The 108,273-nt window shown below is 41.8% G+C and overlaps 3 protein-coding genes, 1 non-coding gene and 1 pseudogene across 8 annotated transcripts; 1 reads left to right on the top strand and 4 right to left on the bottom strand.

Moving 5' to 3' along the window:
• Positions 1–3,748: 3,748 nt before the first annotated feature.
• On the bottom strand, positions 3,749–8,848 carry LOC129034876 (WD repeat-containing protein 5-like; annotated as a pseudogene).
• Positions 8,849–9,757: 909 nt separating this feature from the next.
• LIAS (lipoic acid synthetase) lies at positions 9,758–28,352 on the bottom strand. Of its 4 annotated transcripts, none has more exons than XM_054484647.2 (11): positions 28,215–28,352; positions 26,390–26,562; positions 25,061–25,154; positions 23,722–23,802; positions 22,125–22,281; positions 21,985–22,042; positions 19,672–19,800; positions 17,148–17,293; positions 15,999–16,069; positions 14,115–14,226; positions 9,758–10,284 (listed from the first exon to the last, which is right to left on the bottom strand). In XM_054484647.2, exons 1-11 carry the CDS (start codon positions 28,257–28,259, stop codon positions 10,232–10,234), a joined length of 1,119 nt encoding a protein of 372 aa, XP_054340622.1. In that variant the 5' UTR covers positions 28,260–28,352; the 3' UTR covers positions 9,758–10,231. The 4 variants fall into 4 exon arrangements, with proteins under 4 accessions (XP_054340622.1, XP_054340623.1, XP_054340624.1 ...); XM_054484648.2 differs by having other exon boundaries at positions 14,119–14,226; positions 28,215–28,327; XM_054484649.2 differs by lacking the exon at positions 14,115–14,226 and having other exon boundaries at positions 28,215–28,327.
• Positions 28,325–33,272, top strand: RPL9 (ribosomal protein L9). Of its 2 annotated transcripts, none has more exons than XM_054484652.2 (8): positions 28,325–28,487; positions 28,938–28,984; positions 29,069–29,184; positions 29,700–29,795; positions 30,848–30,980; positions 32,447–32,527; positions 32,746–32,862; positions 33,170–33,272. In XM_054484652.2, the coding sequence occupies exons 2-7, from the start codon at positions 28,939–28,941 to the stop codon at positions 32,850–32,852; spliced, it is 579 nt and encodes a 192-aa protein (XP_054340627.1). In that variant the 5' UTR covers positions 28,325–28,487; position 28,938; the 3' UTR covers positions 32,853–32,862; positions 33,170–33,272. The 2 variants fall into 2 exon arrangements, with proteins under 2 accessions (XP_054340627.1, XP_054340626.1); XM_054484651.2 differs by lacking the exon at positions 28,325–28,487 and adding an exon at positions 28,716–28,856.
• Positions 33,273–35,849: 2,577 nt separating this feature from the next.
• On the bottom strand, positions 35,850–80,561 carry KLB (klotho beta). The gene is made up of 5 exons (XM_054484645.1): positions 79,737–80,561; positions 52,562–53,072; positions 49,281–49,549; positions 39,897–41,040; positions 35,850–39,077 (listed from the first exon to the last, which is right to left on the bottom strand). Exons 1-5 carry the CDS (start codon positions 80,559–80,561, stop codon positions 38,692–38,694), a joined length of 3,135 nt encoding a protein of 1,044 aa, XP_054340620.1. The 3' UTR covers positions 35,850–38,691.
• Positions 80,562–88,091: 7,530 nt separating this feature from the next.
• Positions 88,092–88,198, bottom strand: LOC129035882 (U6 spliceosomal RNA). The gene has a single exon (XR_008502376.1). It is a non-coding gene; the product is annotated as a U6 spliceosomal RNA (small nuclear RNA).
• Between the last annotated feature and the right edge of the window lie 20,075 nt (positions 88,199–108,273).

The following is a 108,273-nucleotide window of genomic DNA, read 5'->3' as shown; positions in this document are numbered from 1 at the left end:
CTCAAAGTCATATTTCCTTGTGGCACAAAAACAGTCTGTACTTGGAGTTTTTGGAGTAGGTCTCTTCCCAGCAAGGGAACTGGACAATTTGGGAGGTATAGGAATTCATGTTGGACCTCTCGTCCTCCTATAACACACCTCCTTGACTGACAGAAAAGCCTTTTCTCTGAGACTCTAGTGGCTCCTACAATAGTTGTATAGTTCTTGGTTAGTGGCCCTATAGGTCAGGTCACTACTGAGTGTTCAGCCCCAGTGTCTACCATAAAGTCCATTAGCTGGCGCGCAACTTCTAATGTGACTATTGGTTCCTAGGGGCCTAAGGAGAAGGAGCCCAGTCTGTCCCAGTCTTCATATCCTTCAGCCCCTGCCAGCCTGAGTAGATCAATATCTAGTTCCCCCAGGGTGCGGCAGCCCTTGGCAGATGGCCTCTTCATACCACGGCCCTGACTACCCTCCTCATCACCTTCTGGACATTCATCCTTCCAGTGTCCCTTCTTTTTGCATCGCGTACATTGATCTCTCTCTAGCCTCGGCCGGCTCTCAGATCTCTGCCTAACTTGACCTCTTCCACATCCATGTCCACGTCCACGTCCTCTTACAATACTAGTTTCCCTTTCTACGAGGGCTGCCGCTAACAGATCGGCCTTTTTCTCAAGCCTCTGTTCTGCTTCCTTCTTTGCCTCTTGGTCATGGTTAACATACACCTTAGTGGCCACCTCTATAAGCTGGGTGGCATTCATGCCTGCAAACCCTTCTAACTTCTGCAGCTTCCGTTTGATGTCACCCTGGGCTTGTCCTACAAATGCCGTGTTCACCATGTGCTGATTTTCAGCTGCTTCAGGGTCAAACGGAGTATAAAGCCAGAATGCCTCATACAGTCTTTCATAAAACTGGCTAGGGCTTTCATCTGCTCCCTGGAGCACCTCTGAGATTTTCCTTATGTTGATTGCCTTTTTTCCACCATTTCTCAGCCTTTGCAGGATTGCCTCTTGGTACCTCTGCAGGTGCTGAAACTGGGTTACATCATTTGGGTCCTAGTGTGGGTCTGCTTCTGGGAGGTGGCCTTGAGCATATGCCTGCGCATTCACTGTGCCTGCTGGTACATTTGCTTCAAGTCAGTGGAGGGCTGCCTGAGTTATCCTCTGGTGCTCCTCAGTATTAAACAGCATCAGGAGGAGCTGTTTGACATCTGGCCGAGTTGGATTGTGTGTTAGGAAGATGGACTGCACCAGATCCATAAAGGCCTGAGGTTTCTCCGTGTAGGAAGGGGTATGGTGCTTCCAGTTTAGGAGATCAGTGGTTGAAAAAGGCTGGTAAATGAAGATTCATTCCCTTCCCTGGATTTGACCTTGTTCATTATAATAGAGGGGGGTCCTCTTGTTTCCCTGAGAGGCATTTGCATAACCTGAGTGCGGCCATGAGTGGTTATAGGGGAATTGGTCCAGGTGTCCTGGCTGTCCTCCGACCCCAGTTACTACCCTAAATACACAACCGATTGCTTCCCTGCCACTCTTGCGTCCTGGGTTGGTTAGGATGTAAGTTTCCCCAATATTTATGAGCCATTCTCTCATCCTGTGTCGGACTACTAGTTGCACCCTGGGAGGTGATCAGGCTCCCCTTCCCTCCTTATGGGACAGGTCCTGCCTTGGGCCCCAATACCTTACCATGGTCCTGAAGTGCGCTGTCCCTGGAATCATCCTGTACCCCTTAGGTTCTGTTGTGCTGTCAGGGAAGGGACACCGGGTCGCAGGAGAGCTGATCTCCCCTCTGGGTTGAAGTTCTCCCGTTGGCACACCTGGGGTCACAGGTATCCCGCCAGCCTGGGGCTCCAGCCCCACAGGCAAAGGAGACAGCAAACCTGTCATCTCTTCTCCCGACTGGCTCTCACCAAAATGTTGCAGGAATCAGAGGACCAAAGAGACCAAATGGGTGTTACAGGAGGATTTTTATTAAGGTGTACACTGGCTCAGTGGATTCACATCCAAAAAATTGGGGCCAGAACAAAGACAGGGCTCAATTTTTATAAGAAAACTTACAGAAGCAGAATAAAGACAGTTAATCAAACAGTGACAGGTCTTGTAATCTCTAGCATAGCTTGTGACCTTGCAGTTGCATTGAAGGAGAAACAGGAACTTCTAAAACTTGCAAAATATTTACGGGGAGGGGGTAAAGGGCTAAAAGAGGAATTTTGTTTTTCTTATCCTTATGCTGGGGAGTGCTGGAAGAGCCTCCAGAGCACATTCCTTTTGGGTTCTGACTTCTTAGATAGTGTTATCAGGACTTTGTCTGCACCTGGTCTCTGTCTGTTACTGCTTTTTGGGATGAGACAACCTAATACAGGAAAACTTGTCTTTCTCTTTCAGTTTTTATTTCTTCTTTCTCTAATTTCTGCCTCACTATGGGAGGTCGAGAAGGGAGGATCACTTGAGCCCAGGAGTTCAAGACCAGTCTGGGCAACATAGTGAGATCCCAACTCTACAAATAATAGAAAAAATTAGTGAGGAGTGGTAGCATGTGTCTGTAGTCCCAGCTACTCAGGAGGCTGAGGTGGGAGGATCACTTGAGCTTGGGAGGTCAAGGTTGCAATGAGCCGATTTGTGCCACTGCACTCCAGCCTGGGTCATGCAGCAAGATCCTGTCTCAAAAAAAAGGTTAAAATGGTAAAAGGAAACATTGAGGTGTTTTTTATTTTTGTAGTCACTTTCTTTAACTTAAAAATTTTATTTATTTATGTGTGTGTGTGTGTGTGTGTGTGTATGTGTTTGACAGAGCTTCACACTCTTGTTGCCCAGGCTGGAGTGCAATGGTGCAATCTTGGCTCACTGCAACCCCTGCCTCCTGGTTCCAGTAATTCTCCTGCCTCAGCTTCCCAAGTAGCTGTGATTACAGGTGCCCACCACCATGCCTGGCTAATTTTTGCATTTTTAGTAGAGACGGGATTTCACCATGTTGGCCAGGCTGGTCCCAAAGTCCTAACCTCAGGTGATACACCTGCCTCAGCCTCCCAAAGTGCTGGGATTACAGGCGTGAGCTACCACACTCAGCCGGTTTTTTTGCTTTTTTGAGACAGAGTCTCACTTGCCCAGGCTGGAGTGCAGTGGCACAATCACAGCTATCACATTATTTTAAAAAACAACGAAAAAAGGCCAGGTGCAGTAGCTCATGCCTATAATCTGAGCAGTTTGGGAGGCCATGGTGGGTGAATTGCTTGAGCTCAGGAGTTTGAGACCCACCTGGGCAACATGGCAAGACCCCATCTCTGCCAAAATGACAACAACAACAAAAAAATAGGCAGTTGTGGTGGTGGGGACTTGTAGTCCCAGCTATTTGGGGGGCTGCAGTGAGAGGATCACTTGAGCCAGGGAGGTTGAGGCTGCAGTGAGCCAAGATTGTGCCACTGCACTCCAGCCTGGGCAACAGAGTGAGATCCCATCTCAAAAAAAAAAAAAAAAAAAAAAGGCCAGGCACTGTGGCTCATGCCTGTAATCCCAGCACGTTGGGAGGCCAAGACGGGCGGATCATGAGGTCAGGAGATCGAGACCATCCTGGCTAACACAGTGAAACCCTGTCTCTACTAAAAACACAAAAAAATGAGCCGGGAATGGTGGCGGGCACCTGTAGTCCCAGCTACTCGGGAGGCTGAGGCAGGAGAATGGCGTGAACCCAGGAGGCGGAGCTTGCAGTGAGCTGAGATCATGCCACAGCACTCTAGCCTGGGCGACAGAGTGAGAGTCTGTCTCAAAAAAAAAAAAAAAAGGCATTAACTTTGTTAGTCACTCTTTAGAGACTTATCCTAGCTTTCCAGAGCATGTGGTCCCCAACTAGCTGTTATCATCACCACATACTGGGAGTGTGTTCAAGTTTTAGACCAAAAACTCAGGAAGAAATATATCATTAGTGTTTGTCTTGCAAAATAGTATGTATAAGCAGAGGATAAGTTGGATACAGTGACCGCTTGCTCCCTTCTTCCCTTCCTTTTTCTTGAATACAGACATGTAAGAGACTACTCACTAGATAATGCTAGTAACATGGGAGATTATTTTAGGTGCATATACATCTTTCTTAATTTTAATAGGCATTTATTTTACGGGCATTAGAATAAACATAATTTATAAATTGCATTAGCATATAAACTTGGATGCTCCAAGAGGGACCCAATATTATAGTGTCTTAAGCAGAATAGTAATGTATTTCTCTCTCACATAAAAGTCCAGGTAGGTGGTCAAGGGCTGAAAAAGGCCCAAGCCTTCCTCATCTGGTCGCTCTGCTGTCCTTGACACAAGTCTTCCATCTCATGTCCAGGATGGCTGCTCCCACTCTAAACATCATGTTTTCATTCTAGCCGGCAAGGAAAAAGGAAAAGAGGAAGAGAAAGGTACCACCTGCTCTTTAAAAGCAGATTCAAAAATAGCAGCCCCAGCTGGGCGCAGTGGCTCGCGCCTGTAATCTCAGCACTTTGGGAGGCCAAAGCTGGCAGATCACTTGAGGTCAGGAGTTTGAGACCAGCCTGGCCTACATGGTGAAACCCCATCTCTACTAAAAATATAAAAAACTAGCTGGGAGTGTTGGCGCGTGCCTGTAATACCAGCACTTTGGGTTGCCGAGATGAGTGAATCACTTGAGTCCTCGAGTTCCAGACCAGCCTCGGCAACATGGTGAAACTCCGTCTCTACTAAAAACACAAAAATTAGCCGGGCATGGTGGTGCATGCCTGTAATCCCAGCTATTCAGGAGGCTGAGGCACGAGAATCACTTGAGGTGGAGGTTGCAGTGAGCCCATATCTCATGACTGTACTCCAGCCTGGGCGACAGAGCGAGACTCCGTCTCAAAAACAAAACAAAACAAAAACATCTCCTGCTACTCCTCTTTCAAGTTTCTGTATTAAATTTAACTGGAAAGTATCCAGACATTCCAAGATGAGGTGTTTTACCATTTTAAAAAATTATTTACTATTTTTTTCTTTTTAAGCTATGCTATTAACTGAAATTTACTATTATTTAGCTATATTAGAACTGTTCTCAATACTGTGCAACCAAAACAAATAAGTAGACTCTTGAGGCTGAAGACAGCAACTGTTATCCATAAATCCCAATTTTGCATGTGTATCAAAATTGCTTCATTTTACTTATTCACTATTTTTATTTACAGAGTAAATGTTACAAATCTGAAACTTTAACATACACTGTGCTAATAAAATGTCATTTTAATTATTTTACATTGAAGTTCCATGAGATTTTTACATTGAAGTTCCATGAGATTTTATTATTTATTTTTTAAATTGAACTTCATCCTTTTGTAACAAAAAATTAAAAATTTTTGTTGACTCTGTTTGAACACAACAGACTAGGAACTCTTCCCTAGACAGTGTTAGAGAATTGGCAAAAAATGTCACCAGCAATTTTTAGAACTTTCTGGTGGTCCACACTCGGCCAAATCATCTTCAAAAAGAAGGCTCAAATCAGGCCCGGTCCTGACCCCCAGGCACAGACCCGGGGGACCACCTCCGAGACACCATGTTTCTTGCCAATCCGGGTCAACTTCCTGACAGTCTATCGCGTGCGGGAGCAAAGGGACTTAACAGTCACTCTTCCACAGTTTAATTGCTTTGTCATGTTCTAGCGCAGCAGAGGTGATGATGTTTTCTGTCAGGTGACAAGCTGTTGAGATCACAACATCTGTGTGGCCTTGTAATTTCTGTACAATCTCTTTCGTCTGAAGGTTCCAGATGTAAAGAAGATTATCCTCCAAGCCAGACACAATCCACTTCCCGCCAGTAACAGAGAAACTGGCAAATATGCAGTATTTCTCGTTCTTGTGGCCAGTGTATGTCTTCAGGCACTTGCCTTTGCTGTAGTCCCAGAGCTTTGGAGTGTTGTCCAGTGTGGCAGCCAGGATGTATCTGCCGTTCTGGGAGAACTTCATGAAAGACACCGGGGGTTGTCATCATCAGTGAGCGTCTTCAGGCACTGGCCTGAGGCGGTGTCCCAGATGTGACAGAGACCATCATAGCTACTTGAAACTATCAAGAATCCATCACGATTAAAATGAATGGCCGAGACTGGATCCGAGTGAGCTAGCAGTCTTGAGGCACTTCCCTGTTTTCACATCCCATATCCTCACACTTTCATCAAAGGATCCTGAGACAGTAAGGCTGGACTGGTGATTGAAGTTACAGCAAAAGACGTAATTACCGTGTCCCTTCAGGGTTTTCAGACACTTTCCCGAGCTCACGGCCTGTATCTTCAAGGTTTTGTCATCTGAGGCGGAAACAAAAAGGTTAGAATCTGACGACCAGGCTGCATCGGATATTCCCAGCTTGTGATCAGACGGTTTTCTCAAATTTCCCATCTTATGAGTCCCCCAAATTTTAATGAGTTTATCAGCAGATGAACTTGCCAGCCACTCTCCATTCGGGCTGAATTTCACGGAGGACACTGCTTTGGTGTGGCCAGCAAGGGTGAACTTTGGAGCATAGTTTGGTTTCAGGGGCTAAGGCTTGCTCTGAGTGGTGGATGATGAAGGGGTCGGCTGTGCTCTCGTGGCCTCGGTCTCGGGCTTCCTCTCCTCCATCGCCGTGGCTCTGACGCTGGCCGCACAGGGGACGTGGACGGAGGGTCCTGGTGACAGAGGCAGTCTGCCAGGCTGCTGCGGAGGGCCGGGCGCTGGGGGCGTCGGCAGACCCCGCCTGGGCGGGATCGCGGACTATTCATTTATTTTTTTGAGACAAGAGTTTCACTGTGTTGCCCATGCTGGAATGCAGTGGTGCATTTTCGGCTTACCGCAACCTCTGCTTCCTGGATTCAAGCGATTCTTGTGCCTCAGCCTCCTGAGTAGCTGGGACTACAGGCACGTGCCACCACACCCAGCTAATTTTTTATATTTTTAGTAGAGACGAGGTTTTGCAATGTTGGCCAGGCTGGTCTCAATTCCTGATATCAGGTTATCCGCCCGCAACGGCCTCCCAAAGTGTTGAGATTACGGGCGTGAGCCACCGCGCCGACTGAGAATTTTATTTCACCAAATGATTCTCCTGCTAACAAATGTTTAACTGCCATTGGCCTACACTGTGCAAAAGGCCTAACTATTAGATAATATCTAGAAATGTCACAAAATTAGCCTGAAAAGTAATCCATTTTTTTCCTGTAAAATAAGTTAACGGAGCTTGAGATGTTTCTATTTTAAGTTGGTAGGGTTAGGCCCGGTGGTGGCTCACAAATCCCAACATTTTGGGAGGCCAAGGCGGGCAGATCGTTTGAGGCCTAGAGTTCGAGACCAGCCTGGCCAACACGGTGAAACCCCACCTCTACTAAAAATACAAAAATTAGCTGGGCGTGATGGTGTGCGCCTGTAATCCCAGCTACTTGGGAGGCTGATGCAGGAGGATCACTTGAACCCAGGAGGCAGAGGTTGCAGTGAGCTGAGATCATGCCGCTGCACTCTAGCCTGGCAGAGTGAGACTGTCTCAAAACAAAAGAAAGTTGGGGCTGGGCGCAGTGGCTCACACCTGTAATCCCAGCACTCTGGGAGGCCGAGACGGGTGGATCAAGAGGTCAGGAGATAGAGACCATCCCGGCTAGCACGGTGAAACCCCGTCTCTACTAAAAATACAAAAAACTAGCTGGGCATAGTGGCGGGCGCCTGTAATCCCAGCTACTTGGGAGGCTGAGGCAGGAGAATGGCATGAACCCGGGAGGCGGAGCCTGCAGTGAGCTGAGATTGCGCCACTGCACTCCAGCCTGGGCGACAGAGCGAGACTCCGTCTCAAAAAAAAAAAAAAAGAAAGTTGGTAGGGTTAAAATTGCATCCCAAAATTTACTAGGATCTATAAAGACACACATTACTCCAGGCTGGAGTGCAATGGTGTGATCTCGGCTCACTGCAACCTCTGCCTCCCAGGTTCAAGGATTCTCCTGTCTCAGCCTCCTGAGTAGCCGGGATTACAGACATGTGCCACCACACTTGGTTAATTTTTTTATTTTTAGTAAAGACAGTGTTTCACCATGTTGTTCAGGCTGGTCTCGAACTCCTGACCTCAGGTGATCCACCTGCCTTGGCCTCCCAAAATGTTGGGATTACAGGTGTTAAGCCACCATGCCCGGCCCATGCATTACTTTAAAAAAATTTTTTTGAGACACAGTCTCCGTCACCCAGGCTGGAATACAGTGATGTGATCTTGGCTCACTGCAACCTCTGCCTGTCAGGTTCAAGTGATTCTCCTGCCTCAGCCTCCCAAGTAGCTGAGATTACAGGCATGCGCCACCACGCCCAGCTAATTTTTTGTATTTTTGGTAGAGATGGGGGTCTCACTGTGTTGCCCAGGCTAGTCTCAAACTCCTGAGCTCAACTGATTCACCCGCCTCAGCCTCCCAAGGTGCTGGGATTACAGGCGTGAGCCACCACACCTGGCAAGGACGTGCATTACTTTTATAATACTGGCTCGTTATAAGAATTCAAAACAGAATTGGCTATCCACTTTACATATTTTACAACATGGCCACGTAAAAGTGTCCTTTTAGATATGCAGAAAAAGTAGAAAGGCAGGATTCAGTCAAAAGATGAATCTGAGTTATTAGTATTTTGGAAGGAAATTCCTTTCTCAGGTCTTTACCATCATATAATACAACCAATGTGAGTAATGAAAGGAATAGGACATGTGGATTTAGCAAGCTACTATACAAATAAGGGTTAATATTTCTAGGTTCTATTTCCTTGTCTTAGGCAGCATTATGGCCTTGGTTTTTTCAGAGGGACCAAATGTGATCAGCATAAAACTATTTTGCAGGTTCTGAAGTAGTCACACCAATGTAAAAAATTAACATTTATTCTTTTTTTTTTTTTTTGAGACAGTCTCACTCTGTCACCCAGGCTGGAGTGCAGTGGCACAATTATCGCCTCACTGCAATCTCCGCTTCACAGGCTCAAGTAATTCTCGTGCCTCAGCCTCCCGAGTAGCTGGGATTACAGGCACCTGCCAACACACCTAGCTAATTTTTTTATTTTTAGTAGCAATGGAGTTTCACCAGGTTGGCCACGCTGGTCTCAAACTCCCGATCTCAGGTGATCTGCCCACCTTGGCCTTTCAGAGTGCTGGAATTACAGGCATGAGCCACCACATCTGGCCAACATTCACTCTTAAGCCTTTCTAAATTATTCCAATATTATAAGGACAAATGCTAATCTGATGAGTTTCAATCTACATTGAATGAATGCTAAAGTTGAATGAAATGCTAAACTGATGAGTTTCAATTTATGTTGACTGTTTCATCACAGTAACATAAATGAAGTTTTTATTTTTCATAAATGAAATGTAATGATGATGTTAACAGTGGATTGGAAAATCTTCTGGAAGTTTTTGGGTTTTTGAGACAGAGTCTGGAGAACAGTTGTAGTGCCCAGGCTGGAGAGCAGTGGCACCACCTCAGCTCATTGCAACCTCTGCTTTCCAGGTTCAAGTGATCCTCTCACCTCAGCCTGAGTAGCTGGGACTATGGGTGCGTGCCACCACGTCTGGCTAATTTTTTGTAGAGATAGGTTCTCACCATGTTGCCCAGGCTGGTCTCGAACTCCTGGCTTCAAGTGATCTGCCCGCCTTGGCCTCCAAAAATGTTGGGATTATAGGTGTGAGCCACCATGCCACGTTTTTAATGCATTTTAAAATTATGTTAAAAGAAAATTCTTACAAAGATATTTTAAGATTACATCACAGCAAGCCACTGTTTAATTGGGACAAAGAAGATACACTAAAAACCAAATGAATTACTGTAATTAAATTTGTAAAGTTTATTGACTTTTTTTCCTTTTTATTTATTTATTTGAGATGGAGTTTTGCTCTTGTCACCCAGGCTGGAGGGCAATGGAGCGATCTTGGCTCACTGCAACCTCCCCCTCCCAGGTTCAAGCGATTCTCCTGCCTTAGCCTCCCGAGTAGCTGGGATTACAGGCGCCCACTACCACACCTGAGTAATTTTTGTGTTTTTAGTGGAGACAGGGTTTCACCATGTTGGCCAGGAGGGTCTCGAACTCCTGACCTCAGGTGATCCACCCGCCTTGGCCTCCTAAAGTGCTGGGATTACAGGCGTGAGCCACTATGCCTGGGTATTGACATTTTTTTTTTTTTAAGCAAAGAGGTAGGGTACATCCACTGCAGTCCAGGCATTCTGGCACCACCTCTGTTACTAACTGGAATCAAATTTTAAAAATTTCTGTGGTCTTGAAGGTCTTGTTGAAGTTTTAGAGGGCTTTTGTTTTTCTTTTAGCCACTAGATTTTTCAGGAAAAATTCACCTATTTAGGAAAAAGGAAAACACATTAATATCAATTTAAAGTAAATAACAGTGAGACAACTATTTCAGAATTATATTTTTGGTGTTTCCCCTTTAAAGAAGACTTTTGTATTTATTGGCACTTTTCTCTTCCCAAACCTCAATGGCGATATTTTTCTAACCTAAATATCCCCTATATCTTTGGCCTTTCTCTCCAGCAATAATGACTAGAGTCTCCTACTATTATTCTTTCTAGTAACCCAATATTACAAAGGGTGACCCTACTGTATATATGGGTCTGCACATTTATTCTACTTTATGTGCACTATCTATCCCTCATCACTGTCAAAGTATTGCTCTTGGCTAAATTCATTTCCAAGAGCAATTTTGCTACATTATTAGGCTGGATCTGATGTTTATAAAACAGACCTCGTTGCAGTTGAGCAGACGCATCTGATGGAATCTCTTTAGCTTATTCCCCTCTAGGGAAGCAAGAGCTCTTCATTTGTAATGGGCTTTCTTCCCACTGCCTGAGTTGTGCCTACGCAATAAGTTAGCAGCTTAGAGGGCACATTCTCTTTTTAGGCCATTAGTGTTCCATTTAGTCTATCACTATTACAGCATGACTCAATGCTTATGGTAGAGTGCAGCACTAGAGGCCTGATTTTATGAGGAGTCTGATTAACTTCTCTTTGCCATCTTACATATGAGTAGAACTGTGATGAGTCTATCTACATATAATCTCTGCAAATCCCAAGGCTCATAACCCAGCCAAGTAATCCATGCTGCTCCATACCTCCTCCAAATGTCATGGGAGTAGCACCAACTTTACCAGACCCTAATCCATCATTTTAGTTTAATGCTCATCATGTACCAGAATCTGATCTTTTCCTGGTAATTTAGAAAGCATCAGAAAGTTCATAATTTATTTCCTTTTATGTTAGAACTTTTTCTTTAGCAAAAGAAAAACTTCTTTCAAAGGATATTACTCTAACCATTCTAGAAGCTGATAGTGGTTCTATCCTTCACATGTATTTTTAGCTTGCCAGCAGTGCTGCTTGAAGACTAAATCACTTACAATTACTGGTTTTCAAAGTCCCCACATTCTGTCAGTCAGTGCTGAATCAAATTCTTGGGTTTTCAAACTATGATGAGCTATTAGTTCATTAAAATGTTTTAAATTACTATTTTTATTTATTTATTTTTGAGACAGGGTCTCATTCTGTCACCTAGGCTGGAGTGCAGTGGCACAATCACAGCTCACTGCAGCCTCAACCTCCTGGGCTCAGGTGATCCTCCCACCTCAGCCTCCTGGGTAGCTAGAACTAAAGGTGCCCACCACCACCCAGCAAATCAGCCACCCAGCTAATTTTTGTATTTTTGTAGAGATGGGGTTTTGCCATGTTGCCCAGGCTGGTCTTGAACTCCTGGGCTCAAGTGATCCACCTGCCTCAGCCTCCCAAAGTGCTAGGATTACAGGCGTGAGCCACTGCACCCGGCCTTAAATGTCTTTATAGGAACTAGGAACATACTGAATATTACTAATACTGGAGCATTAATTTTTTCAAATTGAATTTGTCTAATTTAAACATATTTAAGATTTAGACCCCAATATATAAAGCAATCATTTAAAACATCATCACTTTAGATAAAAAAAAAAATACCTAGTTTATTTATTTATTTATTTATTTTTGAGACAGAGTCCTGCTCTGTTGCCCAGGCTGGAGTGCAGTGGCATGATCTCGGCTCACCACAACCTCTATCTCTCGGGTTCAAACAATTCTCCTGCCTCAGCCTCCCAACTAGCTGGGACTACAGGCACACACCACCATGCCCGGCTAATTTTTGTATATATATTTTTTCTTTTGGAGACGGAGTCTCACTCTTTTGCCAGGCTGGAGTGGAGTGGCATGATCTTGGCTCACTGTAACCTCCACCTCCCGGGTTCAAGCTATTCTCTTGCCTCAGCCTCCCGAGTAGCTGGGACTACAGGTGCGCACCACCATGCCCAGCTAATTTTTGTATTTTTAGTAGAGATGGGGTTTCATCATGTTGGCCAGGATGATCTCAATCTCCTGACCTCGTGATCTGCCCACCTCGGCCTCCCAAAGTGTTGGGATTTCAGGCATTAGCCACCATGCCTGGCCAATACCTAGTTTATTTTTAAAGAGACAAGGTCGGCCGGGTGCAGTGGCTCACACCTGTAATCCCAGCACTTTGGGAGGCCGAGGTGGGCGGATCACAAGGTCAGGAGATCAAGGCCATCCTGGCTAACACAGTGAAACCCCGTCTCTACTAAAAATACAAAAAATTAGCCAGGCGTGGTGGCGGGCACCTGTAGTCCCAGCTACTCAGGAGGCTGAGGCAGGAGAATGGCGTGAACCTGAGAGGCAGAGGTTGCAGTGAGTCAAGATTACGCCACTGCACTCTAGCCTGGGCGATGGAGAGAGACTGCATCTAAAAAATAATAATAATAATAAAATAAAAAATAGATGAGATCTCACGATGTTGCTCAGGCTGTATTTGAACTCCTGGGCCCATGTGATCCTCCTGCCTCAGTCTCCAAAGAAGTTGGGACTATAGGCACACACCACCACACCTGGCCTAGCTGTTTCTTTTTTTTATTTTATTTTTGAGACACAGTGTCTTGCTCTGTCACCCAGGCTGGAGTTGTAGTGACACGATCATAGCTCACTGCATCCTTGAACTCCTAGGCTCAAGTAATCCTCCTGCCTTCCAAAGTGCTGGGATTACAGGCATGAGCGATGTTGCCTGGCCTATTTACTCTTTTTTTTTTTTGAGACAGAGTCTTGCTCTGTTGCCCAGGCTGGAGTGCAGTGGCACAATCTCGGCTCACTGCAAGCTCCACCTCCCGGGTTCATGCCATTTTCCTGCCTCAGCCTCCCGAGTAGCTGGGACTACAGGTGCCCGCCACCATGCCCGGCTAATTTTTTTCTATTTGTAGTGGAGAGGGTTTCACCGTGTTAGCCAGGATGGTCTCGATCTCCTGACCTCGTGATCTGCCTGCCTCGGCCTCCCAAAGTGCTGGAATTACAGGTGTGAGCCACCCCACCTGGCCAGCCTATTTATTCTTAATCATTATAATTGTTAAGTCCAACTGACAGGGACATCATAAACACTTTCTAGATTAAATTCAGTCTTCAGATATGTTCTTATGAATCCTCTGACAATCATTATCACATGACTTTTTATCCCTTGGAAAATGATTTTATTTTCATAAATCAATTCAAGCTATTGATTAAAATAAGAGCTGAAATTCCAAAGGTAAAAAAAAATTGCCTTGTAGCTAGTAAAACCACTAAATGTTTCTACGGAGAAAAATAATCTTATGGATATTTTGCTGTTGCCTCTGGGGGAAAAATACAAAGAAATTTAATGATGCAAGCAATGCTATCAAATAGATACTTTTCAGTGCTTAAACTGATTGAAACTGGTAGTCTGGAGATGCAGCTGGCATCATTTCCAAATAAATATGTATTTCTCAGAAAATCCTATTAGATGCTTGACATGCTCTGTCATTTCTGAATAACCTACTACTGAAATCTACATATAGAAAAAATTAATAAACTAATTGTTTCTGCTTTTACTATAGTAGCTGAGTTACAAAGCAGGGGGCTGAATTTGTTTAAGAAACAAAAGATTAAGAGAAACTTTTCTTAATATGATCCCCGTGGAGCAAAGCTCCTAAGGATGTTCCAAAAAAAAAAACTATGCCCTCTACCAAGACCACCAAAGGTATTAGAATTTGCCAAGAGTTTTAGTGATTGGTGGTAGAACTTAATGTGGAAAGTTAATAGCCTAAATGAAACCATGCCCCACAATCTAACTTACCTGCCTTATATGAAGAACGCACCAAAGGGCCACTTGCAGTATAATGAAATCCAAGTTCATTTCCTACTTTTTCCCAGTATTTGAATTTTTCGGGAGTAATATATTCTTCAACCTAGATTTAAATAATTACTTCTGATCAGATTTTAGAATTCCACTTTGATTCTGCAGAAAGTCTATACCCATGTATGCAGAATGCTCTTCACTGCATAATTCATCTTGCCCCCACCCCCAGGCTTTTGTCCTCTCCCTCCTCCCTGACTACCTGTTTACTGGTTACTTTTTGGCCACTCTATTGGGATGTAAATACAGGGAATTACAGAGACAGGGAAGCATATCAATTTTGTGCTACACTGGCTATTCCAAAGGACAGAGAAAGAAGAGATTATCTACAGATATTATTTATCTATATTTTTCCTTCGTTAACAGCTCAATTCCAGAATTACTCATGCTTATCCGATTCTTGAGGACAAGACTGTCTTACTCAACTTGTATCTTCTGCTTAGCACTGTGACTGGCACACGGTCACTGCTCAACACAAGCTTCTTGAATGAATGGATAAATGTCCATGACAGAAATAGAAAGAATGGTTTCCCATTCTTACTTCGCTTCTGGCTCTAACATAACAAAAACAAGTTACACAATAACCAAGTGTAAATGAGTGCCATTTCCAACTTTTAAATTCTTTTTCTCTAGGTTCACTTGAGTTGTGAAATTTGTGGAGAGAATGGGGGAGGCAGTAAATATGTGCAAATGTAGCTGATTTATGTAGATAATAAAATGAAAACTGGGACTTATAAGAATACAGCTGACCCCTGAACAACATGGTAACTGCACAGGCCCACTTATACAAGGATTTTCTTCCATTTCTGCCACCCCTGAGACAGCATGACTAACTCCTCCTCTTCTCCCTCCTCCTCATCTACATGAAGATGATGAGGATGAAGACCTTTATGATGGTCCACTTCCACTTAATGACTAGTAAATATATTTTCTTTTCCTTACGATTTTGTTAAAAAAATTTTTTCTCTAGCTGACTTTATTGTAAGAATAAGATGTGTATATATATGTGTGTGTGTGTGTATATATATGTGTGTGTGTGTATATACAGATATACACACACACATACATACATATAAAAGTACATGTAACATACAAAATGTGTGTTAATTGACTGTTGTTATTGGTATGGCTTCCGGTCAACAGAAGGCTATTAGTAGTTATGTTTTTTTTGGGAGTCAAAAGCTATACATGGGCTGGGCGCAGTGGCTCACACCTGTAATCCCAGCACTTTGGAAGGCTGAGGCGGGCGGATCACCTAAGGTCAGGAGTTCGAGACTAGCCTGGCCAAAATGATGAAACCCCATCTCTATTAAAAATAAAAAAAATCGGCCGGGTGCGGTGGCTCACGCCTGTAATTCTAGCACTTTGGGAGGCCGAAGCGGGTGGACTGCCTGAGCTCAGGAGTTCAAGACCAGTCTGGGCAACATGGCAAAATCTTGTCTCTAAAACTACAAAAAAATTAGTCGGGTGTGGTAGTGTGTGCCTGTAATTCCAGCTACTCAGGAGGCTGAGGCATGAAAATCGTTTGAACCTGGGAGGTGGAGGTTGCAGTGAGCCGAGATTGCACCACTGCACTCTAGCCTGGGTGACAGAGCGAGACTCTGTGTCAAGAAAAAAAAAAAAAATTATATATATATATATATTTTAGCCGGATGTAGTGGCACCCACCTGTAGTCCCAGCTACTCAGGAGGGTGAGGCAGGAGAATCACCTGAACCCAGGAGGCAGAGATTACAGTGAGCCGAGATCATGCCACTACACTCCAGCTCGGGCGACAAGAGCAAAACTCCGTCTTTAAAAAAAAAGCAAATCAAGATACGTGTACCTTAAGGTGACGCCTTGTTGGCTGCATATATTGTCCTAAAGTCAAGCAGTCTACATCTGCCTCACGAAGTGCTGTAGGAAGAAAAGCACAAATTACATTAGCAAATACTTTAATTGTAGCTCTAAGCATAATTTTCCTAAGGAATATTTAAAAACGGTGTGAACTTTATGACAGTCCATAATCTTCATGTTGGGGAATAAGACAACATCTATTTATTCAAAAGTATTATGTGCCAGGGACTGTGGTAAGGACTGAAAACAATAATAATTAAGACAGTCATGTAGGGCTGATACACACAAGGATAAATACTTCTAATACTACAGAATCAATGCTAAAATAGTAGTGGAGGGTGTTTTAGAGTAGGAGTCTGTTTGGTAGAAAAGGTATGGGAAATGGTATATGCAAAAAACTCAATGCACCTATATTATAGAGCAAATATGTTGCATTAGGCTTTTACTCAATGCACAAGATATGCTATGGGGGCTGTGATTTAAACTCTGACATATAAGAATCTTTCTAATAAACTGTGTGCAATGTGGTAAACAGCAGGTCTTGATTACTATATGAACTTATTACTCTTTGAACCACTAAATAACTACATAAGTAGTCCAAGGGTCTTCAGCTAAAATTAAAACTTTTAAATTCCAAAGTTTAAAAAGTCCAAGAATCACAAAGCAAATGGACTTACGGGACTAAGGTTCAGCAAAGTCCAAAGCACACCATGTTATGTGACAATGCTACAAGTAAGCTCTTTCTCAGAGGCCTGGATTAGTCTCATTGATCTATGAACTGTCAGTGCCTGGTACCAGGCTGGCTCTCCAAAAGTGTCCAATGATAGAATAAGAAAAGTGGATGAAATCATGCTTTCAGTGGATGCAAGGATGGGGAATAAAATGGGATATAAATTTTGTATCCTGAGTGTCATGCATATCACTCCATGAAATTCCAAGAAAATTTATTTCCTTTGCTTTTTTTTTTTTTTAACTTGTATTTTAGATTTGAGGGTGCATGTGCAAGTTGGTTTCCTTTTCATGCTGCCATCTATAACCATATACTTTTCTTTGTTCTTAGAAGGGCCTTCAAAGTGAGTGGGTTCCTGCTATTACTCAAATTACATGGGAAAGATTTTTCATTTTTCAATTTCTTTACCTTTCATTGTTGCATATACTTGCTCATCATTCTCGCCTAAACCCAACATTATAGATGTTTTAGAAATAACATCAGGCTGAACCTTCTTGGCATGTTTCAGTACACGTAGGGACTGATCAAAATTGGCCCGAGGATCACGAACCTTACTGGAAAACAGCAGGACTGCTGTCAGCAAGTATTACAAGTTCAACCAAGTACACAGTTATGCAAGCAACCTGAAAGACCAGAGAAGTACATTCTGCACATTATCTTAAATCACATAGTTCAAAGGTAGCATTTATGCACAAATGCCTAACTGTTAATTTAGGAAAGAAAAGGCCTCACTGGGCTCCCTAGTTCTGTCTCAAGCCTGGGGCAGAGAAAAGTAGAATGGAAGAAATTACTTCAGTTTATGCATTCAGAAACCAGAATTCTGAAGCGAAAAATTAGAAGAGAAAGGAAAAAAAGCAGAAGTAAGAGAGTCTCCATACTGAACAAAGAAAAAAATAAGCTGAACCCACATGTCAGAGGGTTGAAACTTTCATGTTCATTTCTTTTCTGAAGACTAAGCTGCCCTCTGCTGGTGAGTATACAACACTGCCACATATTAGGTAAAGAAATGCATGATTCTGGAATTTTCACTGGAAAGGATCATGTTTTTAAGTGAAACCAGGGAAACTGGCACCCACTGGTGGTGATATCATGACGAGGATGGAACAGGCTGTGTCCTAGACTTCAACAATGGCCAAACCACCATGGTTTAAATGACTTATCCTTTAAGCCAAAAGGCCAGAAAGCTTCTGATGTTAAACTGGATTTCATTTCAATTCTAATGCAGCTTTATTTTCTGTAATTGTTTTTCATTAGAGACTAGTTAACAGGAAAGAGAAGAAACAAATTTATGAATTTAAAAGTAACTGTGAAACTGACATTATAGAAATCACTTTTTAACAGAATTTCTCCACTGAAATTAAGTTATGGTCTCTACTGTTTATGATTTAGTGAAAATGGTGGTTATTGTTTACTGTAACTTCTTTCAGGCTCTATGACACAGATCATATGTAGAAGCTAATAAAATCACTGCTAAATGCTAAAATTAAAGAAAAAATGATATTACTCTTGCCCGAAGCTTAAAATGTTCATTTTTCTAAAATTTGAATGGATGTGGATAACAATCCTTACTTTTTTTTCTTACATCAGTGTTACTTGCCAATAATTATTCTTAATTACTGAAATTATTAGGAGTAAGAAAGCATAGTGTCTACTTTTTTACAAAAGTACATCTGAATGATATGTTTTTTTCTTTTTTTTTTTTTTTTTTGAGACGAAGTTTTGCTCTGTCGCCCAGGCTGGAGTGCAGTGGCACTATCTTGGCTTACCGCAACCTTCGCCTCCCGGGTTCAAGCAATTCTCCTGCCTCAGCCTCCAAAGTAGCTGGAATTACAGGTCTGCACCTAGCTAATTTTTTATATATTTAGTAGAGATGGGGTTTCATCACGTTGGCCAGACTGGTCTTGAACTCCCGACCTCAGGTAATCCGCCCACCTCAGCCTCCCAAAGTGCTAGGATTATAGGCGTGAGCCACGAGTTTTTCTTCCGCATCATTTATTACACATATTAGTGCTGAATATGTATATATATATATATAAATATATATGAATATATATAATATATATACATTTTTTTTTTCTCCTTTCTCTTTCTTTCTAGATGGAGTTTCACTCTTGTTGCCCAAGCTGGAGTGCAATGGCGCAATCTCACCTCACTGCAACCTCTGCCTCCCGAGTTCAAGTGATTCTTCTCTTGCTTCAGCCTACTGAGTAGCCGGGATTACAGGCATGTGCCACCACGCCTGGCTATCTTGTATTTTTAGTAGAGACGGGGTTTCTCCATGTTGGTCAGGCTGGTCTCGAACTCCCAACCTCAGGTGATCTGCCTGCCTCTGCCTCCCAAAGTGCTGGGATTACAGGCGTGAGCCACAGCGTCCAGCCAAATATATTTTTGAAGTCTTTTCTTTAGAATTACAACCAAAGCAATTGCTCTAGTGTAATTTTTTCCCTCCTTTGAAAACTTTTTTTGTGGGGAGGGGGAAACAAACAACTCATTGAAATTTGCAGTATGATATTATTTTAAAACAAAAGAAAAAAAGATGTTCATTATTTGTGGGTATTAAAACACACACAGTAACTGTTAGTAATATGAGTTACTAACATCTTAATGTTTGTAATATAAAAATTAAGTATATTATAAATATAAAAATACAAATATGTAGTATAAATATAGTGTTTATAATATAAACACTAAGGTGTTAGTAACTGATATTGCTGGGTGGAAATACTATTATGGGTGATATTTATGCTGTTTTTGTTGGTGATATTTTCTGATTTTTATGTAACAGACATAGATTGAGTTTGCCTAAAAAACAAAAAAGAATCGAGTTTACTTTGTAAAAGTCAATGGCAAAGTTCACCCCTGGAAAAGGTAAGAATATATGGCATATTTTGACCCACCTAACTTCCCAACATTACTTTGTACACGTATTCACCTCTGTAATTCCGGGACTGTTTCTACATTATGTGCATACACATCTAATCCTGACAGAGCAACTTTTTCTATTGCTTTGAGATCACCTCGAAAATCAGGAGTAAGACATTCCACAAGGATTTTTGGATTCCTAAGGGGAAAAGAGAGAATTATCAAACAGAGAGAAAGAACTGACACACCTGTTCCTCAAAATAGAAATTATCAGTAATCATTCAGTATGTTTCAACACAGTAACCTTTAGAACTTTGTCAAGAAAAGTATGAACATACAGATGTTCATACATGAACCATTATAAAAAAAAAAAGCAGATCATTAAATACTATGGACACAGTGGTTAAAACACACCTGTAGGCAAATTGAATAAAATTTCAAATTATATATAGTAGACTTTTAAACCTAATTTGAGTAGGTTTTAGAAAAAGTAAATAATTGTAAGAAACTAAAATATGAAATATTAAAACATTAAATATAAAACTTTACTCATTAGAAAGTAAATTGAAATATTTCTTATATAAATGTGAGTATTATTTGATTGCTTTAATTTTGATTTCTTTAAAGTCATCAAATCATGCTTTCCTCCCTTCCTCTAGGCAAATATTTCACAAGTGCTATGAGTTTTAAAAACTATTTTCTGGGTTGCTGAGTCATGAGCTTTGTTAAACGAAGTACGAGCTAAACATTAATCTTCCTATTTATATTGTGGCTATATCTATTCATCCAAGCATTATAATGTGAACTGGGTCACAGAGCTGTTCCCTTTGACACCAGCAAAAATGACTGAAATGGCTGACAAATTTTTTCACAAACCCACTGGCAAAGTGTCTGGAGTTGTTCCCTGAAAGAACAGATGTAGAAAAGACCACATGTACACCCTTATCATGAATATAAGAGATGTTCAAAGAACATATCCTATAATTGTTTTTTTTTTTTTTTAAATAAAAACAGGGTCTTGCTCTGTTGCCCAGTGCATCATAGCTCACTGTAACTTTGAAATCCTGGGCTCAGGCAATCCTTCTGCCTCAGCCTCCCAAGCAGGTAGGACTATGGGCGCATGCTACCGCATCCAGCTATTTTTTTTTTTTTAATTTATTTTTTGTAGAGACAGGATCTCCCTATGTTGCCCAGGCTGGTCTTGAACACCTGTCCTCAAGCAATCTTCCTGCTTTGGCCTCCCAAAGTGCTAGAACTACAGGCGTGAACCACTGTGCTTGGTTCTATTGCTTTTTTAAACTGCCAGCTGAGACCCACTGAAGCTTGTAAAATAAACCTAGTGGATTGCAAACAGATTTTTCAAAAATGAACTATAGTAAATAGAAAATAGAAAATACTAGGGAATCACTTAAAAAATTTGCTAAGTGTGCTTAGGTGCCAAACTAGTACTGAGTTGTAGAAAATCAGAATAATCCCAGCCCTTTGGGAGGGCGAGGCAGGAGTATTGGTTGAGGTCAGGAGTTTGAGACCAGCCTGGGGAACACAGCAAGATTCTGTCTCTAAAAAAGAAATGTAAAAACATCAGCCAAGCGTGGCAGTGTGTACCTGTAGTCCCAGCTACTCGGGAGGCTGAGGCAAAAGGATTGCTTGAGCCCAGAAGTTTGAGGCTGCAGTGAGCTATGATCATCAGGCCACTGCACTCCAGCCTAGATGACAAAGCAAGACTGTCTCTTAAAAGAAAAAACAAAAAAAAAAAACAAAAAAAACAGGCCGGGCGCGATGGCTCAGGCTTGTAATCCCGCACTTTGGTAGGCTCAGGTGGGTGGATCAATTGAGGTTAGGAGTTTGAGACCATCCTGACCAACATGGTCAAACCCTATCTCTACTAAAAGTACAAAAATTAGCTGAGCGTGGTGGCGCGGGCCTGTAATCCCAGCTACTCGGGAGGCTGAGGCAGGATAAATGCTTGAACTGGGAGGCAGAGGTTGCAGTGAGATGGTGCCATGCACTCTAGCCCGGGCAAAACAGTGAGACTCCATCTCAAAAAAAAAAAATCATTACTAAGAAGACCAGGTTTATACTTTTTAAAGAAAATTATTCAAAGTTTAGACTAATGCTCTAATATGAGGGAGGGATTCTATGGGCTAAAGGTCTATGGGTAAGTTCATGTCACTGAGCCCCTAAAATTCTCTGCAAATATGTATCTGTACATACAAATATGCTTTTTCCAAAGAAATGTGTACATAATTTCCAGTAAATTATCAGAAAACTATGAAACTCCCCAAAAGTGAATAATCCCTGCTTCAAGGTAATGAACTTAAACTGAACTCATATGGGTCCAAAAAGGTCCTTAAATTACACAAACAAATGCAAAAATAAGTACCTTTCCTTTAAATATGATACAGTCTTTGCAATGTGTTCAGCTCCCCCATCAGGCATATCTAGAAACAAAAGAATCCACTGCTCAAGATGATGTCACCATTTAGAGCCAATTTCTGGTAGAGGCCATGATGACACACTAACCATCTCGATCCACAGATGTCAGGACAACATAATCCAGACCCCATTCTGCAATTGCCTTTGCAGTATTGTAGGGCTCACTGGCATCCAGTGGAGGAGGATTTCTTGCAGTCTTAACAGAACAAAATCTGCAACCTCTTGTACATGTGTCACCCATCAACTAGAATAGAAATGTTACAATTTAAATGAAATAGACAGATGACCCTTAAGGACATAATGTTGAGAGAATAAAGCAAGTTGCAAAGAATGCATACAGTTTGGTTCTGTTTACAAGAAATTTGAAACATTCAAAACTAAATGATAGTCAAGGAACACAAATATATGTGATAAAACTAAAAAGAAAGGGAAATAATAAACTCAGCAATAAGAATAGTGTTCAGGGAAAAGGGGATGGGATCAGGAAAGGACACAAAATTTAAATTTAAAAACAAAGCAGGGTTCAGTGGCTTGCTCCTATAATCCCAGCTACTCTGGAGGCTGAGGTGAGAGGATTGTTAAGAGTTTGAGACCAGCATGGGCAACATGGTGAGACCCTGTCTCTAAAAATTAGCTGGGTGTAGTGGCATGTACCTGTAGCCTCAGGTATTTAGGGAGGCTGAGATAGGAGGATTACTTGAGCCTAGGAGTTCAAGGCTGCAGTGAGCTATGACTGTGCCACTGCACTCCAGCCTGGGTGACAGAGTGAGACCCCCATTTCTTAAAACAAAATAGAAACACAACTGAAAAATGGGATTCTAATATACAGTTTAGGGGGTACGGGGGTATTCAAAGATAATGCTAACGTTTTAATCTCAAACTGGAGGTATGAGGGTGTCTGTTGTGTTATTCTTCATAACTTACACAGTTTATAAGATAATTTTTTTTTTTTTTGAAACAGGGTCTTGCTCTGTAGTCTAGGCTGGGATGCAGTGGCATGATCATGTCTTACTGCAGCCTCGACCTGTTGGGCTCAAGTGATCCTCCCACCTCAGCCTCCTCAGAAGTTGGGTATACAGGCAAGTGCCACCATGCCCAGCTAATTTTTAAAAACTTTTTTTTGTATGGACAAGGTTTTACCATGTTGCCCAGCTGGTCTCGAACTCCTGGGTTCAAATGATCTACCTGCCTCGGCCTCCCAAAATGCTGAGATTACAGGCATGAGCCACTGCACCCGGCCTATGAAGATACTTTTATATCTACTCAATAATAAAAAAAAGATGATTTTAAAAGACATAAAATATGTGACAGATCAATGTGCAGGTCTCCATGGATGTGAAAACAGAAAGCACAGCTCCTTCTTATTGAATATATTAAACAGAAAACACATAAAAAGTTAAGCAATCATGAATAATGTTTCCAAACATTGATAGGAGAGGTATCTCAAGGCAGCACGTGATTAACTATCACATAAATGAAAGAACCAATAATAGATTTATTCAGAGAAGGGTGAGATCACAACAGGCTGGATTATTCCATCAGGTTTTTTCTTAATATTTTTCATAAATGCAAATGTAATGAAAAATCTGACCAGAGATTCATAATGCAAATTTTTAGGAGGAAGACACAAAATAGTCCCTTTCAGTTTCTAGACTAAAGCCATAGAGGTTGAGGCTGGCCCTACCATGATCGTGGCTGTGGCGGTGGCATATTCTCCACCTCCCCAACACTCTCCAATATTGGGACATCGAGCTTCCTCACATACCTGTATGCAAAAGGAAATGGAACACCATTAGGTTGACAATATCTACCAACTAAACAATTGGTGACCATGATTAGACATTTTAAACTTCTCATTGTTTACAACATATTTTTGAAGACATTCTCTATTCAAAAATGCTGTTAAGACCAAGTGCGCTGGCTCATGCCTGTAATTCCAGCACTTTGGGAAGCTGAGGCGGGAGGACTGCTTGAGCCCAGGAGTCTGGAACCAGTCTGGGCAACATAGTGAAATCCCGCCTCTACAAAAAATCAAAAAGTTAGTCAGGCGTGGTAATGTGCACCTATACTCCCAGCTACTCAGAAGGCTGAGGAGGGAGGATCACTTGAGCCTGGGAGGTCAAGGCAATTATGCCACAGCACTCCAGCATGGACAACAGAGCAATGCCCTATCTTCCAAAAAAAAAAAAAAAAGGCTGTGAAACTGCCAAACTCTATATTAAGATTAGAGTGTAGTGAGCATGTCCTATAGAGGTGTACTCCCTTACATAATTATGTAAGAATGGACAGACTTGAATTTTTTTTTTTTTTTTAAGATGGAGTCTCACTCTGTCCACTCTGTCGTCCAGGCTGGAGTGCAGTGGTGCCATCTCAGCTCACTGCAATCTCCACCTCCCAAGCTCAAGTGATTCTCCAGCCTCAGACTTCCAAGTAGCTGGGACTACAGGCTCACGCCACCATGCCCAGCTAATTTTTTTTGTATTTTTAGTAGAGACGGGGTTTCACCATGTTGGCCAGGCTGGTCTTGAACTCCTGACCTCAGGTGATCCTCCCACCTCAGCCTTCCGAAGTACTGGAATTATAGGTGTGAGCTACCACACCCGGCCAAAATCCAATTTTTAAATTAAAAACTTTACGAATGTATATACTTCATATGTGCAAATAAAAAAGTCTGAAAGAATATATACTGAAGAGTTAAAGGTAAAGGAGTATGGTTTATATATGGCATTGTATATGTGACATAGCTTCACATTTAATTTTATATTCTTTCCAACGAATCATGTATCTAATTTGCAATATAAAACAAACAAACAAAGCCTTGTTTCCAAACTTGTAGGGCAAAAAATCTCTTTGTTTGCCGGAAAAATGATTCTAAATATATTTCCATTCCTGGTAGTAATGTATCACTTAACATATTTACTTTCTTTGCTATTATTTATATATTTATTAATAATTTTTAAGTTATATAAACGTAGAAACATGGCTTTTGGTTAAGAGGGATAGTTTACACTTTGACAACTTACTGTATGGAGATTTAAATTCCGCAAAGTATTTTTCAGTTTATTGTAATTTTTCCCCATGGGAATCTCTGTCTTTAGCCATGGAGGTAGTCTTAACCTAAGGAAAGCCAAACATAACTATCTATTAACAAATATGCTGCCAAATAATTACACAGCTTTGAAGTTAATTTCTTCTATTACAATTCCTAGTTAATAATTTTTTCTATAACCTTAGAATAACTCTTATAATTTCTGTCATAGGAGTAAGAACACAGAATCAAATTTAGCCTTGCTCAAACCACTTTAGAAAACACCAATAATGGCCGGGTGTGGTGGCTCATGCCTGTAATCCCAGCACTTTGGGAGGCCGAGGTGGGCGGATCACAAGGTCAAGAGTTCGAGACTAGCTTGGCCAATATGGTGAAGCCCTGTCTCTACTAAAAATACAAAAATTAGCCGGGCGTGGTGGCAGGCGCCTGTAGTCCCAGCTACTTGGGAGGCTGAGGCAGAAGAATCCCTTGAACCCAGGAGGCGGAGGTTGAAGTGAGCCAAGATCGCGCCACTGCACTCCAACCTGGGTGACAGAGCAAGACTGTCTCAAAAACAAAACAAAACAAAAAGAAAACACCAATAATGGAGTGTAACAGGGCGCTATACTCATGTCTACCTTTTTTGCAAAGGCAGAGTTACACTATTCTAATAAGAGAATGAGTAAGTTTTCGAATATCTCATCCCTCATGAATGATACTGCCAAAAAGTACTCTACTTGTTTAGACTGAGGAAAGATCACAACTGTGCACTATCTGCTCTACATTCTAGATTTTATAGTGGCTACTCAATGGAAAAGAGATCTAAAATTTGGAGTGGAGACTGTGTATCCTTGGTTCTCCATGACTTCCATCCACTTGTGATATAGAAGGAGCAGGATTAAGTTATCTCTCAACTCAATCTACCTTCTACATAAAATTCCATCATTCTTTTAAATTAAGGCAAGGTATCCATAGGTCATATGTAAATTAACTAGGAGAAGCACAAGTTAGATCATCAACACCTACTAACCCAGATCTAACAGACTAGTAGCAAAGCAGTAATCTTTACTCTGAAGAAGTCGGATGCTGGGTAGAAAATGGGGAGATGGCAGTGTAACATAGTAAGGACAAGAGAAAAGAGAAAGATTCCAAAAATTTCATCTGCTTACTTGTTCTATCTAGTTCTGTTATCACATCTTTCTAATGATTTTTAGCTAAATTTAACAAGTCTGATATTAAAAACAGATTCTAGGGCTTGGTTATATCTGAAAATAATGCACAATAAAGGAACGGGACATTAAAATTATCTCAAATTTTCAATTACCTTTCTCCTTTCTGGCGTTTTAGGTTTCCTTTATATTCATCCCAGGTGCTCCTGTCTGCAAGATCACCAGATAGAAAATCTTGAAGGTCTGGTCCATTCTGTAAGAGTTCCTTTTTTTTATCTGGCAAGGAACTTAATGGTCTGACTGGGCTGCAAAAATATCTTCCAAATACCTAAACAAAGAGTTAATTATGACATTTATTTAGTGGAGTCCGTAATAATTTAGTTTTAACACATCATAACACCTAAACGGAAGGGTAAAGCTAAAAAAGTGGTACAGAAATTATGTCAAACTAGGAGCTCTAGTATTCTAGGGCATTAGAATATAATATAAAAGATGAATGAAGGAACCAAACCTAAAAGAGAATAAGAGTTGACTGTTTACTACTGAGTTTAGAATAGATTTGGAAATCTGTCTTTTTTTTTTTTTTTTTTTTTTTTGGGACGGAGTCTTGCTCTGTTGCCCAGGCTGGAGTGCAGTGGCGCAATCTTGGCTGACTGCAAGCTCCGCCTCCCGGGTTCATGCCATTCTCTTGCCTCAGCCTCCTGAGTAGCCGGGACTACAGGCACCCGCCACCACGCCCGGCTAATTTTTTTGTATTTTTAGTAGAGACAGGGTTTCACCATGTTAGCCAGGATGGTGTCGATCTCCTGACCTCAGGTGATCCACCTGCCTTGGCCTCCGAAAGTGCTGGGATTACAGGCGGGAGCCACCGCGCCCGGCCCGAAAATCTCTGGAACTATCTAACATATATCACACTTTCATGTACTCCACCTACCAGGAACTAGATGTTTGTCTTTCAACATGATTGAACTGCAATAACTGAAGAAGGTGCCACAGTTTAAAACTGTTGTGGTCCTGACTTGAATCAGGGGCGTTTAAAGTGAAGTGTGCAATAAATCTCTCGAGCTTTGAATAAGCATAATTGTTGAAACGTAGGTTAATAGTGCCCAGTTGGTTTTAAACAACTGGAAGGGGGAAAACCAAGCCTAACGTTTTTACTTTCTTTTTTTTTCCTCTTTTTTTCTGAGATGAGTCTCGCTCTGTCGCCCAGGTTGGAGTGCAGTTGCGCGATCTCGGCTCACTGCAACCTCCGCCTCGCGGGTTCAAGCGATTCTCCTGCCTCAGCATCCCAAGTAGCTGGGACGACAGGCGCGTGCCACCACGCTCAGCTAATTTTTGTATTTTTAATAGAGGCGGGGTTTCACCATGTTGGCCAGGATGAACGTTTTTACTTTCTAGGTTACATTGTTTCTGTGTTTGAACATGGCAGTCAAGAACATAAGAAATCATGGTATTCGGCTTTTACATCTGAACACAAACGTGCATGAGATAGCCAAAACACTACAAAATCCACGAGTCTGCACATATAACTCAAAAGAACCTTCGACAACTCAAAGAGTGCCTGTTAGGGTGTTGCACGATTGCTACTGCACTTCTCAATGTCTGCAGTTAAAGCCTAGAGGACAGGTTTGTGTTCTCTGCGGCTAGAGTGGTGTCTCACACACAGTGAGAGTCCAAGACAGAATAGCTACGTGGGGTGCTCACTGCAGTGCTCCATAAATATAGGGTACAAACCACTCTAAGCAGAAAATAAGTCCTCAGTGCTGGCCCAGAGAGACTTTCAAACAAACTGACGCCAGAGACTCTGTATCATGGGGCTGGCGGGATAATTACATGAGATTACACGAAAAACGTTTAAAACTGCCATTGGCTAGAAGTAAATGTTCAGTAAATGCACTGGCCTTTATTATTGGGCATGGGCGCTCTGAAGAGATAGGATCCCCCCACCCCACGCCCAAACCCGTTCGCCCCGCCGCTCACCCGGGGCCCCAGGGTGCGGGCTGCATCCCCGCAGCGTAGAGACATTTCCTCTTTGGGACTAGCGCAGTGCAGGGCTTGAGGGATCGCTAACTCCCGGGAAAGGACAGGTCGAAATTACGTCGCTCCGTTTATGACAAAGCAGCCAAGCTGCTCCACGATTGGCTGCTTTAGCCATACGTGCGTCGCGCACTCATGACGCAATACGCAGGCCCCTTACGAGATACAAGTACGTAATGACGACAGACGTTCTTTCTTTGCTGCGTCTGCTGCGAGGTAAGGATGTTTCTGTGCTCGTGGGGGTACTGGGAATCTGAAGCCATCTGCTCTGGGAAAGGCTGCGGCGCGGCTCCCACTCTCGGAACCTTGTCCTGTTTGTCCCCCAGCTCGGCAAGCGCCATATGAACCTGGCGGCGCCGGATGCGAATCCTGTTCTGGGCTTTTTGGCCTATTCCCGCCCCTCAGTCTTGCCGGGATGGCACCGCCCGCATAGGACTTCCAGAGTTGGCCTGAGCGGGAGTTCGACTGCTGGGCCTCGTAATTCTCGCTTTGGGGCTGCTCCTTCCAGGCTGGGACACACTGGGGCCCGCTGTCGGTCTCCCGTCCTCCGACATCCTGTCTGGAACTTCCGCCTGGCAGTCTCCGGTAGGAGTGGAGCTTTGTGCGGCGTAGTTTGGTGGAAAAACGGGCCTTGCGTCGGCCTCACCCCTAGTGTTTGTGTTTCAGAATGAAGACCATTCTCAGCAATCAGACTGTCGACATTCCAGAAAATGGTATGAGACTTGATGTCTTTTACTTACATCTTTACTGCGCGTTCCAAGCGTTGTGTGGCCTGACGAGTGTGTTCTCTCTTCTAGTCGACATTACTCTGAAGGGACGCACAGTTATCGTGAAGGGCCCCAGAGGAACCCTGCGGAGGGACTTCAATCACATCAATGTAGAACTCAGTCTTCTTGGAAAGAAAAAAAAGAGGGTGAGGGTTTTTCTTCTGATAATTCAGTTGCTCGTTGGAAGGTGGTTTATAACAGCATCACGTTTGGTTGCTTTAACAATTTTCGAATTGAGGTTCAGTGCTTTAGCTTTAAATGTTGCTGTCCAGAATATCAGCCTGTTTAGTGAAATTGAAAAACCAGATTCTGAACACAGCCAATTGTATAAAGCTCAAATGTAATAGTGGTCATCAGTGACACGTCTTAACGGTGTTAGAAGTTTGGTTTATTTTCCTAGTGATTGCTCTGTAAAAATCACAGGAACCGGCAGTAAAGTAGGTAATTTAAACCTGATGATTTAATTTTCCAGAAGGGAAGTTTGTTGCAACTTGTACAAAGCTTAACGTTGGGAGGTTTTATAGGTGTTTGGATTTTTCTAGTTGAAAACCATGTGCTTTGATTAGGGTTAATTCTAGAATCTTAAAGTAATTCGGTAAGCGGTCTGTTGTCTTTTAAGCCTGCATATTTCTGGAAAGAATACATTTTTTGTCTGTTACAGCTCCGGGTTGACAAATGGTGGGGTAACAGAAAGGAACTGGCTACCGTTCGGACTATTTGTAGTCATGTACAGAACATGATCAAGGGAGTTACACTGGTAAGCAGATGGATCAGACTTCCTTGTTTTGGAAAGGGAGGTTTCTCAAACCTGTGCTTTATACAGCATAAGTGTGTCTTTCAGAGAATGGGTTATGTATTTTATTTGGTGTAATACACAAGAACTTGGCAAAAATAGGCATCTCTGGGTCTTTAAGAGAGAGAGCTGAGAGCAAAGACCAGATGGGTACAACATGCTTGTTTTTTCTGTTGTTGGGGTTTTTTTTTTTTTTTTTAAATCGAGACTGGGGTCTCGCTATTTTGTCCAGGCAGAGCTCAAGCGATCCTCCCACCTTGGCCTCCCATAGTGCTGGGATTACAGGCATGAGCCACCATGCATGGCTAGATGGGTGCAACTTTTCAAAAGTAGGCTAATGATGAATTTTCACACCTTCCGAATTTTCTTTTTTTAAGATAGGAAATCTACGCAGTACTAGTTGGCAATCATATCTCACCATCAGGACCCATTGTTGGGATAGAAAAAGATGTAGTTTCTGAGTTTCTGTCTGCTGCCGTAATGTATGTCATTATTCTTTCCAACCCACCGTCTCTCCCCTCAAGATAAAAAGTTCATGCTGAAATGGTTTTCTTTGCATTATACTTCTAGAATGCACCTGATAATGGCACCCTGTACATCTATTATAAATCTGTTAAGATTCCCCCATCTACTCTTGCTCTTAGTCTTGAAGTTCCTTGAAGGCAGGGGGCCTGCCTTTGGCTTGGTGGTCTCAATTCCTGCCATGTGCTGTACCTTAGTAACTCAGTAAATGTTAGTCTAATGTCTAAGATCAGGGCTTTGGGGTTCTCATTAAAAGAAGGCAGCATTGTTCATTGAAGGCATAAGAGATAGTGAAATAAAGCCTCCGCAAGGAGTTTTACAGTCCACTGAATAGACAGAACAATGTTTATAAGGCTTGGTTCAGGTGACAGTTATTAGAAAATCTTGACAGTGAGTGTTACATTTTAAAATAAATATAAGCATCTTAGAAAATTTTAAAACTATTAAAAATATTCCTCAGCATTGCTAATAGCTTGCTTATTTATTTAACACAGGGCTTCCGTTACAAGATGAGGTCTGTGTATGCTCACTTCCCCATCAACGTCGTTATCCAGGAGAATGGGTCTCTTGTTGAAATCCGAAATTTCTTGGGTGAAAAATACATCCGCAGGGTTCGGATGAGACCAGGTATGTGCATACCCTCAGACAGAATTAAGAAATTTTTCCTTCATATTTTTTTCCTCCTTTTCCACTCCCAACTTCCGTACTTTAGTTGGCTGTTGTTTTGTGTTTGTGCTGAGTAAAACCAGATTTGTTTTAGAATTATCTCTTGATTACACTTAACAACTGTTGGTGCTACTTAAGGGTTTATATCATTATATCGATTACAATTTCAGAAAGTTGATACATTGGAGTAGCTTGCAGTGGTGGTTGTATTTAACTTGGCAAATGAAATCTTTTAAAAAGACTTTAAATTTACAAAAGGTGTATATAATGGTGTGTATTTATGGAGCACAATGTGATGTTTCAACACATGCATATTCTGTGGAATGACCAAATCAGGCCAATTAACACATCCATCACTCCATTTATTTCTTTGTGGTAAGAACCTTTGAAATCTAAAGAGAAAACTACATGAGTAGTGGTTAATAGCCTAGCTTAAATTTCAGCTCTCACTGTCCACCTTGGGCATGTCATCTCTCTGCAGCTTAAAATTGCAAACATCTTTGATTAAATGAGTTAAAGTTGAAAAACAACAGTGCATGCGTAATACATAGTAAACACGGTAGCTTTAAAAAAATTTAAAGCTTAGTGCTTTTTATTTGAGGCAGGGTCTTGCTCTGTTGCCCAGGCTGGAGTACAGTGGCGTGATCTCAGCTCATTGCAGCTTCCACCTTCGTGCTCAGGTGTTTCTTCCACCTCAGCTTCCCCACTAGCTGGCACTACAGGTGCCTGCCACCACATCCGGCTGATTTTTGATTTTTTGTAGAGACTGTCGCCACGTTGCCCAGGCTGATTTCAAGGAATGCTATGGTGCCTGGCCCTGGCTAATTTTTAAATTTTTTGTAGAGGCAGGGTCTTGCTATGTTGTCCAGGCTGGTCTTGAACTTGCAGACTCAAGCAGTTCTTCCACCTCGGCCTCTTAAAACATACCTGGCTTGATGCATTTTGATTCCATTGGGGTGGGGAGGGGTGGGAAGAAGGGAGATTCTTAGTATCAAAATAATGGCTCTCCAAAAATACTCTATGATACTAGCTATGGTCAGCAACATTTAATGAGAACCCATATGTAAAAAATAAACCTCTGCCTCCTGGCTTCAAGCGATTCTCCTGCCTCAGCCTCCTGAGTAGCTGGGAGTATAGGCACGTACCACCACGCCCAGCTAAGTTTTTTGTATTTTTACTGGAGATGGGTTTCACAGTGTTAGCCAGGATGGTCTCGATCTCCTGAGCTCATGATCTGCCTGCCTCGGCCTCCCAAAGTGCTGAGATTACAGGCGTGAGCCACTGCGCCCGGCCTCAAAATCTTAAGAAAAGATTCTTTTGGTGCATGGAGTTTTACATGGAATAAATTAGTGCCTCTGCAATTTAAATATTTTTTACACAGATCTGGTTTTGTGTTGATGCTATGCAAATGCCCTCTCCCCTTTTAGGTGTTGCTTGTTCGGTATCTCAAGCCCAGAAAGATGAATTAATCCTTGAAGGAAATGACATTGAGCTTGTTTCAAATTCAGGTTTGTATGTTTACTATATCTAATTATGCCTACAAGATTTTGTCTAAATCTTGTTGTTTAAAATACAGTATTTTGCTAATTTTTATTTGATTAGCTTTTTAAATTGTGAAAATAAAAAGGTCACATTCTGAAATTTTTAAGTAGAGCATATAATGAAATACTTTCTTTTTAGGATGGGTTAGGCTAATGTATTAATTGCTTTATCTTCACTTCTATAGCGGCTTTGATTCAGCAAGCCACAACAGTTAAAAACAAGGATATCAGGAAATTTTTGGATGGTATCTATGTCTCTGAAAAAGGAACTGTTCAGCAGGCTGATGAATAAGATCTAAGAGGTAAGTTCTTATAGTGTCTTAAGTTTTATTACTGCTTTAGTTGAATGAAGCTCTTAATTTACTAAAAGACTTAAACTGAAGTTGTAGTAATAGAAAATGGAGAGTTAAGCATTCTGGAACACGGTAAATTTGACAGAATAAAAGATGGAATTGGCATGCATTTTACTGTGTATAGTTTACTGTGAATCAGTAAGTCATAGTCTTGAGGTATGTTTTAGATTATTTAGAACAGTACAGAAAAAAGATTAGTACTTTTCTGGGCAAGTGTATTGATGGGGATTTACAGATTTTTTTTCTTTTTTTACAGTTAGCCCGGCTACAGAAAGAAGATGCCAGATGACACTTAAGACCTACTTGTGATATTTAAATGATGCAATAAAAGACCTGTTGATTTGGACCTTCTTCTTAAACCGGTTATCCTTTTTAGTTAGTTTTTCTCCCTTGTGGAACAAGGAGCTTTAATCTGGTTCTTGAATAGCAAGGATATATTTTAGGCAAGAGGAATATTGTACCAGTGACAGGCAAACATGAGGCTGTTCATCATTGCATATAGAACTTTAGGAATACCCTGAAAGTGTCTAAATCTGCTGAGGCATGAATTTGAATATTTGGTAAGGCAAATGTTGTCTTAGTCACTGGTGGAAAAACAGCTGAGTAGAACAAAGTGATACAGCATCAGTTAGAATTAGAAGGTGTAGTTGGTTTGGTTCATGGTCTCAATAATCTTGTCTTTTACCTCAGCCATTTACTTCCATACCCTAGAACTTGTTTTTAAAAATTGATAACCCTTCCATAATCTCTTAATTCCATGTGTTATACTTTAAATATGGTATGAGGCCACCATAACTATACTTAGGTCAACATGGTGACCCCCAAACCTTCGTGAATTCTACATCTCATTTGATGGAAACTGCAATTTCTAAGGCAAAATTTAACATTCATCCTTGATCAAATGCATCAGGAAAATGTGCTAAGTACCTTCATTGTAAGGTATGGTCAGGTACTTTATCAGAAAAGTTAAATATAAGGACAGAGGTCGCAATCAGTTGGCATATATGTTATCTTGGATCTTACAATGTCTTACTCAGTTGCCCAGGCTGGAATACAATGCCATAGTCATAACTCTGTAACTTCAAACTCCTGGACTCAAGCGATACTCCTGCCTGCCTCAGCCTCCTTAGTAGCGAGGACTGCAGGCAGGCACCGTCACATTTTTGTTTGTTTTGTTTTGTTTTGTTTTTTGTTTTTTTTAAAGTGTTTCCCAGGCTGGTCTTGAACTCCTGGCCTTAAGTGTTCCTCTTTGGCCTCCCAGAGGGCTGGGACTACAGGCATGGGTCACCATGCCGTATACATCTTAGATCTGGATTCAAGTACACTAATTGAACATACATTTAGGAGTCTTGCTGTTTGATGACTATGTGGTTAGGTTTTTAAGAAATTTGGAGGAAATCATAAATCTAGGATTTGCTCAGAAATATCTGGGATGGGGTTGTAGGTGATGAATGGGATCAACATGAAGTAAGATCACATCCCCAAAAGGTTGGGAAATATGGGTCCATTAGATACAAATTTCTTACAATGTAGAAAATGAAACAAAAACCTGCGTATTTCACCTGGATTACTGTGACAGTCTTAACTGGTCATCTTCCTCTCCTGTCTATTTTCAGCATCAGCCAGGGTACTGATTTTGAAATGGATTATAGCACTGCTTCAAATCCTGCAACAGGTTTTTTTTCCCTTTTTTCTTTTTAAAATAGCTTCCCCATTGTACCTGCAGCCGTTTGTAACTCAATTTTTCTGACTTCTGCACTATAGCTGAATTGACCTGGCTATTCCTCGATACCAAGCACTTTGCCGTTAAGCATTTGTCTTTTTCCCTTTGGAATGCTCTCAGCTGAGCTGTGGCTAATTCACTTACCTTGAGGTCTATTCAGTGAATCCTGCCTTGACCACCCTATTAAAAATAGTAGACCCGCTCCTTAAGCTTGTCCTACTGTCTCCTTACCCTTCTCCACTTGTTTTTGTCCATAGCATTTGTAATTTTAATATTTACAATTTGTTGTGTATTGATGATGTGCTTTTTTCTGCTAGAATGTAACCTTCACAAGGATGTAATTTTGTACTCTGGTGTATTCCAACTACCAGAACAATGGCATGTAGCTGTTTCCTGGATTGCCAAGGAACTCAGTAATAGCAGTGGGACTGGAAGAGAGAGATTTTGGGAAGGTATTGACAGGATTTCAAAACAGTATGAGGCTTGTGGGAGAAATTTCCAAGTAGCAATATTCCAGTGGGGTGGAGATGCTCATGAGAGGATCAGCTTATGGGTAGTAGCTGCTGTGGGAGTAAATGAGATTTCTTTGAGCATGAAATGGACTGGCATGCTGGGTCTGACCTTCATAAGATAAGAGACTGGTTGTAGCTAAACAGTGATTTTTTTTTTTTAATAACTTGGGTATAATAAATGAGCCTAGTTCTCCAGGGGAAACTTAATTCTTGTCTTCTGTGTCTACTATGGATAAGCACTTGTGCACTATTTTTGCAATTTTTAGATGTAGGTGTCCACATATTTTTGAGACAGGGTCTCTGTCACCCAGGTTGGAGTGCAGTGGCGTGATCTTGCTTCACTGCGATCTCTGTCTCCCAGGCTGAAGCAGTCCTCCCACCTCAGCCTTCTGTGTAGCTGGGACCACAAATACGTGCCACCACGCCTGGCTAATTTTTTGTAGAGAGGGTTTTGCCACGTTGCCCAAGCTGGTCTCAAACTCCTGGAATCAAGCAATCCGCCCGCCTTGGCCTCCCGAAGTGCTGGGGTTACAAGTGTGAGCCACATTTTTTGAGGAAATATACCCAGAAGTAACATACCAAGTTGGTGCACAACTAGGCAGAAAGGGATTCAGGGGAGGCAGTCTTGGGGCAGAGCCCATTTACAATGCCAAACCCATTCACATTCAACAGTTCTTAAAATTGACCAGGTTGTTAGTTGAATACAAGTGGTCAGCATGAACCAGTTTATTTGGAATAAATTACATTGAAAATTAAACATGTAGTCACACTGTACTGGCCTTTTTCCAGAGGCTCTTTAAATATCATAGTTGTGATTTTCTAGGTTGTTATTGAATATACAATAAACACGTTAGATTTTTCACAACACATCTCAGAAAAGCTTAAACTCCAAAGATCTTACCTGTTTGCTCCTTTCAAGAGCTATCAGTTTCTGGTTGACCTTTGATGGTTTTTAAGGAGTTTATGATAAACCTGAATATTTAGTATGATAGAGCATGAGTCAGATTAAATGCTTAACCTAATTTGCTGTACATATTTGCCAGTGGTTAAAAAATTTAAGGGTTTTTGGATTCTTGTGCGATGATGGCTTAAAAACTAGTAAAATAATGCCCAAGTGGCAGAGAAGGAGGACTCTCAGTACTGGGTTAGGAATTTTACTATTTAGGGGAGTTTATGGTAAACCAGCAAGTTAGAAAAGGGGGGCATGCTTTAAGCATAAGCTCTTAATGTGAAAAAGACATAGCGAAGGTTAATAGATTGAACTGTGAGTACGAGATACTTTAAAAAAAGTGAGAAAGAGAGAAAGCAAAACCTGAAAGATAAATTCCAGGTTTTTGTTATTCCTGTGGCTGACCTTTTTTTTTTTTTTCAAGACCTTGATGTTAAAGAGAGGTTAATGAGTTGCCCAGTTGACATTAAAGAATTTTCCCTGGAGTTCTTGGGTCAGGGTGAATCAATGTGGCACAAAGGGGAAAAAACCCAGCCAAGTGATTCTTTTAAATGACGTACTGTTTATACATAAAGTAATAAAAACACAATTGACTAGTTATGCATAACCTTAGGTACATAGTTCTCAGAGGGAGATACTCAAAACTGCCAAGTTTTGGGTAGTGGGTGCAGCTGGGGCAAGGAGACTAGAGACGAGTAAAGCAGAATTTTACTGTTCCGTTTGCCAGGCCAAATAGCAAATTGATTTCTCATGTTTGCATTTACTCAAATTGACTAATTGTATTTTCTTTTTACAGTATTTTGGAAACTTGTTCATTAGCAGTTAGAATTTCAGTTTGGTACTCAATTTAGCTTCAGACATAGGTGGACTTAGAATATAATCAAAACTGCCTTAATTTACTAAGGCTTTGTAACAGAAGAACATCTCTTGTGACTGTTAAGGTCTAAATTGCTGGAGTGAGCAGACAAGGACAAGTTACTGTGTGCAATGGGTGTTAAATGTTGACTAACCTAAAGAAAGAATAGGTATAAATAGGCACATATGTAAGTTTTCTTCCTCGGATGTTTAAAATACCTTGAACAAGTCTCAAGGACAGAGTTCATTTCCCAAAATGTCAAATTATCCAAGTCAGGTCTAGTAATTAACCCTAGCCCAAAAGGGTGCTATATAAAACAATTTAAACTCATTCGGTATTCTGAATTGTTACTTTATCTACAGTATAGCAACTTCTACTCACAGAGTTGAGTCTAGCTTTCCTTCATTCTGTGATCTTTCCATGAGATGAGGTTTTGGAAATTATTTTTATTTTTATTATTTTTTTTTATTTTGAGAGACAGTCTTGCTCTGTCCCCCAGGCTGGAGTGCAATGGCACGATCTTGGCTCATTGCAACCTCTGCCTCTCAGGTTCAAGCAATTCTCCTGCCTCAGCCTCCTGAGTAGCTGGACTTACAGGTGTCCACCACCATGCCCAGCTAACTTTTGTATTTTTAGTAGAGATGGGGTTTCGCCATGTTGGCCAGGCTGGTCTCGAACTCCTGACCTCAGGTGATCCACCCGCCTTGGCCTCCCAAAGTGCTGGGATTATAGGCGGTGCGACCGTGTCTGGCTGGAAATTACATTATTTTAAAAAATCAGATCTAGTAAAAGATCACAAATTAGATATTCTGTAGGTGATTTTTTTGTTGTTAGAAAACTGAAGGGCTAGATCCTCTTAAGAGTCTGTGTTGTAACTGGCTTAGACAAGCACTACTTACCCTATTGTGTTTTCTTTCCATTTTAGAACCACCCTGACGTAAAGGAGAAAGCACCTTATTAGAAGTGACAGAATATATATTATCTATCACTGACTATCCAGTTTAAAGAAGAGTGTTAAATCTCTGCTGTAGAGTCTAACAAAACAAATTTTTGCTTTTGCTTTCTTTTTTTTTTTTTTTTTTTTTTTTTTTTTTTTTTTTGACACAGAGTCTTGCTGTTGTCGCCTAGGCTGGAGTGCAGTGGCGCAATTTCGGCTTACTGCACCCTCTGTTTCCTGGGTTCAAACGATTCTGCCTCAGCCTCCCAAGTAGCTGGGATTACAGGTGCCACTGTCACCACGCCTGGCTAATTTTTGTATTTTTAGTAGAGACACGGTTTCACCATGTTGGCCAGGCTGGTCTCAAACTCCTCACCTCAGGTGATCTCCCCGCCTCGGCCTCCCAAAGTGCTGAGATTACAGGTGTGAGCCACAGCGCCCAGCCCAGAGTTTTACTTTTTAAAAATAATTTATTGTACCACAAGTAGCTATTGGTAGAGATGAAAGCTAGAGCAGAATGATGGAATACAGTTCATCAAACTTTAAGAAGCAATGTAGCATGTAATCCTCATAGCTTACTGTCAGGATGAAGCCATTATGTTTGCATCCAAGAACTGAGTTCACTGATGTCAACACCTAAGGGAAAGTTTTTCGAACCACACAGCAGAGACAGTTGTCATCACCTTGGTTACAGCTGTATCTCAGATTGTCTTTCTATAATACAGGTATATCTCCTGTAAGTTACCAGCATATGGAACTGGGATGAATTTTTAAACTATCATGCAGACAAATAAGATCAGTTTAGCTAAGAACTCTCTTGCCTTTTTTTAATGGTATGTGTTGTAAGTTTTTTGCTTTCCAAAACTTTCTTCTCTTCTGCCTATGAAAAATGGCAATTGATAAGAGTAGAACCAGGGTGGAGAAGAAGCAACAACCCAGGAATATCAGTGGTTTCTTCTGCACAAGGAATAAGCAGACAGTGCACTCTGTATTTTTTTGGGTCTGACTGCATCTAGAACTACTGTTCTCAGAAGGGAAGCCACTGCTGCTGATCACTTTGTTGTAAAACTGTATTGAGGATTTAGCTTTAAAATCAGATGTGAAGAATCCAAATCTGGGTTTAGATTTCTCTTCAGCCAGTTTGAATGCATAATAGCCTTTGATTCTGACTTTATCAATCAGGTATGCTGAAAAAGATCAGAAATTAACATTAATCACAAATGGACTGAAATATCTTTGAAGAAGAATTTAGTTTTCATTGAAACAAGCTAAAATTATGCCCATAATAAAGGTAGTGATTTTTATTAGAGGGTTTTTTTTTTGACATTTATTCTTTTATGATCTATGTAAAGGAAAAGGTGGAAAATATGTATAATTTAAGTCTAAAAGAAATTTGTAGTGAAACTTGATCCATAAATAATCCAAAAACTCTTGGAGGAAAAAGCAAATTTAAGGAGCAGAGCAATGAAGGTTGTCACTTTCGTTTAGAGTCACAAGCAGAAAAATGTTGCCTATTTGGCCTGATAGTGAACCTCAGATGTGCTCTTGGTACAGCCCAGGAATCACAGTTGGTTTTACCCACTCACTCCCTCTCGCTCGCTTAGGCTACCATGATGTGGTTATTTCACATTGCATGCCTGTATTGAAACATTTCATGCATCCCATAAATTTATACACCTATTTACCCACAAACATTTTTTTAAAGCCTAGCAAGCATGCTGAAAATAAGTAATCCAAAATAGTGACTATCCTGGGGAGTGAGATTTCAGGTGATTTTTTAAAAACTTCTCCACGTGCCCAGTTTTCTATAATGGGTGTGTGTTACTTTTATGATTTTAAGATTTCAAAAATCCCATAGGCCAGTTTTCAGGACAAAATTCAGTTGACAGGACTTGGGTGCCACAAATCGGATGCCCTCAGGCACCAGCCTGCTGCTCTCATTCTTTGTTCTTGTCAGGTAACAGGAATCTCGCTCTGCCCTGTGTCTGAAGGGGCCCCGCCCTTACCTTTCAGCACCTCCTGAAGGTACTTCCCTAGGTAGTACTTCCGGAGCCGGTCGTCCTCCAGAGCCTGGTCGTCGATGCCACTGGCGGTGATGTAAATGTCCATGTCGCCGTAGTTCCTCCGGACCCACCGCAGCAGCTTGCGCACCCCCCAGGGAATCACAGCCAGGCGCGTGGGGGAGCTCAGGCGGGTGATGTCCTGCAGAAACTGGATGTCCCTGTCCGAGTCGTAGCGGCTGCCGGCCAGCTGCTCGTGCATCACGAACCTAGTGGTGAAGTGGTTGAGCGCGCAGAAGTCGACCGTGCCCTTGAGCAGCCTCCTCTCGGCCTCGGTGAGGCGCGGCAGCGCGGAGCTGGAAAGCCCCCGTCGGTGCTTGGAGGCGATGTATTCCCTCATGGCCGCGGGGTAGTCCCCGGTCTTGAAGAGCGGCTCGGCGAACCAGGCGATCTCGAACTGCAGGAAGCGCTCGGCCGCCTTCCAGTGCGAGTCAGCATAGGGGTTGGCGGGTTCCGCCCAGTCCGCGTGCAGCGACAGCGACACGGCCCCGCGCTGTGACGGCCTGAACTGCCGGTCGTAGAGGCGCCAGGCCAGGGCGTGGGCCACCAGCAGGTTGTGCGCCGCCCCGTAGGTGTCGTTGCCAGAGCGGTTGTAGATGTCACTTAGCCGGTTAGGCTCGTTGATGGTGATCCAGAGCTTCACCAGGTCTCCCAGCTCCTGGAAGCACAGCCCAGCGTAGGCCTGGAAGGCCTCGGCCGTCGATGGGTTCAGCCACCCGTCGGCGTGCAACAGAGGCTCGGGGAGGCCTAGGTGGGCGTGGGTCGGATAATACAGGGTGACCATCGCAGAGATGCCAAGCTTCAGCCCCTCACTGACCACGCACCTGTAGTACCTCAGGGCCTGTCGGTTCACCGCGGACAGGTTGCCAGTGGGAAGGACCGAGGCCCAATCCAGAGCAAACCGGTAGTGGGTGACTTTCATTCTTGCCAACATCTCAAGTTGTTTTTTGATGTTTACAAAATCTGTGCATTGAGCAGGTCGTGTTTTCAGCCTCACCCCTTTCACTCGGTGCAACAGTCTGTTGCCAGTGGCGTTCCACACGTACAGGTGAGGATCGCTGAACTGTGGGGACGAAGCCACAGACTCGGGCTGTGAAAAACAAGCTCATTCAGGTCAAGCATGCGCTGGCAGACGGAGGCTCAAGTGATCTGCCTACCTCTGCCTCCCAAAGTGCTGGGATTACAGGCCGCCAGGCCTCTTCCAGCACTTGAAATCTCCCAAGGAGACCAGAAAACAGAGAAGGAGCCACACCCAGGCCCTGGCTTGGAAAACAAGTTGTTTGAGAAAACATTGGGAAGCCATTTTCCAGTTCATTTGACTTTAAACCCTAGGTTATATATGGTGGGGTTTGATGTGATTCTGTTCAAATGCATCAGGAAATTGGCTTGGTACACTCAGTTAAAAGCAATTACAAAAGAGATTCTAAACCCTGCCATAAATAGAAGACAAAGTTGAAATTCCTATTGTAGAGATTTCACTGAGAAGAGGAGGTTAGTTGACCCCAGGCACAATTCCTTAAAAAGGCTGGTGCGATGGGGTAGGCAATGACCCCTTGCATTTGCTGAATGCAAATTTCTAACTTCTATTTTAAAAATCCAGGTTGGGCTTGGTGGCTCATGCCTGTAATCCTAGCACTTTGGGAGGCCGAGGCAGGCAGATCACCTGAAGTTGGGTGTTTGAGACCAGCCTGACCAACATGGAGAAACACCGTCTCTACTAAAAAAAAAAAATACAAAATTAGCCAGGCGTGGAGGCGCATGCTTGTAATCCCAGCTACTCTGGAGGCTGAGGCAGGAGAATTGCTTGAACCCGGGAGGCGGAGGTTGCGGTGAGCCAAGATCACGCCATTGCACTCCAGCCTCGGCAACAAGAGCAAAAACTCCATCTCAAAAAAAAAAAAAGAAAAGTCCAAGTGATATCACATTTGCATCCATCATGTCTCCCTGACCCATGTACCTGTGAGAACATAGCATTTATTCATCCAACAGAATGCTGACACATTGTCTATGCAAGGCGCTTGGGTTATGGGTGGAAAGGACAGTAGACTATCCCTAGAAACTCCCAAGGTTGATGCTTGGATCTGACAGTGTCTCATTCTGTGTCTCTCCACGAAGGAGAGAACCCTGGACTCCTGTTCTAGTTCTGCCCCTTTGAAACTCAGGCTTGGCAACTATATAGTGACGGAGTAATCTCACCCACCTCACAGGTGTGCTGTGAAGACTCAGTGACTCTGGGAAGGTGCTCTGGGAACTCTAATGCGCTATGCAAACACAATGTAGTCATGACTTGGGTTTCATTTTCCCTAGTGGCAATAATTGCCTGCTAGGCCCTTGAGTCTAAACTAAAAGCCCTTAAGAAAAACATTTCCAAATTCAAGATTAATAAAGGAAAGTAAAAGTTATGTACTTGTTTTAAAGTACTTTTTTTCCCCTCATGACAGAATTTAAATACACCAGGAAAAAACTATAATTAACCTTTGGTAAATATTTTCCCTCTAATTGTTTTTTCATGTGTCATCTTTCATAGTTTAATTACAAAACCATATCACTGCCCATTTGCCATCTGCCAACCAGTTATCTAGAACATTAAGAGAACATTGATCATGTGAGCATGAAGTTAAATCTGTATATAATTAATTATTTGAGTAAAATCCTCCTAGCCTAGATGCCCAGTTTCAGTGTTTTGAAAACTCAGAACATCATGGTATTGAAAGGATGTTTATAAAAGGCAGTCTTGCCATGGGGCAAGGCAAGATCAAATAAAAATGTCTTATGTTAAAAACCTTCAGAAAGCATTAGTCTCAGCAAGTGTGTATGATTAATCTGCTAAGAGGTTAATTTTCTAGTTAAAGATGATGCATCCTAATCCCAACCCCAGCTCCCAGAGCTTGTTTCTAAAATCCTATTCCCCACCAAAAGAACGTTGTGCTCCTTGGAGAAATGGCTTTTTCCAGGAGAAGAATGAGATGAAGGTGGGGCATCTTGTGCCAGAAAATAAAGAAGTGCTTAAAAACTGAAAGGGAAATGTGGAAAAGACAGAAACAGCTTGAGGGGGTCCCGTTGACTAAATTTGAAACAATTTGAGCATCAAAAGGAACAATATCATAGTGACAATGAATTATAAAACATCAATTTTAAGAGAATCCAGCTAATAAATGTAGAGGGAATAATCTGATTAGAAGTTTACCATTTTGCAATCTACAAAGTAATGATTAAGGCAAGGTTCATGAAAGAATGTTTTGTTTGTTTGTTTGTTTGAGACGGAGTTTTGTTCTTGTCACCCAGGCTGGAGTGCAATGGCGCGATCTTGGCTCACTGCAACCTCCGCCCCCCGGGTTCAAGTGATTCTCCTGCCTCAGCCTCCTGAGTAGCTGGGATTACAGGTGCCAGCCACCATGCCCGGCTAGTTTTTGTATTTTTATTAGAGACGGGGCTTCACCATGTTGGCCAGGCTGGTCTTGAACTCCTGACCTCAGGTGATCCGCCCACCTCGGCCTCCCAAAGTGCTGGGATTACAGGTGAGCCATTGTGCCCGGCCCGGTTCATGAAAGAATATTAAAACCATGGAGTGAAATGTTGTTGAGGAATAGGATATTCATAGAGTCCCAAGTATCAACATCAGATTTCTTCTTTTTTCTTTTTTTTTTTTTTTAGACAAAGTCTCGCTCTGTTGCCCAGGCTGGAGTGCAATGGTGTGATCTTGGCTCACTGCAACCTCCGTCTCTGAGGTTCAAGTGATTCTTCTGCCTCAGCCTCCCAAGTAGCTAGGATTACAAGCCACCCTGCCTGGCTAATTTTTTTTTTTTTTTTTTTGTAGAGACAAGATTTCGCCACATTGGCCAGGCTGGTCCTGACAGGCCAGACAGGTCCTGACCTCAGGTGATATGCCCGCCTTGGCCTCCCAAAGTTTTAGGCTTACAGATGTGAGCCACCGAGCCTGGCCAGCATCAGATTACTTCTTAATTAAAAATGGAAAAGTTACCATATGGCAAATATCACCTTTTTTTCTTTTTTCTTTTTTTTAGGGGGAGTAGGGAGGAGGGACAGGGTCTTGCTCTGTCGCCCACACTAGACTGCATCCTCAACCACCTGGGCTCAAGTGATCTACCCACATCGGCCTCTCAAAGTGCTGGGATTACAGGAGTGAACAAGTGTGCCTAGCCACAAATGCCACCTTAACCAAGAAATCTGGTGATACTACTTCAACCACAGTAATATCTTCAGTAATGAAACAAATTGACATCATTTACCTCCTGATGTGATATAAAGGCACATCATCTATGTAGTATTATTTCTAGAAATGGTTAACTGAGTCATTAGACTCAGAAGAACAACCAGAGAAATCTACAGGCAGTTGGCCTGGACTCTTCAAACAGGTCAATGCCATGAGGTGATTGTCCTGAATTAAAGGAAACTAACAATACATGACAACCAACGTTTGATCTTTGTTTGCATTCTTAATCAAAGATTTTTTTAATCTATAAAGGACATTTTTGGAACATTAAAAAAATTGAATATGGATTGTATTTTAGATAGCGTTGAATCGGTGTTAAATTTCCTGGGAATCATAAGAATGTCCTTGTTCTTAGGAGATACATGCTGAGATATTTTGGGGTGGAGTGTAATGATGTCCGCAATTTATCAAAAGTTTATAAAAGAGAGAGGCAGAGGCCGGGTGCAGTGGCTCACGCCTGTAATCCCAGCACTTTGTGAGGCTGAGGTGGGTGGATCACGAGGTCAGGAGTTCGAGAGCAGCCTGGCCAAAATAGTGAAACCCTGTCTCTACTAAAAATACAAAAAATTAGCTGGGCGTGGTGGGGGGCACCTATAATCCCAGCTACTTGGAAGGCTGAGGCAGGAGAATCTCTTGATCCTGGGAGGCAGAGGTTACAGTAAGCCGGGATCGCGCCATTGCACTCCAGCTTGGGTGACAGAGCAAGGCTCTGTCTCAAAAAAAAAAAAAAAAAAAAAAAAAAAAAGGAGAGAGGCAGAGTTGAAACAAATATGGCAGCAAGTTAACAGTCAGTCTTGATGAAGGGAATATGCATTTCTATTGTATGTTTGAAATTTTTCAAAATAAAATGTTAGAGGAGAAAAGAATGCTAAGAGGCTAGGGAAAATAAGATAGAAATGTGCAAAGTTAGGCTTAGTAATTTTTTTTTTTGAGACAGGTCTGTTGCCCAGGCTGGAGTGCTGTGGCATGATCACGGCTCACTGCAACCTTCCTCCCGGGCTCAAGCGATTTTCCTGCCTCAGCCTCCTGAGTAGATGGAATTATAGATGGAATTACAGGCCCACGTCACCACACCCAGTTTTTTTTTGTAGAGACAGGGTTTTGCCATAATGGTCAGGCTGGTCTCAAACTCCTGAGCTGGAGTGATCCTCCCACCTCGGCCTCCCAAAGTGCTGGGATTACAGGAGTGAGTCACCATGCCCAGTCTGGCTTAGTAATATTTTTTAAGTATTACTTTAATGTTGTCAGTCTCCCTATAGAGGACATTTAGTTTTCTGCATACGCAGTGTCTATCCGTATATTTATTGGCTGATTTTTCAAAAAGCACCATAATTTTTCTTGGCAAACCATTCATCCTTATTTATTTATTTATTTGTTTATTTGTTTATTTATTTATTTATGTTTAGGCTAGCCAAATCAAGCAGTGGGAGTAGAGAAGGAACAGAAATCTGTAACTGGTTGTAACCAATAAGTTGTAAACACCACCACACTCGGATCAGCCTTATCCTCATTCTTAATCCAAGTGGTTCAAGTGAATCTGGCTCCTTGCTGGGCTCCAGAGATGAGCATGAAACCCAGACCTGACAGATCACAGAACTGCTTTTCCTGACCCCATGATCAATTCTTGCTCTGAAATGTAGAAAGGGCAGACATTCACAGTATCTGAGGAACAGGTGGGTTTTAGCTGAAGCAGGAACTTGTAGGTTGGGTCTCCCATACAGGCGGGCAAAGAAACTCTTATATCTCCTGGGGTCTTTGCTAGGTCTGGAATTTTGAAAAATATAAACCCAATTACAGTGATAGGGAAAAAGACGTTTTTGGAGCACTTAGCAAAATTTGAATATGAATAGTATTGAACTCTCCTGCCTCTGCCATGTGAAGGAAGAGGTAGGAAGTGGCTCTGGAGGGGACACAAGCTGAAGATGTTTATTCTGCTCTCTATACCTTCCCTCTTTAATCACCCTGAGCTCTTGCTAAAGTCTTGTTTAAATATCCACAGGGAGCTGGGTGCAGTGCCTCACACCCGTAATCCCAGCACTTTGGGAGTCTAAGGCAGACAGATTGCTTGAGGCCAAGAGTTCGAGACCAGTCTGGCCAACATAGTGAAACCCCATCTCTACTAAAAATACAAAAATTAGCTGGGCATGGTGGCAGGCACCTGTAATCCCAGCTACTTCGGAGGCAGAGGCAGGAGAATCGCTTGAATTCAGGAGGCAGACTGCAGTGAGCTGAGATCACGCCACTGCACTCCAGCCTGGAAGACAGAGTGAGACTCTATTTCAAATAAATAAATATTCACAGCTGGGCACGGTGGCTAACACCTGTAATCCTAACACTTTGGGAGGCCGAGACAGGCAGATTGCCTAAGCTCAGGAGTTTGAGACCAGCCTGGGCAACATAGTGAAGCCCTGTCCCTACTAAAATACAAAAAATCAGCTGGGCAGGGTGGCAGGCGCCTGTAATCCCAGCTACTCAGGAGGCTGAGACACGAGAATTGCATGAACGCAGGAGGCGGAGGTTGCAGTGATCCAGGCAACAAAGCAAAACTCTGTCTCAAAAATAAATAACTATATAAATATAAGTAAATATCCACAGGGGTTGAGATTCATAACCTGAGAACTTTGCTAATTCATGGTTTGAACCCTTTTGTCTCGTCTCAATCCTTGTACATCTTGTCTTTCCATATGCTTCTATTAATAGAATACAGGCATGTCTGAGCACACCTGTAATCCCAGCACTTTGGGAGACTGAGGCAGGCAGATCACTTGAGGTCAAGATGTTCAAGACCAGCCTGGCCAACATAGTGAAACCCCATCTCTACTAAAAATACAAAAATTAGCTGGGCGTGGTGGTGTGCACATGTAATCCCAGCTACTTGGGAGGCTGAGGCAGGAGAATTGCTTGAATCCAGGAGGCAGAGGTTGCAGTGAGCCGAGATCACACCACTGTATACCAGCCTGGGCAACACAGTAAGACTCTGTCTCAAAAAAGAAAAGAAAAGAAGAGAAAAAAGAAAAGAAGAAAGACAAAACAAAAAGCTGGGTATGGTGGCCCACACCTGTAATCCCAGCACTTTGGAAGGCCGAGGCAGATAGATCACCAAGGTCAGGAGTTCAAGACCAGCCTGGCCAACTTGGTGAAACCCTGTTTCTACTAAAAATACAAAAGTTTGGCTGGGCGCGGTGGCTCATGCCTGTAATCCCAGCACTTTGGGAGGACAGGGTGGGTGGATAACCTGAGGTCAGAAGTTCGAGGCCAGTTTGGCCAACATGGTGAAACCCGTCTCTACTAATAATACAAAAATTAGCCAGGAGTGGTGGCACACGCCTGTAATCCCAGCTACTTGAGAGGCTGAGACAGGACAATTGCTTGAACCCAGGAGGCAAAGGTTGCAGTGAGCCAAGGTCGCGCCATTGCACTCCAGCCTGGGTGACAAGCAACAAGAATGAAACTCCGTCTCCAAAAAAAAAAAAAAAGAAAAATTTGCCAGGCATGGTGGCAGGTGCCTGTAATCCCAGCTACTTGGGAGGCTGAGGCAGGAGAATCGTTTGAACTGGGGAGGCAGAGGTTGCAGTGAGCCAAAATCGTGCCACTGCACTCCAGCCTGGGCAACGGAGCGAGACTCTGTCTCAAAAAAAAAAAACAAAACAAAAACAACAACAAAAAACAATGCAATAATGTGGTGTGGTATTGTGAAATCTTAAAGCATAGTGGTTGGAAGACAGACCTAGGTAACTTGGGCAAGTTATGTAACACCCCTAAACTTCAGTTGCCTTGCCTGTAAGATGAGGGTTTTAAGATTAAGTAGGTTGGATGCAGTGGCTTGCACCCATAACCCCAGTACTTTGGGAGGCTGAGGCAGGATGTTTGTTTGAGCCCAGGAGTTCTAGACCAGTCTGGGCAACATAGTAAGACTCTGTCTGTACAAAAAAAATCAAAAAATTAGCTGGGCATAGTGGTGTGAACCTGTAGTCCTAGTTCAAGGTTGAGGTGGGACGATCACTTGAGGCCAGGAGATTGAGGCTACAGTGAACTGTGATTGTGCCACTGCACTCCAGTCTGGGTGACAGAGCAAGATCCTGTCTCAAAAAAAAAAAAAAAAGATGAAGTAGAGAGAATGTGCATACATAGAGCAGTTAAATCACTGTGCATCTGGAAGCTTGAAGACAGTATGTTAACAGTTCTGCTGGCAGTTGTTAGCAAGTTGATAGGTCTCACTTTCCTCCCCCCCGTAAAATGAAGGATTTGGAACGGGAGGTCTCTAAGGTCTTACCTGGCTCTAAAAGATGATTTCTTGATTTCCAGGTAGCATAGCTAAAATAATAACAACTAAAAGGTGATCTCATTCATTCAGCTGGTTCTAAAAGATGAGCACCTGCCATGTGCCCAGCACTGCCCTAGTGAGGCATATAGCAGGCATCAAAGCCTCAGACATTTCTGCTGTCATGCAGCTTGCATTCTAGTAGGGGAAGACGGGTGATAAGTATGGAAAATGTGGAAAGCACATAGCATGTCAGGTGGTGGCGAGTACGCTATAGAAAAGCAGGAAAAGAGGAAGAGAGGTGATAGGAGGATGGTTTTTGGAGTAGAGGGAAGCCTTATGGAGAAGGTGACTTTTGAGGACAGCTTAAGGTGGTGAGGAATGAGACATGTGGGGAGGCTTCACTGGGATATAGAGACCTCAGAAGGCAAATTACCCAACTCTGTGAAACATCAAGAATCAGTTAAACAAGGTGCTGCTAATAATTTGCTTTTGGCAGAACAAAAATCTGAAAACAAATTTCCTATCATTTTGACATTACTATTATAACAAAAACCTGACTCAGAAATGACAGTAAGTTCCCTCTAGACTGTATGCTCCTTGAGGGCAGCCTCTTCACCGCTCCATCACCAATTATGAATTCTGGCCCATGAAAGGCTCTCAGCATTTATTGCCTTCTTTTTCTCCCTTCTCTTTCCCTAGCTCTCCTTCATAACCTCCATACAATTGTGGTATTTGATATTGTCTGACAGCTATCTCTTAGCTGTCATTGAGTAAATGAAATAGTGTGTGCTGTTTTTCCCAGTTTATGGTTAATTTGGAAGTAACCACTTACCTTAAGAACAGATTCAGTGACACCCCAGGAGAAGTCACAGGGAAACTGGCCCTGCATATCTGGCATGGATTCTTTTAAAGAAAAACCATTTTCTCGTATGATCTGTTTGTAGTAGAGTGCCGAAGACTTAGGTTTCCGCTCTTTCTGTTTACTGTTAAAATCCACATAAAATAATCCTCGGCGGATGGTGTAAGCATCCTGCCATTCAAAGCCATCCAGGAGAGACCAGGCAGTATAACCAAACACTCGTATTTCATCTAACCTTATTGCTGCACAGAGAAGAGAAAGCAGAGATGTTCAGAGGCCTAAACATTCTAGTTCGTGTTTACAATTTCACTAACATGCCAGAGGACAGCATATTGTAAAACGAACCTTTCCCCTAATTTTCAGGTCTGCTGTATCAAAGAGAAAATTCATGTTTATACTTCAAAAGTGGCAATTATTTTCATCCAGATTGGTATCTCCTTATCCCCCAACTCCCGCTTGGAACAAGTGTATGTCATAGTTAAAGGATCACACCTTAAATACTCCTGAGACTTGGTGTGCAAATCTGTGTCAGAGGGCATGGTAATTTCCAGAACTCTTTGGGACCAATGCATATGTGTGCTCATGACCAAGAGTTTCTTATTTCAAGTTTGAGTTGGTTCTTATTTGTGGATAAGCTATTAATTCTAGGAAACTATCCTTCAAGGAGTTAAAAAAAAAGCTGCTTTTTTTTTTTTAACATAAATGAATGTAGACATAAGGAGGTAAAAGAAGAAAAGTGATGTAAGAGAATGGGAACTGGCTAGGCTAAAGAGCAGGGGGCTGAGGAGCTTACCCTGCTATGCTCCAGGGAGCATGCTATTGGGCAAGTTTCTTGGCCTCAGTTTCCTCATTTGTAAACAAAAAAGATTGGAAAATAGGATCTCTAAGGACCTTTCTAGCTTTAAAACTCTGATTCAGTAACTTGTAGGAATTGTGTAAAAATGAAATATGAAAATCAACAGGCAGGGCACAGTGGCTCATGCCTGTAATCCCAGCACTTTGGGAGACAGAGGTGGCTGGATCACCTGAGATCAGGAGTTCAAGACCAGCCTGGGCAACATAGTGAAGCCTTGTCTCTACTAAAAATACAAAAATTAGCTGAGGATGGTGGCAGGCACCTGTAATCCCAGCTACTCGGGAGGCTGAGGCAGGAGAATCGTTTGAACCCAGGAGGTGGAGATTGCAGTGAGCCAAGATTGTACCATTGCACTCCAGCCTGGGTAACAAGAGCAAAACTCTACCTCAGAAAAAAAAAAAAAAAAAAAAAAGGGAGAGAAAAAATCAACAGCAGCAGTCCAAACAACAAATACCCAAATTAGCCCTGAATCCTTTTTTCTTTCTTAAAAGATTTCACTTCTCTCATAGAAATGCCTTCTCATCTCTGCATTTTTGGGATTTTTATCACTGACATTCTTTTCCTAAAATGAGGAAAATCCAAGCCAAGAGTTTCCAAGAAGATAAATATGTTCAACAGGCCCTGGTTCTAGTCTATAGCTGTTGTAGGGTCCTAAGGAGAGGTGGAATGGTAACACCTGGGGAATGGACACCCCTTCTGCCCAAGAGCATAGCGTTTGACCCAGACCCTGTAGGCAGAGCTTTGGCCCCCATGTGCATGGCCCGTAGCTGGGCGTGGCTCGGTTCCATGCTGTTCCTTCCTGCAACTTGGGCAGCAGGGTCTTGCTCTCCCTCAGGACCCTCCCTGAAGGCTCTCTCCAGCAGCACCTGGGATTTTCTTCCTGGCTTGTGACATCTAAAGAGAGCAACAGAATTTTAGAAAGATCCACAGAGAATCCCTTAATATGAGAGTGAAATAGAGCCCAACTCCAGGGAACAGAACCATCGTAACCTCAGCTTGTCTTCTGCTCCGTTGTTTCTATCAGCCACCTGTAGATGTCACTACTTGAGTAATAGAGGAGTGAGGGGCTAAGTGGGGGCCAAAAGTCTCTGGGAGCAATAGAAACAACTCATTTTGTCTTCAGACCTTTTCATCATACCGTCATGTAATAGAGTATAAAGATCACAATTTCCAGAAAAGCTTTCAACATCTTAGAATAAAGTACTACTGTTAGGAAACTTTAAGCATACCTCTTTTAGCACTGTGTCCTTTATAAAGAATGAAACAGCATCTTCTTGCCAATTAAGGATGTAGCCCCAGTCTGAAAAGATTCTGTTCTCAAACTTTTATTTAAAAAAGGACATGGGAACAACATAAAAAAGTGCTGTCAACATTGAACAATACAATGGCTGGGTGTGGTGGCTCATGCCTGTAATCCTGGCACTTTGGGAGGCTGAGGCAGGTGGATCACCTGAGGTCAGGAGTTCGAGACCAGCCTGGTCAACATGGTGAACCCCCGTCTCTACTAAAAATACAAAACTTAGCCGGGAGTGGTGGCAGACACCTGTAATCCCAGCTACTCGGGAGGCTGAGGCAGACGAATTGCTTGAACCTTGGAGGTGGAGGTTGCAGCGAGCTGAGATTGCGCCACTGCACTCCAGCCTGGGAAACAAGAGTGAAATTCCGTTTCAAAAAGTAAAGAAAAAAAAATTTCAGGCTGGGTGCGGTGGCTCATGCCTGTAATCCCAGCGCTTTGGGAGGCCGAGGCAGGTGGATCACTTGAGGTCAGGAGCTCGAGACCAGCCTGGCCAACATGATGAAACTCCATCTCTACCAAAATATAAAAAATTAGCTGGGTGTGATGGCGCGCACCTGTAATCCCAGCTACTCAGGAGGCTGAAACAGGAGAATTGCTTGAACCCGGGAGGCAGAGGTTGCAGTGAGCCAAGATTGCACTGTTGCACTCCAGCCTGGGCCACAGAGTGGCTCCATTTAAAAAAAAAAAAATTGGATAATACAAAAGGCCGGGCTGGGCATGGTGGCTCATGCCTGTAATCCCAGCACTTCGGGAGGCTGAGGCGGGCGGATCACTTAAGGTCAGGAGTTTGAGACCAGCCTGGCCAACATGGTGAGACCCTGTCTCTACTAAAAATACAAAAATTAGCTGGGCGTGGTGGTGGACACCTGTAATCCCAGCTACCTGGGAGGCTGAGGCAGGAGAATCACTTGAACCCGGGAGGCGGAGGTTGCAGTGAGCCAAGATGGTGCCACTGCACTTCAGCCTGGGAGACAGAGAGAAACTCCGTTTCAAAAAAAAAAAAAAAAAAGCCCAACAATAATAGTTACATATTCAAAGGTGATTTTAAATATCCTGTAAGTTTTTAGAATTTTTAAAAAATTAAGCAAGTGTACAACCAACCTTGAAGCACCTGGCTGAGGAAATTCTTCATCATGTAGATGGCCGTGGTGTCTTCTGTTTTCACACGACTGTCTGTGAACCAGCCATTCTCAGCAATCAAGATTCGAGGGTTGTTGTATTCCAGTTTAATCCAGTTCAGCACTTCTCTTAAATTGAGCGAAACATTTTGTCCCATTTTAGCCATGGTGTTTAGGGGCTTGAAGTTGTTGGGTCCAAAAGAAAAGGCAAAGAAATCAGCTGTGCCTCTCATCTCATTCTTCTCTGCTTCAGAGAAAATGGGTAGAACGGAGAGCAACTTCTTTCTCATCCCCTCTGGATAGTCGCCATCCCCATGGATAGGGTTGGCAAACCATCCAAGCACAGAAACCATGGATTGTTGACATTTGAATATATCCATCGTGTTTTCTGACCGGTTTGGCTCAATCCAATGAGATCCCAATGTGATCGATAACCAACCCTTCTGATGTGGGCGGAAATGTGTGTTGTAGTTATGCCAAACTTTCGAGTGAGCCTAAAAGAAGAAAATGTTATTAATCTTTGTTGTCCTCACTTACAAGGGCTATAACATGGCTGGTAAATGGTCTTTTCTTGGATAAAATTAATGCAGCATACAGTGATTCAGGGGAAAGCTGCCAGGGAGCCCTGATGACCTCAAAGTCTGTTCTCTATGCCCCTAGTGCTTCCAACCTAAAACTTCTGCTCCAGGAGAGCTGGAGGCTGGCAGAAAGCCTAGTCTAGGCTCTTATTTCCCCTCTGCGTGGCTCCCTTCCTGGGCCCTCTTGGGGTAGGGTGTAGGATTTCCTCCTCTACATAAGAAGATACAGAGCAGTGATTTTTTATTTTTTTATTTTTTTATTTTTTGAGACAGAGTCTCCCTCTGTCGCTTAGGCTGGAGTGTAGTGGCATGATCTCAGCTCACTGCAACCTCCGCCTCCCAGGTTCAAGCAGTTCTCCTGTCTCAGCTTCCTGAGTAGCTGAGATTACAGGTGCACACCACGACACTCGACTAATTTTTGTATTTTCAGTAGAGACAGGGTTTCACCATAATGGTCAGACTGGTCTGGAACTCCTGACCTCAGGTGATCCACCTTCCTTGGCCTCCCAAAGTGTTGGGATTACAGGCATGAGCCATCGTGCCCGGCCCAGAGCAGCTATCTTTCACCATTCTACAGAGTCTCCCTTTGGTCCTAATTTAGAAGTCCAGGACAACACAGGCCCTGAATCCTATAAATGAGTAACAATAGAGCCCACCTCCTAGGGATGTTGTGAGAATTGAGTGAATTAACCTGTGCAAACTGCTTTAGAATCATGCCTGGCACAGAGTAAGCTCTATATAAGCCTTAGCTATTATAGCTATGATTATTAAAGGGTGGTAGGCACTGCCTACAGCAGAAGACCAATGGAAAGAGTGTAAGCTTTGGGGTCAGCACACCTAGGCTTGAAGTTCACGTACTTATTGTGTAACCTTAGGCAAGTCACTTAAACTTTCTGAAATCTCTTAGTATCCTCAGTTGTAGAATGAGGTTAATAACAACAATATCCACCAGGCGCGGTGGCTCATGCCTATAATCCCAGCATTTTGAAAGGCCGAGGTAGGCGGATCACCTGAGGTCAGGAGTTCGAGACCAGCCTGGCCAATGTGGTGAAACCCCATGTCTACTAAAAATACAAAACTTAGTTGGGCATGGTGGCAGGCACCTGTAATCCCAGCTACTTGGGAGGCTGAGGCAGGATAATCGCTTGAACCCGGGAGGCAGAGGTTGCGGTGAGCAGAGATTGTGCCACTGCACTCCAGCCTGGGTGACAAGAACAAAACTCTGTCTCAAAAAAAAAAAAAAAAAAAATCCTCTGTAAGGTTGTTGTCAGATTTAGAGCTAATATATGCATGAAATATGTAGCATAGAATAGAGCATGTAGGAGGTACTGCCAAAAGGTGGATGTTATTATTATTGGTCTTCCTGGAGTTTGCATTTCCAGTTGAGCTCTCTTACAACACAGCCTCGTGATGGGTTTCTGGTCCATTTAATATGATAGATACTTCCTGAGCACTTACTTCCATGCCTGGCTTGTCCTGGGCTGAGAGACTGAGATAGATGGCACAGGAACTTACCCTCAGAAAGTTTCTTATCAGGAAAATAAGGATGCAGCATGTGAAAGAGAAACATAAAATGGCATAAAATATGGCATTAAATTTAAAAAAAAAGTAAAAGTCAGAAGCCATGGCTCAGTTAACAGTCACAGCCACAGCTGAAGGAGCAAACATTAAGGACTCCATGCCAGTTAAATGCCAAGGCCACTTCTGTGTCCCAGTTAGCTGTGGAATTGTCCTTCATCTGTGTCATAGCCAGTCTCTTTCCCCTCAGCATTTGACTTGCTTGTCTTTTGACATCTCTTCCCTGGTCTCTCAATTTCTCCATTATTTGAGTTTTTGTTTTTTTCTTTGAGACAGAGTCTTGCTCTGTCACCCAGGCTGGAATGCAGTGGCACCATCTCAGCTCACTCAACCTCCACCTCTCAGGTTCAAGTGATCCTCCCACCTCAGCCTCCCCAGTAGTTGAGACTACAGGTGAGTGCCACCACGCCCAGTTAATTTTTGTATTTTTAGTAGAGATGGGGCTCCACCATGTTGGCCAGGCTGGTCTCGAACTCCTGACCTCAGGTGATCCACCCGCCTCGGCCTCCCAAAGTGCTGGGATTACAGGCGTGAGCCATCGCACCCGGCCCCCACTATTTGCGTGTTTCTAAAACGAATGCACAGACTCATTATCTTTAGCACACAGGGCCTGCTTTCAGTTTTGTTCCTTAGCTTTTCTTTTGCTCACTGGAGATATTTTATATCAGGATAAACTGTCTGAAACTGCCTTTTATGTAGGTCAGAGACAACCAGATATGAACAATGGATTCAAACCAGATCGATCCTGTGGACCCTGAAAATATTCCATAAACCCTGTTAGATGGGGAAAGTAGGCATTGAGGTAAGGGGTGAGGATTCTGAAACGTGCCATCCTGCTTTATGCAAGGAAAAACAATTTAAATAAATTCCTGGAAGATTTTCTGGAGAAATAAATGCCTTGAGGTATACCTCTGTCCACTTGTCCTTACTCAGTTTTCACTGGAAGATTCTGGTACCATTTAGCACCCACGTATTCCCAAGGATCCTTAAGAATGCTTTCCTCGGGCTGGGCATGGTGGCTCGAGCCTGTAATCCCAGCACTTTGGGAGGCCAAGGCGGGCGGATCACCTGAGGTCGGGAGTTCCAGACCAGCCTGATCAACATGGAGAAACCCCGTCTCTACTAAAAATACAAAATTAGCCGGTCGTGGTAGCACATGCCTGTAATCCCAGCTACTCGGGAGGCTGAGGCAGGAGAATCGCTTGAACCCAGGAGGTGGAGGTTGCAGTGATGCAGTGAGCTGAGATCGTGCCATTGCACTCCAGCCTGGGCAACAAGAGCAAAAATCCGTTTCAAAAAAAAAAAAGAATGCTTTCCTCTTGGTTGGTGGTTGGGCGGGTGGCTCACACCTGTAATCCCAACACTTTGGGAGGCCAAGATGGGAAGATCGCTTGAGCTCAGGAATTCGAGATCAGCCTGGTCAATATGACAAAACCCCGTATCTACCAAAAAAAACCCAAAAATTAGCCAGGTGTGGTGATGCGTGCCGGTAGTCCCAGCTACTAAGGAGGCTGAGGTTGGAGGATCATTTGAGCCAGGGCGGCGGAGGTTGTGGTGAGCTGAGATGGCACCACTGCACTCCAGCCTGGGGGACAGAGTGGCATCCTGACTCAGGGGGAAAAAAAAAACTTTCCGACCGGGAGCAGAGGCTCATGCCTGTAATCTCAGCTATTTGGGAGGCTGAGGTGGGCAGATCACTTGAGGTCAGGAGTTTGAGACCAGCCTGGCCAACATGGTGAAACCTCTTCTCTACTAAAAAAAATACAAAAATTAGCTGGACTTGGTGGCATGCGCCTATAGTCCCAGCTACTCAGGAGGCTGAGCCAGGAGAATCACTTGAACCCAGGAGGCGGAGGTTGCAGTGAGCCTAGATTGAGTCACTGTACTCCAGCCTGGGTGACAGAGCGAGACTCTGTCTCAAAAAAAAAAAAAAAAAATTCCTTTCAGAGAAGTATTCAGAATGTAGCCTCTTTCCTTGTCTCTAACCTGAGATTGCAGCTTCTGGAAGAATCACAGAGGAGCCTGGGACAGACACTACCTTAAATGGTTTCAGCTATTTTTTCCGGGTTTTTCTGGGGCTAGAATCACGACAGAAATTCTTGAGAACCGCTTTTTTTTTTTCTGATTAGAAACAAAAGCAGTCATAAATTACTAGATTCAAAGGAGGGCATTCTTTGTTTTTTTCTAACCAGTCACTTAGTCCCTTGGTGGCCTTAGAGCTATCATTCATGGAAGACCCAGTGATCAGCACCTCCCTTTAGGCCTATTGTGCACCTCTCTATGCAAACTGGAAAGCACTGAGCCCGTGTAGCCTGGATTCTGAGCCTTAAAGTTGTTGCTTTGCAAATTTAATGTCTTGCCTTTGCAGACACTAAATTTCAGTGATTACATGAAAGATGACCTAAGTTGTGATAAAAATCTTGGTTACATCAGCCTTTGAATGAGAAACAGTAGAGCTCAGAAGACATGTCTTTGCAGTAGCTTTCCATGCAGGTTTTCTGGATATACATATGGATGTGTTGTCAAGGTGACCTTTACGTTCCACAGTGTCTCTTTCACCTTTGCTGCTATTTACATAGGCTATCAAGGTATCTAGGGTTATCTTTGCTCTGGGCTGAAGACAGCCTCTTCATTCTCATGTAGAGAATGTGGGGGAGGTCCTCTGTGCAGTACTTTTGGTTATAACTTGATCCTATTTGCCAAGAAACAAGGTAAAAAGTTTTGCTCCGAGATAGTGAGTTTGCCATATCCATCTATATGTGTTCTTTGGTTGGGCACTCATAAAGGAGATCTGTTGGGAAAATTAAAATGAGGTTAGTAGGGGAGTGCAATCTGGGCCCTGCAACCTTGCACAACAGCCATTCTACAATTTTCCAAGGTCACCCTCTAATTTGTACAAAGCCATCTACCTTTGTAATGATTGATTTAAGGGAGCTTCAACCTTTGTTCTTTAGATTCAGTAGCTTAAAGGGAAAGTCAACTTCTTTTTCTTTTGGAGCCAGCTATCAGGGCCTAATGTCATTGAGAGACAACCAGGACCTAATATCTCATTCTGTTCTCTCCTCCAGTTTAATGTGGCAGCATTTGTTGATGCCCCTGGAAGTCCAGACTCAGATAAATTCTGTGGATGATAGCAAACAAATAAGATAGTAGGCACAACTTTAGAAATAGATGAAGGGATTAGGAGCCAGAGGAAGACATGACAGGACACTGTTGGAAAGATGGGTTGAAGACGGATGAGCAAGTCGAACACATCACACCAGTATATTCAAGGAACCCTTAGTCATTTGTCAAAAGTTCCATTTCCAAATATGTGCATGAGTTTGGTCACATTTTGGCTGAAATATGTTCATGTGTACTATAAAAGGGTCTGTTGTTTAAGCTATTTAATAGACTATTAAATAACAATGGTTAAAGAAAGTTTATTTAAAAACTCCACAAGCATAACAAAATAGGTTTATATTTCTGTGTTCCCATCCAGGCTTTCCAAATATATTTCCCAGCTAAAATCACTTTAAGGCCAGGTGCTGTAGCTCATGCCTGTAATCCCAGCACTTTGGGAGGCAGAGGTGGACGGGATCACCTGAGATCAGGAGTTTGAGACCAGCCTGGCCAACACGGTGAGACCCCGTCTCTACTAAAAATATAAAAATTAGCCGGGCATGGTGGTGGGCACCTGTAGTCCCAGCTACTTGGGAGGCTGAGGCAGGAGAATGGCTTGAACCCCGGGAGGCAGAGGTTGCAGTGAGCCGAGATCATGCCGCTGCACTTCAGCCTGGACAACAAGAGCAAAACTTCATCTCGAAATAATTAAACAAATAAATAAATAAATAAAAATTTTATAAATAAAATCACTTTAAACATTTTCCATGTTGTTTTTGGTTTTCAGAATATCTTAGTATAACAATGATTTACTTAGCCATCTCTCTCTTTTGATAAAAATTTATTTTTCTTCATTCCTTTGTTCTTTCTCTTTTCCTGTCATAAATGTTTCAATAGCTAACTTTGGGCATGTAACTTTTAATTTATTTGAATCATTGCCTTTCATTAATGCCAGGATTGGACTACCTATTTTCTTTCTTTCTTTCTTTTTTTTTTTTTGAGACGGAGTTTCGCTCTTGTTGCCCAGGCTGGAGAGCAATGGTGTGATCTCAGCTCACTGCAACCTCCACCTCCTAGGTTGAAGTGATTCTCCTGCCTCAGCCTCCTGAGTAGCTGGGATTACAGGCACCCATCACCACACCCAGCTAATTTTTTTGTATTTTTAGTAGAGACGGGGTTTCACCACGTTGGCCAGGCTGGTCTTGAACTCCTGACCTCAGGTGATCCGCCTGCCTTGGCCTCTCAAAGTGCTGGGATTACAGGAGTGAGCTACCGTGCCCGGCCTGGACTACCTATTTCTAAAATTGTTTTAAATATTCCCAAATTGCTTTCCATACATTTTGTCCATTGGTGTGAGTGTTCTGTGACCATCTGATACAAAACATTGATAGCTCTATTGGGGGATAAGTGGCGTTTCAGAATGATATAAAGGTGCTACTCATCTACCTGGTACTATAAGGGAAATAACATTGGTTTTGAAAGCAGGAGACCTGGGCTCCTGTATTAGCTCTGCTGACTCATCAGCTTTACGATCTTGGACAGATCATTTCACTGTCAAAGACCTGTTTTTCCCTTCATTCTACTGAGCTAAAAATAAACACCCTAGAGAATTTTTGTGAAGGTCAAATGAGGTAGTAATATCTGTGAAGACCCTGTGAAAATGACACAAACGTATATTTGAAGTACTTTGAAAGGGCAAGCTGAAAATAATGCAACTTGGTCTAGAAAATGGTGTTGGAGACTATGTGGACGTGGAGAGTGTTCTGCAAATAGCCCCTAAGCCGTTACTTGCCAAGGCTCGTGGCTGAACATGTTTGCCGTCATTTATTGTTTGCAGCTTACTGAGTTCTACTTGTTGTCCTTTTGGGATTAATTTCAATTTGATTTATTTTTTCATCTACTTTTTTTTTTTGGTATTTTCTTTATTTTGGTATCAAGTTGTTTTTTTTTTTTTTGAGACAGAGTCTCCCTCTGTCACCCAGGCTGGAGTACAGTGGCTCAGTCTTGGCTCACTGCAGCCTCTGCCTCCTGGGTTAAAGTGATTCTTCTGCCTCAGCCTCCTGAGTAGCTGGGACTACAGGTGCCCGCCACCACGCCTGGCTAATTTTTGTATTTTTAGTTGAGACAGAGTTTCACCATGTTGGCCAGGCTGGTCTTGAACTCCTGACCTCAAGCGATCGGCCTGCCTCGGCCTCCCAAAGTGCTGGGATTACAGGCATGAACCACCGCGTCCGGCCTCAAGTTGATTTTTTTGTTTATTTGTTTGTTTTGTAAAGACAACCTGTCACTATGTTACTCAGGCTGGTATCGAACTCCTGGCCTCAAGCAATCTGCCAGCCTTAGTCTCTGTCTCTGTGCCAGCCTACTATCAAATTTTATGTTAATTACCAAATGCTGCTCTTCCAGATTGTTTAACATTCATTCATTCATCCATGCTGCACTCTACAAATATTTATTGGATACCGTGGCTCACATCTGTACTCTCAGCACTTTGGGAGGCCGAGGTGGGAGGATCACTTGAGGCCAGGAGTTCAAGACCAGACTGGGCAATATGGTGAGACTCTCTTTCTCTACTAAAAATCAAGAAAATTAGCCAGGCACAGTGGCATGCCTGTAGTCACAGCTACTCAGCAGGCTTAGATGGAAGGATTGCTTGAGCACAGGAGGTCAAGGTTGCAATGAGCTATGATCATGCCACTGCACTCCAGCCCAGGCAACAGAGCAAGACCCTGTCTCTTAAAAAAAAAAAAAAAAAAACTATTGGATGCTTAAGGTATGTGACCTTTACTGTTCATTGCTAAAAAATTATACAATTATGTGACAATTATTTCTTTAATTATATTATGTGACTATTATTTTTTTAAAAGTTTTTGGCAATCTTGAAACTCTTTTGGAATCATTATTTTACTTTTGCTTTTCTTAGGAAAGAATTTAAATATTAACAAAAGTTATAGCCTTTCAGAAAGAAAATATTCACCATCCTATTTTTAGTGGTCCAAATTCATGACTTTTTTTTTTTTTTTTTTTTTTTTTAAATAGGAGTCTTGCTCTCTCACCCAGCTGGAGTGTAGTGGTGTGACCTCAGCTCATTGCAACCTTCTCCTTCCTGGTTCAAGCCATTCTTTTGGCTCAGCCTCCTGAGTAGCTGGGACTATAAGCGTGCACCACCACACCTGGCTAATTATTATTTTTTTTTTTTTTGAGACGGAGTCTCGCTCTGTCGCCTAGGCTGGAGACCAGTGTCACAATCTCGGCTCACTGCAACCTCCGCCTCCCAGGTTCACGCCATTCTCCTGCCTCAGCCTCCCGAGTAGCTGGGACTACAGGCACCCGACACCATGCCTGACTAATTTCTGTATTTTTAGTAAAGATGGGGTTTCACCGTGTTAGCCAGGATGGTCTCCATCTCCTAACCTAGTGATCTGCCTGCCTCGGCCTCCCAAAGTGCTGGGATTACAGGTGTGAGCCACACGCCCAGCCTAATTTTTGTATTTTTAGTAGAGATGGGGTTTCACCACGTTGGCCAGGCTGGTCTCAAACTTCTGACCTCAAGTGATCCGCCCACCTCAGCCTCCGAAAGTGCTGACATTACAGGCATGAGCCAGTGTGCCTGGCCCAAATTCATGTTTTCTATAGTTGAAATAACTCAATATTACATTTTAATGAATTTCCCCCTATTTTTTTTCAATCATTGTATTTTCAAATTTTCTGGCCAGATGTGGTGGCTCATGCCTATAATCCTAGCACTTTGGGAGGCCAAGGAGGATGGATTGCTTGAGCCCAGGAGTTTGAGACGAGCCTGGGCAACATGGCAAAACCCCATCTCTACAAAAAATACAAAAATTAGCTGGGCATGGTGGTATGTGCCTATAGTCCCAGCTACTCGAGAGGCTGAGGTGGGAGGATCACTTGAGTCCAGCAGGTCAAGGCTGCAGAGAGCTGTGTCTGAGCTGTGTTCACACCACTGCACTCCAGCCCGGGTGACAGAGCAAGGCCTCGTCTTAAAAAAAAAAATTATTCTAACAAATTATTGATTATTCTCAGTTTGTATTGTCTCAGAATTTTCCTGAAGGAATGTAAAAACTAAACTCTAGCATATTTGTTCCTTTAAAACAAGTGTCCTTTTAAAGAATTCTGATTTCAATGATAATATTACTAAATTAGACTAGTGGCTGAGCCAGAATCTATACCTGGCAACATAAAAGGAAAAAAGTCTAGAATAAAGTTCATAATTCGATTAAATGAAGCATCTGGTTTCCCTCTATTAGAAATTGGAAGAAATCAGCATTAGTAAATTAGTGTTTTAGTGAAGTTCTCTTTGCCGGAGGAGAGCATTTGCATGCCATCTTTGTAGAGGGTGTAATGATATTTAAGGCTTTCTGTTAGTGATCCTGATAGTAATTTTTCCATGCAAAAAGACCATATCTCATGGTATAACTGAAGCTAAAATGGTCTGGGTTGGTGACTTGAAGCCTTTCCTCAGGATTTGGGAATACAGATAGTCAACATATAAACCACCATGGAGGCTGGGCACAGTGGCTCTCGCCTGTAATCCCAGCACTTTGGGAGGCCGAGGCAGGTGGATCACTTGAGGTCAGGAATTTGAGACCAGCCTGGCCAACATGGTGAAACCGCATCTCTATTAAAAATACAAAAATTAGCCAGGCGTGGTGGCACATGCCTGTAGTCCCAGCTACCAGGGAGGTTGAAACAGGAGAATCACTTGAACCCGGGAGGCAAAGGTTGCAGTGAGATGAGATAGCGCCACTGCACTCCAGCCTGGGTAACAGTGCGAAACTCCATCTCAGAAAAAAAAGAAAAAGAAAGCACCATGGAGACTACAAATTATTATAATAATAAAAACAAGGGCCATCACGTGTAGAGCCTGCAGCAAAGCCAGATTTACTGTGAGCCTAATGAAGCTTTAGCTTCAGGACGCCTTGCTTGCCTGGGTCCCTAGAAATGCCCTGGGTGGGTCAGGGAGCCTAGTTGCAATTGGAAGCATTTCTAGGTGAGCAGTTCTTGCAAATTCCCTAAAGAGACTTTAGGAAAAAAGGACTCTAAGACTATAGTAATTTATTGTGCTAGGCGTGGTAGCTCACGTCTGTAATCCCAGCACTTTGGGAAGCCAAAGCTGGTGGATCACTTGAGCCCAGGAGTTTGAGACCGGACTGGCCAACATAGCAAAACCTCGTCTCCACAAAAAATACAAAAATTAGCTGGGCATGGTGGTGTGCACCTGTAATCCCAGCTACTCAGGAGGCTGAGGTGGGAGGATTACCTGAGCCCATGGAGGTTGAGGCTGCAATGAGCCGTGATTGTGCCACTGCACTCCAGCTTGGGTGACAGAATGAGACCTGTCTCAAAAACAAAAACAAAAATGAAAAATAACGATCATAATTTATTGTGATGTTTTTCTCATTCTAAATAAATACTCATTTATTTATTTATTTTTGCAGAGACAGGGTCTCACTATGTTGCCCAGGCTGGTCTCAAACTCAAGCAATCCTCCTGCCTTGGCCTCCCAAAGTGCCTGAGCTACTGCACCTGGCCAAATATTTACTTTTGTACTGATTTTTGTCTCCATTTAAAATTTTTTTCATTTTAAAAAAAGGATCCTTCCCCACTATTGTAAAAGTCTCAGGCTCGTGTAGTGTGGCTCCACACCAGGTCTATTAGCTTCTTGAGGGCAGAGACTGACTATATTTATTGTGTTCACAGTTGTCCACACAGATGCCCAGGGGAGGGCCTGGCCTAGAATATTTGTTGAATGAATGCCTATTATGGATCAGCTAGTTTCTTGGTTACTTGACATACCTTATTGATAATACAGCTTCTGCAAGACAAGTCTTATTTTTCCCATTTTAGAAAAGAAATTGAAGTTTACAGTTGCAGAGCCGAGATTTGAACCCACTTTACTACACCATCCTGCTTTCTGTATGTCCTGCCAGTTCTAAATTTTGAAGCTATTCGGGAAAGACCATTTGACATATTGTTTTAAAATTACATTTTTTCTCTGCTGTACTTGGTTATTAAAAGAGTTAAATAGTCCTAGAATGAGGGTACTACATTCCACAATTGCATGATAAGAGAAAAATGTCTGTATACCTTTGGAATTCAGTATCATCTAGAGAGGTCATGGAGGACCTGTCAGCAAATTTGGGGTGTTCAGAAAACCATTAGTTGTCCAAGTGCCTAGCACAGCACTTCTATGCGTAACATTTATATGTAATTCTCTATTCACTTCTCTCCTAAAACCAGTAACGTTGGCGTCGGGTTATTTTCCTCACTGATGTCAGAAATTAAGTGAATCCCTCAGGGACCACCCCTGTGCTGGATTGTCTTCCCCTGTGAATGGTTATCTTTACACCATTGTCAATGTTAGACTGAGGCTGGGCGCGGTGGCTCACACCTGTAATCCCACCATTTTGGAAGGCTGAGACGGGTGGATCACTTGAGGTCAGGAGTTCGAGACCACCCTGGCCAATGTGGTGAAACCCTGTCTCTACTAAAAATACAAAAATTAGCCAGGCATTGTGGCACGTGCCTGTAGTCCTAGCTACTCTACTCGGGAGGCTGAGGCAGGAGAATCGCTTGAACCCAGGAGGTGGAGGCTGCAGTGAACCAAGATAACGCCACTGCACTCCAGTGTGAGTGACAGAGCAAGACTCTGTCTCAAAAAAAAAAAAAAAAAGGTTAGACTGAAAGGGCAGGGATACTTGTCTGCATAGCATTTAGAACAGCATGGCATTCAATCAAGTAATAATTAAATGGTTCTTAGAGATGAGTGATTTTCATAACTGAATGTAACAGAACAAGAACAGTGATGGAAATAACAGCCATAGAAATTGAATAATATAAATATTAATAAGAGCTAACACATATCTAGTACCAGATGTGCCGGACACTGTTCCAGGTGTTGTGTGTGTACTCTCTCACCTAATCCTCACTGAAATTCTGCGAGGTAGGTACTGTGATCATTCCCACTTAGAGGAGAGGAAACCAGGGGGTGGAGAGGTTAGGTAACAAGGTGCACAAGGTGAATCAGGCCCAGGCTATATCGCCCTATGTGCTCTTGCCTGCCAATTAGAGGTAGAGTATGGACCTCAGAGGTCATTTTGTTCAATTTTTAAAATTTTTCTATTATAGATGAAGAAGCTGAACCTCCCTCTCTCCCACATAAACGACCTGCCCAAGATATCAGTTTGTGGTAAAGCTAGAAATAGAACTAAGTCCTTCACCTTTCTAGTTCACTGTCATTCCAGGATATCATGCAAATTAAATTATGTGCCTTTGAAACACACTTTTACACCATAGACCCGAAGGTGATTGAACAGGCTGTGAAAATGCAAGGGGTATGCAACAGACATGACACAAAACCAAGGGACAGTAGACTGAGAAAGCCTCTAAGAAACACTCAGAGGCGACTGGGCGCGGTGGCTCACACCTGTAATTCCAACATTTTGGGAGGCCAAAGGGGATGGATCATTTGAGGTCAGGAGTTCGAGACCAGCCTGGCCAACATGGTGAAACCCTGCCTGTACTAAAAATACAAAAATTAGCCGGGCAGTAGTGGCACACGCCTGTAATCCCAGCTACTTGGGAGGCTGAGGCAGGAGAATTGCTTGAGCCTGGGAGGCGGAGGTTAGGGTGAGCTGATCGCACCATTGAGCTCCAGTCTGGGTGACAGAGTGAGACCCTGTCTTTTTTTTTTGATGGAGTCTTGCTCTGTTGCCCAGGCTGGAGTGCAATGGTAGGATCTCCGCTCACAGCAACCTCTACCTCCCAGATTCAAGCAATTCTCCAGCATCAGTCTCTTGAGTAGCTGGAGTTATAAGCACGGGCCACTATGCCCAGCTAAATTTTGTTTTTGTATTTTTAGTAGAGACGGGGTCTTGCCATGCTGGCCAGGCTGGTCTTGAACTCCTGACCTCAAGTGATCCGCCCACCTTGGCCTCCTAAAGTGTTGGGATTACAGACATGAGCCACCGTGCCTGGTCGGAGTCATAGTTTTGATTATGCCTGCATCCCGCTTCACCACCTGGGGTGTCCCTCAGAACTCAATCAAATGGAGAATTCATCAGCATTACCTTATATTTCACCCTGTTTATTACACAAAGTTATATACATCAGCAAAAACATGTTTAGATAAGTCATTTTTATTTGTCTAAGTTTCCTTCAACCTCCAGCTATTATTTTATCCCTTTTGTCACTCTTCATCCATTTACTTTGATTATTTAAATTCAAGTCTACAAACATTTATTTAACAAATACAAGGCACTGTAATAGACATTTAGAAAAACAAGGTAGCCCTTGCCTTTAGATGACCTGTGGTGTCTAACAGGAGAAACAAATATGGAAATGAGTGAAATAAAAACAGTACGCTTTTACATTTTGATTATTGAGAAATAATAACTGAAACCAAATGTAATAATACGATTCAAAAATCACTATATGTATGTATATGTTATGTGTACATATATACATAGAAAAAATTTGGACATTGAACAAATTGCTGACAGTGGTAACTTCCCGTGGTGTGTGGTTAGGGAGTAAGGAAAGAAGAGAACCTTTATTTTTAACAATGTCTTTCTATGTTGTTTGAATGTTTTGCAATACAAATGCATTATAATTTAATTGTAATTTTAAAAAGTTGGGTTGGGCATGGTGGTTCACGCCTGTAATCCCGGCACTTTGGAAGGCTGAAGTCGGAGGATCATTTGAATCCAGGAGTTCAAGACCAGCCTGGGCAACAAGAGTTAGACCTTGTTTCTGCAAAAACTAAAAATGTTAGCCGGGTGCACCTGTAGTCCCAGTTACTCAGGAGGCTGAGGCAGGAGGATCACTTGAGCCCAGGAAGTTGAGGCTGCAGTGAGCCATGATCATGCCACTACACTCCAGCCTGGACAACAGAGTAAGACCCTATCTCAAAAAAAAAAGAAGTCAAAGGTATTGGTTGAAACAGTTCCTGTCGGTGACTTTAATTGTTCTATGCTATCACTCTTCAGCTTCCCCCCACTTCCAAAAATCTCAAAGGAAAAAACAGACTTAAATGTAAAGTTCAGCTATTCATTCTATATTAAGGAATATCTTGTCCTCTATAATAATACGTTGATGTTCAAAACAATGTAAGGAGGAGTCATGTATTATACATGATTAACATGAAAGAAAAACTCATAACAGTAGACCCTGACCCTTTACTCAAGACTTTGGTCATGTAATCTCTGGTCAAGATATGACATTAAGCAGAACCAAGCAATGAACTCCCCCAAATACTAAAAGATCCTGGCTTTCACCAACCTCAGGGTTACCTAGAAATATTTTCAAGTAACACTAGTAGATCACCCAAGGGTTACTTTAATTACTTCTGTGATTCGCTCTTCACTGGCCAGTAAATTAGAAGGTTCTGGTCTATTCTCAGCTTCCCTGCTACTTTTCAGCAACAGAATTGTTGTTCTTCCATCCAAGTACTAACCAGGCCCGACCCTGCTTAGCTTCCGAGATCAGACGAGATCGGGCGCGTTCAGGGTGGTGTGGCCGTAGACCAGAATTGTTGTTCATGTTCAGTAGTTTTAATCATATCTTTTTCTTTTTAAAATAGCCTCTTTTTTTTTTTGAGACAGAGTTTTGTTCTTGTTGCCCAGGCTGGAGTGCAGTGGCATGATCTTGGCTCACTGCAACCTCCACCTCCCAGGTTCAAGCGATTCTCCTGCTTTAGCCCCCTAAGTAGCTGGGACTATAGGCACCCACCACTACGCCCAGCTAATTTTTTTTTTTTTTTTTTGAGACGGAGTTGTTCTGTCACCCAGACTGGAGTGCAGTGGTGCGATCTTGGCTCACTGCAACCTCCGCCTTCTGGGCTCAGACAATTCTCCTGCTTCAGCCTCCCGAGTAGCTGGGATTACAGGCACATGCCACCATACCCAGCTTATTTTTCTTGTATTTTCAGTAGAGACAGGTTTCACTATGTTGGCCAGGCTGGTGTTGAACTCCTGACCTCAGATGATCCTCCCACCTCAGCCTCCCAAAGTGCTGGGATTACAGGCGTAAACCACCGTGTTCGGCCTAAAATAGGCTGTTTTCGAATGTTGAGTTTGCTCAGTAAAACTTTCTATATGTTATTACATGACTTATTTTATATTATAAAGTCATGTAAAGTTTCCCTCAGTTCATAGTTTCATCATGTCCAGCGCTGTTTCCATTGCTTAAAATATTTTCTGATCGCCATTTGGGTCTGATTTTCCATGTATGAGAGTGCTCATATCAAATCAAGCTGTTTAAATAGGATCGCAATATTATTCTCTGAGCATTTATAATTACATTTATTTAAACTCTTGTTAATAATTTACTGAAGTATAACTTTTTCTACTTAATGGTTAGAAAAAGTAAATATTGCTCTCTTGAAGGTTTTAGAATACCAGTTGTAGTTGAAAAAAAATTTTTTTACACGATTCTTATAAGTAACAATGGTATTCTGGTTATAGAAATTCTCTTTGGCAATTCTCCACAAGCAGTTTTCATAATTTATTCAAACTTAGTTAAAAACATCTATAATAATAATAGTTTTAATGTATCTGGTCAGTATTTCTTTTTTCTTTTTCTTTTTTTTTTAGAGATGGCATCTTTGACACCCAGGCTGGAGTGCAGTGGCGCGATCTCAGTTGACTGCAACCTCTGCCTCCTGGGTTCAAGTGATTCTCCTGCCTCAGCCTCCCAAGTAGCTGGAATTTCAGGCTTGCACCACCACACCCAGCTAAGTTTTGTATTTTTAGTAGAGACGGGATTTCACCATGTTGGCCAGGCTAATCTTGGACTCCTGACCTCAAGTGATTCACCTGCCTCAGCCTCCCAAAGTGCTGGGATTACAGAGGTGGGTCACTGTGCCCGGCCTGATCAGTATTTCTTATACTGTATTTTGTTAGAAGTGTCTTAGATCCCGATGGAGATGGGTTGGCATTATATGCAGGTACCATGTGTTAGCTAATCAAATGAAGAACTGTGCTAACTCTAGATGATATGGCTGGGCACAGTGCTCACATCTGTAATCCCAGCACTTTGGGAGGCTGAGGTGGATGGATCATTTGAGGTCAGAAGTTCAAGACCAGCCTGGCCAACATGGCGAAACCCCGTCTCTACTAAAAGTACAAAAATCAGCTGGCATGGTGGCTCACGCCTGTAGTCTTAGCTACTCGGGAGGCTGAGGCAGGAGAATCACTTGAACCAGGAGGTGGAGGTTGCAGTGAGCCGAGATTGCACCACTGCACTACTCCAGCCTAGGTGACAGAGCGAGACTCTTCAAAAAAAGTAAAAAAGATATTGTCAAGGGCACACTTAAGTGATTTAACATCACTTTAATGGGATGCTAAATTTTGAGCAAATAATTAAAATCATAAGGACAAATGAAAAACCCAACTTTTAATATATGAGTCAGGGGATAAATGGTTCATAGATCTCATGGACAAATTAAACACGTAGAGAGATTGTTTTGGTCTTTTAATAAGCAAAGCAAAGTAAAATATCTGCTGAGACAGTATCAAAACAAGTGACAGACATGGGTTTTGAAGCTGTAAATTTTTTTTCATTGAAGCGGGGCAGCTGATTTATGTCATCAGAACTTGCTAGCTTGGATTGACACAGATCAGACTTTAATTTTGGCTTTGATACTTATCCTCTATGTAATCTTGGGCAAATTTCTCTGGGCCTCAGTTTCATCAATTGTAAATTGAGTTTCAGAACACCTACCTGGCTAAGCTGATGAGTGAATTAAATGAGATAATATATTACAGGTACCTAGTATGTTTCTGATATTACAGTATGTGTGCAATAAAAATTCTTATAATAATAATTTAAAAGAATATGATAGAATGTCAAAAAGTTATCTGTAATAATTGTCTCAATCCTTCACTTTAAGAATTAAGACTGTTCTTTATTCTTTCTTCTTTTTTTAAAAAAAGCATTTTTGGCTGGGTGCAGTGGCTCACGCCTGTAATCCCAGCATTTTGGGAGGCCGAGGTCAGGAGTTCAAGACCAGCCTGACCAACATGGAGTAACCCTATCTCTGCCAAAAATATAAAATTAGCCAGGCGTGGCAGTGCATGCCTGTAATCCCAGCTACTCAGAGGCTGAGGCAGGAGAACTGCTTGAACCCGGAAGGCGGAGGTTATGGTGAGCTGAGATCGTGCCATTACACTCCAGCCTGAGCAACAAGAGCGAAACTCTGTCTCAAACAAACAAACAAACAAACAAAAAACCACTTTTTTGATGTGGGAGGGGAAAGTGGTGGAAGGAACAAAGTAATAGGCTTTGTTGTTTGTTTCAACCCTCTTTCTTCCATCCTTTGTTAAAAAAAAAAAAAAGCTTGGCTAATTTTTTAGCTGTAAGACTTAGCACAAATTAATTATGATATGTTATTCTCCTGAAACCTGACTTTACCAAGGGAGTTTAAAAAAATCCTTTTTTTCAATTAAAGAAAATAATTTCAGATAATCCTTGAAGATTTTGCTTCTACATAACCAAGACAAACTAAAAAGGCTCCATCTAGTATTTCCATTTCCAAATATTACACTTAATCTTCAAGACATTGGTGGGGGATTGGGCAAAAGAGTCTTTAAAATGACATTTTGTTTACTTAAATGTGCCTAAGAAACACTGCAGCCTTTCATGTTCAAGAAAGCAGTTGCAGCAGTCCGTTGACAAAGAAGGCTTAGCTATTAATCATGTGGATGGTGGCATTTTCACGGCTGTTTTTGCAGTTTTATTATTTACTTTTTGAGACAGGGTCTCATTCTGTCACCCACGCTGGAGTCCAGTGGTGCCATCACAGCTTTAAACTTGAATTCTTGAGCTCAAGCAATTCTCTCACCTCAGCCTCCCCAGTAGCTGTAACTACAGGCTCATGCCACCATGCCTAGTTTATTTTTATTTTTATTTTTTGTAGAGACCGAAGTCTCACTATGTTGCTTAGGCTGATCTTGAACTCCTGGACTCAAGCAATCCTCCTGCCTCAGCCTCCCAAAGTGTTGGGATTACCGGCATGAGTCACTGCACTTGGCCCTTGTTTTTGCAGTTTAAATACTAAATTTTGTTTAATAATTTTAACAGAGCCTTTAAGAAGAGAAATATATGAAGATTAAAAAAAATTTCTTTTTAGTTTCTTGTTGGAAAAAGTCTTTTATTTTTAAATGTAAAATATTCTCTTTACCTTCTTATGCTACTTATTTTTTACTTTTAATTATGGAAATTGTCATAATACACAAAAATAGAAACAATAATAAACCCTCATAAACACATCACTGAGTTTTAACAGTCATCAAAATTCTGCAGCTTATTTCAAGATGGGTTTTTAATGTACAATATTTTAAAGAGACATATCTAATTGATTTGCATGTTCTGAAAAGACTAATGTTTATGCCTCTGTGTGTGTGTGTGTGTGTGTGTGTGTGTGTCTGTCTGCAATCCACTTTCTTTGTTGTTGTTGCAGGTTTAAATCCTTTCTGGAACAAGGTAGATCTTCCTTAAACTGAAAATAATCAATTACGCATTGAATGCCTAACACGTGTCCAGCATGTGTGAGCTTCTGTGAAGGAATTATGCCAGGAGATGTTAAAAAAAGTTAGTCAAAGAAGTGGAAAAATAGGAAAGAAATCCAGTTTTATCCTAGGCTCAGGAAAAAGTTGGTGAGGCCTTGACCTAGAGTAGGGTTTCCCAACATATCTTATCCTGAAAGCCACTTTCACAGCGTTAAGCAATCTCTTGAACCCATGAGGAATTTAAAAAATTATTTCATCATTTGTGTGTGGTAATAAAAAAAATAAAAAGCGTTGACATATACTTTATTTTATATAAATATATTTTATTGACTATTGTATTTTAAGGCCTATTTAAATTTAAAATATTAATAGAATAAATAAATATTTTAAATGCTAATAATACATGTATGTAAATTTGGGCATTTTATCATCTAATCAATAATGCACATTATTTAAATTATTTTCATTATGTAATAAGGAAAAGCATTTTATGACTTAAATATTTTTGAAATTTTATTTATTTATTTATTTATTTTTTTAGGGATGCAGTCTCCCTCTGTCACCCAAGCTGGAGTGCAGAGGCATGATCACAGCTCACTGCAGCCTCGAACTCCTGAGCTCAAGCAACCCTCCTGCATCGACCTCCCAAAGTGTTGAGAATACAGGCATGAGCCACTGCACCTGGCCTCAAAATATATTTATAACAGAAAAATATTTTAGTAAACAATAGTAGATAATGATACTTAGATATGTATAGATATGTATACAAACAAAAAACCAGAAAAATAGAACATAAAGTGACACATAAAAAACCAAACTTTGGACAGGTGCAGTGGCTCACGCCTGTAATCCCAGCACTTTGAGAGGCCGAGGCAGGTCTATCACCTGAGGCCCAGAGTTCGAGACCAGCCTGGCCAACGTGGTGAAACCCTGCCTCTACTAAAAATATAAAAATTAGCCATGAGTGGTGGCACATGCCTATAATCCCAGCTACTTGGGAGGCTGAGGCAGGAGAATCACTCCTTCTCAAAAAACAAACCAAAAACCCACCCCCCACCAAACTTTGTGAAACACAATGTTATAGCATCAAAAATGGATAAACATTGCTTATGTAACATTTTGTTTGAGTAGTTGAATTTTGCTTTTTTTTTTTTTTTTTTTCCGAGACAGAGTCTTGCTCTGTTACCCGGGCTAGAGTGCAGTGGCACGATCTCAGCTCACTGCAACCTCCGCCTCCCGGGTTCAAGCAATTCTCCTGCCTCAGCCTCCCGAGTAGCTGGGATTACAGGCACCCACCATCGCGCCTGGCTCGTTTTTGTATTTTTAGTAGAGATGGGGTTTCACCATGTTGGCCAGGCTGGTCTCGAACTCCTGACCTCGTGATGTGCCCACCTTGGCTTCTCAAAGTGTTGGGATTACAGGCATGAGCCACCACATCCGGCCGGATTTTGCTTTTTAAAAAAGGACAAGTTTTTTAAAAAAGTAAGATTAGTGTTTTGTTCATGAATGGTTAATATAAGAAAATATTAATGGTTAAGAAATAACTAATGCTTAATATAAGAAAAATGGTTTGGAGGCAGCTCTTTCAAGAATTTCACAAATAAGGCAAAGCCAGGAGGGACAGTCTTCAGTCTCAATATGTGAAAAGCCAAACTAGATGTAATCATGTTGATGATTAAATATTATTTCCTCTTTTAACATGTTAAAAGCACTGTTGTTGTTTTTTTCTAAAAACAGTGTAGGCTGTACATTAATTTTGAGTTTCTGTATGCAGCTTATAGATCTAGTGAAGATCTCCTTGAGGCAATTGTGTAAAATAATCATTTTTATGTCCCTCATACTGGTTACATGTCAATGTCCTTGTTCTTTGTGCTTCATGTCTTTAACCAGTTGTCTACTATAGAATAAGTCAGTGGTTTTCAACAGTGGAGTGTGGGGGAGGAATTTTGACTTCCTGGGGACATTGGCAAGGTCTGGAGACATTTTTGATTGTCACAACACTGAAAATGGGGGAACTACTGTCATCCAGTGAGTAGAGTTTAGATGCTGCTAAACTCCTCCATTGCACAGGACAGCCCACCACAGCAAAGAATTATCTGACCCGAAATGTCAATAGTGACCAGGTTTGAGAAATCTTTGTACTATGTAAACAGTATTTATCTATGAAAGATAACATTTTTCCCCCTAATCCAATATGACTAGTAAAAGACAAAGATTTTTAAAGTCATGAAATGGTCAAAACTGTCATGGAAGTTGGCAGTATTTTTTGTTTTATTGTATTTAATTTAATTAATTTATTTTTTTTCCTGAGACAGGTTTTTGCTGTGTCACCCAGGCTGGAGTGCAGTGGTACAATCATAGCTCCTTGCAGCCTTGACCTCCCGGGCTTAAGTGATCTTCCCACCTCATCCTCCCAAGTAGCTGGGACTACAGGCATGTGCCACCACTCTCAGCTGATTTTTTATTTTTTGTAGAGACAAGGTTTGTCTTGTCTCTACAAAACTATGTTGCCCAGGTTGGTCTTGAACTCCTGGGCTCAAGGGATCTTCTTCCCTCGGTTTCCCAAAGTGCTGGGATTACAGGCAGGAGCAACTCTGCCCCGCTTTGGCAATATTTAGTGGAGTAATAAAGAGAATGAGTTATTGTCTCATGAGCAAACTCACCTTCCCAAACCTCTGTGCATGTTTACTCAGAGACTCTCAAATGTTCCATTCTAAAAGGGAAATGTACAAATTTAAATTATTATATGTATTTATTGATTTAAAAATAGAATGAAAACAGACATTACTGCCTTTACTAATGTGAACCCTTGGGGCTTTGCTGCATAGGCCAAATACATTTCTGGGATTTAAAAAACTAAACTTGGGAGAGAGAAATCTTTCCTCTACAAAGGAGAAAATGACACAACCCGAGGAAGAAATGGACGTGAGAGGCTGAAATAAAGGGCCTTCCTGGTCACTGAGCCCATTCATCCCTGTGGTCTGGTTACTGAGCCAGGAAATTGCCCCTTTTTGCTTTAGCCAATTTGAATTAGATTTCTGTAACTTGCCACCAAAAAAGTCCTGACTAATATACTACCCGATTAATATAAGTAATATTTCAACAGTTTGCAATAATGCAATGAAATATGAAGATTGAACTTGAGATTAGTTTTTGATTACAGTATTTAAGACAGAAATCCTAAACCATTCATTTAACCAACATTTACACCTAACATGTACAAATATTCTGTGCTAGGTGCTGAGAACATAAAGGCAAATTCAAAAATTGTCTCTCCTTTGAAAGAACTCTCAGTCTAGCTGGGGAGATGGAAAAGTATCATGTCGTATGAGTGCTATGCTAGAAACAAGCCCATCTTATGGGAGCCAGCAGAAGGGGCACTTAGATCCTAAAGGGGCACGAATGACTTGGAGGTGGTGACTATCACAAAGTAAAGAGGGCATTTGAGCTAGACAGAGTGGAATAGTTGAGGCTGGGTGGAAAGAAATAGTAAGGAGAGACTGAGACACTGGCAGTAGTGTGTTATGATAGAATATGAAGTGCAAGAGGATGAGAGAGTGGCCGGGAAGGAGGCTGGGAATTGTGTCTCAAAGGTCTTGGTGAAAAATCGAGACTTTATCCCTAAAGCTTGGGGGAGCCACTAATGGATTTTACGTAGGGGAGCAATATCACGCATATTCAAAATATCACACTGTAAGATGAGGATAATAGTTACCTGGCAAGATTGTTGCAAAGAGTATAGATAATATTTATTTATTTATGTCCTTTTGAAATGTAAATGTTCATAATATTTCTCTTTTTAAAAATATTTTTAAAATTTCAATAGCTTTTGGGGTACAAGTGGTTTTTGGTTACACGGATGAATTGTATAATGGTGAAGTCTGAGATTTTAGTGTACTCATCACCAGAGGAGTATACATTGTATCCAATATGTAGTTTTTCATCCCTTACTCCTCTCCCAGCTTCCCCGTTCTGAGTCTCCAAAGTTGAGTATATCTTTCTGTATGTAGGTATATATCATTCTGTATATATAGTCCATTGTATCATTCTTATATAGTGGGAGCTAAGCTATGGGTATGCAGATGCATACATAAGCTTGGTTATGTATATAGCTTAGCTCCCACTATATGAGAGAACATATGGTATTTGGTTTTCCATTCCTGAGTTACTTCACTTAGAATATACAGATATTATTTCTTTTTTCTTTAAATAGAGACGGGGGTCTTGCTATGTTGCCCAGGTTGGTCTCGAACTCATAGGCTCTGGGATTACAGGTATGAGCCACCATGCCAGGCCTAGAGATGATATTTAAAGTGATGATTACCATGCTTAAAAATGGCCAAGCCAGGGCCAGGCGCAGTGGCTCACACCTGTAATCCTAGCACTTTGGGAGGTGGAGGCAGGCAGATCACCTGAGGTCAGGAGTTTGAGACCAGCCTGGCCAACATGGTGAAACCCCGTCTCTACTAAAAATACAAAAACTAGCTGGGCGGGGTGGCACTCGCCTGTAATGCCAGCTACTCAGGAGGCTGAGGCAGGAGAATCGCTTGAATCCGGGAGGTGGAGGTTGCAGTGAGCTGAGATCAAGCCACTGCACTCCCACCTGGGTGACAGAGTGAGACTGTCTTAAAAAAAAAAAATGGCCAAGCCAAAAAATACATCCTCATTCTATTTCAAATACTGTTAAAAACTTAGCGTTGATGGGAGGCTGAGGCAAGAGAATGGCGTGAACCCAGGAGGCGGAGCTTGCAGTGAGCCGAGATAGAGCCACTGCACTCCAGCCCGGGTGACAGAGCAAGACTCCATCTCAAAAAAAAACTTAGCGTTGAGGCCAGGAGCGGTGGGTCGGGAGTTCCAGACCAGCCTGACCAACATGGAGAAGCCCCGTCTCTACTAAAAGTACAAAAAATTAGCCAGGCGTGGTGGCACATGCCTGTAATCCCAGCTACTCGGGAGGCTGGTGGTGGCACATGCCTGTAATCCCAGCTACTCGGGAGGCTGAGGCTCCCGCTTGAACCCGGGAGGCGGAGGTTGCAGTGAGCCAAGATTGTGCCACTGCACTCCAGCCTGGGCAACAAGAAGGAAAACTCCTTCTCAAAACAAAACAAAACAAAAACAAAAACTTAGAGTTGATTCATCCATTAGTAGGTGTGATTATGGAAAATTTTTACCTGAGTCTTAGACTTGCATTAAGGTACTCCCTAGATCTGCAATAAAGTGGAATCTAAATAGCAAGTCAGTCTTGGGACCCTCTGGACCATTCTGGTTTCCTCCATATGGGAACATTTCAAACCGAGATGGAGTTTTCCAGATCATTCTGGAACGAAAAGGACCCCAATAGCCACTATGAAACCTTTTCTGTATCTGAGAAGTGGAGAATGAAGGGGTCCATACCCCCCAGAATTCAGTTTTATATTAGGCTTGTATAGCTTAATAAATGTTTTCTGTCTAAAAACTATTCCTAAAGAATGCTTCTTCTGGGTCACAAGGGGGCAGGATAAGGAAGAAATACTTCATTGCAACATAAAATATCAAATTAATGTTTTCTACGTGAAAGTCAAGACGGCGAGGGGACAAGTGAGAAAAACAAGTTCACCTCGGGCTACCAAATCATTGCAAGATTTCTTTAGTGCTATAAGTCACTGGGCCATGCAGTGTATTTCACTTTCTGACTGATTTCAAGGACCCCTCACACCATTTATTTAGTCTAGTGATTTAGAACTTTTAAGGCAATACAAACATTATTTGGAAAACACAGTAGTTGGGAAACATATCCCTCCATTTAAAATAACAAAATGTATCTCACTATCAGAAAGTGCTAATTTTGTGTTAAAGGCAGAGAATATCTCAAATTAGAGGAAAAGAAAAACATCTGAAAATATGTCATTTTATCAACTACGTTTGGAAGCAATATCTGTTAAAGCTTTTTGCCTGTTTATTCTTATCAGCCAATTTTAAGGCGTTAATCCTTAAAATACATTTTCATGAAAACTCTAATTGTTGACATTTTTCCAGGTAATGACTTTTAGAATATTTTTCTTTATACAAAGGTTAAATAAACGTATTCGTGCATGTATCTGCATAGAAAACTTTAAAAAGAATGTATAAGAAACTATTAACAGTAGTGTCCTTGGCCTGGGATTGTCAGGTGAGAAGAGGGAGAGGGATTTAACTTTTTCACTTTAGATCCTTTGGTACAATGTGATATTTTTATTTTTTATTTATTTTTTTTTTGAGACAGAGTCTCGCTCTCGCCCAGGCTGGAGTGCAGTGACGTGATCTCGGCTCACTGTAACCTCTGCCTTCCGGGTTCAAGGGATTCTCCTGCCTCAGCCTCCCAAGTAACTGGGACTATAGGCACGTGCCACCACACCCAGTTAATTTTTGTGTTTTCAGTAGAGAGGGTTTCACTATGTTGGCCAGGCTGGTCTCGAACTCCTGACCTTGTGATCCACCTGCCTTGGCCTCCCAAAGTGCTGGGATTACAGGCATGAGGCACTGCGCCCGGCCCAATCTGATATTTTTAAATGTACATGAGCATGAATTGTTTTAATAATTAAAAGGACTGGCTGAGCGCAGTGGCTCGCACCTGTAATCCCAGCACTTTGGGAGGCTGAGGCAGGTGGATCACGAGGTCAGGAGTTCGAGACCAGCCTGGTCAACATAGTGAAACCCCTCTCTACTAAAAACACAAAAATTAACTGGGCTGGTGGCACGTGCCTGTAGTACCAGTTACTCGAGAGGCTGAGGCAGGAGAATTGCTTGAACCTGGGAGGTGGAGGTTGCAGTGAGCCGAGACTGCGTCATTGCACTCCAGCCTGGGTGACAGAGTGAGACTTTGTCTAAGAAAAAAAAAAAAAAAATTAAAAGGACTAAATGAGAGGAATATTTTTCTAACTTTTGTATGCATAATCTTGACAACTATTAAATACCTATACAATTTCGACCCTTTAAGGTCTTATTTTGTCAAATCACAGTATACCCACACATTAATATGTTCTATATACAACTCTAGTCGAAGATATGCAAATGACCTTGAAATCATAATGCAATCTGTTTACTGCAAGAGCAGATGTGTCTGAAACCATAGTACAATGCATAAGTGTAATAATCCAGAAAAGTTCAAAAAGAAAAGAAGTGATAGCAGATATTTTTGTATGTACAAATTTAGATGTGGAATTATTTTATGTTGCTGTATGTTTTTTCTATTTCTGTATATTTAGCTTTTGATTATTAATAATTAAATTACTTTTTGTAGCACATTATAAAATTATATTGATAAAGTTTTTTCATTTTTAAAATGTAACAGGTGTGCAGAATAATTTATTTTTCCTAAGTAAACTGTTTGACTCAAAAAGTTAAATTCGATTCTAGATATTAGCCTCAATGTGAGGCTAAATCTCTTGCAAATTCCTGAGTCTTCCTTTCAAAGCATTCTTAATGAAGATAGTTAGTGTTAATTATGTTGTCAACTAAAAAATCCACGTCCACAACAGCTGTATTTTACTCACTAACCTTGGGAAAATTATTTAATCTCATTAAGCTTCAGTTTCCTCATCTTTTAAATGGGAAGAATAATAAGACTAGTTCATAAGGCTGTTAAGAGGATCAACTGTGACGATGTATGTAAAATACTTAATGTAGTCTGTGGTACATAATAAGTACTCAGTAAATATTACCTATTATTTTGCTTGTATTTTCACTATCGTTTTACTAATTTTAACATTTCTCAACATAATCTCTAGCTTTTGAAATATACTGCTTGAAAATTGCTTTAGTAGAGTACATTCTTCCCAGTTCTTATGGGAAGAAATGTGTTTAGCTCCCATAACAATTAATCCTCTCTTTTTTGCTGTGTAACACAAATAAAATCAAATGTAAAGTATATTTAAATTTCTGTATTTAATATGCATGAGTTAGCTAACATTTATTTAGCTTACTTATTTACTTACTTTATTTACTTATTAGCTAAGTTAGCTATACTTAACAACAAATACATATTTGAAATGGTTGTGCCTTAAGATAATTCTGAAACGATTGCATGTTGTCAGAAAAGGGTTCCAACAATTAAATTTATGAAGCACTGTTTTCCCACAGAATGAAAGTAAGCTCATATATTCACACTGTAGTGTATAATGGTAGATTTAAAAATAGCCTCAAAGTGCAACTTTTGAAAAAACTAATTGGATTAATACATTAAAAATAGCTTAGATAAATAAAACATACACTAACTTAAATACAAAATTTAAGGATAGATCTTGTGAATTAGCTTAAAATCAGTTGCCTTGATTTCAGTGAAGAGAATTACTGAGGCAGAAGGTAAATTCTTAGTGTTTTCTGAAGCTATAATAAGAAGCTAGCTGTACAGTACCTTGATCAAGTTGTGTCCCACAGTGTAGACAGCTGCTAAATTTCCCTTCTCTCCAGGGGCATGCATACCTGTCCCATACCCATGCCAAGCCACTAGATATGGGTTGTGAATTGTAATCCAATATTTGACACGGTCCCCAAACATCTGGAAACAGTATGTGGCATAGTCATTGAAGATATCTATTATGGTATCATTTTTCCACCCCCCATATTTTTCTTGTAGCGCCAAAGGCAAATCCCAGTGGTATAAAGTAACTATAGGTTCAATGTTTCTAAGCACTAGAGCGTCCAGAAGAGTATTGTAGTACTGGAGACCTTTTGCATTGGCAACTGTTACTATTCCATCGGGGAAAAGCCTTGGCCAGGAAATTGAAAATTGATAAAAAGAAACTCCTATAAAATCCAGGGCTGATAAGTCTTTTTCCAGAAAAATATAACTGTCACTGGAACCATTCGTGCTGCTGACATTTTTAAGGTGTGTGTGGATGAAATGATCCCATATAGAAGGTCCTTTTCCATCCTTCTTCCAACTCCCTTCCACTTGCAATGCTCCAGTCCCAACACCCCAGAAAAAGTTTTTAGGGAAAGTGTCATAGAGAAACAGCTGACTTTCATTTACCGGAGTAAAATTAGGATTTTTAGACCATATAGCTCTTCCATCTCCAGAGAATCCAGTAACAGCTCGTAGCAGAATAAGTGCTGACAGGATGACAGATCTTTGCAATCCCCCGTTGGACATTGTATTCCTATAGCGTATGGTTATTTCATCAGTGCTGAAGAAAATCCATTCATTCCCTGGAGATCCTGCCGCACAGCCTGGCTTCATTTGCCACCAACTGCTGGACTGTCTTATCAAAGCTTCAGTAAAAGCTTGTGATTGTAAAGCTCTGTCAATGATTAGCTTGAACTGGGAGACTGAGGATGGGTCACGGAGAGCAACGTAATTTGAGGGAGGTGGCCCTATTGCAGTCACCATCGCGTCTCCTTCTCTCTCATTATGGGAAAAATTAGATGAAAATGCATCGGTGACAGGAGTTTGAATGTGTATCTAACACATATGTAAACAATGAATTAAAATCACATTATTTTCTGTGTGCCTTTCATATTGACCCAAATCTTTTCTGAATGTTTTGAACATTATTGAATAAGGTATATAGCTTTTCTAGTTTTAGAGTTTTTGTGTGGAAATTTTATAATCTCATATATCAAGAAAAATAACATATACAAGTATATAGCATTCCTACATACCAATAGTAAAGAATTAGAAAACACAATAAGAGATTACACTTCTCCACAAAATTATAACACATCTAAGAACAATCTTAATAAATGTTACCTATTTTAGGAAAATTGTAAAAATGTATTGGTAGATTTGAGAGAAGACTTGAGTGAGAAAATATAGCACTTTGTGGATGGAAAAATGAAATATTTTTCAATTTAATACATTTAACTTAACTAAAATCCTCTAATCTCTCATTTTATTTTATTTGCTTAACTTAACTAAAATTCTCTAATCTCTAATTTTTTAATTAATTAATTAATTAATTAATTTTAATAAGAGTCTCGCTTTGTAGCCTAGGCTGGAGTGCAGTGGTGTCATCACAGCTCACCACAGCCTCAACTTCTCAGGCTTAAGCAATCCTCCCATCTCAGCCTCCGAGTAGCTGGGACAACAGGCACGTGCCACCATGCCCAGCTGATTTGTGATTTTTTGGTAGAGGTGGGGTCTAGCTATGTCCCCCAGGCTGGTCTTGAACTCCTGGGCTCAAACAGCCCTTCTGCCTCGGCCTCCTAAAGTGCTTGGGATTATAGGTGTGAGCCACCATGCCTGGCCTAATCCCAAATTTTAGTTCAAGAAAATTATTGTGAAAGGCCAGGCACAGTGATTCATGGCTATAATCCCACCACTTTGGGAGGCCAAGGCAGGCAGATCACTTGAGGTCAGGAGTTCGAGATGAGCCTAGCCAACATGTTGAAACCCCGTCTCTACTAAAAATACAATTAGCTGGGCATGGTGGCGGGCACCTGTAATCCCAGCTATCTGGGGGGCTGAGGCAGGAGAATCTCTTGAACCTGGGATGTGGAGGTTGTAGTGAGTTGAGATTGCACCACCGCACTCCAGCCTGGGGGACAGAGCAAGACTCGGTCTCAAAATAAAAAAAAAAAAGAGTGAAAATTATTATGAAAGTTCCCTTGAAGAATAGGCAATATTTATTTTTAAAAAGGAAAGAAAAACCTGAAAAAGAAAATAGCAAAGGTATAGACTACCTTCAGCATGATTCTGGAATAAAGATAAACATACAGAAAAAAATACATGCACATACAGAAAGAAATACTGTACCGAATTGATAGCCTCCAAATAACCTGTAAAAAATTTAATGTTTTACAGCCTGGGGAACATAATGAGGCCCCATCTCTACAAAAAAAATTAAAAACTAACCGGGTGTGGTCGTGCATGCCTGTAGTCCGAGCACTTTAGAAGGCCAAGGTGGAAGGATTGCTTTGAGCCCAGGAGGTCAAGGCTGTAGTGAGCCATGACTGCACCACTGCACTCCAGCCTGAGTGACAGAATGAGACTCTGTCTCAAAAAATAATAAATAAGTAAATAAATGTTTTAAATATTTGAAGTATCACATATGAATGAGAGGTAGAGTGGTTAATAGTTTTGTCTCTGTGCCAGATGAGGTGGCTCACACCTATAATCCCAGCTACTTAGGAGGCTAAGTGGGGAGGACTGCTTGAGGCCAGGTGTTTGAGACCAGCCTGGGCAATATAGTGAGACTATCCTCACCTCTAAAAAAAAATGATTGGGGCCGGGCACAGTGGTTCGCACCTGTAATCCCAGCACTTTGGGAGTCTGAGGCGGGCGGATCACCTGAGGTCAGGAGTTCGAGACCAACCTGACCAACATGGTGAAACCCCATCTCTACTAAAAATACAAAATTAGCTGGGCATGGTGGTACATGCCTGTAATCCCAGTTACTCGGGAGGCTGAGGCAGAAGAATTGCCTGAGCCTGGGAGGTGGAGGTTGCAGTGAGCCGAGATTGCGCCATTGCACTCTAGCCTGGGCAACAAGAGCAAAACTCTGTCTAAAAAAAAAAAAAGGAGATTGAGCCTCTAGAGGCAGACTGCCTGAGTTTAAATATAGCTGTGTGACTTGCCCTCAGTTTCCTCTTAACTAAGAAAAGGCATAATAATAATATGCACTTCATGGATTATTTTAAGAATTAAACGAGTTAATACACTGAACCAAATGGTTTTCTCTAGAATAAAGAAACAAATGAGCCAGTACATGTAAGGCACTTGGAACAGAAACTGACACCTAGTAAGTTATGTGTTAATATTATTTTTATGTGAAAGGGAAAGATTATTCAGGACATGATGCCAGGATTTAGCATAAAAAACAATTTGTTCTGGCTCCTGCCCACATTTTTAGCTTCACTTCTCTCAGTTGACTAAGGGATACACAGCCTGCTCATTTGTACCCCTGTACCTTGGTATGTGTGCTCTCTGCACAGAGTATGTTTCTCCCTTCATCTAGCACATGTCTATCTTTTTTTTCTTTTTTGAGACGGAGTCTCACCCTGTCCCCCAGGCTGGAGTGCAGTGGCAGGATCTCGGCTCACTGCAAGCTCTGCCTCCCGGGTTCACGCCTTTCTCCTGCCTCAGGCTCCTGAGTAGCTGGGACTACAGGCGCCCGCCACCACGCCTGGCTAATTTTTTGTATTTTTAGTAGAGTGGGGTTTCACCGTGTTAGCCAGGATGGTCTCGATCTCCTGACCTCGTGATCCGACCATCTCGGCCTCCCAAAGTGCTGGGATTACAGGTGTGAGCCACAGCGCTCCGCCGTCTTTTTTTTTTTTTAACTTTTAAGTTCAGGGACACATGTGCAAGCTTGTTACATAGGTAAACCTGTGTTATGGGTGTTTTCTGTATGGATTATTTCATCAGGCAGGTATTAAGCCTAGTAGTTATTAGTTTTTTTTCCTGATCTTCTCCTTCTTCCGACCCTCCACCCTCTGATAGGCCCCAGTGTGTTATTTCCCTCTATGTGTTCAGGTGTTCTCATCATTTAGCTCCCACTTATAAGTGAGAACCTGCGGTATTTGGTCTTCTGTTCCTGCGTTAGTAAGGCCTTTCTGACTCTCTATGACTCCCTAGCCTGATTGGATTTAGATGGATCTTCTGTTTTCCCATGGCAGCCCATGTTTTCTCTATTATGACACACAATAAATCAGCTAACCACACAATAAATGTATCTGTATCCCCTGTTTGAGTGTAAGTTTTCTCTCTTTCTCTCTTTTTTAAAAACCAAAACAGGGACCATGACTGGTTCCCTGTTGATTGTCTGTGGCCCAGCATGGTACTTGACATATAGTAGTCACTAAACTATATATTGAATGAATGAGAGTATCTATAGTAGGCTGGGCATGAGGGCCCACACCTGTAATCCCCGCACTTTGGGTGGCTGAGGCAGGAGGATCACTTGAGTTCAGGTGTTCAAGACTAGCCTGGGCAACATAGTGAGAATTCATCTCTACTAAGAAAAAAAAAGTAGCTATAGTAGACTGTGTATACCTCTATCACTGCATTTATCACATAATCCTGGAGTTGTTTGTCTCCTCCACCACACTGTAAGAATATCTCCTATCTAAATTTTTATCATTGCTTATCAGAGTAAATGATTAATAATTGTCTATTGAATGAATGGAGTTGGTACAATACTACTATTTATGAAAATAAAATTTTAAATGTAATATCTTAGATCCTCACAAATATATTTAATTCAAAAATGTATAACCACAGAAATGGTTAAGATGGTAAATTTCATATTACTTGATTTTACCACAATTTAAAAAATATAGCCACAGAAAACTAAAAGAAAACAGAAGTAAATATTAAATTATGTAAATGTGTAGATTATATATATTATTCTATTTACATATGATGATATATAAATAATTTATAATTAAAATATAAAAAAAAAATTTAACAGCAAATAACAAACTTGGAAAATGTCAAAGCAAATCTAGAAGGCAAATGGCCAAAGTAAGGCAAATGGCCATAAGTAATTCACTCAAATCAACAAGAAAGCCACTAAATCTCTAACAGATAAATGGCCAAACAACATGAATTAAAAAATACACAAAAGAGGAAATGCAACTAATGAAAAATGTGGCTAATAAAAAATTAAACCATGAGTAATTAGAAACATACATAAAAAGAGGTATATAATATTTAATCTTTTTTTTTTTTTTTGAGATGGAGTCTTGATCTGTCACCCAGGCTGGAGTGCAGTGGCGCGATCTTGGCTAACTGCAACCTCTACCTCCCAGGTTCAAGTGATTCTCCTGCCTCAGCCTCCCAAGTAGCTGGGATTACAGGCATGCACCACCATGCCTGACTAATTTTTGTACTTTTAGTAGAGACGGGGTTTCACCATGTTGGCTAGGCTGGTCTCGAACTCCTGACCTCAGGTGATCCGCCTGCCTTGGCCTCCCAAAGTGCTGGGATTACAGGCATGAGCCACTGTGCCTGGCCAATATTTTATCTTATAAAATTAGCAAAAATAAAAATGATAAGTGATGAAAACCAATGTTGATTAGATTGTTGATTGCAATGTAAGTTTGTACGATACTTACGAAAAGTATATATATATATATATATTTTTAAAGATAGAGTCTTGCTCTGTCGCCCAGGCTGGAATGCAGTGACGTGATCTCAGCTCACTTCAACCCCTGGCTCCTGGGTTCAACCAATTCTCCTGCCTCAGCCTCTCAAGTAGCTGGGATTATTTAAACGCGTACCATCACAGCTGGCTATTTTTGTTTGTTTGTTTTTGAGACAGAGTCTCTCTCTCTGTCACCCAGGCTGGAATGCAGTGGCGTGATCTCGGCTCACTGCAAACGCCACCTCCTAGGTTCAAGCGATTCTCCTGCCTCAGGTGCTAATTGTTATATTTTTAGTAGATATGGGGTTTCACCATGTTGGCCAGGCTGGTTCTGAACACCTGACCTCAAGTGATGCACCTGCTTCAGCCCCCCAAAGTACTGGGATTACAGGCCTGAGCCACTGTGTCCGACCACATGGAAAGTAATTTTCCAATATACCATGAACCTAAAATTTTTTGATTCAAGAATTTCCAAAATATATTGTAATGAATTGTTTCTAAATATATAAAGTCATCCATACAAAAATATTTTTATAGCAATATTATTTATAACAGAGGAAAATTATAAATAATTTAAAGATCCATCCATAGGGGAATACTTATCTAAGGCATGGAATATTCATTTGAATATTCATAAAATGTTGTAGAGTCATTAACATTTTCAGAGAATATATAGTAGCATTAAAATACTTTAAAAACCATTTGGACAATAACCACACATAGAAATTATAAGAAAATGCCCACATTTTGCCATATTGTGTTTGGACAGTAAGCTAAAGGTCATAGTTATTTTTCTTCTTTTGTATATTTAATCTGATTTTTTAACTTTTAATAACAAAAATGGGCCAGTGCAGTGGCTCATGCCTGTAATCCTAGCACTTTGGGAAGCTGAGGCAGGTGGATCACCTGAGGTTGGGAGTTCGAGACCAGCCTGGCCAACATGGTGAGACCCCCATCTCTACTAAAAATACAAAAATTAGCCAGGCATGGTGGTGTGCACCTGTAGTCCCAGCTACTTGGGAGGCTGAGGCAGGAGAATCGCTTGAACCCTGGAGGCAGAGGTTGCAGTGAGCTGAGATCGTGCCACTGCATTCCAGCCTGGATGACAGAGTGAGACTGTGTCTCAGAACAACAACAACAACAAAACCCAGAAATGAACATTAAAAGAATACAAATAGTTGATATTAGATGTAAAAGTTTATTGAAACCCAGGCGTGGTGGTGTACACTTATAGTCCTAGCTACTTGGGAGGCTTAGGCAAGAGGATTGCATGAGCCAGGAGTTCGAGGCTTTAGTGCAGTATAATTGCGCCTGTGACTCGCCACGGCACTCCAGCCTGGATAACATAGTAAGACCTTGCCTCTTAAAAAAAAAAAAAAAGTCTATTTGAGAAACTAGATACTCTCCCACTAAGATTAGGAATAAGGCAAGGATGTCTGTTCTCATCACCTCTATTCAACATTACGCTGGAAGTTGTAGCTAATGCAGTAAAACAACAACAACAAAATAAATAAAACATATAGACAGGGAAGCAACGAACAAAACTGTGTTCACAGATGATAATGATTGTCTATGTAAAAACTTCTAAAGAACCAACCAAAGAATCCTGGCCCTAATAAGTGATTACAGCAAGGATGCAAGATACAAGATTTTTTTATTTTTTTTTGGTAAAAACAAAATGTGTTTTTTTAATAAAAAAATATGAAGTCTGCCACCAAACTCTTGAAGCAACCCTTTTTTCTTATCGCCTTCTTGTGTCAAATAATGTGTTGCAGTTGATTACTTTGTGGTGGTTTCCAAATGGGCAAGTGGCAAGTTCTCTTGGATTTCAGCTTCTACAGTTATCCAAAATCAGCATCAGCTGAGCTATGCTTCCTCTGAAGGCTCTGAGGGAGAACCCTTCCTTGACTCTTCTGGTGGCTCTTGACATTCTTTGGCTTGTGGCAACATGATTTTAATTTCTGCTTGTTTCACATGGCTTTTTTTTTTTTTTTTTAAGACAGAGTCTTGCTCTGTCGCCCAGGCTGGAGTGTAGTGGCACGATCTCGGCTCACTGCAACCTCCACCTCCCAGGATCATGCCATTCTCCTGCCTCAGCCTCCTGAGCAGCTGGGACTACAGGTGCATGCTACCACACCTGGCTAATTTTTTGTATTTTTGGTAGAGACAAGGTTTCACCATGTTAGCCAGGATGGTCTTGAGTTCCTGACCTCCTGATCTGCCTGCCTCGGCCTCCCAAAGTGCTGGGATTACAGGTGTGAGCCACCACGCCCGGCCTTTTTTTTTGTTTTTCTTTTTTTATTTTGAGATGAATTCTTGCTCTGTTGCCCAGGCTGGAGTGCAGTGACACAATCTCGGTTCACTGCAACCACCATATCCCATGTTCAAGCGATTCTCTTGCTGCAGCCTCCCGAATAGTTGAGACTAAGGCATGAGCGACCATGCCTGGATAATTTTTGTTTTTAGTAGAGATGGGGCTTCACCATGTTGGCCAGGCTGGTCTCCAACTCCTGACCTCGGGTGATCCACCTGCCTTGGCCTTCCAAAGTGCTGGGATTACAGGCGTGAGCACCGTGGCTGGCCTCATATGGCCTTCTTTGTGTCGTTTCCTGTTCTTCTTCTTTTTCTTTTTTCTTTTTCTTTTTTTTTTCAGAGAAAGGGTGTCACTCTTGCCCAAGCTGAAGACAAATAAAGAATGCTTCACAAATCCGTGTGCTATCCTTGCACAGAGGCTATGCTAATCTTCTCTGTATCATTCCAATTTTAGTAAATGTGTTTCCAAAGTGAGCACAAGATGTAGGATTAATACACAAGAGTCAATTGTTTTCTTATATGCTAGCAATGAATGATTGAAATTTGAAATTAAAAAGAAAAAATCCAGCCTGGATAACATGGTGAGACCCCATCTCTACAAAAAATAAAAATAAAAAATTAGTTGGACATGGTGGTGCACACTTGTGGTCCCATCTACTAGGGAGGCTAAAGTGGGAGGATCACTTGAGCCTGGGAAGTTGAGGCTGCAGTGAGCCATGACTGCACCATTAAACTCCAGCCTGGGTGACAGAGTGAGATTTTCTCAAAAAAGGAGAAAAAGAAGCTTCTCAACAAAGGCTAAGTTTTAAAATATGTACTCTAGCTAGGCGAGGTGGCTCATGCCTGTAATTCCAGCACTTTGGGAGGCCGAGGCGAGCGGATCATGAGATCAGGAGTTCAAGACTAGCCTGGCCAATATGGTGAAACCTCATCTCTACTAAAAATACAAAAATCAGCTGGGCATGGTGGCATGCACCTGTAGTTCTAGCTACTTGGGAGGCTGAGGCAGAAGAATCACTTGAACCGGGGAGGCGGAGGGTGCAGTAAGCAGAGATCATACCATTGCACTCCAGCCTGGGCGACAGAGCAAGACTCTGTCTCCAAAAAAAAGAAAAAAAAGTGTACTCTAGGACTGAAGTATCTTTTCCTTAAAAAAGAAAAGGAATAAAAATAAAGTAAATGTGTACTGAATATTTATTTGCTAGTGGGCAATAATTTATCACTAAATGATTTCAGATTTCATATGAGAAAACGCAAGAAATGAAAATTTTCAGAACAAGTTCATTAAGCTGATTAAATAAGAACATATGTAGGTAACAATAACATAATTTCACATCCATTATGATGACTATTATTATTATTTAAAACCCAGAAAATAATAAGTATTGGAAAAGATAAGGAGAAATTAGAATGTTTGTGCCATGCCGGTGGGAATATAAAATGGTGCAGCCATTGTGGAAGAGGGTATGGTAGTTCCTCAAAAAATTAAACAGAATTACCATATGATCCAGCAGTTCTCCTTCTGGGTAGGTACCCCAAAGAATGGAAAGCAGGGACTTCGCCAGGAGCGTGTCTCAGCACTTTGAGAGGCTGAGGTGGGAGGATCACTTTAGCCCAGGAATTGGAGACCAGCTTGCTCAACATAGCAAGACCCTGTCTTTATCACAAATTTAAAAAATATCCAGGCGCGGTGTCTCACACATGTAATCCCAAAACTTTAGGAGGCTGAGGCGGGCAGATCACTTGAGACCAGCCTGGGCAACATGACAAAACCTCATCTCTACCAAAAATACAAAAATTAGCTGGGCATGGGGTGCATGCCTGTAATCCCTATTCGGGAGGCTGAGGCACGAGAATTGCTTGAACCCAGGAGGTGGAGGTTGCAGTGAGCTGAGATCATTCCACTGCACTCCAGCCTGAGTGACAGAGCGAGACTCTGTCTCAAAAATAAATAAATAAATAAATAAATAAATAAAAATAAAAAGAAAGGGATTCAAACAGAATTTTTTGCACTCACGTTCATAGCAGTATTATTCACGGTAGCCAAAAGGTGGAAACAACCCAAAATGTCCAATGACTGATGATTAGATAAACAAAATGTGGTATACACATAAATATTTTTTAGCCTTAAAAAGGAATGAAATTCTGACACATTCTACAACATGGATCAACCTTGAAGACATTATGCTAAGTGAAATAAACCAGACACAAAAGGACAAACACTGTATGATTCTGCTTATGTGACGTACCTAGAGAGGTCAAATTCAATTCATAAAGACAGAAACTAGGATGCTTGTTACCAGGGGCTGGAGGGAGGAGGGAATGGGCAGTAGAGTTAGTGTTGAATGGGTAGAGTTTCAGTTTGAAAGAATGAAAAAGTTTTAGTGATAAATAGTAGTGATGGTTGCACAATAATATGAATGTACTTAATGCCACTGACCTGTATACCTAAAAATAGCTAAATAATAACTTAAGTGTTATGATTTTTTTTTTTTTTTTGAGATGGAGTCTTGCTCTGTCGCCCAGGCTGGAGTGCAATGGCGCGATCTCGGCTCACTGCAACCTCTGCCTCCCAGGTTCATGCAATTCTCCTGCCTCAGCCTCCCGAGTAGCTGGGATTACAGGCGTGTACCATCATGCCCAGTTAATTTTTTGTATTTTTAGTAAAGACGGGGTTTCACTGTGTTAGCCAGGCTCGAACTGCTGACCTCGTTATCCTCCTGCCTTGGCCTCCCAAAGTGCTGAGATTACTGATGTGAGCCACTGTGCCCAGCCTGTGTTATGAATATTTTACCATAATAAAAAATTTCTTTTTTTAGAAATAAATGAGGCCAGGTATGGTGGCTCATGCCTGTAATCCCAACTACTCAGGAGGCTGAGGCAGGAGAATTGCTTGAACCCAGGAGGTGGAGATTGCAGTGAGCCGAGATTGCACCATTGCACTCCAGCCTGGGTGACAGAGTGAGACCCTGTCTCAATCAATCAATCAATCAATCAATCAATCAATAAGCAAAACCTGCATATGAAGAAATCTTTATGATGGTGATGACTTAATACTGTGGCTTAGTCTGGGCGTGGTGGCTCACGCCTGTAATCCCAGCACTTTGGGAGGCCATGAGGGTGGATCACTTGAGCTCAGCAGTTCGAGAACAGCTTGGGCAACATGGTGAAATCCCATCTACAAAAAATACAAAAATTACCTGGAGGCTGGGTATGTTGGCTCACGCCTGTAATCGCAGCATATTGGGAGGCCAAGGCGGGTGGATCACTTGAGGCCAGGAGCTTGAGACCAGCCTGGCCAACATGGTTAAACCCTGTCTCTACTGAAAATACAAAAATTATTGGGTGTGGTGGCACATACCTGTAATCCCAGCTACTTGAGAGGCTAAGGTGGGAGGATGGCTGGAGCCCCGGAGGTCAAGGCTGCAATGAGCCATGATCACACCACTGAACTCCAGCCTGGGTGACAAAGTGACTGTTTCTGAGACCATATCTCAAAAAAAAGGAAGAAGGAAAAAGAAAAAAATACTCTTACAGAATTCTCAAATATTTATGAAAACAGATGATGAATTTATGAAATATTTATTACAACTTAGTGAATCAGGATAGGGACTTCATCTTTTCTAAATGATTATTAAGTATTTATTGAATATTTTACTATATTGAGGGCTACAATGGACTGAGTGCTTGTGTTCCCGGCAAACTCATATACTGAAATCCTAACCCCCAATGTAATGGTATTAGGAGATGGGGTCTTTGGGCAGGTAATTAGGTCATCAGCATGGAGCCTTCATGAATGGATTAGTGCCCTTATAAAAAGGATCCCAGGCAGGGCGAGGTGGCTCACGCCTGTAATCCTAGCACTTTGGGAGGCCGAGGCAGGCAGATCACAAGGTCAGGAGTTCGAGATCAGCCTGGCCAACTTGGTGAAACCCTGTCTCTACAAAAATTAGCCGGGTGTAGTGGCGTGTGCCTATAATCCCAGCTACTGGAGAGGCTGAGGCAGGAGAATTGCTTGAACCCAGGAGGCAGAGGTTGCAGTGAGCTGAGATCACACCACTATACTCCAGCCTGAGCTACAGAGTAAGATTCCGTCTCAAAAAAAAAAAAAAAAAAAAAAAAAAAGGACCCCAGAGAGAGTTCTCTCTCTCACTCCTTTTTCTTTGCAATTTTTTTTTTTTTTTTTTTTTTTTTTTGAGACAGGGTCTCACACTGCCATCCAGGCTGGAGTGCAATGGCACGATCTCGGCTCAGTGCAAACTCCACCTCCTGGGTTCAAGTGATTCTCCTGCCTCAGCCTCTGGAGTAGCTGGGATTATACATGCTAGCCACCATGCCGGGCTAATTTTTGTTGGCCAGGCTGGTCTCAAACTCCTGACCTCAAGTGATCCGCCCGCCTTGTCCTGCCGAAGTGCTGACATTACAGATGTAAGCCACTGCACCCAATCCTCTCACTCTCTTTCTGCCATGTGAGGATACAATGAAAAGATGGCAGTGTGCCAACCAGAAGAGGGCTCTCAGCAGCACCCTACTTCATTGGTACTCTGATCTAGGACTTCCAGGCCCCAGAACTGAAAAATACATTTCTGTTGTTTAGAAGCCACCTGGTCTACGGCATTTTGTTACAGCAGCCCAACTGACTAAGACAAGAGGCCATGTTAAGCAATGTAAATTTAAGGAATTTACATTTTATTATGGTTACTACTATTTTCTCTCTTTTTTTGAGGCATAGTCTCTCTCTGTTGCCCAGGTTGGAGTGCAGTGGCATGATCTCGGCTCACTGCAACCTCCGCTTCCCGGGTTCAAGCAATTCTCCTGCCTCAGCCTCCTGAGCAGCTGAGACTACAGGCGTGCACCATCACACCCAGTTAATTTTCATATTTTTAGTAGAGATGGGGTTTCACCATGTTGGCCAGGCTGGTCTCGAACTCCTAATGTCAAGCAATCCACCCGCCTTGGCCTCCCAAAGTGCTGAGATTACAGGCGTGAGCCACTGCACCCAGATGGAATTTACATTTTAAAAAGAAAACATAATAAAAATTATAAAAGTTTAAGAATACAAAATAGTATCTGCCAAGTATTAAATGAGTGGGGCAGACATATATACTCCAGGAATTCTATATTCAAAGCACTACTTCATAGTGCTTTGTACAATGACAGAATTTTGCAGCTGGAAGGGATCTTGGAGATCATCTAGTTCCTTTTTTTTTCATTTTTCTTAACTTTTTTTTATTAAAAAACTATTTTATCTTCAGAAATTATGTCTTGCTATGTCACCCGTGCTGGACTTGAACTCCTGAGCTCAACTGATCCTCCTGCTTCAGCCTCCCGAATAGCTTGGACTACAGGCACATGCCACTGTGCTGGCTTGATTTTCTTTTACAAAATTTCAATTGATGCGCAATAGTTGTACACACTTATGGGGTACAGAATAATAGTTCAATATATGTATATAATGTGTTATAATCTATTCAGGATAATTAACATATCCGTCACCTGAAACATTTATCATTTCTTTATGCTGGGACCTCCAAAATCCTCCTTTCTAGCTATTTGAAAATATACAATAAATTATTTTGGATATAGTCACCCTCCATTTCTATAGAACACTAGAACTTATTCCTCCTACTTAGCTGTAATTCTGTATACTTTAACCAATCTCTCCCTATCTCCTCTGCCTGCTACCCTTCCCAGTCTCTGATAACCACTATTCTACTTTCTACTACTGTGAGATCAAAACAATTTTTTTTAGCTCCCACATATTAGTGAGAACATGTGGTATTTGTCTTTTGGTGCCTGACTTATTTCACTTAACATAATGATCTCCAGACTCATCCATGTTGCTGAGAATGGCAGGATTTAGTTCTTTTTATGGCTGAATAGTATTCCATTTGTTACATATACCACATTTTCTTCATCTACTCATCTTCTGATGGACACCTAGGTTGATTCTGTATCTTGGAAGGAGTTCTTTTTATATATATAATTTATATATATATAAAAAAATATATAAATTATATATAAATATATATAAAGATGATTAAATTTCTTGTTTGATATACATGCAAGTATTTTCTCCCAATAATTTGTTTTTAACAACTTTATTGAGCTATAATCCCCAAACCAAACAATTCGCCCACTGACAGTGTTAAATTCAATGTTTTTTAGTATATTCAGAGTTGTACTACCATCACCAATCAATTTTAGAACATTATTTACCTGTTTTAATATTTTACATGTGCAAAAGTTTTTTTCAGCTTTGTGCAATCAAATATCTCCATATTTATACTTTGTGTAATATGCAGATACCATCTTTCATCTCATTAATTTTATTTTTATTTTTTAATTTTTTTTGAGATGAAGTCTTGGTCTGTCACCCAGGCCGGAGTGCAGTGGCGCCATCTCAGCTCACTGCAACCTCTGCCTCCTGGGTTCAAGCGATTCTTGTGCCTCAGCCTCCTGAGTAGCTGGGATTACTGGCATGTGCTACCATGCCAGGCTAGTTTTGTATTTTTAGTAGAGACAGGGTTTCACCATGTTGGCCAGGCTGGTCTTGAACTCTTGATCTCGGGTGATCCACCTGCCTCGGCCTCCCAGAGTGCTGGGATTGTAGGTGTGACCCACCACGTTCGGCCTCAACTCATCAATTTTAGATTTTGTCAATTGATTTCCTATTATTGTAGATAAAGATTTGGCTTTCTTATACAATCATTTCGTATTGGTAAAAAAAAAAAAATCTACCTCTGTAGTTAAATAAATATTTAGACTCTAAATTATGTTTATATAAACATTATTCAATGTTGAGTATTATAATGTACTTTATGTCTTATTTTTTACTTTTTTGTTTTTCCTATAGATAGTTTAATAATTGCCGTGTTTTTGTTTTTGTTTTTTAATTGAGACAGAGTCTCACTGTGTCTCCCAGGCTGGAGTGCAGTGGTGCGATCTCGGCTCACTGTAACCTTCACCTCCCAGGTTCAAGTGATTCTCCTGCCTCAGCTTCCTGAGTAGCTAGGATTACAGGTGTGCATCACCATGCCTGGCTAATTTTTGTATTTTTAGTAGAGATGGGGTTTCACCATGTTGGCCAGGCTGGTCTCGAACTCCTGACCTCAAGTGATCCACTTGCCTCAGCCTCCCAAAGTGCTGGGATTACAGGTGTGAGCAACTGCACCCAGCCAATTGCCTTGTTTTTTGATTTGCTTAGTCATATTTGCATCTATTACTAAATCTTCTCATACCTGCCAATAGCTCTTGGTACAATTTCTCACAAGGTCCATCTCCTCTATACATATATTCGTTTTAATTGTCTCCTGGAGATCTTTGTTCCCCTCTATCTAGTAATGTCCTATGCCTGCTCTCAGTTGCCTATTCGTCCTCTTGAGACTTCGCTTTGCTGGCATCTTAGAAATTCCTCCTAATCTGAATTCTGTTCTTTGAATGATTTCATTTTTCTTGGTTTACTGTGTCATTTTCATGGAGCGTATGTCCCAGTAGCTTTGTCCAGAGGGTATAATGGCAACAAATATTACTGTGCCTGTCCCTTGAGTGACACTGCTGTAGTCCAGACAGTTTGCCCTCTCCCCCTAATGCACAGCTGTGATTTAGGGATTCCCTTCCTTTTTCTCCTGTGCTGGGTCGCCTGTTTTCTGTTTTCCATATCTGCCTCTTCTTTGTTTACCCCACATTTTGATAAAGCTTATTTTCCAATAGCTTCCTGAGAAAAATTACAATGGAAACACATTTTTAAATAAATGTATTTTTTGGCCCGGCGCAGTAGCTCATGCCTGTAATCCCAGCACTTTGGGAGGCCAAGGCGGGCAAATCACGAGGTCAGGAGTTCAAGACTAGCCTGACCAATATGGTGAAACCCCGTCTCTACTAAAAATACAAAAATTAGCTGGTGTGGTGGTGCGCGCTGTAATCTCAGCTGTTCAGGAGGCTGAGGCAGAAGAATCACTTGAACCTGGGAGGTGGAGGTTGAAGTGAGCCGAGATCATGCCACTGCACTCCAGCCTGGGCAACAGAGTCAGACTCTGTCTCAAAATAATAATAATGTATTTTTCTTCCCACACATGTTTGTTTGTTTGGCTGGGTTCAGGGTTCTAGACTGTGGATCATTTTCATATAAACTTTTGAGGGAAACAGAGGTGATGCTTCCTGTGGTGGTGGAGGCTGAAGGGTCCTCTCTGGTATGCCTGAGAGTTTTCAGGAGCCAGTTCCACATCCCATGGAATGTCTCCAGATTCATGAGCGCGCAGAGGCTGTGGCAGTGGCAGTGACAGTAGCAACAGCAGTTGTACCTTCTAAGTGTGACCTTAAAGCCAAAAGTCTAGTGATGGTGTCTGGCATTGTTCCTTCCTTCTGTTCCTGTGCCCAGCCCACACCCCCAACCATATTAAGTACCAAATTTCCTGAAAACAAAACAAAACAAAAACAAAACACTTTTTTGAATGAAATACCTGGAGTGATTTCTGTTTCCTGTGCTGAAGGCCAACAGATAATGTTCTCTTTGTGATGACGTCCATAAGTATGTCACATGTGGCTATTCCATATTCTGAATTGTAAATCATTTGGACTCTAAATCTGTTTTGTCTGTTTGTTTCTGCTGAGTCTCATGGTGCTGGTGCTTGGTCATATTTATTGTGAGTAGATTTTGCAGTGGTGGGGATGGTGGTGATATGTACAGATCACAGTAGGGAAACAATGAGGAGTGAGTGAAAAACCCTTGAAGTAGAAGCACGTCCGACACCTTCAGGAAGTAAGAGGTCAGTGTGGCTCCAGTGGAATGAGCGAATGGCAGACAGTAAGTACAGAGAGGTAACGGGCCGGATGGTACAGGGATATGGTAAGGAATTTGTCTTAGACTCTTAGTGAAAAGAAGAGCACTGGAGAGTTTTCAGCCGAAAGAGTGATATGATCTAACTTACATTTTATAAGAATCACTCTGGATGCCATGTTCAGAGTGTACTGTAAGGGGAACAAAAGCAGAATCAGGGAGATCAGTAAAGAGATAATAACGAGATGCAGACGATGGTAGCTTGGACCTGTAGGTAGTATTGGAGGCAGTGAAAATTGTTGGATTTTGGCTGTGTCTTGGAGATTGAGCCAATAGAATTTGCTGATGGTTTAAATATGAATATGTGCATATGTTTGTGTGTGTGTGAGAGAGAGAGGAGAGGAGGAGAGGATTACTTCAAAGTTTTCAGCCTGAGCAAATGGAAGGATGGAGGTATTATCAGTTTAGTTGAGATGCAGGCTTGTGAAGGAAGATCAGGAGTTTAGTTTGATATATCTATTAGGCAGATAAATGGAAATGTGAAGTTGGAAAATGGATATGTAAGTCTGAAGTTCATGGGAAAAATTAGCAGTTGATAGGAATTTGGAAATATCAGTATTCAGATGGTATATAATGCTATGAGATTGGATGAGATCACTAGGTAGTGAGTATAGAAACGAGTTCTAGGGCAATTAAGTATTAAGAAGACAGGAAAACCAGGAACAATGAACATGACCATCTGAGAAGGAGTGGTTATCAAAGAAGAAAACCAACCCACTGACGTCCTTGAAACTTAGTGAAAAAGTATTTCATCAGGAGATTTTTCTCAGGCCGGGTATGGTGGCCCATGCTTATAATCCTAGCACTTTAGGAGGCGGAGATGGAAGGATCGCTTGAGGCCAGGAGTTTGAGGCTGCATTGAGCTACGATCATGCCACCACACCACTCCAGCCTGGGTGACAGAGCAAGACCCTGTCTCTAAAAAAAGGAAAGAAAATAAAATCTTCACTTCGCATGGAGAAGTGTTTTGTTGAAATCATAGGGACTTAAATTCCAGATTATTAACAATTTTCTCTTTTTTTGAGAGAGGGTCTCACTCTCTTTCCCAGGCTGGAATGCAGTGTCAGGATGATCATGGCTCACTGCAGCCTCCACCTCTCAGGCTCTAGCGATCCTCCTGCCTCAGCCTCCCTAGTAGCTGGGACTACATGCATGCACCACAACGCTCAGCTAATTTTTTGTATTTTCGGTAGAGATGGGGTTTCACCATGTTGGCCAGGCTGGTCTCAAACTCCTGGACTTAAGTGATCCTCTCACCTTGGCCTCCCAAAGTGCTGGGATTACAGGCATGAGCCACGGCACCTGGCCTAACAATTTGTTAATTATACTTTTTGTTTTGCAAAGGATCCTTCTTAAATATTTAATGAAACTTCACAAGCATATTATACATTAGACAGAAAATAATACAGATTTTCTGATCTTATTTCTTTTTTCTTTCTTTTTGTTTTTGAGATGGAGTCTCACTCTGTTGCCCAGGATGGAGCACAGTGGCGCGATCTCGGCTCACTGCAACCTCTGCCTCCTAGGTTCAAGTGATTCTTGTGCCTCAGCCTCCCAAGTAGCTGGGGCTGCAGGCACACGCCACCACACCCAGCTAATTTTTGTATTTTTAGTAGAGACAGTGTTTCACCATATTGGCCAGGCTGGTCTTGAACTCCTGACCTCATGGTCCACCTGCCTTGGCCTCCCAAAGTGCTGGGATTACAGGCTTAAGCCACCACGCCGGGCCTCTTTTTTCTTTATATATGTATAAATAGAGATGGAGTCTCGCTATGTTGCCCAGGTTGGTCTCGAACTCCTAGCCTCAAGTGATCCTCCCACTTTGGCCTCCCAAAGTTCTGGGATCACAGGCCAAGCCACCACATCTGGCTCCAAAAAACAGACTCTTATCTCTTACCTCCAATCCTAATCCTGTTTGGTCAAAAGTACATCATCCATCTTTGGATTATCTATTGTTTTTATTTTAAAAAAGTTATAGAAAAGTTGCAAAAATAGTGCAGAGAGTTAATATTATATCTTTTACTCAGTTTTGCTTCATGTTAACAATTTCCATAATCATATACAATTATGAAAGACAGAAAGTAAACATCAATATGATACTGTTTACTAGAGTACGGGCCTTATTCAGATTTTACCCTTTTCCCACCTGTGTCTTTTTTCTGTTCTGGGATCACACATTGCATTTAATTATGATGCCATGAATCTGTGACAGATTGGACAAGCAAAGACAATGAAAGTCAGGGAAAGACAATCTTTCCTTGTCTTTCATAATCTTGACATTGATGAATCCTGGTCAGTTATTTAGCAGAATGCCTTTCAGTTTTGGTTTATCTGTTGTTTTCTCATGATTAGATTTAGATCATGCATTTTTTGGCAAGAGTACCATAGAAGTGATGTTGTGTAACTCTTTATACATTATACCAGGGGATACATGATGTTAACATGTGTAACTACTGGTGATGTCAACCTTGATGATATCTGCCTGCTTTCTTCATAATAGCCACTGTTAAAGTGAAAGAAAATGACTGTTTTCCCCTTTGTAATTGATAAATATCTTGGAGGCAATACTTTTTTTTTTTTTTTTTTTGAGACAAAGTCTCACACTGTCACCCAGGCTGGAGTGCAGTGGCATGATCTCCACTCACTGCAACCTCCACCTCCCGGGTTCAAGAGATTCTCCTGCCTCAGCCTCCCAAGTAGGTGGGATTACAGGTGCCCACCACCACACCCGGCAAATTTTTTGTATTTTTAGTAGAGACGGGGTTTCACTATGTTGGCCAGGCTGGTCTCAAACTCCTGACCTCATGATCTGCCCCCTCGGCCTCCCAAAGTGCTGGGATTACAGGCGTGAGCCACGTCGCCCGGCCCTTGGAGGCAATACTTTTAGACAATGCTAATAATCCTCTCTCTCCTAAAACTTTCTTTATTTTATTTTATTTATTTATTTATTTATTTTTTTGAGACGGAGTCTCGCTCTGTCCCCAGGCTGCTGGATTGTAGTGGTGCGATCTTGGCTCACTGCAACCTCTGCCTCCTGGGTTCAAGTGATTCTCCTGCCTCAGCCTTCTGAGTAGCTGGGACTACAGGCACACGCCACCATGCCCAGCTAATTTTTGTATTTTTAGTAGAGCTGAGATTTCACCATGTTGGCCAGGATGGTCTCAATCTCTTGACATTGTGATCTGCCCACCTCGGCCTCCCAAAGTGCTGGTATTACAGGTGTGAGCCACTGCGTCCTGCCTCTCCTCAAACTTTCATCCATTGATTTTAACATCAATTGGTAGATCTTGCCTGCAATAATTATTATTGTGGTGTTTTCCTAATGGTGATTTAGTATTTCTCTCATTCTTTCTATATATATATATTAGTTAAAATGTTTCTGTAAGAAAGAGCTGTCCTTTGTTTATTTATTCAATTACTTATTTCACTATGAATTTATAGATATTTTATTATATGGGTTTAGCACAAATATATGTATTATATAATAAGTATTATTAGCTATTTTGTGGTTCAAATTGTTCTAATTTTGGTCATTAGGAGCTCCTTAATTTGGATACTATGGCTTTTTCACATATCCTCATCCTTGATCACTTTCTTATTTTTTGGCACCATAAGGTGTTTCAGCCTCTTCTGTATTTTTTCCTTCCCAGCTATAAAATCAACTGCTTTTCCAAGTTCCTTTTATTGGAGAATAGTACTTAGAAAAAAATATCTGGGTTTTAGGTATGCTCATTGTTGCTACTGGGATGTCATTGCTCCTAGGACCTTGTAGTGGACAGAGCTAAGAGCTAAGGAATGTAAGTATGTATATTAACCCATGCATACACACACATTCATATTTATTTCTATGTCTATCAATCAATTGATCTGTATATCTATTAAAAATCATATCCTCGGCTGGGTGCGGTGGCTCATGCCTGTGATCCCAGCACTTTGGGAGGCCAAGGTGGGCAGATCACCTGAGGTCAGGAGTTAGAGACCAGCCTGAGCAACATGGTGAAGCACCGTCTCTACTAAAAATACAAAAATTATATAGGCGTGGTGGCATGCACCTGTAATCCCAGCTACTTGGGAGGCTAAGGCAGGAGAATCACTTGAACCTGGAAGGCGGAGAATGCAGTGAGCTGAGATGGTGCCACTGTACTCCAGCCTGGGCTACAAGAGTGAAATTCCGTCTCAAAAAAAAAAAAAAAAATCATATCCTCCAATTGCAATTCAACACTGGAGTTAATCTTTCATAAACTATTTTAAAATTTTATTGAAAGTAATAAAAATATGACACAGAAGGGAATTATAAGTCCAAAACTGAAGTGAATATGAAAACTCAGAGAGGTAAATAAGAATGGAAATCACTTAAGACTTAACTATTATTCTGCATGTGTATTACACTTCAATAAAAGTTAAAATAAAACAAAACACAACAGGCCCTGCATGGTGGCTCATGCCTGTAACCCCACTACTTTGGAAGGCTGAGGCAGGAGGATCCCTTGAAGCCAGGAGTTTAAAACCAGCCTGGGAAAGAGCCTGTCTGTACATAAATAAATAAATAAGCCTGGCATGGTGGCATATGCAGTATTCCCAGCTACCAGAGAGGCTGAGGCAGGAGGATCGCTTGAGCCCAAAAGTTTGAGGCTACAGTGACTACGATAGTGCCACTGCTCTCCAGCCTGGGTGATGGAGTGAGGCCCTGTCTCTAAAAACAAACAAACAATCAAACAAAAAGTTAAAAAACAGGGCTGGGCACAGTGGCTCACACCTGTAATGCTGCACTTTGGGAAGGTCCAGGAAGGAGAACTGCTTGAGCTTAGGAGTTGAAGACCAGCCTGGGTAACACGGCGAGACCTCATCTCTACAAAAATACAATTAAAAAATTGGCTGGGCCAGGTACGGTGGCTCACGCCTGTAATCCCAGCGCTTTGGGAGGCCGAGGTGGGTGGATCACGAGGTTGGGAGATCGAAACCATCCTGGCAAACACGGTGAAACCCTGTCTTTACTAAAAATACAAAAAATTAGCTGGGTGTGGTGGCACGCACCTGTAATCCCAGCTACTTGGGAGGCTGAGGCACAAGAATCACTTGAATCCAGGATGTGGAGGTTGCAGTGAGCCAAGATCGCGCCACTGCACTCCAGCCTGGGCGACAGAGCGAGATTCTGTCTCAAAAAAAAAAAAAAAAAAAAAATTGGCTGGCATTGTGGCACATGCCTGCAGTCCCAGCTACTTGGGCTGAGGTGGGAGGATCACTTGAGCCTAGGTGCTTGATGTCACAGTGAGCTATAATCATGCCACTGCACTTCAGCCTGGGTGACAGAGCTGAGCAAGATTCAGTCTCTTACAGGAAAAAAAAAAAAAAAAAAAGGAGACAAAGCAAGATGGCAGAAAAATGAAAGCTCTACCAATCATTTTCCCAGCAGGGACACCAATTTAACAACTATCTACACACCAAAAAGCACCTTTTAAAGAATGAAAAATCACGTGAGCATTCACAGTACCAGGTTTTATCTTCATATCGCGAAAGAGGCACTAAACAGGTTAAAGGTAGGAAAAACAGTCTTGAATTACCAACATCACCCCTCCCCCACCCCCCAGCAGAGGTAATGTGGTGCAGAGAGCATTTCGGTGTGTGGAGAGTGAGAGTTCAGTCATTGTGAGGCATTGAACTCAGTACTGCCCTATTATAACAGAGACAAAACCAGACCAAACTCAGCTGATGCCCGACCACTGAGGGAGCATTTAAACCAGCCCTAGCCAGAGGGGAATCGCTGATCTCAACAGTCTGAAAGTGAGTTCCCGCAAGCCCCGCCATCTTGAGCTAAAGTACCCTGCGGCCTTGAATAAACTTGAAAGATTGTCTAGGCCACAAGGACTGCAGCTGCTGGGTAAGTCGTAGTGCTGAACTAGGCCCAGAGGCAGTGGACTGGGGGGCATGCAACCTACTGAGATACCAGGCAGGGTGGCTAAGAAAGTGTTGACATTACCCCTCCCCTGGCCCCGGGCTGCACAGCTCATGGCTCCAAAAGAGACCCTCTCTCTCTACTTGAGGAGAGGAGAGGGAAGAGTGGGGAGGACTTTGTCTTGCATCTTAGATACCAGCTCAGCCACAGCAGGATAGGGCACTGGTCAGAGTCACGGGGTCCCCTTTCTAGGCCCTAGCTTCTGGAAAACATTTCTTGACACACTCTGTGCCAGAAGAGAACCCACTGCCTTGAGGGGAAGGACCCAGTTCTGGCAGTATTCATTACCTGCTAACTGAAGAGCCCTTGGGCCTCGAAAAACCAGCAGTGATACCCAGGTACTACGTAAAGGGCCACAGGTGAGACTCTGAGACATGCTGGCTTTAGGTGAGACACAGCATATTCCAAGCTGTGGTGGCTACTGGGTGAGATTTCTTCCACTTGGGAAAAGCAGAGGGAAAAGTAAAGGGGACTTTGTCTTGCACCTTAGGTACCAGCTCAGCCACAGTGGGGAACAACACCAACCAGACTCTTGGGGTCCCTAATTCTAGGACTTAGCTCTTGGATAGCATTTCTGGACCTGCTCTGGGCAAGAGGGGAGTTCACTGTCCTGAAGGGTGAGTCCCAGGCCACTCAACATTCACCACAAGCTGATTGAAGAACCCTTGGGCCTCAAGGGTGGTAGTCTGGCAGCACTCCCTGTGGGCCTGTGGTGGTGGTGGCCATGGGATGAGGCTCCTCTGCCTTTGAAGAAGGGAGAGAAGAGTGGGAAGGACTGTGTCTTGTGGCTTGAGTGTCAGTTCAGCCACAGTATAATAGAACACCAGGTAGACTTCTAAGGTTTTTAGGTCTAGCCCCCGGCTCTGGATGGCACCTCTGGACCTGCCTGGGGGAACTCACCACCCTGAAAGAAGGACACCGGCCCAGCTGGCTTTGCAACCTGCTGATTGTAGAGCCACAGGGCCTTGGGTGAACATAGGCTGTAACCAAGGGGTGACTACAGGGAGCCTTGAGTGAGACCTGGTGCTGTGCTGGCTTCAGATCTGACCCAGCACTGTCTTAGTGATGGTGGCCACAGGGATGCTTGTGTCACTCCACCCCCAGCTCCACGTGTCTCAGAACGGAGACAGAGAGGAGAGAGAAGAGAGAGAGAGAGAAAGAGAGAGAGAGATTCCATTTGTTTGGAATAAAGTAAGGGAAGAGAACAACAGTTTCTGTGGGGCGATTCAGAGAATTCTTCTGGATCTTGTCTAAGACCATCAAGGCAGTACCTGCGTGAGTCTGCAAGAACAACAGCATTACTGAGCTTGAGGTGCGCCCTAAAGCAGATACAGTTTAGATCACAACAGTGAAGTCTTTTTGAATGTCTGGGAAGCCTTCCCAAGAAGATGCATACAAACAAGCCCAGACTGAGAAAACTACAATAAATACCTAACATTTCAATGCCCAAACACAGATGAATATCTACAAGCATCAAGATTATCCAGGAAAACATGACCTCACCAAAGGAACTAAATAAGGCACAGGGACCAATCCTGGAGAAATAGAGATATGTGACTTTTCAGAGAATTCAAAATAGCTGTTTTGAGGAAACTCAACAAAATTCAACATAACACAGAAGAAATTCAGAATTCTATTGGATAAATTTAACAAAAAGATTGAAATAATTAAAAAAGAATAGGGGCCGGGCTTGGTGCCTCACGCCTGTAATCCCAGCACTTTGGGAGGCCGAGGCGGGTGGATCATCTGAGGTCGGGAGTTCGAGACCAGCCCGACCAACATGGAGAAACCCCGTCTCTACTAAAAATACAAAATTAGCTGAGCGCGGTGGCAGATGCCTGTAATCTCAGCTATTCAGGAAGGCTGAGGCAGAAGAATCGCTTGAACCCGGGAGGCTGAGGTTGCAGTGAACCGAGATCGCGCCACTGCACTCCAAAAAAAAAAAAAAAAAGAATCAAGCAGAAATTCTGGAGTTTCTGGAGCTGAAAAATGCAGTTGGTAAGCTGAAGAATGGATCAGTCTTTTTTTTTTTTTTTTTTTTTCCCGAGATGGAGTTTCGTTCTTGTTGCCCAGGCTGTAGTGCAATGGCATGATCTAGGCTCACTGCAACCTCGCCTCCTAGGTTCAAGCAATTCTCCTGCCTCAGCCTTCTGAGTAGCTGGGATTACATGCATGTGCCACCACACCCGGCCAATTTTGTATTTTTTTAGTAGAGACCGGGTTTCACCATGTTGGTTAGGCTGGTCTCCAATTCCTGACCTCAGGTGATCCGCCTGCCTTGGCCTCCCAAAGTGCTGGGATTACAGGGGTGAGCCACTGTGTCTGGCCGCATCAGTCTTTTAATAGCAGAATTGATCAAGCAGAAGAGGGAATTAGTGAGCTTGAAGACAGGCTATTTGAAAATACACAGTTAGAGGAGACAAAAGAAAAAAAGAATATAAAACAATGAAGCATGCCTACAGGATCTAGAAAATAGCCTCAAGATGGCAAATCTAAGAGTTATTGGCCTTAAAGAGGAGGCAGAGAAAGAGATAGGGGTAGAAAGCTTATTCAAAGGGACAATAACGGAGAACTTCCCAAACCTAGAGAAAGATAGCAATATCCAAGTTCAAGAAGGTTCTAGAACACCAAGCAGATTTAACTCAAAGAAGACTACCTCAAGGCAATTAATACTCAAACTCCCAAAGGACAAGGATAAAGAAGGGATCCTAAAAGCAGCAAGGGAAAAGAAACAAATAACATACAATGGAGCTCCAGTATGTCTGGCAGCAGACTTTGCAGTGGAAAACTTACTGGCCAGGAGAGAGTTTCATGACATATTTTAAGTGCTAAAGGAAAAAACTTTTACCCTAAAATGGTATGTACAATGAAAATATTCTTCAAACATGAAGGAGAAATAAAGGCTTTCCCAGACAACAAAAACTGAAGGATTTCACCCTCAGCTTTCATCAGACCTGTTCTGTAAGAAATGCTAAAGGGAGGCTGGGGGTGGTGGCTCACGCCTGTAATCCCAGCACTTTGGGAGGCTGAGGCAGGTGGATCACCTGAGGTCAGGAGTTTGAGACCAGCCTGGCCAACATGGTAAAACCCTGTCTCTACTAAAAATACAAAAAATTAGCTGGGTATGGTGGTGAATGCCTGTTATCCCAGCTACTTAGGAGGCTGAATCAGGAGAATTGCTTGAACCCAGGAGCTGGAAGTTGCAGTGAGCCAAGATCATGCCATTGCACACCAGCCTAGGTGACAGAGTGAGACACCATCTCAAAAAAAAAAAAAAAAATGCTAAAGGGAATACTTCATTTAGAAAGACAAGGATGTTAATGAGCAATAAGAAATCATCTAAAGGTTCAAAACTCACTAGTAATAGGAAGTACACGGAAAAACAGAATACTATAACACTGTAACTGTGGTGTGTAAACTACTCTTATCTTAAGTAGAAATACTAAATTATGAACCAATTAAAAATAACTGCAACAACTTTTCAAGACACAGACAATGCATAAGATTAAAGAGAAACGCATAAGTGGGAGTTGAACAATGAGAACACATGGACACAGGGAGGGAAACATCACACAGTGGGGCTTGTCAGGGGTTGGGGGGTAAGGGGAGGGAAAGCATTAGGACAAATACCTAATGCATGCAGGGCTTAAAACCTAGATGACAGGAATATAGCAGGAGTAGCTATACTTACATCAGATAAAATAGATTTCAAGACAAAAACTATAAGAAGAGACAAAGAAGGTCATCATATAATGATAAAGGGTCAATTCAGCAAAAGGATATAACAATTTAAAATATATATGCACCCACCACTGGAGCACCCAGATGCATAAAACAAATATTATGAGAGCTAAAGAGAAAGACAGGCCCCAATTCAATAATAGCTGGAGACTTCAACACCCCACTTTCAGCAGTGGACAGATCTTCCAGACAGAAAATCAACACCAAAAAAATCACACTTATCTGCACTATAGACCAAATAGACCTAATAGATATTTACAGAACATTTCATCTAATGGCTACAGAATACACATTCTTTTCCTCAGCACATGGATCATTCTCAAGGACAGACCATATATTAGGTCACAAAACAAGTCTTAAACATTCAAAAATGGAAATAATACCAAGCATCTTCTCTGACTCCAGTGAAATAAAAATAGAAAACAATAACAAGAGGAATTTTGGAAACTATACAAATACATGGAAATTAAACAATGTGTTCCTGAATGGGTAAATGAAGAAATTAAAAAGAAAACTGAAAAAAAATTCTTGGAACAAATGATAATGGAAACACAACATACCAAAATATATGGGATACAGAAAAAGCAGTACTATCAGGAAAGATTATAGCTATAAGTGCCTACATCAAAAAAGAAGAAAAATTTCAAATAAACAAGCTAATGATGCATCTTAAAGACCTAGAAGAACAACAGCAAACCAAACCCATTAATAGAAGAAAATAAATAATAAAGATTAGAGCAGAAATAAATGAAATTGAAATGAAGAAAACAATACAAAAGATCAATGAAACAAAAATGGTTTTTTTTAGTTAAACAAAATTGACAAATTAACCAGACTAGTGAAGAAAAAAAAAAAAAAGAGAAGACTCAAATAAATAAAATCAGAGATGAAAAAGAAGACATTATAACTGATACCATGGAAATGCAAAGGATTAGTGGCTATTATGAGCAACTATATGCCCATAAATTGGACCTCTAGAAAAAATGGACAAATGCCTAGACACATACAACCAATCAAGATTGAACTAGGAAGAAATCCGAATCCCGAACAGACCAATAACAAGCAATAAGATCGAAGCCATAATAAAAAGTCTCTCAGTAAAGAAAAACCTGAGACCTAATGGCTTCACTGCTGAATTCTACCAAAAATTTAAAGAAGAACTATTACTAATCCTACTCAAAGTATTCCAAAAAATAGAGGAGGAGGGAATACTTCCAAACTCATTCTATAAGGCTAGTATTACCCTGATACCAAAGCCAGACAAAGACACATCAAAAAGAAAAAAAAAAAAGAAAACAACAGGCCAATATCTCTGATGAATATTGATGCAAAAATCCTCAACAAAATACCAGCAAATGAAATTTAACAATACATTAAAAAGATCCTCATGACCAAGTTGGATTTATCACTGGGAGGCAAGGATGGTTCAACATATGCAAATCAATCAATGTGATACATCATATCAACAGAATGTAGGATAAAACCATTTGATCATCTTAATTAATTCTGAAAAAGCATTTGATAAAATTCAACATCCCTTCATGTTCAAAACCCTCAAGAAACTCAGTATATAAGGAATACACTTCAACATAATAAAAGCCGTATATGACAGACCCACAACTAGTATCATATTGAATGGGGAAAAGCTGAAAGCCTTTCCTCTAAGTTCTGGAACACAACAAGGATACCCACTTTCACCACTGTTATTCAACATAATACTGGAAGTCCTAGCTAGAGGAATCAGATAAGAGAAACAAATAAAGGGCATATAATTTGGAAAGGAAGAAGTCAAATTATCCTTATTTGCAGACAATGTAATCTTATATTCAGAATAACCTAAAGACTCTACCAAAAAACTGTTAGAACTGATAAAACAAATTCAGTAAAGTTGCAGAATACAAGATCAACATACCAAAATCAGTAGCATTTCTATATACCACAGTGAACAATCTGAAAAATAAAAAATAACCCTATTTACAGGCCAGGCATGGTGGCTCACTGGGCACGTTGGAAGGCTGGT

This window comes from Pongo pygmaeus, chromosome 3 (assembly GCF_028885625.2).
Source record: "Pongo pygmaeus isolate AG05252 chromosome 3, NHGRI_mPonPyg2-v2.0_pri, whole genome shotgun sequence".
Taxonomy (NCBI): domain Eukaryota; kingdom Metazoa; phylum Chordata; class Mammalia; order Primates; family Hominidae; genus Pongo; species Pongo pygmaeus.
The sequence above is the reverse complement of the archived record's forward strand: the minus strand, read 5'-3'. Positions and strand labels throughout refer to the sequence as shown.

Excerpts from the sequence above, each read along its gene's own strand:
- KLB (XM_054484645.1), bottom strand. The coding sequence starts at position 80,561 with ATGAAGCCAGGCTGTGCGGCAGGATCTCCAGGGAATGAATGGATTTTC. Across the intron at positions 41,041-49,280 it reads TCACTGAATCTGTTCTTAAG|CCCGAGTCTGTGGCTTCGTC; the intron begins GTAAGTGGTTAC and ends TGTTTTTCACAG. Across the intron at positions 39,078-39,896 it reads CCTTCAGGAGGTGCTGAAAG|CATACCTGATTGATAAAGTC; the intron begins GTAAGGGCGGGG and ends GATCTTTTTCAG.
- RPL9 (XM_054484652.2), top strand. The coding sequence starts at position 28,939 with ATGAAGACCATTCTCAGCAATCAGACTGTCGACATTCCAGAAAATG. Across the intron at positions 28,985-29,068 it reads TGTCGACATTCCAGAAAATG|TCGACATTACTCTGAAGGGA; the intron begins GTATGAGACTTG and ends TCTCTCTTCTAG. Across the intron at positions 29,796-30,847 it reads TGATCAAGGGAGTTACACTG|GGCTTCCGTTACAAGATGAG; the intron begins GTAAGCAGATGG and ends TATTTAACACAG.
- LIAS (XM_054484647.2), bottom strand. The coding sequence starts at position 28,259 with ATGTCTCTACGCTGCGGGGATGCAGCCCGCACCCTGGGGCCCCGG. Across the intron at positions 22,043-22,124 it reads GACATCTGTGGATCGAGATG|ATATGCCTGATGGGGGAGCT; the intron begins GTTAGTGTGTCA and ends TTTTGTTTCTAG. Across the intron at positions 16,070-17,147 it reads AGTATATGCAACAATGAAAG|CACTTCGTGAGGCAGATGTA; the intron begins GTAAAGAAATTG and ends TTCTTCCTACAG.